At 36.5% G+C, this 144,179-nt stretch overlaps 8 protein-coding genes across 20 annotated transcripts; 5 read left to right on the forward strand and 3 right to left on the reverse strand.

The window, feature by feature from the left end:
- The first annotated feature begins 5,886 nt into the window (after positions 1 to 5,886).
- LOC117434855 (uncharacterized) lies at positions 5,887 to 16,574 on the forward strand. Its single transcript, XM_059002796.1, has 5 exons — positions 5,887 to 6,013; positions 10,313 to 10,411; positions 11,254 to 11,337; positions 13,223 to 13,407; positions 13,907 to 16,574. The coding sequence occupies exons 1-5, from the start codon at positions 5,887 to 5,889 to the stop codon at positions 14,756 to 14,758; spliced, it is 1,347 nt and encodes a 448-aa protein (XP_058858779.1). The 3' UTR covers positions 14,759 to 16,574.
- Positions 16,575 to 20,982: 4,408 nt separating this feature from the next.
- Positions 20,983 to 24,304, forward strand: LOC117435190 (troponin I, fast skeletal muscle-like). Its single transcript, XM_034058212.3, has 5 exons — positions 20,983 to 21,107; positions 21,489 to 21,617; positions 22,636 to 22,725; positions 23,138 to 23,311; positions 23,941 to 24,304. Exons 1-5 carry the CDS (start codon positions 21,078 to 21,080, stop codon positions 24,031 to 24,033), a joined length of 516 nt encoding a protein of 171 aa, XP_033914103.1. The 5' UTR covers positions 20,983 to 21,077; the 3' UTR covers positions 24,034 to 24,304.
- Positions 24,305 to 27,837: 3,533 nt separating this feature from the next.
- LOC117435189 (troponin I, fast skeletal muscle-like) lies at positions 27,838 to 30,735 on the forward strand. Its single transcript, XM_034058211.3, has 5 exons — positions 27,838 to 27,988; positions 28,551 to 28,679; positions 29,323 to 29,412; positions 29,842 to 30,015; positions 30,300 to 30,735. Exons 1-5 carry the CDS (start codon positions 27,959 to 27,961, stop codon positions 30,390 to 30,392), a joined length of 516 nt encoding a protein of 171 aa, XP_033914102.2. The 5' UTR covers positions 27,838 to 27,958; the 3' UTR covers positions 30,393 to 30,735.
- Positions 30,736 to 32,419: 1,684 nt separating this feature from the next.
- LOC117434963 (non-muscle caldesmon) lies at positions 32,420 to 96,803 on the forward strand. Of its 5 annotated transcripts, none has more exons than XM_059002937.1 (14): positions 32,420 to 32,555; positions 68,045 to 68,191; positions 74,133 to 74,583; positions 74,987 to 75,129; positions 77,395 to 77,647; positions 77,842 to 77,997; positions 79,826 to 79,867; positions 80,633 to 80,676; positions 82,617 to 82,698; positions 85,043 to 85,174; positions 85,811 to 85,909; positions 87,236 to 87,406; positions 87,642 to 87,741; positions 95,888 to 96,803. In XM_059002937.1, exons 1-14 carry the CDS (start codon positions 32,476 to 32,478, stop codon positions 95,911 to 95,913), a joined length of 1,926 nt encoding a protein of 641 aa, XP_058858920.1. In that variant the 5' UTR covers positions 32,420 to 32,475; the 3' UTR covers positions 95,914 to 96,803. The 5 variants fall into 5 exon arrangements, with proteins under 5 accessions (XP_058858920.1, XP_058858923.1, XP_058858921.1 ...); XM_059002940.1 differs by having other exon boundaries at positions 87,236 to 87,328; XM_059002938.1 differs by having other exon boundaries at positions 77,857 to 77,997.
- On the reverse strand, positions 88,752 to 101,246 carry prr33 (proline rich 33). The gene is made up of 3 exons (XM_034057716.3): positions 101,036 to 101,246; positions 100,535 to 100,581; positions 88,752 to 95,381 (listed from the first exon to the last, which is right to left on the reverse strand). The coding sequence occupies exon 3, from the start codon at positions 95,371 to 95,373 to the stop codon at positions 92,278 to 92,280; it is 3,096 nt and encodes a 1,031-aa protein (XP_033913607.3). The 5' UTR covers positions 95,374 to 95,381; positions 100,535 to 100,581; positions 101,036 to 101,246; the 3' UTR covers positions 88,752 to 92,277.
- Positions 101,247 to 102,236: 990 nt separating this feature from the next.
- On the forward strand, positions 102,237 to 114,376 carry LOC117435045 (troponin T, fast skeletal muscle isoforms-like). 8 transcript variants are annotated; one of them, XM_059003110.1, is made up of 15 exons: positions 102,237 to 102,362; positions 105,039 to 105,081; positions 105,593 to 105,606; positions 106,720 to 106,734; positions 107,470 to 107,511; positions 109,104 to 109,127; positions 110,313 to 110,331; positions 110,770 to 110,815; positions 111,165 to 111,281; positions 111,775 to 111,852; positions 112,225 to 112,338; positions 112,742 to 112,854; positions 113,151 to 113,241; positions 113,435 to 113,475; positions 114,013 to 114,376. In XM_059003110.1, exons 2-15 carry the CDS (start codon positions 105,062 to 105,064, stop codon positions 114,047 to 114,049), a joined length of 771 nt encoding a protein of 256 aa, XP_058859093.1. In that variant the 5' UTR covers positions 102,237 to 102,362; positions 105,039 to 105,061; the 3' UTR covers positions 114,050 to 114,376. The 8 variants fall into 8 exon arrangements, with proteins under 8 accessions (XP_058859093.1, XP_033913816.1, XP_058859095.1 ...); XM_034057925.3 differs by lacking the exon at positions 109,104 to 109,127; XM_059003112.1 differs by lacking the exon at positions 107,470 to 107,511.
- Positions 114,377 to 119,542: 5,166 nt separating this feature from the next.
- LOC117435062 (myoblast determination protein 1 homolog) lies at positions 119,543 to 121,742 on the reverse strand. Its single transcript, XM_034057962.3, has 3 exons — positions 120,936 to 121,742; positions 120,652 to 120,724; positions 119,543 to 120,532 (listed from the first exon to the last, which is right to left on the reverse strand). Exons 1-3 carry the CDS (start codon positions 121,446 to 121,448, stop codon positions 120,297 to 120,299), a joined length of 822 nt encoding a protein of 273 aa, XP_033913853.1. The 5' UTR covers positions 121,449 to 121,742; the 3' UTR covers positions 119,543 to 120,296.
- Positions 121,743 to 127,267: 5,525 nt separating this feature from the next.
- Positions 127,268 to 137,345, reverse strand: LOC117435063 (myogenic factor 6-like). 2 transcript variants are annotated; one of them, XM_059003209.1, is made up of 3 exons: positions 136,763 to 137,345; positions 131,112 to 131,258; positions 127,268 to 129,596 (listed from the first exon to the last, which is right to left on the reverse strand). In XM_059003209.1, the coding sequence occupies exons 1-3, from the start codon at positions 137,255 to 137,257 to the stop codon at positions 129,303 to 129,305; spliced, it is 936 nt and encodes a 311-aa protein (XP_058859192.1). In that variant the 5' UTR covers positions 137,258 to 137,345; the 3' UTR covers positions 127,268 to 129,302. The 2 variants fall into 2 exon arrangements, with proteins under 2 accessions (XP_058859192.1, XP_033913854.1); XM_034057963.3 differs by lacking the exon at positions 136,763 to 137,345 and adding an exon at positions 133,429 to 133,864.
- Positions 137,346 to 144,179: the final 6,834 nt, after the last annotated feature.

The following is a 144,179-nucleotide window of genomic DNA, read 5'->3' on the forward strand; positions in this document are numbered from 1 at the left end:
GCATTACTAATTCCATTAACCAATCACCAATCGCCAGCCTTCTCTGTCACATAAGGAAAGGCAGACTGCCGATGCCCTGTTTATTATCCATTCAATATGCCATATCACATTTGTATGCAAATATCGGGCTTTAGAACAAAAAATGTAAAGGACCATTAGACAATGCTTTGAAAAATGAGCTGAAGTGAAACCCTCTTAAAACAGCTGAAAACTGCTTCACAAACTGCAAACCTGATTTATTTAATCAAAATAGGGTTTAATAAAATGTTTGGGAAAGTGTAATCAATATCAAACTAGAATCCTTAAAGGGGACTATGTGTTACGTCTATGTGAACTAGGCCAATATTGAATTTAAAAATGAGAATTATTCAGTACACTAGATTGATAAAGTTCATTGTTACACTATACTATTGTAGGAGTATGTGCAGGTGCTTTACTTTTTTTAGGACCCTTTAAGTCACAAACAGAGAACTGTGTACCTTTCTTGCCCTTGGACCCACATTCCGAGATGTCCTCTTACTAGTACCTGAAAAAACATACTTTCACAAATGTACATTTCTAATGGGGGGAGAACAATCTCAAAAATTTATGAACCATCAATAAACACAGTCATGTGTTCCACACTTGGTTTCCCTTATATACTCGGAGCCCTTTTAAGATGATCAATACAGACGGTTATCTAAAGGCAATGAACACAACTGGCAGGCCACCAGATGAGGGGCATTTGACTCAACCCCAGAAAGTGCTATCTTCAGGCAAACTGGCTTAGGCAGTCTGTGTCACTGCCAAATCTAATATCATAGGTATTCTGCTGAGTCATGCCTGTTAAGAACCTCACTACAAGGTATTGTTTCCTAGTGATCCAGATGTTAATAAAGTACTGTAGGTTGGATGCATTTCAACAAACCCCACCGTTTCTGAGTATCCCTTGAACTTTTGATACACTAACACTGAAGAGTGAAAAACACGCATAGAATATTTATTTGAATACTGTTTTCTCATCGATTGGCCACACTTACCATTGTTGGATGCAGTTCTCAATATTTGTGTAGCTTGCTTATCTGAAGAATATACTTTTCTGTAACATTTGCCTACTTAGTTTCTTTTAGCAGAACAGAAGAGGAGATTTCCATCTTATGTAACAAAAGATGGTTATTTTGGTTGAAGAAATCCCTGTTAGAAATTCTGGTCTGTTGGTTTTCAATGGCTCATGCTAGTTCAAATGACATAATACTGGTACTGGTTCATGAAAAAAAAAAAAAAAAAAACAGTCAATTTAAAACCTCTTTACTGTAAATTTCTCAATTGAATGAAGTTCCAAAAAGTTTTGGTAATACATTTTTAATGCTCCTGTTACTGAATCAATCAAATTAGAAAGTCCCTTTCATAAATACATTATTCGGACATTATGCTGGTCATCAGCTCACCAGCAGTTGCTGTGATTTTTCTGAGGGAAAAGTTATTATTATGTCCAAAATACATACTGTGCACACCAAGTGGAAAAGTACCAAAATAAGCATTATTTTCCTAATAAATTACAATTGAATTCACCTCATTTAAAAGACTTTTATCTAACCCCTTGAAGCTGCTTCATTATACATGCCTAAACAACAAGCACAGGGCTGCATTGTAAACAGACTTCTGCTTGTAAATGATGCTGACTGCATAGCATTTGCAAGAGAAAGAAACTCTTGAATGAAAACAGGTGTGTTCATTTACATCTCTCACTTAAACCCTACAGCTGTAATCTGAAGTGATTATATTCCATTATTCTTTTATGTCAGTGCAGAATAGACTGACGTATACTAATCAGAATGAATGTGAATGTGTGTGTACCAACACCAAGAAACCCTAGAAGACCACAGCATTATTAGCAATTACAACGTAAGTGCCCTGGTAGATACACATTGTGGGCTTCCTTAGAAGGTCACTAGTTTTTTGGCCAGTCGGTGTAGTGTCACAGCAGAATGCAGCAATGTCACAGGGTCCCTTATTGGATCATATATATATGATCCAATAATATGAAGCAGTATAATTATTCCACATGGGTTTTCACCTCAAAGTTACTGCTGGGAAATCAGCATTTCTCTGAGGTGATAACTAATGATATTTTATAATTGTTTTTGATCCCAGCAGTTTTGATAAGGAGAAGAAGTAAACAGAATGTGTTTTTTGGTATGTTGATGCCTGTGCGACTCAATTAATTGAATGATTATTCAGGCATTTCAAAGTTCATGGCGTAGCTAGTCCCATACCCATGAGGAAACACAGCTTTGGAACAAATAGGCAGTGTTAGGCACAGTCAATCCCTTATCGACAGATAATTGTGTGGGGTATGTGCTGTTGTCCGAGTTCGAGACTTAATACTCCATGTGGGAATATAGTAGACGTCAGAACAAGTTTTAGATATATCTAGCGGACCACAAATTTAGTTGGGACGAAACTTGGTTAGGACATTCTTTAGTTATTGAAAGCACTAGAATATGTGGCTATAAGGAGGTGTCTGTCTGTTTGTCACAATTAATATTTACATGTAGTACTGCTTATTTAACTTGGTTAGGAGATTATTCAACATAAAGTGACATAATTTGGGAATGTATACTTACTTGTTTTTTGTTGTTGTTGGGTTTTTTTTGCTTATAAATGACTTTATAAGCAAAAGTTTTATCATTAACAATGTCCAACAATGCACTGAGGTGGACTCATCTACAGTGAGAAATATTGATTTCCTTGTAGAAAGCCTCACTGTACGATACGACCCCAAATCTAATGCTTTTATCTTCTATCATTTTCTGCTGTTGACTCCTTAGACCACCAAGTACTTTATGTGTGCTACAGCATTCACTAAGTGACTCATCCCGTCTGTCGTGCCTGGAACCTGCTCTGATCTCTGAATCATTCCCTTCACCCACACTGTCCTTGTGTTTGACAAGTAGCCTGCTGCTTGAGCTTGTACACAAGAGCCTGGTAGAGTGTGTTACACTGAGATACTGTAAAGACAAGACTTCCAGGGCTATAGTGCTATTGCCTTGCCAATTTATTGCCTTTGACAAGATTAAGATTTATTTTGCTAGAAATACTGTAGAATAATACACAGTTCCAGTCCATAAACCAAAAAGGTCAAACACTTGTAAATCCTCACACAGATTTTCACTCTACTATCCCTCTCCCTACTGAGTGTATTACCTGGGTTTATATAGCCCAGGCAATTGATTAATTCCTACCAGCAGTTTCCTTTTTTTTTTAGAAACTGGCAGCCATTTTGGATCTGAAACCTTCCCTGCTGTGACAGAGCCAAGATGGCCACAACCTCCCTCAACATCCCAGGGTTGTAAAGTGTATAGTTTACACCGGGGATATACAGTCCTCCACAAGCCCTAAATACATTTCAATATGAAGTGAAGTGAGTTGGTTTTACAATAACCTTTTGGGCTGTACAGCTTACATTTTTTGCCAACTCTCCAACTCTGGTAACTGCGGGTTAGTCAATGGAAAATCTCAGTACAAAAAGCCCATTTGCAGAGTAGAAATTTACATGTTATCCACCGATCATTCTTTAGTTTATCCTTCGGTGTCTTTTCAGGAAGCAAATCTTGATGACAGGCCTAATTGACTGGTTCATATTTGAATACGTCATCAACCAATAGTAAGAACAAGAGATAAAGAAAATGCATCTATGAATCTTACCTGCTGTGCACTTCCATTCACTATACAGGGCTCAAGTGTTCTGTTTTGCAAGAAAAGTTATAGTAAACATGTATTTTTTTTTTATTTTAAATCATGATCTCTTATACTGCACTACTGGAGGGGGAAATTATCCCCACCCCCCTTAACACCTTTACCTGTCTTTAACCAACCAGCTGCTTCCCCACAGACACTACTGAGATTAAATGACTTAGGAAATATAACAGATTGCCTAACTAGGAACTTTCTTTGAAAACAATGTAATACAAGGCATCATATTTTACATGTAAGATTCATGCATTTTGTAAGCTACAGTCACTGAGGGGCAGATGAGCACAAAGGCTATGTAAGTCTCAGCTACAGTCTCCTTGTCTTGTTTGAAGCCATTGTTCCTCAATGGGTCTCAAGTATCTCACCATCCAAATAAGGAAAGAACACTTGATTGCTTTGAACCTGGATTTCTCTCAGTGAATCTGTTAAGCGATATCTAACTCCAATTGTTCACCGCCCCTCTGCCACCACACAAGGGTGTTTTCTTAAGTGACTGTTTAGTCGGGTTTGGATCTCAGAGGCGAGCACTGTTCAAAAAAGCAGGAAAATGCTCAGATGAGACGGGGGGGGGGGGGGGGGGGCATGCAAAGTGGGACAAGCGATGTCGATGGATGACAAGACAACAAGGCGTTCCTGGTGAATGAAAGGACCCAAAGGTTCTCTCTGTCTCCTTTGAAGTGGTTATTGAGCTGGTCGACCCGCCCACTAGTTTCTGTCAGAAGCGCCCTCTCTTTGCATCAGTAAGTGCCTATTAGAGAGCAGCATCTTTTTTACCTGCCTCAAATATTTCATAAGTCTGATGTCTCGCACTCATGTCTTTTTGGTGCGTAACAAATAGGTGGCTAGTTAATTATTTGTCAGTTGTTAATCATTGTCAGTTTACAGCCTCGGTACAGCAGTATGGTAGTAAAAATGTCAGCAGCGCCCTGGATGAGAGGTTATTAAAACACTTAGTGTGAAAGTTAATTGCCATTGATTGGTACTCAATTATAAAGGTGAGGGAAGGACAGCTGTTCTTGTTTTTAAATCAACACATCAGTTAATGGATTTGTTTAGTATCTGCCGATAAATACTTCTTAAAGGCAATTACAAGTACAAGTATGAGTATAGGCACACCCCTAATTAGCAATACACATACAGTATGTAATATAGGCTAGATCAAGCAAAGGGTCTTTTGATTAAAAAGCTGTAGCACTAGCTAGAGCTCTGCTCTGTATTGCCAGCAAAACTATAGGAGACTTGAGCCAAAGTGGCAGATCACCAGATGGCGCCTGCTCTTGCTTATACTGTAGAAAGAAACACTCGCTGATCTAGCCTATATCAATGGCAAACAACCAGAACTGAAGAGCAGCTGCTGAACTCACTCATAATGATTGCAAACATCATTAAACATGAAGGAGCAGTAAACAATATGAACATGAAATTTAAAGCTACTTCTTCCCTAATCAAATCAAATTAAAGAGCACAAAAGCTAATATATGAATTTAGTAATCATTCCTGGGATGCAGTGCCATTCGCTATTATTGTCTTTAGTTTTTGGTTGTGAAAGAAGTACTTCTTGGGAAAGACGTATTTGATTTATTGAGTAATATTTCTTAGCAACACCCTCCTAGGAGAAACTTGTTCCATGATCATGTCTTATTTCTCGGTTGCTAGATTCATGGGATTAAAGAACAACTGGATGGAGGTTCTAAAGACAGCTGGGAGTTCTACAGGATACAGGCAGAGTACTTGAGTTCAAGTCCTTATGGTTGTGTTTTTATAAACTGCATCACTAATATCATTATTTCTCCTGATATAAAAAATTGTATTTTTTTACATTTTGTATTTGTATCATCTTCTACAAAACAATCATTACATTTAGCATTTTACTTGCACAAAAAGAGTTGTAACTTTTGCTGGACTGTCGTACCAAGCAGTTAAAGCGTCCATATGACTATTTAATTATATTACTGATTACAGCTGGCATTATCAGTTCTCATCTGTACTGCTTAATCCTGCCTTTCTCCTACTGAGAGACAGACATATGCTTGAAGGATGTTAGAAACCATCAGTGATGTCACTCTAGGCAGCTGTAACCAGGATACTAGCAAGCGGTAATCTGTCCAATTACAGCCTGGCATAGGCGAGCTACATAAGTGATTACACTCAATGGACCTTCATTCAATAACCGGTCAGGGAGACCAGCGAGCAGGGGATGTTAGTGAGCTCTTTAGTGTGACTGAAGTACAGAACAAGAAGAAAATACCTATTTCATTGAAGGATATTGATCCAAAAGGTGAGTGAATATTTTTTTTTACACTTTTCAACATAACAGTACTAGGGAATATAGGTGAGTTGTTATAGAAGTTTAGCAAAAAGAAGCAATAATGTTGCTTCTTTTCAGGTGTTTAATGTGCATTAAAGTAACTTTGAAGTGTGGTCTGGTGACATTTACTTCATTTTTATATAAACATTGCGCATACAGTAAATGTGTTTTAAATGTACACTCACTGTCCTTCTGGTTCACAAACCCTAATCAGCTCTATTCTAGTCTGTCAAACCAGACCCATATGTTTTTTTTTTTGTCTTCTAATCTTACTGGGTAGATACTAATGGCATGAAGTTGATTTGGACCAGTGACAATGGAATCTGCAAAGGAGATGCATGAAAATGTTTTTGGTTACCAGTTTTGACCCATTTAAAATATACACAATGTGATTTAGTTACAAATAACTTTTTGCCAGCCTTTGTCGTTGCTGCATCTCTCCCTTTGCAACCTTTTTATCAGAATAAAATAAATGCTTTCAGTTAGACTACTTCCATTGTATAGTAAGGGAATCAAGTAGCTGTTGATTTGACCACTCTGAGTGTGCTCTCATGTTAAAGCAGAGACCTGTTTGCTTGTATCAGCAGTATTTTTGTCTTTCCTTTGTGTATCATGCATTGCTCATATATATTTTGCACCTACATCAGCACGGGTTTGCCTTGCACACGTTACAAATCTAAATGGAGGTTATCTGCAGTGGAGTGTTATAAAAGCATGCAGGATGCACAGATGATCAATCATAATACATCCAGGTGACCTATTTAGGCTACAGCTCAGGCTTGCTTTAACAGAATGAAAGGGATGCTCGTTTCAGTTGCCCAAAACCAACAGTAAGTCCAATATAACTTAGGAGTGTGGGTACAGTAAAAGACAGCACCCAGCACTGCTTATTGCCATCTTCTACAGCAAGAGGCATTGTGCATACTGTGCATGTGTTTCATTAGCTTATTGAATGTTAACACATGTTTGTTTCGCAGGGTGTCCCTTGTAATCCATGGTAAAATCTAAGTAAAGTGTAATAAGCATAGTGAAACCATACAAAGCAGAGGTGCAATCCAAACCAATTTACTAAATTAATATAGAACTGGTAATTAAAGCGTTGAAAAAACATTATTCATAAAAAGCAAGAATCAAAAAAAAAAAGTAGACTCCATGAAAACTGTTAAATACAGTTGAAAACATGCATGCGATAGTAATTTAATATATAGGTCAGGTGTAAGGAACCAAGCTGGGCACTATCCTTATAAAAGTATACCATGGTAAATTTACTTTGCATAGTTTCCATGCGATTTCCATGGTGCTACTATGCATTTACCATAGTTTACCGTGGATTGCCATGCTTTTTAGAATGCTTTACCATATCTCTCCGGGATTTACAATGCTTACCTATGCTCCCATGCTTTCACTTTGTTTTATTACACATTGCTATATGGGAAACGTTTATAAGGGCAGGGTGATTAGTCAATAAATGAATGTTTAATTGAGGATTGCAAAATAAAAGCCAAAAAAAATAAAGAAATTGTTTAGTCTCTCATTTAAAGCCAGGGATACAGTGGCACTGGAACAATTTTTAAAACGGGGTTGCTGAAAGCACCCCTAGTCCCCAGACCCTTAATGACTAATTATTCCTTGAGACTAATGCTTACGAAACTGGTTGTACTACAAATGCTTATAGAACTACAGGCCAACGCTATTTCTCGCTGGTGTTTTCAAAACATTAATACTAGTTAAACAAGATTTTTTAAACAGTCTGTCTGCATGTTGCAAAGCAGGCAGAAAAGGTCATTTAAAAATGTCCTTGAAATTAACAAGATAATCTATATACAGTATGTTAAATGTCCCCCAAAGGCTATATTGTCACTGACACCAGGGTCTCAGTAAAGAATGACTAATACCATGAAAGGCTGAGCATAAATCAAGGTCTGTTTAATCCTTAATGGTCAATTCTCATTTTCTCAACTCAACCCACACAAATCTCCAAATCTCACCCAGCTGCTTAATTAGCATTATATGCAACTAGACCTTGCAAGCTTGACAGAGTTTCAAACGAGTCATTTGAATTAAAAACAAACAAAAAAAAAAAAAAAACGATATCATTAGGGTATTACTGCATTACTTCTAAATGACCTGTTCTGATGTTACCTAGTACAAGACAAGGGCAAAACACTGTGGTGTTTTGGAGATAAATTCTGCAGTATCAAATTGGTCCACTGGATACACTACTTTACAGAGATGCTAAGGTCAGAGTGTATGAGTGAGATTTGAAAAAAAATAGGAATGAGGTTTGGGAATACATTCATCGTCAATTCCTTCCGTTTTGGAGTGAGACACCAAAAAAGTCCCAAAAGTGAGTGAGATTCTCTATTTATGGCTCATGCCACAGTGGCCCGACTTCTACCATTGCCTCGGGTAGAGTAACAACCACATTGATATTGCAGACAGTGTCTCTGCATTACCACTGCAGATTAAGACAGCATAGTACGAATATAAAATGTATATACTTGTAAAAATATAAACAAACATTATAAAAACGTAATGTTATTGAGGTTGTAAAGTGACATCAGATTTTTTTTTTGCTACACTTTCTGTAACCGTCCTAAAAACTACGTTGAAAGACTACATTTACCAGAATTCCGTTCATCTCGCATCATCGATGCAATTGGAATGTCCACGTGAGCATCGTCCAGCTGTGTGCAGCTGAAAGAGTGAATGGCGTGAGGGTTTGTGTCTTTGTTTCATTTCTGTTTTTTTAAATGAATAGCGATTACGTTAATTAAGCGTTGCTTTTCATTAACAAATTAGCTAGAATGTATTTGAAGAGAATTGGTCCTGTACTAGTATTAATTTGATTTCCAGTATTCTAGTCGCAGGTTGCTAAATTTGTGGTATGTGCGTTATTTTATGCATTCCATTGAATTGCAGTTAATAACACATACTTTTTGTAAGTGAAAGCAATTGTTCCGTTGTGCATGCAATATCAAGCGAATACGTTGGTTGCATGCATTTTTTAAACGAAACCAGTGCCTGTTGCATTTGTGTCGTGCATGTTTGCAATAGCTTTGCGTGGGGGTTGTATTAAAAATATCACGACCTATATTTTAATGAGTTTCAAGCGTGCAACTAATCTACATTTAGGGTTTAACTGAAATACATCTTGCATTTTTTTTTTTACTTTTGCATTGTCTAATCTAGCTGGGAAATATTTAAATAGCATACGTTTTCTTAAAGTATTGTTAAAGTGCGGCGTCAACGTATCAGGCAAATGAGCAACAAGACACAGTTGAAATTCTAATGTATATCTCGCCTTTTATGATTTAAAAAAAATCCTCTAAACAAAATGCTGTTTATTTATTATAACATCACTCTATCTACTGCTGTCTTCATTGGCAGTATGTTTGAAAAACGCACTCAATGCAACGATTGCAATTTGTTAGTGTTCCTGCAGGACAATGCCTTGCATTTAGAAGCAGTATTGCGGATTGCCGAGTAATTCGATGATCTATTTGGTCGTTTTGTAATCGGAGTATTGGGGGTCCCGATCCTCCTCATTGTGGTGGCACGTTTGCTTGTTTGTTGATGGGAATATAAATGTTGCTATGTATCCCTTCCATGGTTTGGTAAAACACCCCCAGAAACTCTGAACTGCTTCGATTCATACTCTGTAAGCTTTTCTGTGGGGAAGCCTGCTGTTTTATTTATAATCAATTCCCAACGATCCAATAAGATAATCTTTGTTAGAATATTTTTAAAATGTTCTTCTTCTGTTGTCTTTTTGAGTTACTATGTCCAGCAGTGACCATTTCATATTTTATTATATATATATATATATATATATATGTATATATATATATATATATATATATAGTCGACCCTGATCTTGATGTGATATAGCCATCTGACATTTCTTGTATCAGATGGGAATGATGTCACCTTAAAATTAGCTATAGTGCTCTAATACTTAAGTATATAGATTTAAAAAAAATATATGTATATATATAGGGTTTTGTGTGAGATGCAAGCTGATTTTCACCTCTCTCAAGGTCAGATAGTCCAGTAAGATCATTTGTGGTAAAGCAAGGGTGAGGTAGAATTCAGTACCGTATCTGTGATTTTCCTGGTTCTACATTTGAAATAAACACAATCCTAGTTTGTCTTACACTCTATAGGTATTGGATCAATGCTTTCTTACTCTCAGTAGGTATTGCTAACACTTTCCTTGCTCTCTGTTCGGATTGCATTAATACTTTGTCTTTTTGCATTCTTTCCCAGGAGGGCAAAAAATGGAATCCATAGAAAAATGGAACAAAGACTTCATTGCACTTAAACTGTTGGACAAAAAGTTACATTCAAAGAAAAATGGCACGACAGGTAATTCAGAATACGAATGTGTGGTAAAAATGAGTTAACCGTAACTACTATACATATTCTGAAAAATATGTATTATGTAATTTTAAGGCGGTGCTGTAATATTATTGTAGATCAGCAGGTACTGTAGTAGGCAGGCAGTAATTATCTTCAGCTGTATTGTAGCGATTCTGCCTTAAATCATCATGTCATTCTCTGTTAAACGCCCGCCAAGTCACTGTGGTCATATCAAAATGTTAGTTGTATCGCAAGAGGCATTTTTATGATACATTTGATTCAGTTTTGCATTTACATAATTATACATTTGCATATTTATTGTTACACATGTTCTAGCTTTTTTTATACATTAAACTTTTTGGGATATATACAAAAAAGAATATATATATATTCTTTATAGCAGTATAGAACTGTTGTTTCTTTTTTGATCAAACTAGAATGCTTTAACCAGATTAACCAGTTTTTAACTTCAGATTTGCTTTCTAAAACTAGCGCAAGGCAATTCATCACTAATTCATCACTAATCTCCAAAATACGATTCCTTTTATTTGTATAATATAATATACAAAATGTTGGGTCCCTTCTATCGTGGGTAATTTCATTAAGGTCAAACATCTGCCACAGTAGGCTCCTTTTAATTCAGCAAAAATAAATACAGAAGAGCAGCCACACATAATAAAATGGATTGCCGCATGGCACTTTGGTCTCTAATGTAAATTGATAAAATATATCTGGGTGTTTAATTTGTAAGAATGTAAAGTTGGAGTACTCCACTAACACGATTAGTGTGCTTTTCAGTTGTGTCTTTGGCTGTGGTTGTTCATTAAATCCTGTTTGTTGTCTTGCAGGCGTGATTTCGAAGCATCTTCATCAAACATTTAAGATCCACAATTATTTACAGTCGACCATTACCCGCTCAGAATGTGGCACAGGTATGTCAGTCTCTTGTACAGTTAGTTTAAAGCCGAAAGCTCGTAATACACACACATCAAAACTTTCATTAGGCATTCAGTGTCAAACCAAGTAGTTCCTGGTGCCGACCCCAAATGTTCAGTCCCTTCAGTGAACTGTTGATTATGATTTTGAGGTCTGTTGTCAGTGGTTTTGGTACAGTACTGTAGGCTGCTAAAACTGTTTCAGAATTGGTAAAGAAAACCTACAGTACATGAATCGATTAAAAAAAACTACTGACATTAATCAGATCATATAATTAATATGAACAAAATATGAGATGGCTGTGCCGGGTATTTAAATAGGTACTCTAAAATGTACATCATGGTATGTCTGTTATTATTTAAGTCATGCTTTTAACCTGTATCCATCTTCAGAAACACGCTCGCTATGATAATCCCTCAGTCTAGCTAACCTGTTTGTGAACATGCAGTAAAGAAACAGTGAAAGCTGCCCTTAAACACATCCTGTTCCTGGCTGCTTGTCCTTACAGAAAGAATTCCAAACATCAGTACTGAAACTGCATTGTCACAGGCCACAAGAGATGTTTGACTTCTATACAGGCCCTTCGTCATGGTGGCAATACATCTGTGCTAATTAGTTTCAGTGACGCATGCAAATATTGACATTGCTTTAATAAAATGTGCAGCATGCATGTATGTCTGGTTGGTACACTATCTCCCTAGTGTTAATATTTAGCCAGGTACTGCTGGACAAATATAGGTCATCCTTTTTGTGGATAGGTCAGTAAGCTTTTTGTTCTTGGTTGAATGATAATATGCTATGTTTAAATTAGGCATAGTATAATTCCTTTAGTTTCAACTTAAAATAATATTTTATTTCCGAATTCTACAGTTGTGTGTAGAGAGAAGCCATGATTTATTTTGTGTGTTACTGTTATTATTTGCAGTAGCTTATAGGCTAAAGTGAAACAATGCGCTGGGTATTCATTTGATTTTACTATCTGTATACTGTACAGTCATTCTTAATGTCATGTGTACAAAGCACACAACACAGAAATGGTATTTTAGCGGAAAGGGAAATGCATTTAAAGACGAGCAGTATAAATGTGCATGCGTGGTTTTTTTTTGTTGTTGTTTTTTTAAACTGGACACTTAATTATCCCAGGTAACCCGTCCTCGGCCAAATCAACACATGTAAAATAGGGACATCCAACAAAAAAATGAAGGCATTCATTGTATAGGTGCAATGTATGTTCTTATGTGATTGTGTGAAGAGGGAACAAGAGGTGCTTAGGCCAATTAAGTGCTTCATAAGTAGAAGTGAATGTCTGTTAGGTTTTGTAACATTAAGATGTTTTCTATCAACCCACATCTTTCACATTTGCATAGCAAATTGCATTAGTTCAACTGAAATTATGATTCATCAGCTCCCACATGTTTGGGTTTTCTATCAAAGAGCTGCTCTTTTGACCAGTTTTTCATTCTGAAGGTTACGTGTTCTTAGTGTTGGTACATTTATCATGCAGGGCAATATTCAGTCTTAATATCTAGTATACTGATAATGATAATGAAAATTATATTAAAATGGTCTGGCTGTGATTATATTAAAACATGACACCGGCAAAAAAAAAACATATTTGTTTTCTGAGGAAACTTGCATTTAAATAATGTGAATGCTCACCGTAACCTAGTTTCTCACAGTATGTGGTTGCCTAAGATATTATAGGCTATATCTTGGGAACCTATTGGTTTGATTAAACTGGGCATGGATTTTTTAAGATGCTGTGGATGTAATTAATGGGATCTGCATTTTTCATAATAAAGAACATGTTTTTTATATCCTTAATGGGTGATATGTATGCCACTGACATGCATGGTATTTATAGATATTTCTCTTTGCCAGGTTCCTGTCCAAACCTAATTATGAGTAGAAACGAGCAGCCCGAACAGAAGCCGGTGATCATGGCCTTAACTCCCCAGCTCCGTGTGCGAACCCACCGCCCTCTCTGCCTGTCCGTCTCTTCTGACAGCAATGGAAGGTTCAGAGCTCTCGAATCACAAGACTGGAAGAACAACCTCAAAGCTCAGGTACACTTTACACAGTGTGCGCGAGGAAACCTTGAATGTTACACTTCTACAGCACATGCTGGTTTCCAGTTAAATAAAATGAATGTTAAAGGTTACTTGCAGATGGTCAGAAAATATCCAAAAGGTTTTGATTGCTACATTCAAAAAGGTTTTTACTTCTATAAATCCACTAAAGTCTCAAGTAATTGTTAAATCAATATAATTGCAGTATTTTCATATGTAGAATTGTACTGTAGTAGAAATTATTGGTTAAAGTAATCTGATTGTAACTGATCTAAATGCTACCAGATTTAAGACTTTCTGTGTTGAAGCCATAGCTGTTTGTAAATAGAGTGAGTGAAGTTATTGACAAATTGCCATCCTTCTTATTATTCTGTACTAACAGTTTAGGTGGCTATTTATCATTTAGAGAAAAGGGATAGCTACCTTGAAGATACCAGTGTGCATGCAGCCTGTAATACATACAAAGTAGAGTAACCCTGGCCTCCTCTTTTTGTAGATGGAGCAGGCACACAGTGCTGGGGCGGCTAGCAGCACCGGGTCTCTAGAAAGAGCATCTCTCTTCTGTGCCTCTGGATCAAACACATCAAGCTCCAGTTTATCCAGTCCTGTTGAGCCTCTAACCAAAAGCAAGTCCTCCAGCCGCTTCTCCTTGTTCTCACCTCCCTGGAACAGCAGCTCTGAATCTGACTCCAACCCCCCGTCCCGGTCGGGCTCCAAGAAACTCCGCAATTACAACAAAAGAGGGGGGAACAAAGCAGAGGACGCCCTGGACTCGAAGCAGAGCATCCCGGAGCATTTCCAATTCTCAGAGCCGGTCATCGCGAAAGTGACAGACTACATCTACGTGGGGAATCTCAACGCTGCCTACAGCGGGCGGATCCTCTGCAGGAACAGCATCGACAGTGTTATCGACATGAGCAGCTTCGCCGGTGAACACAAGGTGGGCCTCATCCCCTGTACCTGCTCCCGGGGCACCAAGCACAGCTGGTCCCGCCTCAAGGTTGACATCAGTGGCCTTTCCGACGAGGAGAGCGTGGCCTTGAAGCAGCGCAGCTTCGAGGACATCAATGAGTGTATCGACGCTTCCACAGAGAAGCGAAAGCGTGTTTTGATCCACTGCAGGGATGGGTATTCGTTGGCTCCCACTTGCATTATCCAGTATTTGATGGTAAAGCAGAACATGAGGCTGATTGCTGCCTATGAGTTTGTGAGAGCCAAGTACCCAGTTAACATTCAGGAGTGTCATCAGAATCTGCTGGTGAATTTGGAGAAATCGCTGAGACCTGGTGAAAACGTGGATCCAGAGTGCTTCAAACAGGCCATATCCCGCAAGATGGCGTGGACCTAACCTTACTTTGCTCAGTCTGTGGTTATAGGAACTAAAAAATGTAGTTCTCATTTCAGCATAGGGAATGCAGGGTAATTAAGCTATAAATGGCTATAAACTGGCCAAAGCAATTGATGGGCTCCTGTCTTTGCAGGCCATCATTGCAATTTTTAGATTTGAAGGACCCCTTTTTGTAGTTTTTATGGAACCTGGTTTTTATTGTAATTTGGACTGGAGACACTAATAATGGACACAGAGTACAGGAACAGTTTTACTTTTGGAACTGTCCAATTTCAGATATATGACTTGTGGGAGGAGCAGAATTTATTAGCTATAGGGCAGAATAATAGCCCATCAGCATTATTATTATTATTATTATTATTATTATTATTATTATTTTACCTAGGGGAATTCTGCTGTTTTTAAAGCTCAGGTAACAAGGATGAATCCGCTGCCTGTCACTTTAGGGAGATGGAGGCAACAAAGTGGTTTACTCCACACTGCCCAAACAATCACACAGCCAGGGCAGCAGTGCTAGAGCAAAGTTTAAAATAGTAAGGAAATACTTTTAAAATGCATTTGGTGCAAAGGCATTGACAGTTCACACCAGATTAGGAGCTACTGTGAAACAAGTGGCAACTTGTACATAGGCAGGCATGTTTACTGCAAGTACGCCCAGGTTTCCCCTGAATGAAAGATGTATTTATATACACCCTCAATGAGGGTTCAATTGGTGGACACTGCAAAGTTGTTTTTATACACAATTAACAATATTCTCTGCACTTTTATTGGCTAGACACACTACATGATTCCATCCTGGTCCAAATTTTGTATCTCTTCTATGAGTATCCTTTGTTCCTTGCACTTGATTGTTCTGACCCACTGAAGTAATGCTAGGAGCCTCAAAATACATGAATATTGCATTGAACTTATACCAGCATTACTTTCTAAGATGCATTTACGAAATAGTGAAAGTAACTATTTCCATACTTTTTTCGGAGTTTTTGTTTTCCTGATGACACAGCCCAAGTGCTTGGAGATATCAGCTTGAAATTTGCTACGCAGCAGAATTTGGTGGTTCTCTCTCCGTCAGTTTGAAATACGGGTATCATGCAGTACATTTAAATGATCGGTATGTCCTGCTTCTCGTCACACCCCTTTGGAGTGCCTGATCAGTGGTCTGCTGTGTATCTTGAGCTGAAGAACATCATTCTTTTATGTGGGAGAAACCTGTGAAGAGGACATCCAGTGCAGAAATCGACCCCTTTTTTTATAGTGCCTTTTTTGTATCTGTTTTGTGTGTTAGTGTTGATACACACACTGCTGGTAATATTTTGTGGAATATCCTGGGTCTCTTCCCGTTGTGACTTGTGAAAACTGAGTATACTTTTAACCGGTTAATAAATAAAAAATAGTCTTGGTGTTGTAACCTCTGTGTAATACAATGGCATGTGCAGTGGCTGTATTTTGTCTTTAATGCAAAATGTGGTGACCAGTGAATGATATTGCTCTAATACCTATATAAAATAGTAATATACTCTCCTGTACTTATTGCTGCAGTGGCGGCTTGCACCTTTTGGATAGGGGATGGGGGCATAGTTGGTATTTTATGACTTAATGTAAAGAATATTTTTTGTTGGACAGTTTGTCAGTCATCCTATGCTAGTTATACGTACCTTTGCACTCAGGTGACTTTTTTTTTTTTTTTTGGTACGTCTGTGTTTTTGGTATTAAAATTTGGAGATTGAAATGAAGTTTACAGATTCTATTATGCATTTTCGTGTAGTTCATGCCATGTGTATTGTACATAATGTGATTAAACGTACATTGTTGAAACAGTGCCAATCGAATACTGTGTCTTCATTGTCTGTGGTTTGTATTATTATTATTATTATTATTATGTGTCTTTGACTTTACCAGAAATTAGTTTGTTTCTACCAGAGCTCAGATAAAATAAAGATAAAATAAAGACACACAAAGTATTAACTTATAACTGATAAGCGGTCATTTTTTTTTGGATATGCATTCACCCCCAGAGCCAGACTGCTCAATTGATATGTATCTCTAGAGTGGCAGTCTGCCTATGGGGATGTGGTATGTGAAATAAATATTAAGGGTATAACTTGAAAGGTTCAAACGTATTTCCAAGTGTTGAATGTTTAGAATCGTTCTTAAATGTTAAACCATTGTCTAAGATATGCATGCCAAATACAGATGTAGGCTGCTATGTTTATAAAGTAAGATATGAGTAGTGTAAGGCTATTTATTCAGATACATATCATAAAGTAATGACACCCTCATAGAGAGCTTCTCTTGGTGATTGGTTACACAAATTCTTGGTATGGTTAAACATTTAGGAAATTAAATGGAATCTAACATCCCAGCATTGTTAGCCCCTAAAGTTCATTGGTTTGTTATATACTGTACTTGTGTCTAAAACTGTAGGCTCAATAGAAAACTTGCTTGAAAGCCTATTAGAATGTCAACTGATTCACGGTCACGGTCACTTTCCATCTTGTATTAAGGAAGGACATTATTTATTTATATATATATATATATATACATTGCCTTGCAAAAGTATTCAGACCCCTGACCAATTCTCTCATATTACTGAATTACAAATGGTACATTTAAATTTTGTTCTGTTTGATATTTTATTTTAAAACACAAACTCAAAATCAATTATTGTAAGGTGACATTGGTTTTATGTTGGGAAATATTTTTAAGAAAAATAAAAAACTGAAATAACTTGCTTGCATAAGTATTCAACCCCCCCACATTAATATTTGGTAGGGCCACCTTTCGCTGGAATAACAGCTTTAAGTCTTTTCTACAGCCGATACCTTTTTTTAACGCTTTTCTAAATGCTAATGAATGGCCTCCCAACAGATCAGACCACTGCATTGAAACACAATATAGATATTATTGATTGCTGTTACCCGTTACATTAATTACTCTCCTCTATTATTTATTACTTCTGTATGTTTAAGGGAGCCCATATGGTTGACAGTTTGTGAGCATGCTCAAACTAGAAGAGCCTCTTGAAATGTCTACTTTGATCTGAATACCCACTGAGAGAATGCTGGTTATGTGAGCTGGACATGTGAGGGTTTATCCAATTGACTGCTGCTTGCTACCATGTGGTACTTGAACTAAAGCACACCACTACAGTACTGCTATAGAAGGTTACAAATTCGATTCCAGCTCTCTTATTGCATAAAAAAACCCCAAAAAAAACATTTTTTATTGTGACTGTTTATTTTTAATTTTATTAAATTTATGATAATATTTTACTGGAACGTATAGTGTTCACCTGTTTAACATGGTCCTAACAAGTTAACAGCTGCTTATGAATGTAAGTGTAAAAACTTATTTTTTTTTTAAATTGCTTCTTTAGGCATAATCTTGAATAGAGTGTACAGTGATGTTCAGTAGTATTTATCATAAAAAAAGGTCTGCTAACAATACAGAAATCTAGGAGTGCTGGTTCTTAAGAAGCAGAATATTATTTAATTAAATAAAGTGTAATTAACAATTCTTTCACTGCAAAGGTTACATGATAGGTGGTGTTCTGCATACAAGACAGTGACAACTTACAAATTCTTACAAATGGAAGACTACCTCTAATCTCCTTCCTGGTTGTCTAAGACCAAGTTATGTCCATTCAGCCCAGATGTATAACTGCCCAGCTGATGCAGATGTTACTGTATCCTCCCCCAGAAATACGAAAGCAATTTTAAATATTCACTGTTGAGTCAGGATGGCCCTTCAAGGTGAAGGGTAGTGGTTGTATTTCTGGAGCTGCTTGTCCAATTGGTCCAAGGATCTATCCACTACCATAAAGAGAAAGTTTTTGTTTCGAGAGCTGCCCCAGAAAGCCATTTATACCACCCATTGCTACAGCTGCTTGTGGTTCGTCAGTCTTTTCCACCTCCCAGTCCAGTCTGTCCTGTTCCTTTCTGTGCTAGGTAAGACATTTGCCTTCCTTAACCTTCAATCTTTTATTCCTTGCTCCTGATTTATTTGGTGCTGGTTTACGTTTATAAAATGTATGTTCAGGTTGTTACTGGTGATTGCCAATGTGTGAGACAGTAGTGATCTATAGATATGACAAGGACAATGATGGTGACGCTAGTTGAGTCAAGTGCTCACCCATGTATAAAGTCTAGAAAGCTTTTATAGTACTGATGCTAGTCAAGGGAGATCACCAGCCAGATAAACACACATTGAATTAACAGAACTCGAAATAAAAAAAAAAAAACAGAAGGGTTGTTTTGTAACATTTCCAGAGGTGTCTCACTTTTCATAAATAATGGTGCTAGTAAAAACCTTGTATTTGAAAATCCAAATGATTCAGCCATTCATTATGTAAATGTACCTTATTCCTGCTTTTTTAAAATTACAAGTGAAAACTACAAATCTCATTAAACTTTTATTTGAAGATTTTCATATTATGGATAGAGAGAGAGAGAGAGAGAGATGTCTGTGTGTGTTTGTATAGGTTCATTAAAATGCTAACAATTCTTAAAAGATCTTAGGCCATATTTTCAAAGCTTTTTCTCAATTCTTTAATTAGCTCTTAATTTTTGAAAGGAGAAAAAATCATGTTAGTTATAAAATGAAAAACAACTTTTATAAAGGGCTTAAGAGAACTTGAAATAGATAACTTAGTTGTTTAGTTAATTGAAGACTGGAGTAAACACTTTGAAAACATGGTCCCTTGTGTTGAATAAGCACATTAACAAGTTGTAAAACATGCAACTTCAATAATTAAGTGAACCTGATAGCGGAGGATTTTAAGTTGAACACAGAGTACCAGTATGTAAACTGTCAAGTGCAAGCAGGGACGCTGACCCTGGGCATTCCTATATAGTGTTGATAACCATAGCCCCTATAGTCCTCAGAAGTCTTGAATTCCAACTGTTTGGTGTAGAGTGTATTGGCTTGCTGAAAGACAGCTGACCCGACTTGTCATTCAAAATCAGCTGCTTGTAAATCAAAACCATTCATTAATGGTGCAGAACAGGGACAGTTAGCACCCTCAGAAAGGTGATCCTAAAATGAGATAGGGGAATGGTGTACTGTACGAGTCCAAATTTAGAATAAAAACGTTCTATGGATTTATATATAGTACCAAAATGACACTTAAAATACAATATATACCCTTGAATTACTGGAACAGAATGCTGTAATTGGTGATAGTGTAAAGTGCCTGTCCCAGACACATTTATATCAGTTATGGCTTAAGTGGAAGTTTACTTAATTTGAATTCATGGTTGCAAACATTTCTCAGAACGTCCACATTTATTTTCTTTTGTTGCAGGTTGTAAAAAGAAACACACAAAAGATAAAGATGGGAGAGTAAGTATATTTTTGCTGCTTGCAATTTTTTAATTATTTTGTTTAGAAAACTTGATTGTTTATCCTGAACTTGAAAGTGACATTTGTATTTCTTTTCCTCCACAGTGATGAGGTAAATTGGCAGTTGTTGGTGCCTGGTACCACGTGATGTGCTCATGACTGTGTGGCTTCTGGTGACAGCTGCTGTAACCTTTCACACAAAGTGTGGGGTGGGGGACGGGGGTTGGGGGTGCTGCAACTTTCTTCAAAATGATTATGGGCATCAGTTAATTGCTTTGGCCTAGACTGTTCTGTCTCTTAGCATCAGTGCTAATCAAGATCTGTAAAACCAACTGTTTATGTGTTTTTGGTCCTTTGTCACCTACTTAAGCAGAAGACACTTTGGATTAAACTTTAACAACAATATTACATTACTTTCACATTTAAATTATTCATACATATTTGATTAGTTAGTAATTAAATATATGATTGTCCTTTCTGTTGGGAGAATTCAGCATTATTAACTTTTTTTTTTCTACATACTGCATTACTGCTATTTCACTTACTGATATTAATTATTCTTTTAATACAAACCACTAACACTTTTTTTTTTAACTGAGTTAACATGCTGTTTATGTTCATTCATACTTGCCAACATTTGGAAACTGTTTAGCGGGACACCAGTAAAAATAGACATAATGAAGCGTTCTTACCTTTGTATAAGTTAGTGATCAGCAGATGTGTCAGCTGCATGAAGAACACAGCGTGTGGTTTTCACTAACTCTGCTGTGCAGAATAAATATTTTTTTTTCTATGGGTAAATATCGGGACGAGGGACATTTGCTAGGAAATCGGGACTGTCCCGACCATATAGGGACTGTTGGCATGCATGGTTCATTTGCTGTGTTAACTGCATTGGGTTGCAAATACAGTAGTGTATTTGTTTAGACATCGAAACTCATATTTTGTTTAATTGTCCCATCTGCAGAAGAAATCCAAGATGTCCTCCAGCCGTAAGCAGAATCTGAAGGTAAAGTATATTTTGTTAATTAACTCTTAGTTCGGTTTTTGAAGAATTCTAATTCATCCATAACTATAAAAAAAAAAGCATAAGGCGGCAAACGAGTAATGCCACTTGTTTCATTTTAGTCTTTCTAAAGAATAATAATTCCAAAGAACTTTCTATGCATCTTTTTATTTAAATTCGTTAACACTGTATAAGCATTATTTCAGAATATCTTAGACACAGTACAATTTGCTGTTGATTTCTAACATTAACCTCATTTTGGACTGGATAATCTACTGTGTGCAGGTCAGGTTCGATTCTGAAAGTTTCATTTTGCAGTTCATGTAACTGCTGGGCCTGTCACTCTGCCAATGTAACGATTTCTCTTTCTTTTTTGTTCTCCAGAGCTTGATGCTCCAGATTGCCAAGCAGGAACTTCAGAAGGAGGAAGAAGAAAGAGTAGCTGAGAAGGAGAATTACATGGCGGAGCATTGCCCTGAACTGAGCCTGGGTAGTTCCATCCAGGAGTTACAGGTACCACATCTTACATCACAATGCAACAGAAAAAAGCACAGTGTGCTGCACTGTACAATGCAAATAGGTATAGCACCATGAGAGGGCTGTCCTATGTTCAAGTACTGCATACCAACTTGTATACATTACCCTTTATGTTTTTGTATTTACCATCTAAATAAACCTTTTGGGGTTATTTCCATGCAATACCAGCTATGTGATACCAAGACATTTCAGATGATATAAGTGACATCTATACATTACAACAAAACAAATACAGTGCATATCTGAATACAGTCAACATCATTCACTTCACTTTATTAAGTAGTTTCTATGGGACATCCATTAAACTCAATCATAAAAAGGGAGTGCAATCCAGCCCCTCTACAAACCAGCATTCTGTCCAATTAGGCAAGATGTTTTGGGTCCCGACTAAATCCCAATTGAAATGAATGGCATAATCCCCTCTGTAATCCAGAAATGGTCTATTCTGGAATCCGTTATGATTTGTAAGTCTTGTCTCCCTCAAACTAATGTAAACCGTACTGCAGTCCAGCAGCAAGTCATGTGATTTTTCTTTTCTAGTTTAGAATCAAATATGTTTTGTAAATACGCACATGTCCCACAGGTATACTACGGCTGCAGTAAAATCCTTTTTACATTAAGGAGAAAGTAACATTTTAATTGATACAATCCTTGAATTACAGGATATATCTTGACAGTACTTCTACAATATGTACCTGGATAGAGTTTTTTAAATAGTTTTTAGGTACAGTATTATATTTTACAATACCTCTGTAAACTAGCACACTCTATTAGGCACAATTTTCTGGTTCCATGCAAAGCCGGATTCGACTGTTTAGCTTTTAAAGTGTACAACTAGATGCTCTGGTGGATGTCCTGCTTAAAGCAGCTTCTAGTAATCACTGTTGCCTTTTGAATGTACATTTCCCATGTGTGTGAATAAGAAACTTTGACTGTGTTCTTAATGAACACAGAGTTCACTGCAATAATGACTGCAGTGTCTTTTTATCCTTAGGATTTGTGCAAACAGCTCAACGGAAAGATTGATTCTATTGATGAGGAGAGATATGACTTGGAAGCCAAAGTTAAGAAGAACAACAAGGATGTAATTATTCTTTTTTGTATTTAATTAAGCATACACATTTTATAGCATCACTAGTTGTTGTAGATTGCTTCTAGAGTATTATATTTTATATTGGCCTTCAAAACTAAACCTAAATCAAAGGAAGCAGAATAGCAAGTTATTTGTCTTGTACTGTTTAATCCACAAATTGTCAATACAGTGGGAGGGTGAGACTGCATCAGGCATTGCATGAGCTTCTCAGTAGCCAATTGTGAGTACAGAAGAAACAATTTAGGGACTTGTTAAATTTTATATATGGAAGTACAATTACCGTCCCAAACAGAGTTACACAATATTCAGCTATATCCGTTGTACAGTGTTTGGCTTGAGTGCAACCCAGACATCCCATGAATGTATAGTTATGTATAGTTAAATCATGCTTCACCTGTTACAGATTGATGACCTGAAACAGAAAGTGTTTGACCTAAAAGGCAAGTTCAAGAAACCAGTTCTGCGCAAAGTGCGTATGTCTGCTGACGCTATGCTGCAGGCTCTGCTGGGCTCCAAGCACAACGTGTCCATGGACTTAAGAGCCAACCTGAAACAAGTGAAGAAAGAGGAGAAAGAGGTAAGAGCCTGCTATGGAGTGGTGGACCTGTTTAAGCTCATTGCTTCAAATTCAAAGCTTGCTTTATTGCACCAGTGGCCCAATACAATGCTACTGCATATTCCCGTACTTTAGTATATCAACAATAAACTGCAGATTCTGGAGTATTTTAGACACTATGACTATGTAATATGGTAAAATTAAGCAACCACAATTTAAGTACTATGAATACTGTAATGAAAACTTACAACAAAGAGATGCACTTTTTATATATTACAGAAACATGCTGGGGATTTGTATAACAAATTAATCAATCATATAAATGACAATATTTATTGTCCAAACCCTGTTCTTTCTATTTGTATTGACTGCTTTTCTATTTCTTTAAAAAGCAACAAATATCCAAGCTTGTTTTTCTAAGATTACAGCATTTGAAAGATATGACTATTAAAAAAAAAAAAAAAAAAAAAAAAAAAAACAGTGGGAGTTGCAGTAAGATTCCTCACAGCATTTTCGTTCAGGTTGTGCAGACTCACAAGTGTTGCAAACCCCTTTTTATTCACCGGCTGAGCCTGCCTTTATATCACAACTTCATGTGTGGTTGCTTTGAGAAGACTTTCTAAACGTTGTGTCTCCTTCTTGCTTTACAGGCAGATCTGCGCGATGTTGGTGACTGGCGTAAGAACATTGAAGATAAGGCTGGCATGGAAGGCAGGAAGAAGATGTTTGAATCTGAGGCTTAAACAGTGCATCAGCAGACATTTTTTGTTTCTAATACATTTTATGTAGGCCAACACTGCATTACCCATAAGTCTTAAATGCACTTCTCTCTTCTGCTGACCCTGCAGGTGGACTTTGGAAACTGGGTGGGGGTCACAGCTGTTGCCATAGTGATAACAAAACACACAGCTTTGGAAACAGTTAATGCGCAAAAGATATGTTTTGTTTAGAGATATATTTTAGTGCAATGTAACAGATGTAAATAAACTATTTAAAGAAAGCTTTCATTTTTAAGCCTATGTGACCTGAGCTCTATTTTCCACTGGCTTCTCTTACTGTGTCTAGGCATGGATAAAACTCACACTTCCCACCCAAGGTAAAGGCACTCGCTCACATGGTATCAAGATTCAATCCCTCCAGAAGTCTATGCAACACTTTCACTGTGTTTTGAATGACACTTTCAAACTTGAAACTAGAAATGGTACATTAAGAGGGCTGAATCCTCATCTGAAGGTCTGCTAAGGTCTTGCTATGTGTTTCTGGTGAGTAAAGGTACACAGGTGAAATGTTTTTCCTGAATTCAACCAGGAGATGGCGCTAAAGACCCCGTTGAGTTTGCTGGTTAATCTCTGCTGCTGAAGATCTTTTGGCTCTATGCTTGTATTTTATAAGTCAAATTGGAATGTGCAGCTATATGAAAGATGCTGCTGCCTACAGGTACTTCATGTGTTGTACTTTAAGCTCACACTAGTGCTGCAATGAGACCAGCAAAGGTACCAGGATGACGAATAAAAGGTGGACCAGTAATAAAGCCACAAACAACTGAATATAAAAAAGAGGTTGTCAGAGTTGCTCTTCAGAGTGTAATCCCAGTTCCATATATTAGATGTTCAGTCCACATATAACAGGGAAAAGATGAAGCTTCACTCCATGGGTTTAGTTACACTACATTCAAAGCCCAGTTTATATCTGTGTGATATCGTGTAACAATTGTAAGTTGCCCTGGAAAAGAGTGTCTGCTAAGAAATAAATTTTTCTTTTAGGGCAGCAGTGTGGAGTAGTGGTTAGGGCTTTGGACTCTTGACCGGAGGGTCGTGGGTTCGTAGGTGGAGGACACTACTGCTGTACTCTTGAGCAAGGTACTTTACCTAGATTGCTCCAGTAAAAACCCAACTGTATAAATGGGTAATTGTATATAAAAATAATGTGATATCTTGTAACAATTGTAAGTCGCCCTGGATAAGGGTGTCTGCTAAGAAATAATTAATAATAATAATATCGAGTACAATTTCATTTTTATTATTGAATGAGCATTCATGAAGGTTCTTGAAGCCAGCTTGCAGGGAAGGTCTATTTATAATGAAGGAGGGCGAGGGTCGGGATTGTATTTCTGGAGCTCAGGGTCTAATTGGTCTGAGAGGTTATTCACTTCCATAAAGAGAATAGTAAGGTTCTGCTGAGCCATCAAAGAAAGGCATTTATACCACCCCACTAATACAGCTAACCGTGGCTTGTGAGTCTGTTGCATCCCTCCACCAGCTCTCTGTCCGGTACTTCAATCTTCTAGGTGAGACTTCCATTTCTTTACTAAAATATTTTTAGGGGAGGAAAAATGCTGTTCAAATTAGATTTGTATTGTTATAATCAAATTTTAAAAAAAAAATCTTAAATTTTATTTGACTGAATTACATGAATTAGGTTACAGTAACATACGTTATAATTGATAATTAATAATTAAATAAACAACGTTTTTTCTGTATTTTATTAGGTTAAAGTTTTTGTATTACTAAAAGGGGCTCTGAAATGTGTGAATAATCAATCAATGTACTGATTAACCAATTTGAAAGAAAATGTCACAAAATAAACTTGTAATATTAAGATATGGGGCAAACAGAGATATATGGTTCTTTAATCCTCACCTTAAGTTAAATGACGATAATAAACCCCTGGTGGAGTGGTTTTAGTTAAATCCATTTTATAAATATTTACTTTGAATTCAGAAAAATAAAAATGCTTTTATTTATTATAAAATAGATTTACATTCTTAAAAAAAAAGCTAATTAAAAAAAGTGGGTGTGCCTGTGTGTAAACAAATCTGAGATATAATTCTGTTACTTAATAATATAAAGAAAGCATTGCAAATTACTGTGCCAAGACACCATTGTAAATGGGACGGCTTCATCTCAATGGGTATTAAAAACATTTAATATAAAAAAAAAATATGATAGTCTGAAACATTGACTTTATTTAAAATGCCAAGTGATAGCATAACCACTCACCCTTGACATTTCTACACCCTAGTGCCTCTGAACTGATGTTCTTCTAGAACTCTAGAATGCTGCCACCTGTCATGGTGTTCAATTCTACATACTTCTTGGGGGGGGGGGGAAGAAAGAGAGAAGGGGTTGGAGACGGGGGTGGTATACACTCAAGCTATCCAAGGAGACAGCTGTCTCTCTTCTTTAAAGCCTGCCCAAATTTAGAAGCATTTTCTAACTGGCTCTGGATTGTGGTTTAAAATAGATACCACGGAAATTCCAAGACGTGCCATTACCCTTTGAAATCATACAGCAGAATACCATGGTTAAAGCATAGTAAAGCATGGTAAACTAATCACTGTGCACATTAACAGTGGGGAATCTTTACATGGGTAATTTACTATTACTAATAATAGAATATTTATTTTGTATACAAATATGAACCTATACAGTATATGCAAACAGTTATACCCAAAACCATGAAATTGCATCCTGTTTCAAGAATTGAAATACATCTGTTAAGGCACAAAACTTTGTGGGCCTGTTTTGCAGTGTAAATGCGAAGACACATGATCACAGAGAAGCATAACTATGTTAACAGCCTAATACTGTACTGTGTTGCAGGAACTGCTGCTTCTAATTCTATGCTGTTAACATCTTAATGTCAAAATTGTTATTTGGTAATACAGAATGTAAAAAATATATATCACAAGGTTCAAACCTTAACAAAAGTGGTACTAAAAATGAATAGTAATACATTTGCATGTGGTACAGTCAAAACTGGCAGGTGGATGGTTAGATTGCTTGTAGCAAATATATAGAATAGAATAGAAACAACATAACAAAAACATATTTTTCTTATGATGCAGGTTGTAAGACAACACACAAATCAAAATGGGAGAGTAAGTATACTGTATATGTGTTTAATGCACTCCTCTATTATGCTAGTTACACATTTCAATTGTGTTTTATTGATGTGAAACTGACATTTTTCTTTCTTTCCTTCCACAGCGAAGAGGTAAATTGGAAGCTTTCCATGGCTGGTAACATGTGAAATGTAGTGAATGCTCAGAAACTTGAATACAAATGATACAGGCTAAAGCAATAAAAAAATGTTTTAAAAAAAACATTTACCTTAGCTGAGGTAGTCCATGATTAGAATTGAATCAGTCTGTGAAACCATCCATTCAAATGTTCTACTCCTTATTTCTAATTTCTAACATGTAACCCTTAAAACAGATAGACGTATGACTTACACTTAATCCAGGCATTGACATCATTTTAATTACCGTTCTTATCTATTAAAAAAACACACATTTTATATTAGTAACAAAACAGCTTTTTATTGGGCAGCAGTGTGGAATAGTGGTTAGGGCTCTGGACTCTTGACTGGAGGGTGATGGGTTCAATCCCCAGTGAGGACACTGCTGCTGTACCCTTGAGCAAGGTACTTTACCTAGATTGCTCCAGTAAAAACCCAACTGTTTAAATGGGTAATTGTATGTAAAAATAATGTGATATCTTGTAACAATTGTAAATCGCCCTGGATAAGGGCGACAGCTAAGAAATAAATAAATACTGGGAGAGTGACTGTTTCCAATGTACCCAACCTTTATTTCACTATTATTGTAATACTATAGTGTAGATTTTGATAAACCCTTTTTTTCTTGTCAATCTGCAGAAGAAGAAGATGTCTTCTAGCCGTAAGCAGCATCTGAAGGTAAAGTATCTTTCAATAATTAACAGTTTTAATAAAAGCAGTTAAATTTCTCAATCTGCTGCTTATATACAATTTAAATACCAAGTAACCGTGTATCATTCAATTACACCAAATATGTATGGTGCTCATGCTTTATTTTTAATTACCGTAGATAATTCACTGATTTGGTTAAACCATGTTGATTGGAAATGATATACAGTATGTACTGCACTTTACTGTATAAGATTCACTATTTTTTATGTATAAGTCAGATAGTGGGCTAACATACTGTAGGAGCAATGTGTTAAAAAGAATGTCTTTAGTGACTACATTGGAAATTCAAGCACAGGTTGTCTTAACACATGTAGCAGGCTATTTGTAGATAAATAATACTGTTACATAGTCCACTGAATGGCAATTACTGTCTACACAAGTTCCACTGTATGACAAATACAAATAGAATATGGATTCAAATTTAGAGAAGAAAATCAGCTGTATGCAATTGATGGCACCATTTAAAGCCATAACCCCAGATTTTGCAGCCGTGTCATTCTGTCACTGAGTGGTTTCTCTTGTGCTGCAGAGCTTGATGCTCCAGATTGCCAAGGCTGAAATTGAGAAAGAGGAGTCTGAAAGAGCAGCAGAGAAATTGAGCTACTTGAACGAGAAATGCCCTCCGCTGTCCTTGGGTAGTGGCTTGAAAGAACTGCAGGTACTGTATTACTGCCTACTATTTTGATAAAGTAAAAACTATTGCCTTGTTTCCACTGCCTGGCACTACAGGCTTCGGCTGCCCACGGCTATCCACCGAAATCAAAAGTGCGTTCGGTGCTTATTTCCAAACAACCTCGAAAATTCTTGCAGGTCACTGGGGGATTGTGGGATCGTATTGTGTTTAGCTTTCAGTGTTCTCTTTAAAATGAAGGTTTCACACTGCTAAATGTAAAACAACATCGCTTAGTTTTTATATATCAAACAGCTTAAACATCTCCATGGTTACATGAGGATGCTCTTCTTTGTAGCCAGTTTGGCTACACATAATGACCAGAAAGCCGCGCTCAGCCGCTCAGGCGAGCAGTGGAAACACCCTGTTTTGTTGAGGTGGGCAGGCGTTGTAATATATAACTTTCTGTGTGTTTTACAAACTTTTGTGTTTGTAAAATCGAAGTTGGGGAACAGTTTATAATCTAAATTTCCATTAAACATGTATTCACATTCATGGACATTCTTATTCTGTTCCACCTTTATTAATCAGTTCCCTCAAAAAAATGTGTGTTTGCATGCGTGAACTGTACATCACACTATTTAAAATGTGCGTCTGCTAAATAATGTATGTAATGCCTTTATGCCCTTAGGATCTATGCAAAGAGCTCCATGGAAAGATTGATGTTGTTGATGAGGAGAGATATGACTTGGAATCCAAAGCTAAAAAGAGCACCAAGGAGGTAATCTCATCACCTTCTCATATTTTACCCGGCATTGTGGTTTAGATGCTTGCTTGTGTTGCATGGGGTTGCCAGTTTGTGCCCAGCCTCTGCCCTGTTAAACAGAGTAACACAATATTCAACTCTATACATTGTACAGTGTTTGGGTTGAGTGCAGCTCAGACATTCCATGAATGTATTATTATTATTATTATTATTATTATTATTATTATTATTATTATTATTATTATTATTATTATTATTATTATTCATAATTAATTAAATGTTATGACTATAATAATAATTTTTGGCAAATGTTCAGGAAAATAGATTCTGTTACCGAGAATGAAAACTGAGATGGAGAAACACCAATCTGCATATTGGGATAGGAAAACCTCAATTTCATGGCAACGAGGCTCTCAAAGCTAAATCATGCTTTACCTATTACAGATTGAGGACCTGAAACAGAAAGTGTTTGACCTGAAAGGCAAGTTCAAGAAGCCAGTTCTGCGCAAAGTGCGTATGTCTGCTGACGCTATGCTGCAGGCTCTGCTGGGCTCCAAGCACAAGGTGTCCATGGACTTGAGAGCCAACCTGAAACAAGTGAAGAAAGAGGAGAAAGAGGTAAGAGCCTGCTATGGAGTGGTGGACCTGTTCAAGCTCTCTTCAACAGTTACAATTGTATTAGCATAGTCCCTTACACAAATGTATTGCAGTTATCCCACAATAAAATCTGAACAAAACATCCCATTTTCCTAATTTGAGGGCAGTTCTAAAAAAAACTACAACAGAATCAGTCACGCTAACTGTTGTAGAAATTTCTACAACCAACCAAAGATATAATATGATGTCGTTTACTTTGATAAGACCCTTTCTGAATTTTGTGCTCCTTCTTTCTCGCTTTACAGAAAGACATCTGTGAGGTTGGTGACTGGCGTAAGAACATTGAAGATAAGGCTGGCATGGAAGGCAGGAAGAAGATGTTTGAATCTGAGGCTTAAGCAGTGCATCAGCAGCCATTTTTTGTTTCTAATACATTTTATGTAGGCCGACATTGCATCACCCATCTTTCATCCCCCATAATTCCTCTCTTCTGATCTGTTGTTTACATATGGTCGGTGATCTCTTCAGGCGGACTTTGTATACTTTAAAAACCAAAGGCTGGCTTTACATTCAGCTGCTTGTTACCATGTTGTTGCTCTAGCAATGCTGTTGTTGTAGAGCTACCAAAACATCCAGCTTTGGAAACAGTTGATGTGCATTAAATATATTTTATTTGGAAATATATTTCATTGCAAAGTTACATGTGTAAATAAATGGTTTAAAGAAAGCTTTCATTTTCAAGTTTTTGTGATCTGAGGTGTCTTTTTTCCTTGATTTTTTTGCAAATGCCTGTATCAAATGATGCTCACTGATTCATTGTGAAGACTAGTGTATGGAATGACACTTCGTGCAGTTTGAATCTCATGTGCAGTATGATTTGTGGCTTTTAAAGTTCATTCTAAATTGTTTCTTATTAAAAAAAAAAAGATGAGATTTGAGGCCATTGTTTGCATGTGACACAAAACCAGTACGATCTGAACCTGTACATTAATTTGCCTCCCACCGCCCTCCCCAACTTCACCCTTGGTGCTGTTATGGGGGGTCTGCTGCCTCGTCCAGCATGTTTGAGGCAAATGTTCACCTTATAATCATCAATAAATACATTACAGACCTCTCGCAGAGACAACAAGCTGACAACCAGTATGTGTTTCTACAGTGTGTATGATCATAATGGTATGGTCACACCCGTAAACTAAACCACGCAACCCAAAAAGACACCAAAACCACAGTGTGGGACCAGGTGCTGCCATCAACACATCACCAGATCACCACTTAGTAGGGGAGGCAGTAAAAATAAGTTTCACTTCTTCTTTTATTAGCTATATAAAAAACTATTCTAATCAGTTTTACAGAGAAATGCAATACTCATTAAATGTATTTTATTAGATGCTTTGTTTTTGAGGTGTCAAACACTTGTTTATTACTTTATACTGAACATACCTTTATTTTATAATGATTAGTATTATAGTATTGAAAATGTGTTTAATTTTTGGTGTGTTATTGTTATTATTATTGCTATTATTGTTGTTGTGAAGGTAGGAGGCTGCAAATTCACCCTGTTTAATCTTTGTTTCTATAGATAGAAGGCTTAATTTGCACAATTCAAAGGCATGTGAATGGCTCCTTTCGAGTCTATACCACACCAGCAATAACACAATTAAAAGCAAATGCTTGAAGTGCTTTTAGGTGAGAAATAATTAGCTGGCGACTAGGAGAAATCCTGTAGGGCATTGGATATTTAAAGTGTAAGGCCCCTACAGTATTACAAGTTAAGTGGCTCTTGCCGCAGAGGTGGTGAGCTGGACAGGAAATAACATCTCTAATTAAACTATCTGTATTACTTCATTCTATGCACCTTTGATAGTTAAAGGTGTGTCTGATCACAGTGTCATGCATAACCTGTTAGAGCATGAGTAGCACAATGCGCCACGTTTACTGAGCTCTTGTCTCTAGTGTAGAGTTTACAACACATTTTTTGCATGTCCTTCATGCTATTCTTGGAATACCTTTCCATTGGTATTCCATGAATACTATATAACTATACAATTGTCATTGTAATGCTCTGGTATTGTCACTGAAGATCATTTTGTTTATATAATTCCTAAATAATTTAGTGAAACTGTAATCTGTCATTCTCATTGTTTGACAATACCAGGCTCTTCCTTTATAACACTTTACTATAGTAAAAGCTTATCAAAGTATAATCAAACATGGTAAAGCAAAGGTGAGCATTGTAAAGACCAGCAAGTTATGGTAAAGCATATTAATAAACATGGCAAGCCAGGGTAAGCTATGGCAAATGCATAGTATAACCAAGCAAAAATACCGTGATATCCCTTTATAAGGGCTAATATAAGCTCAACACCATGTGATGCTCTGACTGGTTTCCTGTAGAACATTTAATTTTACACTGCAGGAAGTGAACAGCAACAATTTAAAAGTTTTGTAAGTGCGCTGTGTAGTGCAATATAAACTAAAATAATGGATGATACACAAAACCTACAGAGTGATACAGAGGAGAGGAACCAAACTGGACAAGAGGGACTAGAAGAAACTCAGCAGTAAGTTGGTGCTTTTTTTGTTTTGTTGTTTTTCTCATGTAAGCTGCTGGATTCCCTTATAAAAGCATTTGTGAGCATTGTAAAGACCAGCAAGGTATGCTAAAGCATATTATTAAACCAGGGTAAACTATTGCAAATGCATGGTATAACCATGGGAAAAGCATGAAATAAAATGCAAAAGTACAGTGCAAAAATACTGTATTACATTTTTATAAGGCAGGACTAGAGCCCTCTCCATTATCCAAAGGCAGAGATGGAGTGCTCTGTTCAATATTTGCATTGAAGGTAGGAACAATTAGCTGCCTTGTATAAACTATTGTTATGAGTTGTGTCTTGATAGATTTAGATGCACCAGTATAACGATTGCCTTTTGCACTTGTTTCACATGGTCTTTTGATTTGTTATTAAAATATATAAATACAGTATATTAGTTTAATCAGCTCACATTCAGTCATTGCTTGAAGTTGGTGATTTTGTACCGACAGCTAAAGTACGCCACCCGCAGGATTGTTTGCAAAACTTCATACACCTAATTGTTTGTCATGAATGAATAGCTTTTTATTATATACAGTATATATGAAAAGTATTCAGATCCCTGACCAATTCTCTCATATTACTGAATTACAAATGGTACATTGAAATTTCGTTCTGTTTGATATTTTATTTTAAAACACTGAAACTCAAAATCAATTATTGTAAGGTGACATTGGTTTTATGTTGGGAAATATTTTTAAGAAAAATAAAAAACTGAAATATCTTGCTTGCATAAGTATTCAACCCCTGTGCTGTGGAAGCTCCCAGTTTACACCGATGAAAGAAATTGCCCTAACGAGGACACAAATACCTTACCATTGGCCTCCACCTGTGAACCATTAAAGTTACTGTCACATTTTCTGGATAAAAACCCCACTGTTGAAGGATCATTGGTCAGGCTGTGAATCTGAAGCAGTGTAGAGTAGTGGTTAGGGCTCTGGACTCTTGACCGGAGGGTTGTGGGTTCAATCCCCAGTGGGGGACACTGCTGTTGTACCCTTGAGCAAGGTACTTTACCTAGATTGCTCCAGTAAAAACCCAACTGTATAAATGGGTAATTGTATGTAAAAATAATGTGATATCTGTATAATGTAAAATAATGTATAATGTGATATCTTGTAACAATTGTAAGTCGCCCTGGATAAGGGCGTCTGCTAAGAAATAAATAATAATAATAATAATAATAATAATAATAATAAAATGAAGACCAAAGAGCAGTCTACAGAAGTTAGAGATAAAGTAATACAAATGCATAGATTAGGGAAAGGGTACAAAATAATATCCAAGTGTTTGGATATCCCAGTGAGCACAGTTGGATCAATAATCAGGAAGTGGAAGCTGCATCACACCACCCAGGCACTGCCAAGAAAAGGCCGTCCCTCAAAACTCAGTGCTCAAACAAGAAGGAGACTTGTGAGAGAAGCCACAGAGAGGCCAACAATCACTATGAAGGAGCTACAGAGTTCAGTGGCTGGGAGTGGAGTAATGGTGCTCCGTTCAAGAGCTCTGCATAACACTGGCCTGTATGGGAGGGTGGCAAGAAAGAAGCCGTTACTCAAAAAGTACCATCTGAAAGCACGTCTGGAGTTTGCCAGAAAGCATGAGAGTGACCCAGCTGCGATGTGGGAAAAGGTTTTGTGGTCAGATGAGACCAAGATAGAGCTTTTTGGCCAAAACTCAAAGCGCTATGTGTGGCGCAAACCTAACACTGCCCATGCCTCAAGACACACCATCCGTACAGTGAAGTATGGTGGTGGCAGCATCATGCTGTGGGGATGCTTCTCATCAGCAGGGACTGGGCATCTTGTTAAAATTGAAGGAAGAATAGATGGAGCAAAATACAGGGAAATACTGCAAGAGAACCTGCTTCAGTCCGCTAAAAAACTGAAGCTTGGGAGGAAATTCACCTTTCAGCAGGACAATGATCCCAAGCACAAGGCCAAAGCAACATTGGAGTGGCTCAAGAACAAAAAGGTGAATGTCCTACAGTGGCCCAGTCAAAGTCCTGATCTCAATCCCATTGAGAATCTGTGGCACTATTTGAAAATTGCGGTCCACAAGCGTTGTCCAACCAACCTGAACAACCTGGAGCAAATCTGCCAAGAAGAATGGGCCAAAATCACTCCGACACTGTGTGCAAACCTGGTACATACTTACCCCAAAAGACTTAAAGCTGTTATTGCAGCGAAAGGTGGCTCGACAAAATATTAATGTGTGGGGGTTGAATACTTATGCAAGCAAGATATTTCAGTTTTTGATTTTTCTTAAAAATATTTCCCAACATAAAACCAATGTCACCTTACAATAACTGATTTTGAGTTTCAGTGTTTTAAAATAAAATATCAAACAGAACGAAATTTCAATGTACCATTTTTAATTCAGTAATATGAGAGAATTAGTCAGGGGTCTGAATACTTTTGCAAGGCACTGTAAAGGAAATACAGCAGCTACCAGTCTCTGCTCTAACCGAGGAGTTTAAGTGCGCCAAGGTCAGACTGGAAATGACATTAGTAGTCACGCGATAAATGCGTAAGGGAGGCAGCACCTGTGTTGAAAACTGGAAGAAAGTGGGCGGCAAAGAAAGCTGTGGAAGATGCAAAGGCTGCCCTTCGAATTGGTGATATATATACAGCTGGCACTATTTAGAGCTTGCATAGTCTCTATGAGTGCAGGGGAACAGTCTATAAATGTTGTCACAGCTGCTGTTTGCTGGCTCCAGGGTGGGGCAGAGACCGAAAATCTTCATTTCAGTTTAGGTCACAGTCAAAACCAGTGTGGCTGTCTCACTGGTGGACTGCTGTCTGAAGCATTAGAGTAACACACACTTCAGTTTTGTGAGTGGCAGCGTTATCTGAAAAGTGTTTCATTTTGATATTGACTGTGTGTGAACAAAGAGGAACATTTATATTTAATATAAATTGGGTGGCAATAGATTTGGTATTGCTTTATTTTGCACATGATACACAAGTATTTAAATATTATGCAACTACCTATTACAAATCTCTGATAAGCTACAACCTGACATGAATAAAAACAAGGTAAGCTGGTCCATGCATCACTCAAGTCATACATGTAACTGCATTTACGGTATAACAGCAGAGCTGCACATGGCTCTCATTCAGGAAACTCCTTTAAGATACTGAAGTGTTATCCATATTTTGAATTCACATGTAGAATTCTGCAAAGTTAATCACCATATGAAACTGAGGGATTGCTAATTTACAATTTTACCTCATGTTATTTTGGACATAAATTAAACCTTGGTAATTTGAATAGATAAATCTCTGGTAATCAAATGATTTACATTGTAATTACTAAGTACTGTTATTTTTAGCATTACTTTCTAGCGACAATACACACTTATAACTATAGTAGTAACATGGAGTTAATTCATAGTTTGATCAGTCCATCTATTATCAATATAAATGGTAAGCATTAATTACAAAGTATTTAAACTTTAGTTTTCAAACAATTATCAATACCTGAACTGAAAGTGTTGCCCACTAATTTAAATCCTCTGTTGTTAGTTTATAATAAGCCTGTGATTCTTTGCCAGTAGACTCCATTTACTTTCAGCAGCCTTTGGGAACTGTCAGCTGCCCATCTATGGTTACAGCAGTCTGTGGGCTACATCCTTTCTCAGGCCTTAGTCAGTCATGTCAGAATGGTCTTCAGTTACTCTATGCAGCTCAAATACAGGTCAGCAAGGAGATGGCTTGCTAAGCATATCAGAGATGTGAGCTCAGTACTGTAAGAGGGATGCCTCAGTGCTATCTTTGGAGTGACTGACTAAACTGGATATCACTCATGGAAGAATCGTTCAAGGATATTATTAATTCAACTGGCAAGATGAGATGGAGCAACTACCTGTTTATTACACATTTGACAGATGAAATAAGCTTGGTAAATAGATAAGGCTTGTTGTAATACATAATGGGCCTTGTTAGAGCAGTTGGCTCTTCGTGGAAGAATCCTTATGTGCTCAAAAATAACATTAAGCAATAAGCTTTGTATTCATAATTTTCAGGACCAGTTTCAAAATCACCATGCGAGTGTTGAAAATGAAAGCTTAATGTACCATTTCCATTTTTATGCCAAACAAATCTCCTTAAATTGTGAAATCCTAGTACATATGGAAAACTACAAAGCGGTGTGCAATTCAATATGTAAACTTAACATTATTCAGCAGGTTTCATTCAACTTTCTAAAGCAACATTAGTTAATTCTATAGGGTGATGCAAAACGTTTGTCCATAGCTGTACAAGGAGATGACTTCTGAGTCACTCATGACAGAATAGGTACTAACTGCTTATAAGTACAACTCGGGTAGTGCTTCTTACAAAATAAATGTCAACATACCTCCTGCAATAGAGACATTTTATGAATTACTGGATCTTAAAAACATTTGGGGCCTGAGAAGGTCATTTTGTGTGATAGACACATATGTAGCAGACTCAAGGGAATTTTAGTTCCCACAGAAAACTGTGTTTAATCACAAGTCTGAGTTTCTTTTTGTTTTACTATTATGTGAAATAGTATTTATTTTGGATTATAGATAATAATATAACCGAAAATAAAGAATTACAACACAGATCACCTGTTTACTCATATAATTTACAGTTAGCATAATGTGAAGAATTCAGAATACAGGACCCAACATGAGCTTCCACAATTTTAGGCTATTCCATATAATATTTTACAAATGTTATGACTATCCTGTCATTGTTCATTATGCAATTTAATTTCTAATACAAATCTATAATCTATGGCGCCAAATTAAAATTAGTTTGTATGCATCAAATATATATATTATTTACACAGAAGGTGCAAATTATATAACTTGGCCAGAGATTGACAGACCAATATTAGAGTGGTGTATGACAGATAATGTGCAACTCAAGGCTAATATGTTCTGTTTCCTCTGAGCTGATATTATTATTATTATTATTATTATTATTATTATTATTATTATTATTATTATTATTATTATTTGGCAGATGCCTTTATCCAAGGAAATAGGGCAAATACAGTAATGGTGTAATGTCAAAATGTTTTAAGCAGTTGGATTAGTTGAGTTCTGATGGGTATTTCCTGTTCAACACAAAGTGAGATTAGGCATGTTTTGGCAAATAATGTATTTTGACTATAAAACTTTAAAGGTACACGACAATGATATCTGTAATACATTAAATATCCAGCAGGTGGTGTTGGTGTGTATAATTATTCTGCTTCAGTCATACAAATAATAATATCTTTATTTTTAAATAGCACCTTTCATAGTGGACCATCATTATAGAGTGCTTTACAGATGTAGGCTGTGACATTGCATAAAAACGTCTGCTAAATAATAATAATAATAATAATAATAATAATAATAATAATAATAATAATAATAATAATAATAATAACCTTTTTTCAGCTGAATTTAATTTAAATTCTAATTCACAAAAAATAAGTATGAAACAGATTTTCTGCTTTCAATTGCACAGGATTTAATATAATATTTATTTTACATTTAAATCACCAGAGGGCTTCTTTGTTTAGTTTTCTTTTTGTTGCATATTGCATTACAATATTAGCTGTCAATTTAAAGTTCAAACTAAAAATGTAAAACATATTTCAATACAGACATTTAAATAAATGTTACGTATATCATATTTCTTTATTCCAGTCCCATCTGTTAAAACTACTTGTCCAGACAAGAATACAGCAATGCCATTGTATTCTGTTTCCTATCTTAATTCATAGTGTTCTGTTTGCTGGAATGTGTTACTTGAGTACAGTAAATACAAAGCTGCAACATTGCCATTTAACAGTATAATGGTTTGTTGGGTATATTCAAAGATGAATAACACTTCCACTTTTTAAATAAAAAATAAACATCCCACAGTGCATGTTAGTCTCTTTATTTGGTTGTTGTCTGTAAAAATTGTGAAGAAAAGTTACTGTGTATATATATATATATATATATATATATATATATATATATATATATATATATATATATATGTATATATATATATATATATATATATATATACAGTATATATACAGATTTTGTGAAACCAAGCAAAAAGAGCTGTTTAAAATATAAAATCAAGCTGGATAGAAAGGATTTTTTAGCTATTATAATCTAATAAAGGATTCAATGTTAGAAGTCCATGTCAGCAGTGTTCTATTCTTTGTTCAATTAGGTTTTTCCAAAGTGCAAATAAATAAATAAATAATCTGTGCTATGTGTGTTAAATTATTAAGTGCACTCAAAGGACTAAATGCTTATTTTCGTTGATGTGAAATCTCTGATTCTCACTTGGGATATAAAGATTGCAATGCAGACATGATGTAACCAGATGTTACTAGAAATCTGTAGAAATATCGCTTTCATTTTTTCCCAAACCGCAAAACACCAGTGGCCACTGCCAGATATTTCCATTACCATTTTAATAAAGGGGCTTTTCTGTGGTGCTATAAACCTCTTATTGAGGAGTTCAGCTGTGTTTCTGCGGCACACATTTCTGCATTATAGGCACAGTCGACTATAACAAAGCAGGAATGATATCAGGTTAATGTTATGCTAATGAGTTCTGAAGTTATTGATTTTGCATTCAGCCCTGTTAATTCATCATGCTTTAAAACATTTTGTTCCCCTCTCCCCTCTCTCCCTTCACTGTTTATTCTTCACTAATTCATACCCTCTGACTCACTCACCAGGGGATTGTGAGAAGTGTTCATTCATGCATGAATGCATGCCTTGTACATGTGATCAACATCATTTCTTACAAAGGAACATGGATTAAATACAGGTAATTAACGAGTTAACGGGGCAGAATTAAAAATGAATTACTTCAGAACTCAGAGGAATAAGATATTCAGGTGTTATTCTTGTGGTATTTAGTTGGAATTCATTATGAAATCACAGACATTATTTTAAGGTGTTACCAATGTCATTATAAATCTGCTTGATACCTACTAAATTAGGACTCTTGAAACTTCCAAATGTGATCAAGGGTAAACATTACACAAGGCAGCGTGCATTACTAATAAATAATTAACCTTGTTTTCATTCAGGGCCCTGATCTTCATCTCAGGTATTGCTGCTTATATAATGATATACTGGTTCAGAGTTAAGAACTGAACAGAATGTAATTCTAATGAAACGGTCAGTGTTTTTTTTCATAATAAAAACTGCTGACCACATTAATTTAGGATTGCATTTAAATATGTCCTTGTACATTACATTTTTGTCTTTCTATAAGCGTGCATATACAATCTATGAAAACAAATACAAATTTGGTGTGAACTGTTCCTGTGTTGCAGGTGCCTGGAAAAAAAAAAAACTTTTAACAACACGACTCAACAAGTCCTGTTATTTCATTGCCTGAAATTCAGCAGCAATCTGTTACTTGGCTGGGCTAATACATGATTTCAGTAAACCCTTTATTGTAGACTCAGAAAAAACCATCATTATTCATACTTGAATGTATGTGGAGGGGATTAGGCTCTGGAGGCATTCGATGTATATGAATCTGTTTTATTAGCCAAGCTAAACAGCAGTCAGCACAGTGCTGTGGAACAGTTTGTGACAAGAGGTCTTCAGAGAACAGAATTTCACTGATGGGAAGATTCATTTCAGATGTTGGTGAGTTTAAGGTGGATAAAGCAACCTGATATTTTTCCGCAAGAGACTTAACTTATTCTAGCTTTGGCGTCTGAAATCTACCTGGTTTCTGCATCTGGTAGAAATCATTATAATGCACAGTGATAGGCGTGACTGGATGTTACTTGTTTCAATCCCTGTACAAATTCACTAATAGTCTGTACATGTGGTGTTCTTAGCAGTCCAGTGCTAAGAAAATCAGGAGTATTCTACTATGGCTATGCCAGGCTGAAAAGAGGTGTCAGTAGTGGCTTGCAAGTTCATGGACTTCATTGGTTCACACTTTTGTCTTTGTTGCAGATATCCTTGGAAATCGTGTTGGTGTATTATCATGATGTAACAACAATGGCAATTGCAGTATTGAAGTGCAAAACACTTCTCTGCTATTCTGTGTCCACCTAGACCCCACTAACTTACTGGTAATTAACAAGTTGGTCATGTCTGTGAAAAAAGGCTAATAGTGGATAAGTCAGATTTTTAACTGATTTGTCGGGCCAAAACTGATTAAGCCCAGATGTCCAATCATTTTTGCTGGGTCATTCATTTGTTTCCCCCCCCCCCCTTAATTAGTGACTTTTATCCTAATATTCACAAACAATTTGTCAGCATTGTCAGCATACTCCATTTGCACCACTGTTTTATAAAATAAGAAACAGAGCTAGCAAGAATCAACTATGGTGCATTTAGTGTATTGGCCATTAGTGACTTCAAAATAAATAACAATTGGATATCGTATTAGTTTACTGGTCTTCCATTTTAAGTGGCGTTATCTTTCCTATAATGGTCAGTGATTTGAAGTGATGTTGTCTGTGTACAGGTCCACAATGCTGAAACAGTTAAAGATCACGTATCCCACAAACTTCACCCATGAAGGTTATTTCAAAAGAGAGCCTCTCAAGTTGAAATGTAGCACTGGATTGTGAAATGCAAGACCTCTTAGCAGAGGTCCAGTTTCACCCCACCCACAACTGTCCCCATATCCAGGCTGATCAAATGCTTGAAATATTCTTAACGCAAACCCCTTACCTCAGAACAAATATTGAAAAGATAAAAATAGCCTGAGGTTGATTTAACAGCTGAGGCATTTTGTTTGGTTTTGTTGCTATAATGCTCACGCTGTGCTTTGAGATCTTCCCCTCACAGTGAGCGATCAGGCCTCAGTACTCATCTGAACACAACCTGCCATTCAGTCCTGGGCCTTTCTCAAGTAGGGGCTGCCAATTAAGTTCTGAACTAATTTCACTTGTCAGCATAATTGTATGGCATGGGAAGTCTGGTGAATAGGTACGAAAACACTTTGACGTCATCGTCATTGGTTTCTCAAGTGATGGATGAGGTGCATATAAGATGTAACTTAATGAGAAAAAACACAATTGTGGGTAACACTTTGCATTAAGCGTCTCTAATTACTGTGTATTTACATAGCTTAGTAAATACATGTGTGCTTACACATAACTACAATGTTATTATACATAGTTTCAATATACTTAATGTGTAAAACCTAACCCTAACCCCCCCATAACCCTAACCCTTTTCTGATACAATTGTGTAATTCTATATATCGTGCAAAAATACGTAAATATGTGTAAGTACACGTGTATTTACTAAGTAACTAGTATGTAAATACACAGTAATTGGAGAACTTAATGTAAAGTGTTACACAGTTTTGCTATTCAGTATATTCCCTGCTGGGGTTATATTATCCCATAAAGTCATACTGTTTTTGAGAACCAAATTCTGCACATAATGTACTTCACTCATTTGCAGGTTTTGAAAATGATACAATTACAGGGTACCAACTTCCTTATAGTTACAATGAAATACAAAGTAGCGTTCCAAAGTCCTGTGATATTTATTAATTTACCTTTAAATCCTCTACATTTTTTAATTCAATACATATGATGCTAATTCTCTGAAGTAGAAGTAATGCCTAAGTTGATCCGTCTTAATTAATTAATTAGCATAATCCTCTCAGTCTGCAGATCAGTAGGTATCTAGAGTTCAAGTGGCACATAACGGCAATTCAGATTTTTTTATTTAATCTTTTCTCTCCATGTTTAATCAAACAGTGGTGCTGCTTTCCTGCACCTGGATATAGCCCAGGGTGTGTAATGAAAACAGGAAGCACACCCACTCACAGTGATCACAAAAGGGTCCCATCTGTTTCTCTCCAACTCCTCCCTCTCTTAGCTGGCAGGATTGAATCGTCTAATTGCCTGAGGTGTAGATAACGTATGCTGTCCTTCTTTACTGAGCTGATAAACACATAATGCTACTTATGCTGTTCTTTTTGTACCTTCAAACCTGTAATTATAAAATTCTCTCATAAATAATAATAAACGTATGAGCCAGTGGCGTAGCTAGGGTTGGTTTTAGGGGTATGGGCGAATTAATTAATTTTCCAAGACTTTTGTCTACTTGTCTTATAGTTTTACCTGCAAATAATCCTGCCTCAAGTCTGCCTGGGAGGATCACCCTTTCTGTAAGTTCAGTTCCGTCTCCCTATTCAATAATAGGCTTCTGTTTATTTCTGGCACTGCCTGCAAAGGCTAGTATACTGAATTGTATTGTGTTTTCATATGATGGACTTCTGGGCAAAATTGTCATGTCACTTATACCAAAATTGAATGCAGGTCTCCTGTAGCAAAAAGCCTTATATTAACCCAAGTCTTGATAATATACCCCATGAGTATTTTAGAGTTATTCCCAAGCATTAGTATTTTGGTGGATGCATACTGTAGGAGCTCTGGTCACTAATGTCACTAGCGGTGTAGATGTATGTAAGAAGTGATACCACACTGTGGGTCTTGGTAAAATATATTATTAATGTCAATACCTCAACCATCTGTTGCTGCAAGTGTCTACTGTAACATACTTAGTATATTTATTACTGCAGAAACCTTTAAGGTGTAGGGTTTCTTCACACATATAAAGTAAAGGACAAGGTTGTGGTGGCTTATTATTTTAACATGTGCTTCATGGTTTGTGTCATCTACATTGTATAATTTTTAAAAGTAATTGACAAGCATGTTAATTATTTAGTAAGTTACTGAATGTGGTTAAATGTGTGAAAAATAGGTGGCTTTTCTTTCTAAAAATAGAAGTTGGGTTATTGTCATCTCATGTGTGCATAGTGTCAATGGGAATTGTTTTTCCAAGAATGCTGACAATGAAAAATACAACAGACTTTCCATACAATGGGATAGATGTTTACATTATGTGCAACCCCAGAATATAATATAAAAGTGTTGGCACTGGTATTTAAAAGCCTTAAGATAGCTATCCACTGAAAGCAGAGGAAACTATACAATGCTAACTTATTCAGTATTTCTGTAATATCTCAATTATTAACTTATGCAATTATGCAATAACTGAATGCATTCAGAAACTGGTAGATAAATGGCTGGGTGACTGAACCCGATTCTTCGTATTCAGTATTTTTTATTTGAAAACAGCCAATGGTCCCACGTGCAGACTGAAGTGCCTGCTAAGCCATACTGTTCCTATACCCATCTCATAATGTTCCTATACCCATCTCATAATGTTCCTATACCCATCTCATAATGTTCCTGTACCCATCTCTTTACACACTGTATTGTGCATGAATTCCCTCAAGCCAGGAAACAGAATCTAGGAGGTAAGAGCACAGAAAAAATGAATGAATCTCTGCTACAACCCAATCTATTTTAATCATCCAAACAGTGGCAGATCAAAACACTGACACGATTTTACACTATAGACATCCCACTGGTGTTTTAGGGGTGATTCATTTCCCTCATATTACCATCACTAGATACAATAAAAAATAAAGTGGAAAGTCAAAATTATAGGGGGGCACTGTTTGTAAAAATATGATTTAAAATGTGTTTCTCTATGCAAAATAGAGCCCACTATGTTTTACATCCACGAGTCACTAAAAACATCTTTTATTGAATTTATGCTGACATAAATATTTAGCTAACTAATTGATCAAAAATGTGGAGTTCTTAGTTTTGCCAAAATATTCTCTTGTACATCTCTGTTTTTCATCACCTTAATGAGTGCCTAAAATGCTATATAAAAATGCACACAGAAAAGGTCAACATTTTAAAGTTTAAAATACAAGCGTGTTAAATAAAGCACACAGAAGAAGACAGATTGCTGGAACGTTTGTTTCGAAATACATTTTTTTCTTTGAACTAAGCTGTTGTTACAGTGCTTTTCAAAATTCTTAGGCTTCCATATCTAATTGCTTGAGGCCTTCTGCAAAGTTTCAATGCAATACATATTTTTTTCATTGTGTATCCATAGAATGACATATACCCAGACATTTCTGAAGCAGTCCAAAGATAACGCGTCTTTATCAGAGCTGCACTATGACCTTACTATACATTTGATGAATGGTGAAGCTCAGTGCTGCACCTAATTGCTGATTGTAACCAGGGCTCTTTCCATCAGCTTTTGTTAATAGGACAGTGCTGATTCATTGAGCTACAGTAGTAGGAGAATATTTGATTAGTACCCCTGAATAGATAGTGTAGATAACAAACCTATGCTTTTACTATTTAAGCATGGTATGGAAGTGGGGTTTGGACAGTGTGCTGTTTGCAGTGATAAAACTGGTCATGCTGACATTATGAAGTAAAAGATTAAATACCTTTAACAGTAATGTTTATGTTTTTTGTATGTTGTTTTTCTAAGCTTTCAATTCCCTTTTTACTGTTCACAATCTGCCTGCCCAGGTAGATACCCTTTCATAGCAGCAGCTGATTTAGCTGCTAGCTAGTTAGAAATGCAAGCGTAAATGCCTCCTGTCTGTGTGGTGTATGATTACAAGATGAGACGTTATCTGCTTTTCTAAACGTTTGAACTGTGTTTCATTCCCTGTTTGTTATTAGGTGGTGTTACAATGTGCGTTTGAAATGTACTCAGATCTAAACCTAACATTCAAAGAGCTTCTCTTCATTTACACTGCAGTACAGTATGTGGAATGTTGTGGTCTGGAAACTCTAATATTGGAGCAACATAATTCAGAACCACTCAAAAGCATCAAAACCTGGGTAAAAAGGAAAATGGTAAATCACTGAATACAGTATGACCAGACAGTGCTCAAACTGCTGTATATTCAAAATCATAATAATGTTCCGGCTGATGGCCCTAATGCTCTTGTGACTTCTGTCTAGACACTTAGCTGCATTACAATACATTTTCCATTGAGTCTTTGCAAAACAATACATAAAGTAGTAAGCTAATGAAATTCTCTGCATCCAAATGCTGTAATCCAGAGTGCAATTATAGTGGTGTATAAGTCAACCTGTGTACATTGTTGCGTGCGTGTTGTAAAACCTCAGGAGAGTGCTATAAAACTGCATTATAAATAGTCCTAACTCATAAAATCAGAGGGGGCCAGCTCTAGCACAGATTTATTTTACTCTATTAACATACTTCCATAGTTTCTTTTTACTATTATTATTAAGCTCCCCAAGTAAAACTATGAACCACCGCATGCTTGTTTTCCATGAAAAGTAGCGCTGGCACAATAGGACTAACAAGGTCAAGAACTGAAAAGCATGTCTCAGCACAGGGGATCCATGAAGGGGTTAGGATGGGTTATTTGTATAACGCAGGGTAAGAATAACAAAAGGTCAGCTGGTCTTATCAGCAAGTTCTTTTACAGTTATTGAAAAGGTGGTTTATATAATGGCTTGTGTGATCAGAGAATCCAAGTAGTACTATTGGTAGACAACAGGGTACTTGTTGGATCTCTTGAGAGATCGCTAAATTTCTTATCTTATCCTACTCAAGTTTTTCTTTTTCAAGCTGTGCATTGTTGTGAGATTACCACACAACAAAGTGGTTGATGCACTTGGCTTTGCCTCATGCCTAGGAGTGCAACAATTCTACAAGCACGTGTGGTATTGCTTAAACTTACACCTTTTCCTTCAGCTGGCATACTGCTGCTGCCAGACGGTTAGTGGACTTTCCAGCAATATATATATATATTTTTTTAATTTGGTTTTTACGTTTAAGACCTCAAATGAACCAACATTTTAAGACTGGTATTTTGTGGTATTTATGTTATTTAGGAATAGCAGTCCTGAAATCTAAAACCTGGAATAAATGGTGCTTGATGGTAAAATAAGTATTTATTTTAGGAACCTGAAATTTAATGCCCAAATCAGCAAACCATATTATGTATTATACTGTTTCTTTATTAATAAACAAAAGCTTATGCCAGACCTCACTGCTTCAGCAATAACAGTTTTGAATGACTAATGCAAATTTAGTGGTGATGATGATGCTGTAGACTACAGTCTAGGAAGGGGTCCTTATGGGCTCACCAGATTCATTTCATTCAACGAACTGATGATCTTTGAACTCCTGCCCGTTCTTACATTTAGAAATTCAAATGATAAGATATTCTTAAAAATAATTCTGAAACTATAATACGACGTCTAGGTTTCGTGGTGTGGTTGCTGAGCCCAACTGGTCTAAAGGATGCCAGATGTGTGACAGGGCCCTTTGTAGTCTGCAGTGTTTGCTCAGTATTTGCTTTTTTTTCTGCTAAAGCACCTACTCCTTATTGGTAGATAAAGCTGTCAGCATGTCAATGCTAAAGCTACACAAGCCATTTCACAGCAAGAAATCCCCTACAGTGTCCAAACAGATATCGATTCAGATGGTGATGGATTACTACCTTCGCAGAAGAAAGAAGATTCCAACAAATGGCATTTTATTTTCCAAGTGATCACCCAAAATGGAAAATGATCCGTTTTATACCGAGAGGTTGGAGCACCCTAACTTGTACGAAATGTCCTCTCCAGACAACGCCGTACTGTACTGTGCCAATTTAAACAGGAGACAAAAATGACTTGCTGCAAATTCCTGTGGTTGGAAAATGTTATAATAATATGGCCAAAAATAGTATGGCCATGATGTTATAGTGTGATCCTCTTCTCCAGGATATCATTGTTATACCTGTGGGCCGTATTCATAAACTCTTCTTAGTTCTGCAATATCGGTTCGCCTTTTTTTTATTATTATTACGGCCCTGTATACAGTTGGGTTCTGAACTACAATGTTAGCTGTAGTTGACTGTGACATTAATGCCCAGCATATTACCCAAGACTCCCAGTATAACAACTTTATTTCCCACCTCCCAGTTAATAATTTAATTTCATTACTGCTTGAATTTTACTGAACATACAGCTTTGCAGCTATTGTCTGTTGATTGGGCAGCAGTGTGGAGTAGTGGTTAGGGCTCTGGACTCTTGACCGGAAGGTTGTGTGTTCAATCCCTTGAGCAAGATACTTTACCTAGATTACTCCAGTAAAAACCCAACTGTATAATGGGTAATTGTATGTAAAAATAATGTGTAAAAAAGAATGTAATTGTATGTAAAAATAATGTGATACCTTGTAACAATTGTAAGTCGCCCTGGATAAGGGCGTCTGCTAAGAAATAAATAATAATAATAATGTTCTGGGGAAAAAAGGTTGCAAAATGAATAGGAATGGGCTTCCATCCAGATGGTGATTTCATCAGTGTGGATGATGGATAACCCAGCCACAGGACAAAGGTTATCCAGAATTTGTTTGTTGACAAAAAGGAAAAAGATAAATAGATTGGCCACAAATTTCCACTTATTTCAATCCATCTGGGAATGCCAAGGACCTTCTTGGAAAAGAAGTTTGAAAGAAAAAGTCAAACAATGAAGAGTATTCAATAGGGCTAATAGTCATGACTTTGAAGTGCTCTTAAAGTGGAAAGATAGAAATGTCTTTGAAATGTATAAACCAGTATTCCTCCAACTTTGTATACATCCTTCACTTTTAAATTATACTGCAGTATAGGGATGTTAATAGCTTAGAGTGTAAACATTTACATGTTTTACAAGTGTTACACATGTAAACATTTCCCTAAAAGTTTAACTATTGTCAAATTACACAAGTCACATTTAGAGGTCTACTGTAATGTTTATACAGTTGGATATGTACAGTACAAGGTAATTTCTTTATATTTGATTCCATATATACATAACTGCTTGTCACAAAGACGGCCAGAGTGGGTGGCGTCAGACCAGAAAAGGAATACACAGAGACGGTGATGGTGATGAGAAATGCTGAGTGCAATGGCTGCACTCAGCGTTTAATGACAAAATAAAAGGTTTAAACAGAAAACACGGGACACGGCACTACACGCCAAAATAAACAGACAGACAAAACGGACTAGACAGTGCACAGACAGACGAACAAAACACGGTGAGCAGATAACACTAATATTTACGTTCTTTCACTATTTAGTTTCTCCTTCTCCACACTCGTTCTCCACTCACCGAACACCAACCCTGAGTGCAAGAAATGTGCGTCTATATATACTATTGTGCTGGGATTCAATTACTAATTAATTATTCACTTGAATCCCAGCACGTGAATTAATTCTGTGCAACCCCGTGCTCACATATTACATTTAACCAGCACGTGAAGTGATTTGTGCTCTCCTCGTGCCTAAATACAAATCTACACTTTTTAAATACACGTGAAACACAGACCCGTTTATATCCCGTGTACCAATGACTATACACCAACATTTACACACGCAACATACAACACATAACACACAATTGCACACAGGGGCGGGGCACATTGCCACACTGCTGTACATGTAATCTCATCCATATTATTGTTTTAATGAATTCATAAAAGCAACAGCTGCTCATGTTGGTTCTAGTTAGTTCTGTTTAGTTACTTCTGTGATAAAATGCTCATTTAAACCAACTAGAAAACAGCAGACTATTTTCACCATGGCATTTTTTTTAAAAATTGACAACAGGGAAATCGTATCTTTTTGCTTATAAGCTTCCTCAGAGAGAATTGCTGTCTTTTTCAATTACCGGAAGAAACTGAAGTACAACTTATGTGGAAATCTGAATTTAAATAAAAAACAAATGATCCCTAAAAGTCGTAATAGGTCAATAAATCTGTGGATTTTTAAGCCATAAATGCCAGTCGTGTGTTTTCAGGATCTATTGCCAAACATTTTTGGATCTGAGTCAAACAGTAAAGTCAGTGCATTATGCCCATCAATTCTCTTTTATGTCTGCCACTGATTATAAGAACCTGCCATAACATATCTGCTGGTATGGCCACTTACACATCCAGAACAAATTGGTTTCCTCTAGAACGCAGGAGACATGAGTATCTATCACATATGTTTTTGATGTAAAGTAATTAGTTCCCCGAGCACTCTTAGAACATGCTGTCTAAGAATGCTGCAAGCTGATCAATCTGTCTTGCTTCCTGAACAATATTATTAAACAGGTTACTTAGCTGTCCTATATGCCCTCCTATTGCTGCAAGCTGGCTTATCAAGTGATATAGCAGCAAGCAAGCAAGCAAGTAGTAATGCAAGAGTTCTGAACTAAGGGGCAGTGGTATAGTACAATGTCCTGAAATAAACCACACTTCAAAAAGAGGGAGAGTGAGAGTGTCTGAGGGAGTGTCGCACTGACCTCTCCAAAAATCTTGAATAGCTGCATTGTCTGTCACAGGCCAGTGCTCGCTGTAAGAAGATACTATGCCCTGGTTCTCTCTTGACTCAAATCGTTAACAAGATGCCCTTATAAGGAATGTTGACAAATGTGATGCTACATTTATCAGTCTCTAGGTTCAGGTTAAAATGAGAAATATTTGCAACCACTCTGTGTTTTCAATTTCGGTAAAGTTGAATTACATCGTCATGAAAAAATGCAACTTAGCCTTTTATGTTACTTATTACAAGACAAGGTGGTGATTGCAAGAAATTTAATTTAAAAAAAAGTGTTGTACAAAGGCGTTGAAAAAATATATGGTTGGGATACCTGCTGAAGAAAAACAATAATGTTTTAATAGTATGTTTTAAAGTTGCAAAATATGGTTACTTTCTTTTATGAGACAGGGGACAAGAAATAAAGTAAACTAACCTGATCACTGAGATGCAAAATCTAGTTTTAAGTGATCTCCTGTCCCTAATAGCAATGTATACAGAATAGCATATACAATACACAACTCTGCTCTACAAAAGAGTGAAAACCTACAGGTTTTTTGCTGTATGAATTTTATTGAAGATAATGTTAATTGTTTCATATAGTATGGTATGTATCAAAATGGATGTGCAATTCTATTTCTGAACCTTGTCCTTTTTCCTGGTAAACACAGCCTCCTCTTTCTGTGTTTGATGTTTTCTCCCCCTATTAAGTTTAGTTATAGGTTTTGTAGTTGGATTTGTAGGTGTTTAAAGGGGTCTGTGGGAAACTGGTCCTTCGATAGTGGGCAGGCTAACCATAAACCTACATCCAACAGAAAGTTTGCTCTTTACATGCTGGGGCATTGAGTTCACGCCCTTACTGAGTTCAACATATTCACCAGGCCCACCTGCTTAGCTTCAGATATCTGACAAGGTCAGAATCCAGTTGGTCTGTTCACAAATAATAAGGATACTACAACAAATAAATACAATTACCCAAGCCTTTGTATTACCTGGCATGGGACCTATGTCCTTGACTCACTGGAAAAAGGCCACATTCTTTTTCCCTATCACAAATTGTGTATTCTTTGTGTATTCTGTCGGAGCTGATCGCATGTTTCTTCACTCACTATAGTCTCTTTGTCAGCTTCACTGTGTATTAAATCATGTATGCAAGGTGTTCAGTAGCACATTTCAGGCAGCTGCAAGGGGTGCTACAATGGTATGAGCCATTGGCAGAATAGCATCCCTGTGGTTACATTTTCTTTTTGTGACATACAGTATCAGAAGTATTACTGATACCTAATGGTATCCATTGCAGAGCCATATTAGTTATAGTGTGCAAATGCACTATGTGGCATTTTTAGCACTTTTATGTCCATAATGTCTTCACTATTATCAGTACCAGAAGCTAACAAATCTCAATACATTTTCTTTAGTTATTCTTTGTCTGCTCTATTATCTACGCTGGATATGTTCTATGAAGTGGACCCGTGGGAATGTGATGCTGTACATGCTGTGCACATGTGCTATGCACCTTCCAGTTAACAGAAAGACATCAATATCAGCCTGTTTATTTAGTACCACCATTCACATCTCAGTCATGGACAATATGCAAAATTCCCTTTTACTTTCTAATGACAATTGTACTGTATAGCACAAGTATGCTTGCTATCCTTTGAGATATACTGATTTGTTTTTTTACTCTTAATGGATGCATTTTTCAAAACTTGGACACAGATTTCCCAGCAGCCTTTGATATTAATTTGCAGTCGCTTGTGTCTGCATCACATAACTGCTGGATAGAAATAAGACTCCTCCTGGCATAGCAGTTTCACGCCTTCCAGGTTTTAGTACGAGCTTGATTTGCCACAGTGTATAGGTAACAAGCTCAGGTGTGTCTTATTAAACTCATAGTAAAACCAGGAATGGAACAATCTACTATGCAAAGGAGGACTTATTTCTTAAGGACAAGATCTTAGATGTGTCAGTGAGCTTCTTGAAGGTGAGAGTTGTCTTCTAAAGTCCAGTAACATGTGGTTCACAATCTGGAACACTCTTTACACTAGACTGATGCACAGCCAGGACCATATGAAGCATGGGAGGGAGTTGATACTGAAGTACTTGGATTACTTCATCACTAAATACTTGTGAGGATGGGGAAGTGTTTATCATTGTTTAACTATCAGTCAAAAATAATTATAAACATTATAAAATTTGTTCCAAAAGCAATACAATGTGTCTGTTCTTTCTTTGCCACAAGCATGTTGTTACTCACAAACAATACTGTACATCCTCCTTAGAATTCTAGGACACTGTATTTGCATTTTATGGTGTAAAACTGTGCTACTGTATATATTGGGGAACTAGTGCTTTTAATAATGAATGGAATCTACAGTACTTTTGCCTGATTCGCAAAACAAAGTTCACATTTGCGAGCCATGTCTAATGACCTCCCTCCTCTTTCCTTTCTTAATAATTGCTATGACTGTGCATTCAGCCACTGGCTGGATTAAATGTCACAACAATAGAGCTACATTAGAGCTGTTAGCTGGTGAAACCCTTATTTTGTGTTTGATGCTAGACTAATCGATGTAATTGCCAAAAAGCAGCCGGTTAAGGTAGGCAGGTAAACAATGAATAATGTGTCTTATATATTAAAGACAAAGATCTTTAAAGTATTTCTACTTGTAAAAAACAATACATTTACTGTTGTTGCTCGTTTACAGCATTCCCCGTGAGACCATGTAAAAGCTGCCGAAGGACATCAGATTTTAAACTGGTTATAACTATTTTTCTTTTTAAATGTTTTATTTTAAATACCAATTCATTTCAGTAACTTTCAAGGCTTTGTGTTATTGAACCATGTAACTAAGTAGTGCATTGAGGCTGCGGGTACAAGCCCAATGAGCCCCCAAGCCAGCTCAGACTAGCTGATAACTAGCAGGGCTGGCTCTGGACAGCTTCAAACCAATGCTGACCACTGCTGGAATTTGAAGCTATTTGAGAAACTAGTGTTTCGCTGTAAAGCAACTTGATGTATCTGCATGGGATCCTACCCCATTTCTTTCATTACTCTTACCCTGGGATACTGCAGCACACCTAGCACAGAGAACATGGGCCTTGCAGCACTGCTACTGCCCACTGAAGAAATGAGAGGATTACAATTTGCTCTGCTTGTTGAATAACATAAAATGACTGAGAAGTGGTGAAACCAGCTGTATTTATGAATGTATTAATGTACCGTAGGTATGTATTCCAGGCCAATTACTCTAACAAAAAGGATTGTGTGGTATGAATATACTGTAGTACTAACTGAAACTACTCACCACTTTAGGCCTCTCTCATTGTCAACCTCCATGTTTATAGCCATCATTACTCCAAGCTTCCTTGATTGTTTCAGTTCCACATCATTAAAGCACCCTGTTTTTCATGTATTGCTATGCATGATCGCTGCTGTTTTCTAAAGCATGCTTATGTAGACGGACTCATGTTAAAGGGGGAGGAACCATTGATCTAGGGAGTGTATTGGAAACTGTGTGTTCTTTGTCCAATAATAGTCTTACATGTAATCATTAAAGAATTAGCTACATCTGCAGGGCTGAATAGCTGTCATGTTGCCGTGGTAACTGTATTGTCGTGTGTTATTGGTCCTCAGGGAATGGCTGCAGCACAGACAGAGGAAAGAGCTTGTGCCTGGTTTCCAGTGCTGGAAAAGCTGGCTGCAGACCTTTGTATGTAACTGGTGTTGAAAGGTCAATGGGGATGATCGAGAGCTGAGAGCTAATTTTTCAAAAACAGATATATTTCGAAGATACTATTGGAATGGTTACTCAAAAGAGAATTCAGCACATTTTGGAAATTGCTGTTGGCCTATACTGATGTCATGTTTCTTTTTCTTGTTGCTGTGAGAATCAATTTGACCGGTATCCAGCACAGTATACCAGTACTGCGAAACACACTGCACAGAACATGTTTTGAAAGCTGAAATTTATATTTTTAGAAGATAATTTGACAGAGGAAATCCCATTGTTCTTGTGTGAGGTAATCCTTTGTATCAACCATGATTTTACATAAACACAGGATTGCATAACCCCTGCATTACTCCTTCTCAAAGTCTTTCTAACCCCTTAACACTGTTGCATTACAATGTCATACAGGCAGGCATACAGCATGCCAGATCATTGCAATGAATGGTGAGTGTGGCTGGATTGGGTGGGTGTCTTGGGAATGTAACCCTGGATGAACCTGTCACTAACCTTTAAGCAGTAAATATGTTTTTTTTTCCTGTGATGAGAAACTGATGAGATCTCTTTCTTGTGAAAGAAAAAAATGGACCTGAGCTGAATTTGACCTACAATTGTATCCAAAGTTCTGGCTCTTGCAGCTCTGCAAAACATCTTCAACCTGGTTTCTATTTGCTATTTATACTTTATTGTGCAATAAAACATGTATTAATTACAAGAGCCTCATTCACAGAGATATCCTGATGCCTACCACAGCACATGAACAATAAACAATAAACCTTCACATAAATGTTTACTAGAGAGAAGAAGCACAGACTGAGCACAAATAATATTTATGACGTAATGGAACATTAATGGCTTGTCAGTCCAATAGAGGACATCTTGAACAAAACATATTTTTTTTTTATCAGCTGTTTCTTGTTTTAAACCTTTAAGGTGGTTCTGACCTCTGTGGCATTGCTTGTGTGTGATATACCTCCTTTGGATGACTTCATTCTTCCACTTGAGAAATGTTTAAGTAACATTAACTGACTCACCAGCCTCGCAACTTATTAATCCATCTTCATGTGTCAAACTAGAGTTACTGAAACTAGACTTACAAGGTAACAATTACATGTTATCCTTTTTGGGCCTTCCAGCCACTAACGGTCATCAGAATTAAAGCATAGTAATTCAGAAGAAAAATAAATTTCTGATTAGATAAAGATAGTGCTGTCGTTTTATTAATTATAGGAGATATTGGAGGGTGTGATTTATGTAGGTCTGACATCATGGGGTTTGCAATAAACACACACCCTGGCAAACGTGTATTTTGTAAGGCATAAAGAGTGATAAGTGTTGAATCTGTAAAAATAATTCACTCTTTGGAGTGCTGTAAGGCACGAGAAACTGGGTAATATTCTTACTGATTCAACACTTTGAGTTGTTGATGCCACTTAAAACATTTCCTAATTTATACTTATTCGATAATGAGTATGTGTGCTGCTATTATAAAGATTTTTTAGTTACTTCCTTTTGGGTTGCCCTTCACAACTCATGTTTCCTGGTGCCATATTAACTGATCATCAGCATGTAGAGTTTGAAAAAACTCATCATGTATACTTGCATGCCTTTGGTATGTCATAGAATAAAGCAAAGAAACTGTGAAAAGAGATGAATTATTGCTTATTCTACAAAGATATTCTAAAATGGCCTGGACACATTTGTTGGTACCCCTTAGAAAAGATAATAAATAATTGGATTATAGTGATATTTCAAACTAATTAGTTTCTTTAATTAGTATCACACATGTCTCCAATCTTGTAATCAGTCATTCAGCCTATTTAAATGGAGAAAAGTAGTCACTGTGCTGTTTGGTATCATTGTGTGCACCACACTGAACATGGACCAGAGAAAGCAAAGGAGAGAGTTGTCTGAGGAGATCAGAAAGAAAATAATAGACAAGCATGGTAAAGGTAAAGGCTACAAGACCATCTCCAAGCAGCTTGATGTTCCTGTGACAACAGTTGCAAATATTATTAAGAAGTTTAAGGTCCATGGAACTGTAGCCAACCTCCCTGGGTGTGGCCACAAGAGGAAAATCGACCCCAGATTGAACAGAAGGATAGTGCAAATGGTAGAAAAAGAACCAAGGATAACTGCCAACGAGATACAAGCTGAACTCCAAGGTGAAGGTGCGTCAGTTTCTGATCGCACCATCCGTCGCTTTTTGAGCGAAAGTGGGCTCCATGGAAGAAGACTCCACTTTTGAATTTGCTAAAATGCATATTGACAAGCCACAATCCTTCTGGGAGAATGTCCTTTGGACAGATGAGTCAAAACTGGAGCTTTTTGGCAAGTCACATCAGCTCTATGTTCACAGACAAAAAAATGAAGCTTTCAAAGAAAAGAACACCATACCTACAGTGAAACATGGAGGAGGCTCGCTTATGTTTTGGGGCTGCTTTGCTGCGCCTGGCACAGGGTGCCTTGAATCTGTGCAGGGCACAATGAAATCTCAAGACTATCAAGGCATTCTGGAGCGAAACATACTGCCCAGTGTCAGAAAGCTCTGTCTCAGTCGCAGGTCATGGGTCCTCCAACAGGATAACGACCCAAAACACACAGCTAAAAGCACCCAAGAATGGATAAGAACAAAACATTGGACTATTCTGAAGTGGCCTTCTATGAGTCCTGATCTGAATCCTATCGAACATCTATGGAAAGAGCTGAAACTTGCAGTCTGGAGAAGGCACCCATCAAACCTGAGACAGCTGGAGCAGTTTGCTCAGGAAGAGTGTGCCAAACTACCTGTTAACAGGTGCAGAAGTCTCATTGGCAGCTACAGAAAACGTTTGATTGCAGTGATTGCCTCTAAAGGTTGTGCAACAAAATATTAGGTTAGCGGTCCCATCATTTTTGTCCATACCATTTTCATTTGTTTTCTTATTTACAATATTATGTTGAATAAAAAATCAAAAGCAAAGTCTGATTTCTTTTAAATATGGAATAAACAATGGTGGATGCCAATTACTTTTGTCAGTTTCAAGTAATTTCAGAGAAAATTGTGCATTCTTTGTTTTTTGTGGAGGGGTACCAACAAATTTGAGCATGTCTGTATATGTGGTAGCTCATCTGAATATGTTTAAGGTAATTTTACCTCAACTAATTCACACTACCCATATAATGTATGATCGTCACGTATGTGTAAATTACACACAGGTGTGATGTAGCCTCAGGGCTAGAGCCGAGAACTGCAAGACACTATATCATTTCTTAAAGAAAACAACAAGACACAGAAGCAAAACTAATTGCTGTTAATATTGATTTTAACATAATGTCAAGCGTCTAAAAAAGTCAGTTTCAAAGAATACAAAACGAGTTTACTGTTTGTAATTTAATTTTAGATCAAGCGTGCCAAAACAGCAATAGTGGAAGCTACCCATGTCTTAATTAGCAATGTGTTCTGTTACATGATTTGTTTAAAAGCCAGGTTTTCTACCAAGTCCCCAGGCAAGAGGCAATCAGGCAGTTATAATGTTATAGCTTTGACTATGTGAGCTATCGAGAACACGTAAGTTAGTGATCTTTTGACACCTTTAATGCCTTGCAAGGATACAAATTCAGCCCCTTGTCACTTTTTTTCTGGCACCTAGCATTTTCTTGTGAGATATCCCTCAGGCTTCCCTAAATCTGTTTGTTGTGCCTTTGGAGATAGCAGCATGTGTTGTGTGTGGTGAAATCCATACAGCTTCCAATTGTTTCTGGCAACACTTCTGTATAGGGGGAGAGCTTGGTATCATCTTACTTTTCCCCCAGGACATGTCACATGACCCTGCAGTCTGTGGATTCAGGCAAAGGAGGGAAGTGATGCATAGCCAGGTTTTTAAAGCTCTCAATGAGAACCACATGCAGGATGAGGGAGGCAGGCCACTGACTAAGCTAGCCTGACTAAGAGAAGCTGTGCTGAAAGAATCCCTCTCACATTTTCACAAGGCAGCAAAGGGGACAGGACCTTAGAGGAAACCCTGCAACCCTGCGAAAAGGCAAGCAAGAAAAAAAAATATATATCCTTCCTGGAATCTCACACCATCCCAGCAGGATTGTTAAAGAAGAGAGAGTTGTTTTTAATCACCAGAAACAAGAGTTTACTCAAGGGGTTCACTGCAAAAGCTTTTTGCTAGCAAAAGACATGTCGAGTGCTATCGTGAGAAGGAACTCCAGCAAGATAGGTTTGCAAAACCTCTTAAGGTGAGTGGATACCAGTGTTCTGGGACTATTGTTTTGTGTAAATGAAGCTTGGTGGGTTGATTCTGAGTTGCATGTTTTGCTGCTTGTCAACAAGGCTCTGCAGGTTTAAACAGAGCCTTGCCTTTAGTTCTGAAATGAACAAAAGAAGGAAAAGAGAGAGCGGTCTGGCTCGCAACCACTGTGATACTGTAGGGACAGGTAGTGCTAGAAAAAAAGGGTTCAATTATTTCTGCTAAGGTAAAACAATTCCAGATAAAATAAAATAAAAAAAAAATGAAAAAATAAAAACTTATTGAAAATATTTAAAATATATCACCATACTAATGTTTATATTAAAACAATTCTAATCGGTTTCCTGTTTATTAGGCAAAGTTATTTTTTATAAAAAAAATATCCTGTGTTTTTTTTTTTTCAAATCCACATATCTATAGGTAAAAAACAGAAAGGACATCTGACCAATGGTTTAGAATGTTTTTATGATGATAACGCCTATAAGTAAAGCCTTTTAACTTCAATGTGTATCCTTAAGTGCCTGTAAGTGTAAACAACACACTACAAAAAAACAACAAATTACAAACAAATGCTGTAAAATTATATAAAGTACTGCATAATTGTATTCCAACCAGCAAGATATATTTAATAGTAATAATCTACATGTTCCATTTTTTGGTAAAATACACAAATGTTTTCTACATAATTAAGTATCTCTTTATCACTTGATAGGAAACATTGCTGTTTTTATTTAGAGAAATAAAATTGACCCCAATGCATAGATTAACCTCTAGGCTGAGGTTTAAGGTCACATTTGACAGCCTGCAGTGTTTTATTCTGAGTGATTTATAGCTATACTTACTGTCTTCCAGTCTAGATTAAAGCCACTGCAAAAGAGAGAGAATGTAAATGCTTAAACTCTGCAGTTATTACAGAAATCTGCTTTTCTAGGAATTCATCTTTGTGCCCTTTTGTTGAGTGTCTCTTTGTTCCAGTACTGTACATCAGCATGTCTGGTCTGGCTCTGGAGTTCCCCATTGTTACCATGTCTTGAATACATACAGACTGTATATCATATATATTACAAGGGAATGGCCTTTTTATTTGGCAGATATCACAATTCTCCACTGTCACTGTCTTCCGCTATTTGTTATTCCTAGCTTTTAACCACACATATGCCAATCTGTAGTTGTTTTCTTAAAGACAGGTTGGTCAGTGAGATACAGATACCCTAACTAGTTTTACACTCACTACTGTATCATGCCCCTTTCAAAACCTTTATAAAGCTTAGTTTCCTAGTCATACTGATTTACAGCTTACTATGTCATATACTGTGTACAACTGCTTACTTAATAGGTCATGTGGGTCAATTTTATTGTGTAACATTTTTTCATGATATGATGCATTTATGCAATGACATATTTGCAAGAAGTATTGACTTTCCATATGGAAGAGTCAAGACTCCCTCTTTTGCTGTCCAAGTATCAATGCTGCCCAACCATGCTAATTTCAGACTTGAATCTGTTAGGCATAAATCAAACCCACCATCTCTTATTCCTTAAAGCACAGGACTAATTTGCCGCCATCCTCTTTTAAACTATACATTCCCAGTTTTTGTAATACGTAAATGCAGAGCATGCATTAAAAAGCCAAATATACTTTTCTTTCCAATTCATGTTGGGTTTTAAGTAACACAATGGTGATGGGAAGTTTATAAAAGTTCAGACAAACAGTGCTGATGTGCAAACAACATTGGAGTTCACACATAGCTTAGCATTGTTACATATCCGGGTGATTTATGTGTCTTTAAATGTGGTTATCAACATTTCGTAGAAAATCCTCTTCCTAAGTATGTTTATCATCTTGTTTTGTGTTAGTGGTAACATTGGCTACACCCTTCAAATTCTATAGAGTTACTTAATGCAGGGTTTCCCAATCCTGGTCCTGGGGACCCACTGTGTCTGCTGGTTTTCATTCCAACTGAGTTCTCAATTACTTCATTAAACCCTTAATTGAACTAATAATGTGCTTAATTAGACATTTTTTAATTGTTCTCCACTCTTAAAAAGTTGCCAATTTCAAATTACTTATAAAATTGTATAGTTAACTTGAAATTTCCAACTGTTTAAAAGCTGAAAACAATTAAAAAGGTCTAATTAAGCTAATGAATAGTTCAATTAAGGGTTTAATTGAGAACTCAGTTGGAATGAAAACCAGAAGACACAGTTGGTCTCCAGGAACCAGGATTGGGAAACCCTGACTTAATGCACCCAGTGTACCAGGCAACATGCATGCTGAATTTTCTTTTCTTTTAAAAACGGAGGCTAGGTCAATCTAGCATGAAAGATATATCCTCAGCATTATACTGTCTGGATAATAGATTGTGTCTGTTTTAGTACTACTATGCCATTCCTTTGTCAGTCTGAGCTGTTGCAGTGTGTAGTGTTTTGATCAATAACACTTTGAAAAGTGATTTGTGCTGTAACACAGAGCACTTCCTATGTTAAGGTAGTCCATCATTGGTTCATTGGTTATAAACTACAACCATTTGTTCACAGTTTACTACAGTGTGATAAGAAACAAAAGAATGTGGTGAGTTTTGGTAGCTGAACAAAGGGGGTGATCTGTATTGGTATTTGCTCTTATTTTTCAATTTAGAACTACAGTGCTTATTTTGAATATATGCATGGATGCATGAGATGAGATAGTTTTCTATTCCCTAAATTGAAGACATTCTGTGGAGCCTGTGTAACTTTAAGTGGTTCATGGTTCTGTAAAAAGAGTCAGCCTCACTGAGACTGAATACACACAAAATGTGATAACCAATCAATCACACCATGATATATGAGTTATTTTAAAACTTGACAGTTTGATATCAAAAGTCATAGTAAAGATACACATAACTATACATATAGGCCTTTCTATATTCTACTTGAAGTAATATGAATGTCTTTATTTAAATAAACATTACATAGTAAAATCAATTGAGAATCCAGATTTATTCCCGGCTAGTTTGCTCAAAATATAAACTGTATATTTATAACAAACAAATAAAAAATGAAAAGCACCTTTAACACACCATCCACTGTGTATCTCTTAGTTGCAGCTGCATTCTTGAGGAGGAAAGATAACAGACAGCTAGACACAGGGGGCCTAATTGATCAAGAGTTACTGACAGAACACCATGACCTTAAGTGGTAGAACAAGGGTGGTTGAAACACTCTTCAAAGTGTTAAGGTTTGAAGTGCTTTCATGGAGATATGGCCAACTGATCTGTTGACTTTGGTCTGGATTAAATTAACATTATGGCACTGCTATAGCCATAGCATTGCTATGTTTCCAATGGGGACATACATGGAAATGTGTCCTTACAGCAATGGCATGGCATAAATACATTAAATAAAAAAATAAAAATAAAAATCAGCTGTTTAGAACAAAATCATTTAGCCTTATAGAAGGACCCTTCTGGTTCTTACAGTATATGTGATTTTGACATGGTATTATGGGTAAAGTATTGTCCAAAATCCCCTTGCAATGTATCCAGTGCAACTGTAAAAAAAACCCTGATAAGTTAGTGTATCGTAACGTCAGCTGTGGAATTGTATTTGGTTCAGTGACCTCTTTCCAAACAAAAATTATTGTGATTACCCAATTTTGATTTTGCTTGGCTGATACACAATGGAGTCAGGAACAAACAGGTCTGACAAAGTTTAGTCTGCTATTAAAACAAATTGAGCCATCAGTATTAAAATGTGTAGAAAAGATGCCTCCTTATCCCCCCAGATTCTGATACAATCAGTATTTTGTGCTAAAGACAGACACATAAAAATGATTTTTTGCAAGTTTCATCACAATTGGATAAATGGTTCACTCTAATTCCAAACAGAAACTCACATTTGGTTGCAGTGGTAACTGCTACAGATGCAAGCACCTGTTCAAAATGGACATGCCACAAACACGTTTATGAAAAGGCTCATAGACAGGTCAGGTCAGACTTGCACAACATGCTCATTTTAAGAACCATTTAAATCTGCAGCGTTTATAGGATATTGAAAAGGATAATAATTAAATTGCAGAGCAGATGTGGTCTTTAATTACCATCAGGAAAGGAACTGGGGAGTTGCAAGACCTCAGCTGATCCCACAATCCAACAACTGGAGTTTGAAGGGATGCTCAGTCACACTTCCGCCTAATGAGCAAATGTAAAACTTTCCACAGGCAAACCCAGAACAAAAGCGTCTTCTGATACAGCCCAGAGTGATTATTTTCTTGAATTTTATGTACCAGCAAACAACAGACCTCAACCCTTTCAGTCTCTTTGTATTGCTAAGAAACTTATCATTTTCTTGTGCAATGTATTATAAACCTGTCAGCTGAATTCAATGGTTCTCCCACAGGCATTGTCATTTGATACTTGCCCACCACAAAAAGAATGTTCACATTACAGAAGAATTAACTAAATGTGTCTTTGCCAGACTTCACAACACAGATACAAATTCAGAAAAAAAATATAACAGCAGCATCCTTTGATATAGGGCTGCTTATAGGGTAATAACTATGGGTGGCTCCCAAAGCAGCCACAGGTTTCACTTTTGTCCCTTAACTTCTCCAAAACATTTCTTAGCTACAACACATTCTGTAATACCATCTGGCTCAATAACAGTGCTCTGATTCTGTTTAGTTTTGTACACCAGTCGAGCATGACAATACATGTTTGTAAATAAAAATATTCCATGGTTGCAAGTCATTGTAGGTCAATAACGTGACAATGAAAGGATTCTCAGATTGAGGAGTGCGTGTTTTTTTTTTTTTTTTTTTTTTTGTGATGTAGTAATGGGAAAGTTGACTCCTATTTGAATTTGAAACTAATTAAAACCCTTTTATATATATATTTTAAGCAGTGTAAGTATATGATTTAAAAATAAATGGATGTAGTCCAACTATCCCCACTTTAGCTGTAATGACAGTTTACAGCAGGGCCTTGCAGTCCTGAAAATAAAACCTGTAGTATTGCAGTTGAAATGAAGTAACAGTTCAAATCACATGCATTCATCAGTAACATCTGCAATACAATTTAAATCCCAGCCACTTGTTTATAGAACTATCTTTTCTATAAGTTTAACATATGACTTGTTTAGACAAACTGCTTGCTTTACATGGAACGAAGGGCCCCTCTGATGTCAACAAACAATTTAATATAAATTTAAACACTAGCCAAAAAGAGCTCAGGATCTCTGCTAAACATTACCAGTGTGTATCAGACATTTTAATTTACCAGATGTGAAAATTGCACAGCCCATATTACAGACAACTGATACATTGGACATAGCCTTTGGCTTCGTGCTGTCTTGATCTTCTTATTCTTATTCTTGTTCTTGTTCTTCTATTTGGTTGTACATTAATTGACAACAATGCATGATCTGAGCCTTGTTTTCATAATTGTGAGTTGTTTTTGTCTATAAGATGGGTATTTTTTTTATGTCTCCTATTTGTGTGGTTTTAATAATATACCTACGTACAAGGTGATTAGAAAGTAAGTTTACCACATCAACGCACCATATCATTGATGTGGTAAATGTACTTTCTAATCACCCTGTATATTACTTATGTGCAATACTTTCTTATTTATGTTTACCTATGTATGTAGTAATCAAAGGCTCAAATGTAACTTGTAGTGTTTTTTTGGTGAAAAGTCCAGACAATTTTGTAAATTCTCAAATTGGATTTAAAAAAAAAAAAATCTAAACGTACATACATGAAGTTGCTATATTGGAAAATATGGAAAAGCTTGTATCTGCATTAGCAATATAATAGTGATGTGATACAGCCACCCGCAATTTCTTTGTTATCAGATGGCTTGCATATGATGTTTCAGATAGAAATTATGTCACATTACAACTCCACAACTCATATTGAGACGAGTTGTATTCTACAACTCGTCTCAAATGGTTTTCACTCATCTTAGAATCATTTAAACTGCTTTGAGTACATTTTACAGAATTAAAAGCTACATCTTGTTCATTTTTAAATAAAAAAAAAAACAATAGTGACTCTTAACTACATTCTTCCATTGCCTTCTATTAAACTGTCATATTGTGAGCCAAATATCCATGCTCCTGTTTGCAGTAGCAGTACTATACCTTTGCTACACCCACTTAACACAGAATCTCTAAGTCAGAGACAACTGGCGCTGCCAACAGCTGTGCAATTTAAATGGGCAGTGTGCAAGGAGGTGTGGCTGTAAGGACGAGGGTTTTTTAAAACCAGACTTTAACTGTAGATAATACCCTGTGACAAGTACATGCTTCATCTCTAACACATGCATCTTGGACGTTATTGTTTGCCTCTGTGGTGTGTGACTACATTGCGGAATGGCCATTCAAAATCCAATAATATACAAAGTGTGGGTAGTTAGTTGGGCTTACCAAATGGTATTTTCAGTTATACAGATAGCACAGAGGATGAATACTATTTATGAAAGCTAACATAATGTAAATTACTTCAGTGAGTGTAACCTCCATCAATTTATCCCAGTGCTCCTCTGACTAAACTGCACCACAGTGTCACACATTTTAACAACAGCAACAGGAGCCACCAAGCAGCTGGTTACGCTGTGTGAAATCAGCTGTCTCTGGGAACCATTTACTCTCGCAGAGGGTTTAGGGAACATCCATCCCCTCCAGCACAGTTCCACAAACCCTGATTGTGTCGCTTGGGAAATCTGCTTCTCCGGACCCAAACCTAATTACAGTAGGGATGTGACCTCTCAGCCTTTTTCCTGTAGACAGCGTGTTGATCTATTCAACTGGCTAGAATTTGAAAAACACGAGATAGCTGAGCTAAAAATGTGTAAGAAAATGCACTCTGTTTATCCTGTAAACTAAGTTCATATGTGACCTGAGCTGAATTCGAACCTGAGGCGAAAGGCTAGTGTAACCCTCTCTGCCACCTAAGCACCTGCAGTATCCAGTTTCTTTTAAAGACTATAAACCTACTGTCTGCGTTGTGGATATCGGGGTGCCCTGAATTCAGGGTTACTGGAACAAATTAAAGCTGCATTGGTTTAGTTAAATTGGTTTTGAACCAAAGTAAACATATACTGACTGGGAGTCTTGCTGCTGTTTGTTTGGAGCCCAAGAAAAAACGAGGGCAGCATACAAGTAATTAACTTAAAAACACTGTTCACAGAAAGTGCTTTGTTGTAATATCAATGGTTGAACATTTTTACCTGATTGTGTCACACTTTCTGATGCTTTACTGTTGTTTTGCGGTTCTCAGCTGTGTTTTGGCAAGCTTTTTCTACAATTTACTACCTTGGAAAACTGCATTCAACTTTTACAACAGAGGTAATGAACTTGGTCCTTGGCTGAGGTTGACTTGACCTGCTTGTACTTTTTGTCTAAAATGAAGGAAATAATAATTGCCATGGGGACCAGCCTTAGCTGCTCAGTCTAATATGACTCTCTGGAGAGGAGGTGTTGTTGCCTGAAGTCTAATCCCATTGAAACTCAGCATGTGAAATGTTGCTGGGTCCATCTTAGCTAATAGGTATGAAAACAAACCAACCTCAATAGCATGTACGGTAAATCGGATAAGATCAACTACAGAACTTAAACAGAGTACTTAAGTAGTTTTCAGCAAAGTATGTTAAGAATTATACTAATTCCTGACACCTTCTAGATTTTAGAATTTTAGACATTTGGCCTATTCTGGTTTTTTTGCCAAGTTGGCCCATAATGATTTTGCTAATATGTTGTATGGCATGAAAATACTATAAGTAGATTTGTATGTTTTTTTATTGCTTCTATTGTTCCTCATGGAATTGTTCAATGCACGCTATTTTACTCCTTGAAAACTTAGTAGTCATACAAAAGTCGTTTGTCTAGTTGCACAATAGTGAATCTTCAAGTTTGCTTTCCCAGCTACTTTCTGTCTGACTGCTTCAAGCTATAATTACGATTGAAAAGCCTTGTTTTGGTTGCTAGCAACAATGTCAACAGAGATGAAGGACAGCATTTGTTTGGGATCCTATTGGGAACATAATGTGCCAGAATGTATCGGTATATGAAATTACAGACAAAAGTAACACCAGTGTGCTCCATAGGGGTGAGGCCAGAGATATATAAAAAGTTCATGATTGTTATCACAACCATACTAAAACTCATTGCTGAATTGTTACTAGACTGCTGCTGAACTTGGTCAATCTGAAACATTGCTCTGTCTGAAAAGTAATTTTAATGCTACCAAAACTTTGTTTAGGATCTTATACAGTATTAAAGACCCGTGAGCCAGCTGCTCTTAATACTCTCTTATAAACTTTATAATATTGTTGTTGTTTTTTATTTTTTTTCATTTAGCCAGTTTCAAACCGATGACTAGAAACAGCCTTTCACAAGACTGTTATGGTGAAACACCCTTTAATGCCTCATAATAAAACCAGGCAATGGACCAAATCTGAATATATTAGAGGATTCCTCACACTGTGGATTAATGTTATGCATTTCCATTGAACAAAAGAAAATGAGGATATCTTGGTGATAGCAGGCTCCTAGTGTATTAGCAGGATTATATTGACTTACTTGTGTTAGCTTTTGGAATACAGCCAGCGTAAAGCCTCCAATGTTATGTTGCTGCATTTCCAATTTTATACACACAATGTTTCCCATTGTAAAAGCATGGCAAACTGTAATAAAGCACAGTGAAATCATGGTTAAGCACAGGTAAGCATTGTAAAACCCCGAGAGGTATGGTAAAGCATATTAAAAAGCATGGTAAACTATGGTAAATGCATCACATAAACATGGGGAAACTACATGCAAAAATACTCTAGTAAACTTGTATAAGTGTTGCCCAATTCCCTGAATCCTGTTATTTTTTTTTACTTTCCGGAAGTAGTGAATTAATCACTATAATCCTACTTTGCTTCATATTTGTTTCTAACTACATTGTTAATGTAATTGTACATGTTGCATATGGCACTTCTGGCCCAGGGTAACACAGAAACAGGACTCATTTACTGTACTGTATCTGCCGATTGTGGTTAAGCATAGTAATGCTATGGCAATGCAAGGCTAAGCCCAATACAAGTGTGGTAGAACTCAGAGAAGCATGGAAAACACAATGTAAAGTATTTTAGATTGTGTGAAATTAAGCACAGTATAAAATATGGGCCAGTATAAAGTGTGAAATGACCTTGGTTGTTACACTTTAGTGCTAACATGCTGGGCAATCGAAGATTTAAGGACAAAGCATGAGTATCAATAATTATTAGATGTATCAATTTATAGTTCTTGAAACTTGCCTTCCTGGTTTTAGCCTTTGTTTTATTGAAAAAACAATATACATTTGAACTGAGATTTTCAGATGTCCATCATGAAGAACACAGATATGTTATTTGTGTAAAAATGTCTGTAACGATACTAGCTGACAAAAAAACACCTGTGGTATCCATAGAAGACATCTTGAAATCTCAGCTCAAATTTATGTTGTTTCTATAAAGAATACATGTTAACAGGTAAACTAGCTAAAGTTTCAAGTGTAATGCTAAAGAAAAGCTGCAGTATCAGAATTTTTTACTTACATTTTTGACTCTGTGTGTTTTAATTGTATGTTACTGGGTTTATGAAATCAACAGTTTATTTTGCCTTCACAAAACAAATTGCACTATGGTGTAAAGACCTTGAAACTGTAAATATAGGCCATTAATTCAGAGTTGAAGAAAGATGAGAGACAGACAAGGAAATGTGTGCAGAAATGTTTTTTTTTTTTTAAACTGATCACTGACTGCTGTTATTTTTAAGTTCCCATGACTTCACCACTATGCCCACCAATCACACAATTGGAGCAACAGGAGAAATGTGTTAAATAAATGGGCTGTGGGAATGGCTAGGGTTAAAATCTACCCTCATCATGCAAATGTCTTGCAATAAATACAGACGTTCTTGTGGGCCTTGGAGCACTTTACAGTGGATCTGATATTTGAACCATTGAAGTCCCACAAACATGCTAATGTATTGATTCACCATGCTGCTTCAAATTTTTAAATGACATTTCTCTCAGTGTAGGCCATAGTACATTTGTTTGTGACACAACCCTCTTGGGAGGCCAACCAAAGCATGTTTATTGTCTTTGTTTGGATATATTTACATAACATAATCACTAAAACCAAAAGCTAATATACTGCCAGGCATGTACACCTCTTATAATTATGTCTCCATGTCTTCTTGCTGATCATTGAAAAGTACTAGATCTTTGTAGGGTGTAGTTGTGGGTTACCTAGGAAACATCCTTACTAAATTTCATGAAACTTTGCTCTGAAACTCACTGATTCTTCTTCTTTCCCTGACAGGCTGACAGCTCAGAGGAGTATTGAAGATGAGGAGGAGATAGCAAGAGAGCGTCGTCGCAGGGCTCGAGAGGGGTTAGGAAGCCAGAGCAACTTCTCCAGCACCAGCCTCACTTCCCCTGATAATGCCTCACCAGAAGAGGATCGCCTGTAAGTTCTTAGCAGACTCATCGGAGGGGTCTTTAAGGAATACCTGGGAGTCCATAGATGGTGACCCACTGATTACAGCAGTAGAGGTCTGTGCAGGACATAGCCAGGCCAAGCGAGAAGGTTACTGAGGCTGGGTGATGTCTATTGCAGGGATCGGGGGCAGCAGACGTTTAAAAACCTGTAAGGTCCCAGTCCCAGTCAATATTTGGTCAGTGTAAGACCTGAATTGCATAACATAATGGCACATCTAATGCTGGTTTTACAAATACAGTACACACGTTTTAAACAATTGTGTTTGCCACACTTTCAGAGAAGTAACAGTGATCTCCACAAAAACCCTAGCAGATACATAAGCAGACTATGGAATTATCAGTCAAGGCAAGACAATTGTAACAACTATTTCACAGTGGTGCTGATATGTTAGTACACGGTACTGATATGCTACCATGATATTGCCGTGTTTATTGTTCATACCATTGCAGTACATTGGTATGGCAAAAAAAAATTAATTATACCACTGTGATACCTGCAACTTGTTACAGTACCATTGCACCTTACCACAGAAAAAAAAGACATTGACATAAAAGCATCACAGCATTGTCTTTGATTTTCATTTAATAATGGAATACATTTAACTATATTTAGGTAAAAAAAAAAAAAAAAAAGTTTGTGAAAGTGAAGATTGAAATAGCTAAAATAACATGGAAACTAAATTGTCATCTAAATTGCAAGATAATAAAGAGCTTGTTTTTCTTAGCTTTTCACAAGCCCTTTTAACATTTACATTTTGCTAGAACATATCCTGTGACCTTTGTACAATATTAACTTCCATTTAGTGGTGTTTCAATAACACTAGTTTTGCCTTTGGGAATCTTGTTTTCTTTTTTCATATGCGCTAATCTTGAGACTTGGTAGTATGAAAGGTTCTTGTATTCCAAGCAGCACATCAGAGATGTAAAGAGTGCTTGCTGGGGCGAGGAAGTTTACTGGCGTGTTCCAGCAGGGTCACCAATGGGAGAGAAGCGGCCTTTTTGTCAGTGTGTAGGAAGTCACAGCTGCTTTTTCATTACTGAAGCACAAAAGAATGTTTACGAGTACCACTCAGGAAACGATGTCATAGCTTTTAGTGTTGTTTCTGCGTAACCAAGGTGATGGGTTATTAAGATACCGGGAAAGTGCCTGGCACCTTCATTACAGGCATGGATGTTTGCAATTTTTGTAGCATTCACTATCATTTTATGCTAAGAGTTAATTGAAAAGGTGTTTCAGGTGTCTGTAAAATCCCCTCAAAATTGTGTTTTTATTTTGGAATAGTTTTTATGTGTTTTTTTTTTTTGTCCCTCAAACCAAATGTTTGCTGCTGAATCATACTGTTCAGGGCTGTCTGTTTGCTAGATTATTTTACAGCTCAGCTATATGTGAGCACTCTTCTTTATCAGAAAACAGGTCTTGTTAATAACTCTGACTGTTTACAATTCCCAAAGGTAGTTCTAGCTGTGGGGGCACCTAATTCCTCCTCCTGCTGACCTAAACAGTGTGTCACTGGCTCAAAGGGATGTCTCTGTCTTAGTGATAACATTTTACTGGAGAAACCAAGAGATATTTTCAACCGAGCAACTTTCTTAAATATGTAGTGCTGTAAACCACATTGAGATATGGGTCACTGTGTTTTGATGTCCTTTCTGTTTTGGATTCAGATATTTAGGATTCTGTTTTGAAAAAAGATGTCAGCACACTTTTCTACCTCTGTCTGAGTAATAGGCATGGAAATTGATGATGTGCTTTAATGTTTCAGTCTTATTTCTTACACGTCATGTGGTCATCTCTCAATGTGGGGAAAGCTGGGGCAGTTTTAGCAAAATTGGCTCTTGTTTGGAGTTGGATTAAGGCTTGACAAATCCACTTCCTTCCTATTGTTATTACGCTTAATGTATATATGTGTCACTGATATATACATTGTGCCAAAATGTGTGATAGGTTTGAGATATGGACAAATGTCAACTGGGTGCTAGGTTGAGACCACCAAACTGCTAGTAACAGAGGTGAAAGTAATGTCAGGGCAGTGATGTCTACAAATAATCTAGCAAGAGTTTAATGTTTAAGTAACTTTCAGTTTGAATAGAAACAGGCACATTCTTTTGCATGGAACATGCCATTAACTAAGAATCTAAATACATAAAAAGGTGTTACATTGAAGAAGCTGCCAGAAAATGTTATACTTGTAATCTCCCATCTGGTAACAGTTTTTTGTTTTTTTTAAATACCCTGCTTAATCACCCCTTGGAATGTGAATTGCATTCCAGTAAGACAGCTTCAGGAAAACGAAATGTATGTTCAAGAACAACTACATCAATAAAAAACAGTTTAAATGAAGAAGCTTTTGTTTTTAATTAATTAATACTTTTCTGGCATCAGTCTGTATTTTCAGGACAGGTGCAGAATAATAACTGTGGAACAAAGTATTGAAAGCTTGCTTTATTTATTTATGTATTTTTTTTAATATAATATATAATATTGTTCACAGGTATTTGAAAATGAAATGTGGTTCCATTTATGAAACGATATATATACCCTCCAGGCCTGAACTTTGAAGTGTGCGCGGTGTAGTTAGGTCATGCTTTAGACACACAGTGATCGATGTTGATTTGTGCTCCACCGGAACACCCGTTGTGCATTTATGAAGGATGAAACACACAGCGGGACTATAAACCAGTCCTTATCTCTGTTTCTCCCGCATTTCTTTTCATCATTATGCCCTCTGCTCTCAAACAGGTTAATAATCATTTTTCTGGGTCACCTGTATTATTAAATATGGTCAAGACTAATGGCAAAATGTCAAGGTTTCATATTTATTACCACGTTTTATTACATGTTAAGGTTTAGCAGAACAGCTTTATGTTTTTTAATTATTTACTTCACTGCCTGGTATGGGATTGTTCTGGGAAACATAAGACCTTGAGCATTTTATAGACGAAGTTCCTTATAAATGACTCATTTTCAAATAATCATATATACCTTTCTCAGAATCTTCAAAGCTTGTTATGTGAAAAAAAAGATATGGCATATCCCTCACCTTAGCCTGTTGTTGGTCATTTGTAACTTCTATACTGTGAATAAAGTTTGTACAGAAAAATGATAATCTTTGAGCCTGTGATTTTATTTGAGCTTCAAACAAACTATTCACAGTATATAAAAAAAAATACAAAAGCAATGACAAAGGTAAACATACACCACAGCATTTTAAAGTATGTTTCTTTCAGTTGAAAAAAGTAGTTACTTTAAGCAAATAGTTTCAATAGCTTAAGAGCTGCATAACTTTAATCAGGTACCCAAATTACCTTAATTTTGTGTTGAATAAAAAGCAATGAGATGTGTAACCATACTGTAGGAAAGACCATGTCTATTGTATGGCTTTTACCTTCTAGAAGGCCACAGTTAGCTTGCAGTCACCATTAGGTGTCAACTGCACACCCTTAGTAGGTGGCACTCGTGTCCATTAATACAGCACAGCCAAGGCAAATGTATCTGTCTCCATGGTGACAGAAATCAAAAGCGTGGCAGCTCTTTCACCTGCTGTCCTGCCAAAGTCCAATAATATTCAAAAGGTGCTGAGAGGGCTTTGTTTGACATTAGTCACCAAAAGGTCAGTTTGCAGTCTATATGGTTCCCAGTAGTAAATATGTGTGACTCCCTGTGACAGGGTAGAGTCACAGCCCAAGTTGTTACCGGCAGGAAAAGAGACTCAGAAACAAGAAGCTGCAGGTTAAGCGCTATTGCATAAGTTTATTAAACAAACAAAACCAACAAATAGGCACAAGGGCCAAAACAAAAGGTTTTACACAAAACTCGTGGACAGGACAGCACAGCACAGCACAGCAACAAAACACCTTCTCCTTCACCAACTCCAAACACCCGTGATCACCCATTTTATACACTTGTGGCTGGAGCCTCATTAATCATTAATCATTCAATTATGGCCCCAGCCGCATTCCAATGTGTTTCCTGAATACAGGGTTTAGAACTAACCTATCACCTTCCATTGCTGTCATCTCCGCTGTACATATTGCTGCAAAAATAAAACCAGCAATTAATCATGTTCCATCTTTATCGGTTGTGCCCATCATTTAAAGTCAAGTAGAAACTTTTTTATGCTAAATGATTATGTGTTTTTGGCATTAACCAAAATGTTTGTCAACTTGACTTAGTTCATCGTTCCACTAGCAAAAACACTTTTTGCTTTTGTCAGTTATAAATTCATATTTTCAACACAATCTTTATTCTTTTGATTTTTTTTTTAATTCACATGCTCTGTTTTAAAATTGTGCTGAGGCGATGGTAATGATAGCAAACAGAAAAACAGCAACAATTTTATTGGAAGGGGTTGCTTTTACTTGGGTACAATAACAGGGAAGTGCAGTTCTGAATGCATTTCCCTGTTACAGAGAGCGCCTACCAGTACTGTTTGGAATGTGCTTGGCTGCATTATCCAGTTGATTAATGGCCCAGAACATATGAATAAAAATATTGAAACAATTGCAATTTGATGAAAAAGATATTAAAGGAACAGCACATGAGGCTGTAGATATAAGTAATGAGTTGTTTCACACTTGTTTAGCATTGTTTAAGTATTGTTAGCTGGGAGCGTGGTATATACAAAAGGTTATACTGTACATGCTGCTGCCTGTTGACTAGAGCATGTCTTTTGCTAAGAATGAAAGCAAGAAGTGTCATGCATTGTAGCTTCATTCCCCATCTGCTTGTTATCTTAGCCTAAAGCTTCTACAAATTACTTGAACATCTGGTTCCCTATTTCCTTTTGAAGTCTGAGCTGCAGTGTTAATTGCTGAAATTGTATTACAGTACTGTATATAAAACCGGTGAGGGCTGATAAAATAGTACACGTACTATAAGAATTTATATTGTTCACTTGCGCCAGGCCTTGTTATAAAGGAACGTATGCTCATGTTTTCCTCATTAAGCTTGTTTAAAGATAGTAATATATCATAAGCTAGCACAAAAAAATGTGTAATTTGTTAATAAGCTTTTTTTATCAGTTAATGTAAAGTAATACATTCAGATTCCACCAGTAATATAAGTACCTCATGCACCACCACCCTACCCCATTCTCCACATACATAACTCACTCTCTGAAAGTGTCATCCCTTTATTAAGACTGTGAAACAAGGGTTTGAATTTCATCTAAGCCTCAGTGGCTGAGAATCGAAGGGCCAAAGCAACACATAGAAAAGGTTACCAGCTACCACACAATTGTGTTGTGACAGCTGGCAGTTTATATACAGAACATAACTCAGCCATGATGACAAGACGAGCTGTCATCTCTTGGTATAGGATTATCTTCTCTTATGAAGGGTGTACACACTACATAGAAAAACTGACACATACTATTATTCAAATCACATTTTGAGCACTGCTATGGAAAACCTTAATTATTATAAACTGTTTGTCAAAAGTGTATTGTCTTTCAAGATTTCAAGGTATCATTTAGTCACCAATAGAGGCATGTTGTGTAGTGTCATCAAAATGCTTCAAAATAAGTTTTGAATTACATTTTATTGAAACCGTGGATACACCTCATTCAATACATTCAGCATCCATCTACCTTACTGTAATAGCATTCTATTTGGGCCTTTTTCTATTCAGATCTTTGTCACTGGATCATATCCGTCGCTTTGTTGTAGAATAGGGTGTTCAGATATGTGAAATGAAATAATAAAATAATGACTATTTGTTTAAACTTGAGTTGGAAACACAATTATTTTAAACATGTTTGATAATTCTAATAAATATTGCTGTGTGTTTGGTTGTTGCCAAGTGGGTTTACAAATCCCTAAAAGTTTACAGGAGCCATGTTAACAACTTTTACTGGGTTGTAAAAGGGGAGTGCCTTCCATTGATTTGTATTTTTTCATTGTTGTTCCAGGCTTGATTGTGAGTTCAAGCCTTCTTACCCAGTAGCCATGGAGGAAGACGAGGGCTTCAGTGACTGGACCCAGAAGCTGGAGCGTCGCAGGCAAAAACGCTTAGAGGAGCAAGTCCAAGGGGAGGAAGACAGTCTGAGCGAAGCAAAGCTGGTACCAGTGCAGAGCCAGAGGAAACAGGACGAGCAGAAGGAACTGGAAGAAGAGTGGGAGAGGAAGGAGAAAGACAGGCGGGATCTGAGCCAGAGGAAACTGGACGAGCAGAAGGAACTGGAAGAAGAATGGGAGAGGAAGGAGAAAGACAGGCGGGATCTGCATGAAAAACTGCAACGAGAGGAGACCGAGCAAAGACAACAAGAGAAGGAGAAGGGTAGGTTGAGGAAAGAGGAAGATAGGAGGAACGCAGAGATCAAGAAGAAAGAAGAGGAACACAGAAGGGAAATGGAAGAAAAGGTACCGTACTATACTTTCATCAAAATCTGCTTATGAAGCTTTATTGTGGATCTCTCTAAATTACCAATGGAACAATAAAAAACACAAATATGTATGGTATTCCCTATTTAAATGGTATGATGGTTAGCAATTACTAGTTATTTCGATCTAGTTGACACGTATAGGCAAACTGGAATATGGATTTCAATTGTGTACTATGACAGGTACAATTGCTGAGAAATTATGAAAGAAACTAGAATAGAAAGCATATGTTACGATGGAATACTGTAGAGGACATACATTGCTAATCAGTAATTGACCAAGATGTAGAACCTATTTCAGACATTTCCTCGTATAATCCAAGAGGAGCCCAGAGATTAAATCCAGGCCTGACATCCTTTTATATTCAAAATTCTCTTTGTAGGTTAAAGAGAAGGATGGCGAGGTTAAGGTTTCGTACACATCTAGAGCCTTTCTGCAGCAGGAAGTCATACATATCAATAGCAACGGCAATGCAGCTGAAAAGGAAGTGACATTGCATCTTACTTCACCTAAAAGGATACTAAGGTATGTGCTAATATATGCAATGAAAGCCCTGCAGTTACATTTCTATAAATGTTTTATTTATGAAATATTTTATTTCAGCAGTCCAAACAGATTTTAAAAGATATTTGATGTTAAAGAATCTCAATACCTGGTAACAATATTTCTGTTGGATCTATAAAGAATGGTCAATAATATAAGCATTCAGAATTAGTTTTGCATCAAACATTCTTCAACATAACAAGCGTGTATGAAAAGCTCCTAAAAGCAGAAGTAGATTCTTTCATCATTTCCTTTTGCACGAGCCCCTTCCTGAGGTAGTGTGTACAAAGCTTCTGTCAGGGATAGACAATTTAACCATGTCTGAGCAAAGGAGAACATCATCCTCTTACATCAAAGTCAGGTAATGTACTTGCATATTTTATATTCTATTGTCACTCCTAATTAGGATATAATAATGGTTACTCCCAGGGAGTAGCTCAAGCACAGCAACCCTCTTGACTGTGAATGAAAAAAACATTTTGAATGTAGGGTAGAAGGAAATAAAACAGAATACTTCCCCATAATTAATGTATTTGGATCCTTAATTGTATTTAGTGCAAACATTCCAGGACTTTGAATATTGTATTGAAAATAATGTACAGGTACAGTAACTCATAGGATTGTTCAAATACAGTATTTCTTGAAATGTATGAAAACTGATACTGGAGATTTGCCAGGCTACTGAAAATGTGAAATAATAAAAAATGTTAAACTGTCTTATCATTCTGTGAAAGAAGTTACCCTGTATATAATGAACATTTTTTTTGTTGGTTTAAAAAAAAAAAAAAAAAAAAGGAACTGCAACTGTAGATCACAGTGTCAAAAGCAACATCCTGGATACATCTCGTAGATAATAAGATGTGTTGCTAATAAACACAGCTATTTAGGGGAACAGTAGGCAGTGTCCTTGTGACAGAATCATTGTGCAAATGAAATAAGCAATGCAGCACTTCAAACTGTTCTATGTTAAGGTCGTGTCCCATGGTACATAAAGCATTACTAGTGATTTATTTTACTTACCAACTGCTGAGTTTTATTATTATTGCATTTATTTTGTGCTTGAAAAAACATAAACAAGCAATGTTTCTACTGAGTAAGTAGTAAGTTACTGTTTTGATATTTTTTAATGGATGCTACTTCAACACATTTTGCAGATTATCCAGTTAAGATTATGTGTTGAAGATTAGTTCAAGAAAAAAAGAAGGAGTTTCAAAAATCCAGATTTGTTTCATTTTACAAAAGTGCACAATTTATGGCTGAAAAGCACTTGCCCCCCCCCCCCGATCTTAAGCCTGGTGTAGACGCCATGCATGGCTCCCGATGTCTGTTTATTTTAAAAGTCATCAGTAGATTTAGGTGTGAGATAAAGAAGGGTTTCAGATTGCACAATATCTGCACTGAGCTAACTGTGAAAGTATGAAGCTGCAAATACTTCTATTATTCTGTTCCACAAACCTATTTTAAAAACCCAGTGTAAACAGGAACTGTATTGATCTCACAGGATCTAGGAGTGGGAACTCTGTGTGCTGTTGGGAGGCTTTATTAATGACCATTGCATAGTGCTTTTGCATTTGCTTCTTCCTCCTAAAACATGTCAGTTTAAATTAATGTCAGTTTCTCCTTTCCTAAACACTCACGCCCATTTAGATCTGCTTTAATCTCATTGAATCAGTGATTATTTATTTAACATATTTTCTCAGACAGCTTGTTGTGGCCTACAGCATAGTAGAAACATGCATGTTTTTTTAAACCTTTTACCTCTCCCAATTCAAAATAGTTTCCCATCTGAAAGTAACAACAAAAACAGTTGTCGATCTGCAATATCTCCAGCATCTAATGCCCCAGTTTTGTACAGATGAATCATGGTATGAATTAGTTACACTAACATGACATCAACCAGTAGTGTGTCATTAAGATAGTATTACAATAAAGTGTTATCATATATTAATATTCAACAGCTTTACTATGAAAGTTTGATGCATCAGGTCATGCTGTGTTAGGTGATGTTTAGAGTCCTCATTCAAAAATAACAATAGATTTCGCACAAATCTTCACCAAACATTTATCAGACACTCATAGTCTCCTATACAGTCGATGTATTGGATTGCATTTGGCTATAATCCGGTTGTATACAAATCCTCCCTGCAGGAGGAGATGAGGCAATGGGACAGAGGACAGTTTTCAGAGTTCAATAACATTGGAAGCAGGTTGTGTGCAGTGTGTCAGTGTCTGCGCTCCCCCTCACAGGACCACTAGCCAGTCCCAGGTAGATGACGATGAGCAGGACGTGTTCACAGAGACAGAGCAGAAGCTGGAGAAGATCCGACGTAGCCACGAGGAGAAGGAGAGCCAGGAGTACGAGTGGCTGCGGCAGAAGCAGGCGGAGGCCGAGGTGGAGCTGGAGGAGCTGAATAAGAGGAGGGAGGAGCGGCGCCGCCTGAGGGAGGAAGAGGAGCGCCAACAGGAGCAAGAGGAACTCGAGAGGAAGGCCAAGGAAGAGGTGAGCTCAGCATCTCACAGTCTCAATGTGTTACGCAAAGCATCTTAAAAAAGGGATTCGTAAGTAAGGGCAGTTACCTAGTGCTTTTGTCTGCATGTTTCCTCTGGGTTGTAGATTGCTGATTGCTTTATTTCCTCCCGGTTCCTAATAAATTGGAAATCCTGTTGTTTCAAAAACAACCCTTTTTGAGACAGGCTCATCTGTTGCAGGAGGAGAAAAGACGAATGAAAGAGGAGATTGAGAGACGAAGGATGCAGGCAGCAGAGAAGAGGCAGAAGACTCTGAGCACCTCAAGCTGTGAGGGAGACGAGCCCTTCAGTCCTCTGAGCCCCAAGAGCCCAACCTTCAAGGTGAGACAGGCCCCCACTCAACAATGGGGTGCAGTGCCAGTAATACAGCTCAGCCTCTTTGCTGAGAAATGACCTATGTCACCAGACTTACACTTTATAAATGTATGAGTTAGAATAAAGCTGCATATGAACAGTGCTGCTTTCATCATGTTATCATGAAATAAAGTCTTACAGATAAGGACACTCAGCATGTACTAATCTTGATGCCACCACCCTCATACAAAAACCTTAAACAAAAGAGGCATGCTGGGAATGTGCATGGTCTTTTCATAAATGTAACATAAGTGGAAGATATTCCATATCTTTTATTTGTATTTTAAACATATATCACACCTGCTTAGAAATAGTCACAAAAGCTTTGAGTTTGATATCATTTTCCAGTGCTGATGTGAGGCAGGATTTTACAAATGTCATTTGCGAAGGAGGGTTTGAGCTATGTTTAATAAAATCCTGCATACTTATTTTAGCTGGAGTAATTCATTCCTAGTGTTTTTGTGTTGTTTCAACAGAAATTGCTCATTCAGTTTTATCCTGTAAGTCTCACATGTATGTTGTGGTGGATTTATAAAACTAGATTTCTACAGTGTGTTTGTACCATTTTATTTGACATGCCCACTGCATTTTGCACTACACCAGACTTTGGATAATATACAACATTACTGCATAATATCCAGGGTCTACCTTTGTGTAAAATGTATAATGTATCTATTTATTACATACCCTTTTTTGGTATATCCTCCTATTTTGTGCCATGAGTCACTTTGTAAACCAGTGGTCCGAAGTCTCTGAGATTCTGGTACCCAACTTCATCTGCTTTCCCTCATTTCACCACACCATTAAGGTGTTGAACCTTTCACGTTATAAACCATGCATGTCTGTCACAAACTACATTGTGCATAGCATTGTTTTCATAGAATACGGCACATATTTAGGTCTGGGGTATATAATAAGTATTGACAGCATATTTTCTTGTCAGTCTCTGTCGATGTCATTCAGTTTTTTATTTTTTTATTTTTTTAGTTGAACTCGAATTGAATCTCTCCATGTTCATTTACACAGTAACACTAACGGCTGGTTTCACAGGCACCGATCAGTACTAACTTACCTAAGGTAACATTAAGTAGTCCTAGATTAATGCTAATCAGGGTCTGTAAAACCAGTCATATAGGACCAGTGTATGATTCAAAATGTATACCAGCTGCATTTTTTCAAGATATTTATTATATTTAATGCACATCAGAACTAAAGGTCTGAGTAGCAGACAGAGACTGCTTTGGCTTGTGTTTTGTGTTTGTGCTTGTAGTAGCACAGTCCCTGCTGAGGCTGGCTCGTGCTGCAGGCTGCACCCTTTGTTGAATGGCCCTTGTTGTGACATTTCCTCCATTCTTTATCTGTGCAAAACGGGGACACTGTGAAGAAATACCTTACTCTCTTCATCTTTCCTGTAGTGGCAATGCATGAAATGGTTTGCTTGGTTGTGTTTAGCATGGATTACATCTTCACAGTTTACTTTGTCAGCATCTTTATTAACATGAAACATCACCAGATACTTGTTATGGGTTTAATGAATTCATATATATATATATATATATATATATATATATATATATATATATATATATATATATATATAGACGGAATTATCCATGTTGTGGTGTGTATTTCCCTTACATTTTTCATACATTACTCAATTGTCTAACAGTTACCACATGTACTGTATAGCTCTATTAATAACTGCCTATAGATAAGTGCTGTTGCTTCCTAAAGCTGCATGCTTTGCATATAGTCTTGGACTTGTTTTCCTATGTGCCTGTCTGTGTAATTTCAGAATGAGAATGCGGAGAGAGTAACGGCAGGAAATACCCACTCGGTGAGTTTTGCATTTAAAGTGTAGAAGAAAAGTGCCTCTTGCAATAGACTTACAGTCAAAAAACAGTTTCGTTTGTCTTTCTGTGTTCAATAAGGATCTGAGTCACTAAAAAACTACAATGGATTACGTGTGTGGGGCTGTGGGTAACTTTGTAGCTTGTTGTATTTTATTATATTCTATTTCCTTTTTTTTTAGTGACTCAGCTGAAATGATCAGTGAACCTCTATAGTGCATTCAGTACATACAAATTACATTACACCAGCCCCAAATGTCTAAGACTTATATTTTATGTGCATACATGTCATTCCAAATATTTTAAAGTGCATTGTCTATTTCAATATCTGTTTTTGGTTAATATGTTAATATTTCTTACAGTGTCAATATTTATTAATGATGAATATACTTCTGATACTGGTACAAAATGAGGACTGGGATAAAAGCAAAAGTAAGCAGCTGGTCTTATGCATGGCTATAAGGTAGCATCCCAGAAATTATTTTAAAAGAGATCATGTATTAATTAAAAAAAGAAAATGTAAAAGGAGTGAAGTTCTAATGTTGAGAAAAATAGCGAATGATTGGCCATCATGACATTGTGTTTTAAAATGTATATGGAACATATTTCACACCTTTGCTCTGTGAATCATTGATTCATTACTGACGCAAGGCAAAGGGAGGCAGTTCAGCATTGAACAATAATGTCATGGCTGGGTGATTGAATAGTACTAAAACATTAACATTTTTCTTTACCTGTTTTTTGTTTTTTAGATTATCGAGAGAACAGATTCTTTAAATCGCTCCCTGAAAAAAAGGTCAGTTCCGTTTACAAAAGTAACTGAAGATTGCTCTGAAGGGAGCTCCACGAGGAAATGTTTGTAGACATATATTGACCCTCAAGATAAAACAAACAGAAAGGACCAACAAAAAAACAGCCCAACCATGCAGTGTAAGAGGATTCTTTGGTGGCATTCCCAAATGAGTATTAGTCGAGGGGAACAAAAACGATACAGTTATCCATGAATTGTTTCTGCCAGCCTACCCCTCGAGCACTGATCTCACACTGACATTTCGGCTGAGTCAACACTGACTGGGAATCAAAGCAGACTGCCGGTCCAAACGAGCCTCTGCTAAGCTCAAGGCCATATGCTTGGCAGCCATGATTTATAGGTTATTTGATTGCTTCCAGATGTTAAGTCATTTTCTGGTAAGGCTGTGTCTTTTAAGATATTACTTAACATACAAGATTGTCCCATGGAATGGCTACAGCTTGTCACTAAGTATATACCAGTATAGCCAAACCTTCTGGACTGTTAAACCCTCAAGCTGCAGTGCAGTGCTTCATGACAGATTGCATGTCAACTCTAATATGTTAAAGTAGGGAGATTAGAACCAACCCATACAGATATAGGTAATTCTTCAGGAAAAACAAAAGATATTGTCAAGGGCCTGATCCACACCCTTATTTGTGACTAACCAAGCACCCACTTCAAATGCAGGTATGAATAACACCACATTTATCCACTACAATTTTTTTTTCCTTTTTCAGGAAAGGTTGAATTTCTTATTTTGCTAACCAGGTATTTTTAGTATTTGTTTAGCATTATTAGTAACTTTTTAAAGAGTTATAGAACACCCCCTGTCTTGTCTAGAGTCACCACGACATAACAGTTACATTACAGTTGCAAAACGTATCTTTAAATATAATCAGCATTATTTTGGTAATTTGATTCCATATGCTCTTAAACAACTTGGTTGCACAAAGTAAAATGTGATTGTAATTTGTAGAAGTGTTCTGTTGAGAGATTAGTATCAGATGGTATTGTTAAAGCATTAACATGCTACAAAAAATAAGCCAAAACTGTAATTTAAGGGCATTTTACTGTACCAAGGAATGCAACTGGATTGGTCAGCCACTTTTTAAAGGGATAGTCCTGGGATAACGATATATACATGGGTGATGCAATCCAGGGAATTCTTCTGTAAAATATGCCCAAAAAAATCCAGCTGTGGCTAATACTGGTGGGTGTAGGTTGATCAAATCTGCCTCATGATGCTGTAATTCTTAAAGGAGGTCTGATAAAACCTTGATGAGCAGCTTTGATTAATAACTGCCATTAGTAATTATTCTTCCTGGCGGACAGACCATATTAAAAATGATGTAATCCCTTCCCCACTTCTACAAGAGATTAAGGTGAAGAAAAGCCTCTATAGTCTGATTTTATGACTCATTGTGAGAGGCTGACAAGATACTACTACTACTAATCTTCTGATACAGATCACCAAAGCATCCAGTAGTCTTTGATTGCATGATTGAACATGATCTGGTTGTTTTTCTTGTACAATTTGCTCTAAGCCCCATTACATCATTTGCCTGTACAATAAACCACCCAACAGGTTGATCACTGCTTATATGGGAAGTGTAAAATTGAGTGCCACAGCATTTGCTAGGGAAGATGACAACTGTATGTGAGCGATGATTTACATTAATCAGCCAGCTATCAGTCATTATTCCTGTTTAACTGTGCTTAAAGTAGAGTGAATAAGATAATTTTGTGAAATACATTACATTCACAGTTTGGTTGAATGATATACATTTTAATAAAAATATGTATCCATTTTTTAATTCTTAAATACCACTTGGAAATATCATCATGTCAATGTTCGATTTTTAAAATGCATTTATTTATTTTTGATGAATAGGTTTTAAAAAAATGTTATGATTGCTAATAAACTTGACGTTCTATTTATACAGTAACAGCATTAAGAAGATACAGCCCCAGATACCCATCTCCAGAATTGACAACAGACTGGAGCAGTACACACATGCCATAGAGGTAGTGTTTCACTCATTGTACACAATGGGAACTTTTTTGAAGCTAGAGCAAATGCAAAGGAACATTTTAAGATCCAAATAAAATATTCCTCTGTGATCTATCTTCAAAATAGGACCTAGAGGTTCTAACCAATTCATTCATTTTGAAATTCTACTCAGGCAACAAAAGACAGTTCATCATGTACAGTCAAATAAGCTTTTCTGCTTCAACTGTACAGTAAGCGTGTACCCTACTCATGTTTATGGAAGCATGTTTGTTTTTCTAAGAAATAATAGCCACATGATGTTGCACTTCTGAAAAGAACAATCACAAATGAACATTCCAAAGCATTAAAAACGGACTGAACATGGTGCTGTGGATTATGTGTCAGCTAAGGTCATTTTGAACAGAGCTATTTGGATAATCTGTGGATGTTGGGTTTCACTGTGTATAAATACTGCTAAAGCATTAAAAGCAAGCATGCTATTAAAACTTGCTGTTGGTACTAGTGGGTTCTGATCTCTCTGTTTTATTAGAGATTATTAGATCATTGGTAGCTAGTAAACATTTCTAATGATACTGTCTGAATAATAAAGGATTTAAGCTTGTCCACGAGAAGGTACAAGGAAGGAACTATGCCAAAATCTAATTAAAACCAAATCCGATAGGAGGCAATACCAGGCTCCTTGCCATCACTGTAATTCCCACCACTGTGATACCACAATGCAACGATATCTTCTTTGGTTCAAAGGCTTTAACATTGCCAGGTTTCCTTAAGCCCTGAAGGGGGCCTCGTCAGAAGACTACAAAGGTGTTTGACGTGAAAGAAAACCAAAAGAAAACCAATGACCTCTTCCATAACAGTTACAGTTAAAGATACTAAAAAAAAAAAGAATAATGCACCTCTGGCGATGGTGTTCTTCTGATGAGGTTTACAGTTTACTGTATGTATGCTTTTTGAAGAGGCTAGCACAATGGTGTCCTTATCTGTGCTCTGTTATTAGTGTATATTTGTGCTACGTAGAGGGTGGGTTCATGATGTCCTTAGATTAGGTCATCACTCGTAACCACAGAGCCATATATACAAAAACAAATACTTACTTTACAAATGTCTTTGGTGTCTTTGCTGTCGCCATGCAACATGCCATTGCGAGTATTAACCTCTTTACCTTCAGACTCATCAAATTACAAAATACTTCACAGTGGTCCCTTTAAACTCTGTTTAAGTAATGCACTGGTGTCAGTACAGTATTTAATGTATTGGATATAGTACCATCTTTAATGGATGGAACTTAAGGGGATACAAGTCAAAAGTCTGCAACCAACAAATGCTAGGGAAAGTATATCACAGGAGCTAGTACTTTGTTATTGTCCAGCGACTACAATTACACATTCTGAAAATGCAATTAAACAGGAGCTGTGATTGTATGCTAAAAGCATGGCATTATGCAGTGACGGGTCAGATTTATAGCTGCTAGCTTGTATCCAGTTTGTCTAGTGCAAGTGTGAGCTGACCTTTTCCTTTGAAAGTTTAGCGTCAATGTAATAAACTGGGTGGCATGTCAAGTAAATGAAAATAAATGGTGGCAACATCCCAAGAACAGCTACTTCTTCCATTTACAACCTCTAGGAGATATTCCCCATTTCTCATACAGCAGAAGGTGCATGTGCTGTCTTCAGATGTAATACACATCTGCTTTGTGACACACTTCATCCATAGTGATGTATCGCTGTTCATTTAATTAGTTACAGAGGAAATATTGAAAATGTAAGCTGTTTTTTTTTTTCAACACTGACAGATGGGCTTTATTTGATTAATTCACAAATTTGTTTGGGCCAGGTTGACAATAACTTATACACATACTGTTCTTCAGTGTTTAAAGATTATTCACTAACTCTTTGACCTCAATACTGTATTTCATTTTTGTCATAATTCACATAGTGAAATGAAGAGGGAGTACTGGGTTGCTTAAAGTCTGGAAGCATCTCAATCTCTTAAGGATTATGTTTTTAAATGCTTAAATGTGTGTATGTAAATCCACTTTTAAGAGGCTGTTTGACTGTCCAATGGTGCCTCTTTGCTGGTTAAGTGTTGTGAATGCAGTTACTTTGAATGTTTTTCACCCATGCCACCTGGTGGTAAAATGTTGTCATTGCTTCAAAGATTTTAAAGGGAAAGTAAAATCTAATTTGCCACACAACCAATCAGCTATAAGGCCACTGAAACTTAGTTGGCAGTGAAAATAGACTTTATTTAAGTATAAGTTAAGCCACGTCAATTATCATGTTGTTTGTAGCTTCCCTGTTATACTCTGCAGCAGCAGCACTGTTTTATTAATTCATATGTTTTGTCACGTATTCCCAGAGTTCTACCAAGGAAGCCAAACAATCCCTGATAGACATTCCACAGACTGCTGAACTGGTGGCCTCTAAGAAGAGCCTGTGGGAGGGAGGTGAAGCCTTGAGTCCTTCCTCCTCCAAAGGAACACCATGCAAAGTAAGTGGTCTTAGCTGGAATCACTCTCAGACTGCAGCAAAACAGAACCGGATTGTACCATTGTTAGAGAACAGGAAATACAACTGTTAATGTTTTCTAAACTAATACCAAACTAAGAGGGCTTGTTAATATAGTTACCAAGTTCCTTTTGTTGAAAAAAGAAGTGCAAATTGTGCTTCGACTTCTAATAGGGCCAGTAAGAAACAGTCAGACCATGGCAGCTGACACCCTGCATGACTTTAAATATAGAAGCAATAACAGCAGTGAGACAAACAGTTGTGCTTCCAAACCCATTTTGACCACAACCATTCGTGTGTGCTATGGGGGTTTCATGCCTGAGTGGTTCTTTAGAAACCATTGCTTACTAGAGACCCTCGGGTCTACTGTTGTTCGAATAACATTTACAATGGGCTCTTCACAACTGGATATGGGTGATTTCTTGAACTTAATAGAGCACTCAATTTTAGTAAACTAGTCACTGTTGTGTTTCTGTGGTTGTAACAATGAACTAGTGCATTGGCCCAAGTGTTATAATATATCATACTGAACCTTGGTCAAGCCCGTTGACCACTGTGGGGCCTGTTTAAATTATACTTAAACTTTATTTTAATATTAGGTGTTTTCTATCCTCCTTAGGATACTGAAGGCCTGAAAGTTGGAGTGTCGGACCTCATTACTCAGTGGGTGAAAGGAACCCCAGACGGTAGCAGCAAGAACACTCCCTCCAAACCATCTGTAAGTTGTGTTTCATTTGTCTAACAATTACCGCATTTATTATTAAAAATGCAGTTAAGGTGCAGAACAAATGACTTTAAAAGGTGATGTACAATAATTGCAGGTATTATAAAACAAATACTGCTTGTACTGATAGCTGTTCTGCTGTTGGTTATCTGAAATATAGAAAATAAGTCTTATTTAGAACACATGCAAAAATTTTATATTGTTACAAAAGTGAGTTTATATATCGAGCATCAAAAGAAACGTATCACTATTATAACACATTTATTTTAAAAAAATAATAAGGTATATAAATGATGGACATTGACTAAATGTTTTTGGTTTCTTTTTAATCACTCAGTCATTCATCCTTGACCATGACACGCTTCAGTGACTATGACTGAAGCATATGCTTTTTGAATTATTAAATTATTAGCCATAGGAACATGTTGCCACAAATACAAACACTATTCCTTTCTCCATTAAGATTACTGTACTCATGCTTGCTATTTCCTCTTTCTCTGTCTCCTGTTCTGTTTCCTCAGTTCTCTTATTTCAACTTCATTCATGTCTTGGACTTTTCTTAGTCTTCTTCAAGGTAAACAGCAGCCCTGCCTCTCCCTCTCTGGTTATGCAACTGTTCTGTATTGTTTCCTAATCCTACTGCTACTTCAACATTATTGTGAAACACAACACCGCTTAACTTGGCCTGTGCAATAATAAGTATAGAAAATGTAATCCAATGGCAAGCAATAAATCTAGTCCAATGAAGTACTGTAAATATTGAACACCTGGAGAAAAAACATCACGTCTTGAGCCAAGGATCCCTCCTTGAGTCATTAACCATTGATTAGACTTCCCCCATTTGCCTAAAGCTGTCAGTGTTTATGAAGACATGTGTATGATTTGCAGCTCATTATCTAATCCATTGGTATCTGTTTATGCAAATACCTGTTCCAGCCATTTCTACATCTCCCATTGTTACTGTGTATTTAAACATTTAATTTCAACTACATTTTCTTCACGCTCTGAAGAGCAGCCCTTTCTTTCATTTTCAACTCTCCATGCTTTCGTTTCTGGACTCTTGTTTTGCTACATAGTGTTTGACCTTATTAGAAATGTACACTAAACAACCGATCGACTGCTGCATCGTCTCAAGCAAGATTTGCAGCAGTTTGTTATGGGCATCAATATACTGCATTTCTTCTTTCCTTGAAAAGAAAAAAAATCTATATTAATAAAGGGTGCACCCTTGTGGAAAGTAGATTTTTCTTTTTTTTTAAACCACCTTTTCTGTTTTCATTCGGTGAATTTACATCTGAATTGTACTTTGTTTTATTTCAGGATGTAATGGCAGGCGATGTATTAAACAAAAAGAACATATGGGAAAACAAAATAGATTCAACTCCCTCAGCTAATAAAGGAGCAGCGCTGAAAGTGAGTTGGACCAGGACACCGGACTTCGAACTTTTCCAAACAAATGGAAGTTTAGCCACATCCCTTGATGGCATAGAAGTTAAGAGGGTCTATTCAGTCGATCTATCTCGTTAAAAGAAGGGGGCTTTGAGAAAACCATGATTGTGTATTTCTCTTAAGTGTATGTTTGTCTTTAAAAGCAAGCCAGATTACATGTTTGCAATATTTAAACCATGGCTGTATTTAGATCTGCCACCATGTCCAATAATTCATTCATATATTGAGGACAGCATATCATTTAACCTGCAAATTTGCTTTTCTTCTATTTCCTCAGAGCACACCATCTGGTAAAAGGTACAAATTTATTGTGAGTGGACATGGCAAATATGAGAAAGTTCCAATCAGTGATGACAATCATGCTGAATATACAAATGGTAAGTCAAGTAAGATTTTACATTTTGTATTACCCTACAAGTTTCAGAAGCAGGAGTGTGGGGTGGGGGACTTTATTTGAGTCAGGAAGGTCACAAGAGATCATGATGCTGGTTTGTTTGCCTGTGTTCTTAGTGGTGAAGGACAGTTGACTGCAATGCTGAGCCCCCATGTGCTTATCTGTCTTGGACCAAGGCTTTGGTTTGATTCCAGGCCTCTCTTTTAAAAGTTACAGATTAGTTTCACTAAAACTGACATGTTTTGTAATTGTTTTTCAGTATCTATAGATACAGTACTAAGAATATGTATAAGCTGAAGTTATTTCATAAACAGTAATTAGGGATAGGGTTTTCCTTTTGAATTTTCCAGTCTTGATAAGGGTTTGTAAAATGGTAATGCATGATAATTAATAATCCGACATCTTGTGATAAGAGGAATTATAACAGGAGCTGGGTTATTTTTAAACCATTACAGATCTCTGTGTAATTTTTATAACAAACTTGTTACTATCGTTGTCTGCTGTGCTCTAAATAGTCATTGCAATTTCTTTTTAACAAGAAGTGATTGTTATGTTGTCATCTTGGATGGTCATTGAGACGCTACATTAGTCAACTTGGCCCACCATTTTGCCTTTATCTGAGTGTAGTGCTCTTAAATTTCTGTTCTGCACACATTCAACCTATTCTACTGAATGAGTTCTATTCTACTGAGTGAATTGTGAACAATCAAATAAGCTCAGGAGAAATGTCTCAGTTGATTAAAATTAAATATCATCAGAATCATGATTATTTTTTGAAATCCTGCCACAGCATGATCACAGGAAGCTTGTTATTAAAAGCCATCCTTGACTTTCAACACAATCGGAGTAAGACTAATAAAGAGGCTACTTGTCCAGTAGACAAGCATTTTTGTGTGTGTGTGTGTGTGTGTGTTGTCTTTTGGTTCAGGATATTGCTCCTGAGTGGTCAGCAGCCTAGAGAGATCAGGGACTGAAATCCTGAGTTGATGACAGCTTTCAAAACACTTTATTCACATAGGGACAATAGTTCTCTGTTCCAAAGCAACCTTATTTATATAAAGCAATAATGAAATCACTGTCTAATCCATAACATTACATTGTTATTAATTTAGGAATACATATTATTGTATTGGTTATTAATGTTGATTTTAGCATCTCTATCAGGAACCATCCTTTGTATTAAAACACATTGGTAGATATCAGGTTTTTAAATGTTGAGCAAAAAAATACAGGCTGCATATAATGTATGTTTATACTAGAAATTACAATACAGATATTTAAGCAGACTGCAATTACATAAAGCAGAGAACAATGGGTATACATTTTTATATACAAGTCAAAATGATTAAGCTACAATTATCCTTTACAAGGCTGAACATCCTTCCCCCTCAAATATTCACATACAGTAGCTGTAGGGTGAGGTCAAAACATTAATATTAGATATAAATATTATACAAAAAGTTATATTTTTTGAGTTGTGTTTTGTCCATCAAAGTCAATACTGCTCTTGTATCAAAACCTGCTGTGAGCAGTACTGTATCAACTTCATGGGTAATGTAGATATTGATCTGGATTGTCTGTGGTTTGTTCATACATGGTTTTGAAAAAACTACAACTGTGTCCGATGTCATGTGCTTAATCCCTTGTGTGTTTATAGAGAGAGGACATGTGTTATCAGATAACCCTGATGTGCCATGATGTAAACCAAGCGATCCTAAGCCTATTTGCCTCCAACTAGGAAAGGGACAGAAAGCGGTGCCTTGACCTCTAGCCAATAGGGTCATTCCTGGCACAAAGGTTGTTCCTCTGTTTGGAATGTTCATGCTCACTCAATAAGCTCTAAAATGTGTTTGGCACCACCTGGTGTCCCAAAATTACAATATGACTATTTGTAAAGAATATTCTCTTAAAGAGTAACATTCTAGTTTTCAGCACATTCCTTGAAATTATTAATGAATACTATTGAAAGCCAGTGAACAGTTATAACACAAAATACTTCAATGACTTTGCTCTCAAGTTTAGCCCAGCCAGGCTTGGCATTTTCACTTTTCTGTGCATTGAACTCTTGTCCTGACCCTTTATTGATCATTTCTCTCTGTTTTGCTGTTTTCCATCTTAACATTAACACTTGTTAAACATACACAATTAAGAAGCAGATACAATATCATATAACTATCCTAGAAAATTACAAGGGTGTTTCAAATTAAATAGATTAAAGGCTTAGGAATGCTTCACTAACTCCTCACATTTTGTTTCCTGCATCTAAAATAACTTTTGCCATCTTGCCACTGTCTTGTAATGAAACCGAAATAGTTGGGCATTGGTTCCAAACTGACTTCCCCTCAGGACCTTCTTCCCTGGGCAAAAATCAGTCACTTGGTGCCAGGTCTGGGCTGTATACAGATGCATGTGGCAGGATCTGACAAGACCCAGCCTTGATCTGACAAGACCCAGCCTTGATCTGACAAGACCCAGTCTTGATCTGACAAGACCCAGCCTTGATCAAATATACTTTTTACCTTGTGCTTGTCATGCCTCATCCTCAGCGCTAATACAACATTCATTGAATTTCTCTAAGCACTTGTACACCTAACGTATTGTTACACATAGCCTTCACCCTTTGGCTAAATGCTGTCACCAGAGTCATACTTTCTGACCTCAGATTTTCAAACCTGCACTCCCATGCTGCCATTTTAAAAAGAAACCATTCCCAGAATTCACTGCATGCATGTGTTGATAAATGGTGCCAACTGAAAGCTAAATGCGGTATGTCCCTATCCAATGACTTATATTGGTAACAGGCATATATAATTTGCATATCTAAAATTAATCTAGACCCCATTTGAAACACCCTCATAAATTGAACTCTACAGTAATACTAAAAGAAACCTAGATTAAATAAATATTATGGCATTTTCATAACCATTACTAAGTATAGCTGTGTCAGGGCAATGCGATTTACATTTAATTCAGAGCTTAAAGTGCAACTTGGTATGATTATGAAATATCACATTTATCTTCACTCATGTATTATTGTTTAGATTCGCTTTGTATATCATTTTCTGTTTCAATCATCATATCCTGGAGACTTTTTAAATTTAAAACACCCCTGTGGCCTTAATATAGTTCTCAAACATGTCTTCTCAATAAATACGGCTGGTACACCAGAGTGTGACCATTAACCTGTCCTCTTGAAATACTTTACCACTAATGGATGCAAGTATGTACATCTGAAAAAAAAACATTGAATAAAGATGGGATATCTTGCATCCACTAGGGGCAGAGTGTTGCAGGGGGACAGGTTAACGGTTACACTGTGGTGTACTAGCTGTACTTAGAGAGAAGACATATTCGCAAGCTCTAAGGGGGTGTTTTAAAAAGTCTCCAGGGTGTGATGACTGAAAAAGAAAATTATATACAATTTGATTCTGCGTAACAATATATTATTGTGATGCTTCAACATTAACATTAGAGGTTTGTTAGAAGTTTGTGTGTATTTATGTTATTAGAAATTATTTGTTTTAAATGGCACTTTGGCAATTTGCAATACCAAGATTTCAACTGGTAGTCTGGAGAATGATTTGCTTTGCACTGTACACACCCTGTCCAAACCTGCTGTTAAAATGCACAGGCGTGATTATCATTTAAATCAATTATATATAGAAATAAACTTTAATGTCAAAATTGTTAACTATGCAAATAGTAGTTTTCTGCTTCCAATCTTTTGTTTAACTTACTCTAGACCTTCAGATCAACTTGTGTCTCTGCATAATTTCCCAGACCATTGTACGATGTGGTGTGGTTTGTTATGCCATCAAACAAGTGTGCTTAAAAACCTTCCTTTTGCAAACAGCTTTAAAATCAAACAGCATAGTTTTCACAAATACATGTGTAAAGATTTATGGAAAAGAATTAAAAAAATGAATTTGTTCTTTACAGATTTTTTCCAGATTTAATAAGGATATGTTATGCTTCAGTTCCAAATTTATGTCTGAAATTTTGAAAAGATTAAAACTATGTTATGAAAATTATCACTTTAAGTGTAAAATATAGGTGCATTGGTTGTTACTGGTAATGAAAATGTTCAGATTTTTATTGCTGGTTTTGCACCAATATATTTAAAAAAAAAAATAATCTTTGTGCAGTATATCTAGCTTAGTCTTGCTTGTTTTTTTACCCTAAAGACGAAACATACATCATTCTCCTTGATACACTGTAGCAATTAATTCATATTGAAAAATACTACTTTCAAATGTGTACTATAATAATTTGACATGTTTAACTTTCATGCACTTTGAAAGAAATCACCAATATGTGTTCTCATCAATCTACATCTCGAGGGTCATTTGCTTTCCAGGCACCTATTTTCAATCTCCAAACATCTTGTCTAACACCTATTACTTACAGAAAAACAGTAGACATTTTGATTTTTAAAGGCAAGGAACTGCTATAACTCTACCAGAGTTGAATATCCACAGCGCTATGCTGTAGAGTTGCATTGTTGTATATTTCTTCATTATTATTTCAATTCCCAACCCTTAGCAATTCTGTTAAAGTCTTTAGGTTCTTCCTCTGTGTTTTTGCGGTTCAGAAGACTCATCTCAAACACAGTAGTGATTTTTGCCAGTGGCCTAGCAGCAGCTTCCTTTAACTTCCTGGCATCAAATCGTGGTTTGTACAAGAGAAGAGGCAGCCTGTAGATGAGTGAAGAAAACTCTCTCTTTTCCTCTTGTTTTGTTTCTGTTTGTTCAGACTTGCTATTGTTGTTAATTTGTTGCTTTATACATTCTTTGGCAGAAAACATTTTGAAGAGGACCGCATCCCACATCTTGGTTGCCCTTGAATCTTTGTGTTTCTCTAAATCCTGACTTTCACTTTTGTTCTCCTCTGGTGAGGGCTTCTCTTCATCCTTTTCCTTGTCTTTCTTTTGTAACGTCTCTTTCTCGGGTTCAGGTTGCTGCTCTGGTTCTGGTTCTGGAAATTTAGGCTCTTCAGGCTCCACAACAAGATGCTTCTTGAGACGGGACCAGCCACTGAATTTGGATTTCAGTGACTTTGCTTTCTGGGGGATTTTCAGCAAAGGTTCTGCTTTGGGAAACGAGTTGGCCTGGTGATTGTCTTTTTCAGAACTTGCTGGTGCAACTTTCTCAGCAGTCTTTTCCTTAGTAACATCAGCCTTGGTTTCTGTGACTTTTGGTGTTTCCTGCAGAAGGCCATCTCCAGCTTGGGGTTTTTTATGTAAAGGATGAACAGGCTGGACTTCGATCTCAGGGGTTATTGACTTGGAATCCTCTGGGACAAGGGCTGCAGCAGTAGTTTCAGTTTCAGGCACAGGGGTTTTAGCTCTTTGAGTCTGAACAGAGGGAGTTTGGGGTTTTGGTGCTTCGTTTGCAGGTGTTTTTGCTTGCTGATTGTCTGACATAGGAGGAATTTCACTTGTAGGAGTTGTAGCTCTAGCTAGTTCATGTGTTGGTGTTTCAGCTCTCAGAATATCACGAGAAGCCGTTTTAGGGCTGGACACTGCATTAGAAGGTGTTTTAGATCTAGGTACTTCATATGAAGTTATTGTAGCTGTGGTTATTCCATAAGAAGGTGTCTTCGGTCTGGGCACTTCATTAGAAGGTGTTTTGGGTCTAGGCATGTCATAGGATGGTGTTATAGCTGTAGGTGCTTCATAAGAGGGTGTTTTGGGTCTTGCCACATCATTAGAAGGTGTTTTAGGTGTGGTTACTTCATATGAAGTTGTTGAAACTGTAGATGTTCCATAATAATGTGTCTTAGGTCTTGACACTTCATTAGAAGGTGTTTTGGGTCTAGGCATTTCATAGGAAGTTGTAGCTGTAGGTGCTCCGTAAGAGGGTGTTTTGGGTCTTGCTACATTATTGGAAGGTGTTTCAGGTGTGGTTACTTCATGCACAGTTGTTGTAGCTGTATGTGTTCCATAATAATATATCTTAGGTCTTGACACTTCATTAGAAGGTGTTTTGGGTATAGGCACTTCATATGAAGGTATTGTCGCAGTAGATATTCCATAAGATGGTGTTTTGGGTCTTGAGGCTTCATAAAATGGAGTTTTAGCTGCGGGTACTTGATAAGTAGGGGTTTTAACTCTGGGTAGATCACACAAAGGAGCTGTCGTTGGAGAGATTCCATAAGAAGGTGTTTTAGGCCTGGGACTTTCATATGAAGGTGTTTTAGGCTTAGACACCTCATTTGATGCTACAGTAGATTTAGAAATTCCATATGAAGGTGTTATAGGTCTTGATATTTCAAGTCTGGGCACTTCATATGACAGTGCTTTAGCAGTAGTAATTTCATAAGTAGTTGTTTGAACTGCAGTGACTTCATTTGTGGATGTTTTAGGCAGGGACATGTCATATGTAGGTGTTTTAGATCTCTGAATTTCATAAGAAGGTGTTTTAGGTCTAGACCATTCATATGAGGGTGCTGCTGGTATAGATATTCCATACAAAGGTGTTTTAGGTCTGGATGCATTGTATAAAGGGGTTTTAGGTCTAGACCATTCATGTAAAGGTGGCCGAGTTATAGGTACTTCATATGAGGTTGTGGTAACTGTAGAAACTTCATATGTAGGCGTTTTAGCTCTCACAACTTGATAATGAAGTGACGTATCTGCAGAGGTTCCATGAGATAGTGTTTTAGGTCTGGGTGCTTCATGTAAAAGTGCTTTAGCTGTAGGAACTTCATGTTTAGTTGTTTCAACTATAGTGGTTTCATATGTAGATGTTTCGGATGTTGTGACTTCATAAGAAGGTGTTTTAAGTGAGGGCACTTGAAGTGAAGATGTAGAAATTTGACTTGTATTTGTTTTAGCTGGAGCTGCCTCAAATGTTGGTGTTTTAGCTCGGTAACCTTCATATGTAAATGTCTTTATTTGAGGAACTTCAAACAAAGGTGTTTTAGCTCTTGGAACTCCAACGGCAGGTGATGGTTGACTGGCAGCTTTAACAGCGTGAGAATTGACTCTTGGGACATCAGAAAGATGGGCCTTATTTGTAGATGCTGTTTCCACTGGGGTTATTGCTTTGGGAACTGTGCTGCTAGCTGAGTGGATTTCCCCATGCAGTGGGTGGACTGGAGACTTTGGTCCTATCTCCTGGACTTTTATTTCCTGCGGAAAAATGAAAATGTTCCTTTCATGACTTGTAGACAGTGGAGTATGTTTGTAAGGCTGACCAGTATGTGCTAAGGGACTTCTTGCAGGGTTAAAAAGCTGGGGTGACAAACTCTCAGACTTGCTGAAAGAAAACGTTTTTTTAGTTGGGTATGGAGATGATACATGTTGAACCAGAGGTTTAACTGAAAACCTTGGGGGCATCAGGGATGCAGCATAGGCAGGTGTTTCGGGTGTCTTTGGCGGTGTTGAATGTTCACTGTGCTCAAGATCCGGACTGGCTTCACTCACTGGAGAGAGACTAGAGCGGAAGGGGATGGGGGTCTGTGATGTTGGGGGAGGTGCCTTTTTCTTAGCTGTTTTCTTTAGTAGTTTCTGAAGCCTGGCATTGTCCTTGCTTGGCTTGGGCAGCAGAGGGGGAGGATACTGCTGGGTCAATCCTGGTTGATTGGCATTTGTAAAAGTGACAGCCATCAGCATTTTAACCCCTGAAATGAAAATACAATTTTAGACAGCTTTTGTAACACAATATATTTATTGAAAACATAACGTTGTGGTTTCACGGTTCGCAACTAATATTCTATAGGTTTCATGGTTAATGTACCTTGAATAAGTTGTGTTGATAAATGATTTGGCAGTCAGGTTAATGTCTTATTTTTATTTTCAGCAGTATCCATCAGCAGTGCTCTCAAAAGAAAATAGATCATGATCTCTGTTCTTAGCTCTGCTCCTAGGCTCTCGGAAACTGTATAGCCCCAGGCCTAGTCAACACTTACACTCTGGCTGTTTATTTAGAATCTGACTGATAAAGTTACAATGCAAAATCATTTTTATTAAATGATTATTATGTATGGAATTTATTTCTAAATCAATAGTATATTAATAAATTCATTGGACTACAATGAACTTTCAACATTTACTCTACCACGTCATGCTAGTATTGCCAAAACCTTTCTCACTGTAATCATTTTCCTCTTCTTGTAATTTCTTGCAGATGGAGCCTACCACGAAGAATCTTGAAAATGTACTGTAACTGATGTCTTTTTTCTTTTCTAATTTATGAACTGTCGCAAGGTGGTTGTTGTAGCTGATATTATCCACACTATTGCTACCTTGTATCACTTAATCCCAGATTAAGTGATACATAATCTTACCTGTCTTTAACATCTTACTTCGTTGTAGAATTCCTAAAATAATCAAGATAATGATTTGCATCTCAGTTACTGAAAACAATAATAATTATTTTCCATCATTATACATTGGCATAATATGCAGTGGGATTTTGTAACTTTTAAAATACAAAAATAAATAGCTTTTTATTAAAAAAAAAAAAAGGTTTAATAATTGTACCTAACATTTCTTCTTTTTACTTTTTGTATTGAACCTGTTCTTGTAATTGCATTGTCTTAATATAAATGCAATGTCTATTTCTAAATGTTATACTGTACAACAAAAAGCTTGCAATGCTTTCTTGGCCAAGACCATAATATCCAAAGGATGTGCACTTGCACCATCAACACACATATAGCCTACAGTAATACAGTGTATTAAGTATCACAAGTTTCATATTTTAGCAACATATTCTACTGGAGTTAATACTGACTTTGTATCAGATTTACAATGGTGCACAAAGTACTGAATGTAAAAACAAGCACACCTGTGTTGGATTGTTGCTTTAATACTTTAGTTAGAGAATGGTACATTACAATATTACAGTTAGGCATTATTAGGACCTGGTGTTTAATGGATCCTCTCAAGCATTTTGTAGAGATCAGGTAAGAACTGCTTTTCCTATTAGCCTTAGCAAAATACGATGCCACTGTATTCTGTGTTCTTACTTTGAATGTCTATTATATCCGCTGTATTATTTTGTTTCTTAAAAAAATAAAGAATGTAAAGTTTCATATTAACATGTGCCTTTTTTCTTAGAAATTGTAAGAACCTTTGTTGTGTTTCTCAAACAGAGTAAACTATACAATTATGGGCCATATCTTTCAATGAACTTTAATTCAACAGTAATGTACGAAACTGAAAAGTATGTGACTTTAGAGTGCCTGAGATGCCTTCCATTACATTACTATCGTGTTTGATAATTGCTTTGTTAAGCCAATAGGTGTTTTTTCGCCTTTCAAAAAATTAATTCAAGACTGGTGTAAACGCTTTGTAAATATGGCCTTATAAGCTTTAAGTTACAGGTAGTGGACAAAAAAATGGAAACACCTGGGTTAATGACCAAACACCTGGGACACCAAGTATATTGAAAGCAAGGGCTTCCACACAGGTGTGGCTCATGCGTTAATTAAGCAAATAACATCCCAGCATGCTTAGGGTCATGTATAAAAATGCTGGACAGGCCTGGTTGTCTATAATTATGGCTAGCATGGCTGCAAGAGACCTCAGTGACTTTGAAAGAGGGGTGATTGTTCGGGCGCGTTCGGCAGGCGCTTCAGTGACCACGACAGCTCAACTTGCTGATGTTTCACGAGCAACGGTGTCTAAGGTGATGTTGGCATGGAACTCCGAGGGAAAAGACATCATCAGCAAAGGGCAACAGTGGGCGGAAGCGCATACTCCAGTATCGTGATATCCATGCATTAATTCGAAGTGCAAGGCAAAACAGGCGAGCAACTGCAGATCAATTGACTGCAAATTTCATCCTGGGGCGCGAGCAGCCAGTTTCATCAAAAATGGTCCGCCGAGAACTCCACAGAGCGGGATATCATAGTGACCCAACGCCCTTTTAAGTGACTTTACATTGGTGTTTCCATTTTTTTGTCCACTACCTGTATATATCGACAAATGGCCTGTGTTACATTTTATCAAAAATGATTCACAGGACAATAATAGAAGTTAAAAAACACTATCCTATTACTACATTTCTTGCTAAAAGTGTAGTACCAGCAAGCGGACGACAACAGACATGGATAACTGTTTTTTTTTTCTTTCTAGCACAGCGTTTAATGCTGCTTGAATATGTGTTAAAGATAGTGTTACACTTATGCTCAGATGACCTTATTACTAGCAGTGATCCTATTACCAACTGCCCCCATGCTGTTTGACACATACTGTAGTCAACTGCAACAGATCACATTTATGTTAAACATAATCTAAGTCATTGGTTCACAATCTTTCAGAGCAAGCTATACAAAATATTGTCTGTTGTGTGCCAATTCATCTGTAGATGTCTGACCATTTGCCTCCGTACATTTTCTATCCATCTGTAAACCTGTATCCATTTCCCTCAATTGTCAAATGTCAATTTTAATTTTACTACGCCCGCCAGGTCAGACATTTATGTTTTTGAGTACGTAACTAATTTTACGTAGTTTGGTTGCATTGCTTGTTATTTTATTCAAACAGAGCAAGTACCTGAACAAGTTCACCGAAGTGGAAAATGTCAACAGCAGTTATGTGTAACACTGGCTGAAATAAACGTCCCCTGGGCAGCTAGAAAGTTCTTACGCCTAATTTTAGGAGGAGGAAAGAAGGGCTATCTTGTGACACCATCACCTGTTGCAGGCCTCTGCTAAGAACTGCCCCACTCTGAGGCCATCACTTTTTCTCTGAGCTGTAAATCACAGGTATTCCACCAGCCCAAAATCAAGGTTCTTTGAACTTGGAACTGAATTTCACACGGAAAATAGGTGATTTAAATTATAATTCCAGTTCAGAATTCTGGTACAACATGATAAAAGCACAGCAACGAGCATGGTAAAGAATGGAGAAGTGCGGTAAAGCATAGTAAAAATGTGTACTGTAATATAAACATACTGTACAAAAAAATCATAGGATACTGCAAAATTAGAGTGCATGTCACAGTGCAAATTTAACAATATCAGGAACTTGTGACACGATTTACAAATAAAATAAACTATTCTACTCAACCACAGTTGTAAATTGCAAGTTTCAGTAAACAGGTATCATACTGTAGATATGAATGGGAGATGTGGATGGAAACCATCTTTAGCAGTTATATTGCTTATTGTAGGAACTAGTTTCCAAAACATAGCAGGTGTTTATGATGTATGCCTTCAATGATGATGATGATACTTGCTGCCTTTAATATTTCACCAGATGTTCAAAATCATAAATTGGGCCATGGTTGTGGGGTTGGGAGGATGAGGCCATATCCACACTCTGGTAATCTAAAACCACCCAAACATGTAGAATAGCTGGCTCCCAAGTGGCTCATCCGGTAAAGGCACTCCACCCGGAGTGCAGGATGCACCCTATAGCTTGGAGATCGCCGGTTCGAATCCAAGCTATGTCACTGCTGACCGTGGACGGCAGTTCCCAGGGGCTGGAGCACAATTGGTCAAACGCTGCCCGGGCGGGGTAAGGGTTAGGTTGGCTGAGGAGTCCTTGGCTCACCACAGACCAGTGACCCCTGTGGCTGGCCGGGCACCTGCAGGCCAGCCTGTACGCAATTCAGAACTGCGTGGTTCTCCGACGCTGTAAGTTCTGGATATGGTTGCAGAGTGCAGTGTGAAAAAAAGTGGACAGCTGACGGCACTCATTTTGGAGGACGCAAGTGCTCATATTTGTCTCTCCCGAGTTAGTTCAGGGGTTGCAGCTGTAAGCCAGGTTGAATAATAATTGGACATTCCAAAAATTGGGAGAAAATTAGAAAATGAATAAAAATAATTGTTAAAAAAAAAAGGAATATTACATTAAGGAAGTCAGACACGCAACAGAGTTTCTGGACCTTGGGTACCAAACTGCAAATGCAAACGCTGCCAGGGTCAAGTTACGTTCACTTTTCTGTGCAAAGCTGGCTTTAGTGTCTGCCATTGCAACAACAAAATATATTAAGTCTTTAAAAAACAAATCCATTCAAAAGCGCTGTAAACTGAATTTCTGAATGTAGTTTATTCATAATTGCGGTTTGAAAATTCTCTAATAACAGAATAAGTGGAGTACATGCATAACTATGAACATTACAAATAAGTAAGAGCCTAAAAATCATTATTGGTTGTTATTTCTTTAGAAAGTGTATTTGCTGTCCTAATTAATATTGATCTCTTAGTTAACTCTTCAAACACCTTTTGGAGAGGATGAGTAAAATAGAAGACAAATACAATAATGCTTTGTATTATCAAAAACATTGACCATTGAAAGTTGTTTGATGTTTAACAAAAAAAGGGATGGTCACATCTTACCATTAACTAAACACCTGCTGCTTTTCTCTGCGTGAAAGCTGATTAATAAATGTAATACAATCTTCCTGTGATCCCCACCACAAGATCCTCTTACTTTTTTAATCTGTTGGTGAAACCATCTTAGTAGAGCAGCTTTTATGTTTGTCGTTTCCCTCAGTGTAAGCGACCACTTGATACATGAGAAGAGGCCATCCTTTTAAGGAACTGGTAGGTTAGATGTTTAGTACACCTCCAGAAAACATGTTCAAATGAGGAAAGATTAATAATAGCCTGACAATAAAAAACAATACAGTACAATGGACATTGAATCTGTCTTCTATTAAAGAGAAGACAACCAGCTTTTGAGTTATTCAAAACAAAGCGCTGTATTTCAAATCCAACACAGAAAACCACCAAACTACCAGATGTCATATTTTGTAAGAATAGGAGACTGGAATATTTATATTATCAAAGCCCAGGAAGAAATTATGTGAATAACTTACCTAGAAGTGCACAATACAGGTGATCAACTCACTTGGGAATAAATACCCTTTAAAGAAAAAAAATATATTTTGTACATTTGTATTTGCTGCAAATGCAGAGCACACAGTTGCACATTTAAAATATGCATTTGTTTCTTAGAATATGAGAATATTGAATGTATTATTCTAATAAATGTGTTGGATTATTGCAGTTCAACCAATCTCTTTAAAGCTTGCTTAATTCAGTTTAAATTAATTGAAACACAACCACCAAATGCACATGCAATATTAAGCAAAGAAAGTTTTAAATTATATAACTTAAGTTTATACATTTTCATATATTTTTGCACTAAAAGCCCATTTTCGGTAGTATATTAAAATTTCCATTGGGCAATAATCTAAATTTTGGGTCAGCTATTAAATTAGGCAACCCTATTCTCTATGAGGAAATGCACTAAGACCGTGCCATCAGCACATTTAGTAACCAATGAATGAAGAAAGTATGAACATGGTTTAGTTTACCTGAGTGAATGGTGGTCGGGGGTTTAGAGGCTGCAGTCGGCAAGTCCCAGGCTTGTGTGTGAGATGAGAAGACACATCTTGATCTTTACTGCAGCCTTCCTACAAATGGAAGGGGCAATCTCAGAGCCACTCCAAAAATAAAACCTTTCCCGAGCCTTTGCTTAATACATATTCCACTGTGAGTTTGCGGTGGCTGTCAACTGCTTCAGGAGGTGTTTTGTAGCACATTAAATAACCTGGGACCCTGATCATTGCATCCACTTTCCTTTTCTAAGTGCAGAGACCCCTACAGGCCATAATGAGATATTTGAAACTTCGAAGGACATGACTTGCCAGCTTAATCAGGGAGATTGTGTCTGCGGTCATTTAGCCAAGGCAGGGTAAATTATTCAATACAGCACCCCCCCCCCCCCCCCCCCCCCCATTGTTATATTGAAGATGATGAAAGTACTTTTGTCCACTGGGCATTTTGATAATGCTAATGAGTTGAACAGATATCCTTTCATACACGATCACACAAACACAAGCACGCACGTACATATTTTCTACAGTACAATCTTTGGAAATCTTTTGGAAACCAGGCAACATATTTTTTTACAAGATGCCAGAAATAACAGAAAAACAGCCACACCTTTTATACAGTCTGTTTAGTCCTTGAATATAATAGATAGATATACTGTATATATATATATATATATATATATATATATATATATATATATATATATATATACACACACACAAACATATACGCAAAATGATATTGTTAGGTATTTGGAAATTAACAAATAATGTTAATAATGTTAACATTATTCAGGTTTCATTCGACTTTATGAAGCAAAATTTGTTAATTCTATAGGGTGATGCAAAACTTTTAGCCACAGCTTATTGAGTTAAGAGGAAATACAACAGCAGCTTGTATTGTTATAAATTACACTTGAATACTACAATAACCCCCTATAAGTATATATTTTCATCCAAACATTGCCTCTCTTATTGCTTGCCTGTATGGCAGACCCCTTACACCAAGCCTTCTGTATTTTTGCTTGCCTAGTTTGTTTGCAAATATAGCAACATGAGTCTCCGGTGCTTCTCTCCAAACTTGTGCCTCCCTCCTAAGTATAATCTAGTCATGTCCTTATTCAGCTCCGCTGCTTAGACATCATCTCCTCTCCCAGCTAGCCCACGTTGTAGGGGCTATTACCAATCAGATTGGACAGGAGATCAAATTTCACTATAACAGGAGGACTTAATCACCTTGGGAAGTTTACAGATCCCACAGCCAGTCTCGGCCAGCAGGGAGCTCACTTCGTTCAGCTTGTCTCAGGTAAGATAGAGCCTTAGCAGTCCAAAGAGTCTACAGGACTGGCATAGTGTCCCAGGGAACAGCTTTCAAGGATTGCCAAAGAGACTGGAATATGCAGTGACCAAGTAGGCTACAGTACCAAGGCTAACCTGAGATAGGGTCCCATGGTATCTGCCAGACTGCATGTGACTCTGAATTAAGGGGACCCAAAGAAAATAAATAACTATATTAATATGTTTGAAAATGTTGATTACAGTATAGAACTAATAGCATTTAATATTTAAAAATGTAATAATGCAATAATTATTTTGCAGAAATATCAATGCAGGCCACTGTTTTTTTTGTTTGTTTGTTTGTTTGTTTTTTATGCTTTAAATAGTAATGGAACTGTTTATTTTATTTTCCAATGATACAATAGGGTGACTTTGTTTCTGTAATGCTTTACCACTCTGTGCTATTGTAAAGTGTTGTGTGCTTGCTGTGTAAGTTGAAATGAAACCTTGAACATTGTATTTAGAATATATCTAAAGCTACACTGTAAAATATCCTTAATGCATTGCTTGCAGACAATTCTAATAAGAACCCTGAATCCCAGGGCCATTTGTCCCCATAAAAAAAGTTTTGCCTGTTGTGCAAATTACCATGCGTTTTCCCATGCTTAAATTGTGCATCTTTAGCACTGTATACTGCAGTAAACATTCGGTCTATCTGTAAATAGTGTATATTAGAATCTGTGAATCTGTGCCAGTTTGCCCGAACAGTAGGCAATGCCAAGCTGTAGAGTTTATGACTAGCTAATTTCGGAAAGTTTGTGAAATCTATCTATCTATCTATCTATCTATCTATCTATCTATCTATCTATCTATCTATCTATCTATCTATCTACCTACCTATCCTCATGAAAGCATACCGTGATTAGTATTAGTACCTTGTGAGCAGAGCGAGGTGGTCCACAGTCGTGTTAATAAACCACGATTTGCATTATTGGACGGTGGATAGCGGATGGATGAGTTCGTGACAAACTTTGGGGTGTGCTGATGATCCAAGATAAAATGTCTATTTTTTTTTTTTTTTTTACGGGCCTGTGTTTTAAGCCTGGGATTTGCGATCTGATTCCTTGAACCCGTGGCTATTATTTTTGATATGTAGGCTATGTTTACAATCACAGTGGAAGCTGATAATAAAATGAAAATGATGGCGCTAGCCGAAAAGCTGGTTTCGACGGGATATGTTCCTGGGGTTTAACAGCTGTCTAATACTTTTCTAGCCTTTATTTATGACATACCTTTGAGGTTGTATTACAGGTGAATAATACATCATGTTTGAATGGCTTTCGTATGGAATTAATGTTGTTGATAATCTGCAGTTTACAATTAAATCAAAAGACTCGACTAGGCCTAATAGAAACTGAAGCACAAGAAACGGCGACTCTTTTGATTGATTTGTAAGATGCAGGTAATCAACAACATTAATTATATATATATATATATATATATATATATATATATATATATATATATATATATATATATATATATATATATATATATATATAATTTGTGATTTTTATTTTCATGAAAAAAAACTTTATTTAGCCCATTATCACCAAATATTGACAGATTTGTTATAAGACAGATAAAGTTGTATTGCAAATAAAACAGGAATAATTCAATCGGCTGGTTGCAAACACTCTGCAACCTTTTACGCCTCCTCTCACTGTGAATGTCCAGATATGGCGAGGGAATGAAACTCATGAACACTATTCTAACAAGAACCCGAGCTGAGAATATGAGCCTTGGCTAATTCTGAAAGACATTCCCAGCTGCCCGTGTGCATTCCGATACCCATGATATTACTAGGCTCTCCTATATTGCCATTATATATTTTTTCATGAACTTCTAAACCAAAGATCCCCGTTTACTCTAAAAAGTGTAAAACACTAGTATTACACTTGTATTTCTTTTTTTTTCTTTTTTTTTTAAACATTATTATTCCAACTATTCATATTATATTTTTAAAAGCTACTTGTCTGTCATGCGTATGGTACGACAAGTTCATATAGGGAGCGAAGACCTTGACATAGCGTTCTTCATGTTACGGCTGTTTGAAATAGACATGAACACTTGGCTTCCAAAAGCACCGTTCTGACGTGCACCGAACTATTTCACATAATTCTGAGCTCTGCGCTTCTCAGGTATCGTCTGGACCAAAGCTGGGAGTCTTGCATTTCGTGTGACCTTCTGTGTCTAATAATAAAAGTGATGCAGTAGAATTGTAATTTGCAATGCAAGCTCTATTCTGTAGTTTGTGGAATGGCAGAGTATCAAATCAAAGCTCATTCTAGAATTACATTAGTGAAAGTTTCAAATTCCAAAGGCTAGTACTATTGTAGTCCACTCCTAAAACATTATTGTGAATCTATTGAAAGTGAGGTGATGTGTCCTAGTGCTTGAAGCTGTGCACAACAGGTGCATCAAAATGTATTCTTGGAAAAAAAATATCTAATCCCTCTGCTTGAATGTGAATTGTTGTATACGGAGTTCTTTGCGTCGCATGTAACTCGCAGCCTATCAAGTCAAGGGGAGGAGACTCGTTTTTCTCAAGGGCTTTTCAACACCGCTTAATTTATATTTAGATCAGTGTACAGTCCAGCGCTCTGCCTTTCATTGTGCGTTTCTCCTCTCCATTGTCCCGTAGGTGCGTAAAGGTCCACTGTCAACATGTCTGACACAGAGGAAGTGTAAGTATTACAATATATTCATTTAAAACAATTCCCTAAAACCATCACATGCATGCAGAATACTAGACATTACCCTTATGAATTATCCTATAAGATCCCAATACTGTCCTGTAAGATACTTTAAACAGTATAGAACTGTAGTCTTATCCCTACAGTAAGTATACCAAGACATCCAGTAATCATATCAAATTACATATAAACGATATAAAATGTGTTAGTCAATAGAAGCATTATTGTTTGTGTGATAACTTAAATATAGTTCAACTGTTGTAGTGTGCTCTAAAATCCAACATAATATAAGAGTATAGACTCCTATTGTTTAAGGCAATGGAAAGTTTGGACATAGATCTGCAAAAATTATTCATTTTCTTGGTAGATATTTTACAAGTATGTTTCGAATGTTATAGAGCATGGAGTGAACATAATTGCATTCCAAGTAAAGCATGCATTTACTTATATCTTGCCTATCATGACCTTAAATCGTTTTTTTTGTTCTATTTTTTTTTTAAAGTGAGCAAACTGAGGGTAAGTACCAGCAGTTCAATATATATATATATATATATATATATATATATATATATATATATATATATATATATATATATATATATATATATATAATTTTGCTAAACAAAATTAAATTCATGACATTTTCAGATGAGTTTCTTATAAGTACAGTTAATTCAAGGTTTCCTTTGAAGTACATTGTTCTGTTACATATTGTACTACTTATTGTACTGTGATTTGCAACACCCAGTTGTCTGAAGGTGTTGCAGCACCATTTAGTGGTTTACCTGTGTATTACTTATTTTACTGTTAAATGTTTAACTACAGTTGTATTTTAAATTCAACTTATTAAATAATGTGTTAATAATTTGATTTATTTGTTCATCTGAATAGAAAAGTTTATGATGATGGACGATAATATACTCAGGTTTGACTTTAGCCCTGAGTGGGATTTGTATTCTGTACTGTATAGATTGTTTCTCCTTTGTGAAATAACATACACTGTATTACTATTACCCTACATGACCTTTCTGTTTCAGTGGAGCAAACCATAACTGGTAGAAAAAAAATGCTCTCAGCGTCTCATTATATAGTTGCAGGTGCTGATTATAATTTAATTTAAAAAAATGAACAAAGGACACAATTTCTTTAAAATTATTAAAGTTGTCAAGTGAAAATATTAAATACATGTAACTAAACAAATACTAAAAGAGTCCAATTGTATTAATACAACAAATGCAAGCATTTTTTTTCCATTTCATGAATGCCACAACTATGACATCGTTTTTTTCTTTTACTGATGCAAATAAAAAATCTCAAGTCCTGCAACTATGTACAAGACAGCTCTCCATTCGGCTGGTACACTCAGTGCTTGCTGCAAGCTAGCAATCAGTCTTAGAATTGACACTAAAACCGTGAGGCAATGCCTTTTTAAATAGAGCCTGACGGCTTTACTGTTAAGGCCTTGCTATCTTCAGACAGTTACAAAGATGAATTCCAGTCGACCCGATTCATGCAATGCTTATGTGCTGCCATGCTTCTGTCACATTTGTGTTGTATTAAACCGTGTAAAAGACAGAAAACGCTCGTTTTTAATTTTGCTATTTTACTGCTTTTTTTCGGGAAATGAAGAATATGAAGAGGAAGGTAAAAAAAAACACGCTCATGATTTCCCTCTTTCTATCCTCTCATTCTGATACTAATTATTTATTGACATGTTTACTCTTCACCCTAAAAAGGACCTCTTGCTCATAACAGCATCTTGACGTATTACTCTTTTTGACTGCATGCCCCCAAACCATCTTCTCATCCCATCACTATCCATGGTTCATAGGTTTTTGTAAGTAAAATGAAAAAACAGTTTGCAAGGTATCAATTAGCATTTTTGCAATATGTACAGTATATCAAATACATGGAAAAGCTAAACTTAAGCACAGGTATCACCTATTCATCTCTTGTCTCTGTCTCTGTTCATCTCTCAGTTTTTATACAGAGATAAAAACCCATAAACTGAAGAAGCATGACATTACGTTTTTTTTTTTTAATTTCAAGATAACTTATCCTTGCATAGAGTCTATTTATCAAATCACAAACACATGCATGCTAATGTAGTTTTATCTCTAGTAAATCACAAAACATCCAGTTCATCAGTGTTTGCATTTATTCACACTAATTTAGTAGTTTCAAGTATCACTGATCAGTTTAGTCATCCTGACGACTGAACAAAAAAAAAAAAACATTATCATTTCCCATTCCTTTTTGTGACTCGGTTTGCAGAATTTTTTCGTATTCATTTTTTTTTTCGTTTTCGTACCCCCTTGCATTAAAACCCTTTACTTTCTGTTTCTTGCTGTCTCTCGCTGTGTGCTGCATGTCATATAGCCGTCGAAGAAGTGCCTGTTGAGGAGGCACATGCAGAGGAAGGTATGTCATCCGAGTATTCATTCATCCCTTTGCCTAAACTTAACGTCAAACCAAATAAGAGATTTTATCTCAAGCTTTGTAATGTGCATTTATTGTAAAAGCCAATACTTGTTTTAGTTTAGTTGACAGTACCTCCTCTTCATAACAGAAATGTAGGGTAATGCAACGAAGAGCTCTGCTTTAATATCTTTGTATTTCATTGTAAACAGCATTTACGTGCTAAAGCCAGGTGATTGCTGCTTCAAATGCTTTAGTACAAGTCACTGCTGTGTTTTTCACAACCCACAATGGTAATAATGAAAAAGTAGCACTGTATACTAAGTGTCAGGGATTCAAATGCAATCGCTTATCCTTTAGAAGTCACACCAACTTCACGTGAAGTAAAATGTTTTAGAGTTCAATACAAATGTATGATTCATATGATTTGCACACTTCAAATGCTCACACTTACTATACACTTTTACCAATACAGTAATCACCAATGTGTCAATCATCCATCATTCCAACAGATCCTTAATCACAGTTCCACAAACATTTTTAACTGCATCTTAAAAAATGTGGAACACCCACAAACCTGGAGGATTAATCCAAGTTGACATTTTTATTACATTTATGACTGGATTTGTATTTTCTACTGACATGTGACATTTCACTTCGGGAGTTATTACGTTTGTGGATTGTGCAATATTTGAAACCAATATGCCTTTTTCACTAAGCCTGCTTTTTAATACTTAACCCCCCCCCCCAACTCCCCCTCCCAGTGCCAGACTGATATATAATTGTAGCAGTCTTTCTCTCACCGGCTGAGAGCACCAACATTGTAACTTTCAAACAGTTTTAATATCAAAACAGAAAGCAACCATCAGGTGTTTCTATATTTTTGGGTGTTCTGCAGTTACAATGTTCTCGCTCTCAGCCAGTGATTTCTACTTAAGAAATGAAGCCTAGTAAATAGTATTTTAAATAAATAACGCATTCTCCCATATGCAAAAAGTATACCAAAAATTATGCAATACAACACAAGAGATATAATTTTATAGTACTTTTTCATGGTAATGATTCAGTGTGTAACCTGAGTGTATCATTTTTTAACAGATTGCGCGTCAACATTTGATTTTGAAGTTTAAAAGATAAATCCAGGTTTCTACTGAATCTGCCTTGCTTGTCAATTTGCCTTATGCCCATGAACTGTGTAGCTTATGTGCAGGTACATATAGTACAGCCGCTTTCCTTCAGGAAATAATTGCTCTTTTGCATTTGCTTTCATTGTTTGCTGCATGCACAAGCCAGAATTCTATGAAGAGGAAGGTACCAGTATGTAGAAATGTTTCTGTATGTTTTTATTATGAACAATGATCTGATATTAGTTAATGCCGTACTCATAAACACATTACATTACATAACTTGCTGTGCATAATCATGATTTCTTAAGAATAATTAAGCAGTTTATCATCAATGTGAACAGCAGGGCATTCAAATTGAACATTCAAAGGGTGAAAGAATATTACTGTAAATGCTTTCATGGCTTATGTTTGATCACATTGCTCATCTTTGCTTTGCTTTTCTTTTGCTTCGCATGTCATACTCCAAAGCCGCTGAAGAAGAAGAATATGATGGTAGTTTGTATTCCCTGCAAGATAAAATTGTCCTTCCTTTTTTTCGTGGGGGATTGGGGTGGGTGGTGGGAGTGGGTCAAGCCAAAATTTTTCTGAAGAGTTGATTTCTTAATCCCACCCCAGCTTCATGATGCCGTATTGCTTCAGTGTTCTATGATCTAGCTAGGCTGCGATGCAGATATAAATGGCAAGGTGTATATTGTATCTGTGACATCAGCCCCATGTTACTGAGTGGGATAGTCAATATAATGAATAGTATCCTCACATCATCATTATTTTAGAAACTACACCACATAGAAAGAAAACATATCTTACATTGAAATTTTGGCAGGTCTCAGTGTCTGTCTAATTGTTTAAAGAAACAACATCCTATTTTAATATCCATCATTCTTACAAGGCCTTACTTGTATGCTGGGAACTGTTGGATTGATTTAAACAATGGCATATCTAAAAAGTGCCACTATTTAGATCATTGAAAGATGTCCCTTTGTCTACCAATCTTATAAAACAACAGCATTTCCAGTACATGTGAGTTCTATTTTGATAATTTAAATGATGGCGGTATTTGGACTACCATTTGGACCTCAATTGTTTAAATGAATAATATTGCCCTTTGAACTGCTGTGTATTATGTATGCTGATGTTTACCGTTATCAGTATTAGTGTATCTTGATGCACTGGTAGGTATTTGGATGTACAATTAAGCTACATAATAAAGGATAATGTTTCTTTAAAATGTATATTATATAAAAATAAAATATATAATATTTGCTTTACAGTAGTTTTTAAACACGTCTAAAACATGACTAACACATTTATTAATATACACTGTGATATTTTAAACCTTTTTTGCACACGTGTGATTTTTATAAATGTATATTCCAGTTTATTTACTATAACTTGTTTTTCAGTGTTTCAGAATACTTTTACACTAACAATAGTAAAATAAATAACATCTTCTTTTTGACAGTAGAAGATATAGATACATATCTTATAAATGGATCTACTAAACACTTCAGTTTGTGTTTACTTTAATTTACTCTCAAACTAAAACATGTGAAAATGTAATGAACTGAGGTTTTTGAAGTCTCTGTACATTTTTGTTTGCAGTCTGACAGATTGGTAGGCTTGTATTAACTTTGTTAAATGTCATTGTCCCTTTTTTATTTTATTTGTATATTATAGAGGAGAAGCCAAAGCCCAAGTAAGTAAAAACAATAAACATGAAACTCTACTACTAAAATAGTAAATATATGTATTTCTAACAGCATTACTATGTATAGTTATTGCAATAAGTATTGTAATAGTCTAGTTATGCAAACGTTGATGAAACCTGATCTGAAAAATGACATATGAAATAATGTATTATATAGTGCTACTGCTTGGGCCCCCTTTGAAATTATAATGGACAATCTATGATACATTTTTTAAAAACTTTTAAGCATTATTTTATATTGCAATGAACTTTCTGAAACCAAAAACTTTCATAAACTGTATATTGCATGCCATTGTTTAAGTTCTATTTTAAAATGATTTGCCTCAAATTCAATGCAAGATCTGTAAGCTTCTGCTAGCAACATACAAAATGACAATACACATTGAGGATAGCCACATCATTAAACTGTTTTATAATCATAAACAGATTGGCTGCCCCTAAGATCCCAGATGGTGAAAAAGTCGACTTTGATGTAAGTTCTGTACAATTATTTGACTGATGTTTTTTTTGAAGTGATAATCTGGTCTTTGTAGATGATTATGTAAAATAATACTATTAAAGCATTATAGAGCAAGTTCTAAAATTATTTGATTTTTCAAATGTATGAAAAACAAATTGAGTGCAATTTAGTTTGGTTGTTTTATTATTTGTTGGGCTTTTGATAAACTTTTAATCAAAATCTTTTTTATCACATTTACTGCGGGTTGATATTTTTACTGTAGGGTCAAAAAATGTGCTAGAAATGAAAATCAGGCATCAATATATTAGCTATGTAATATATATAAAGAGGGTTTCTACACCTCTCCTTCTGCCCCGTACAGGACATCCATAAGAAACGTCAGAACAAGGACCTGAACGAGCTGCAGGCCCTGATTGATGCTCACTTTGAGCACAGGAAGAAAGAGGAAGAGGAGCTCATCGCTCTCAAGGATAGAATTGTAAGTGTCTGGTAACTGTGGCCACATCACTTTCCAATGCTGTTGCTAGTCAACATGTTCCTATTGTACGTGGAACAAGATTGCACTGTGTTCTTGTGTATCATATCCGTTTATAAATGTTTTTTCTTTTTTTTTTTTTAAAAAGAAAAAACATTATTAGGCCACTGTTACAGTAATATATTCTCCCAATTTGAGAACATCTAGCATACAGTAGGTTAATGACTGCATCACTTGAAATGTGATGACAGTCCTTGAGCTTTGTATAAAGGGCAACATGAATAACCAATTGCCTGTTTAACACAGCCGACTGCTGACTGTCAAGGTCAGGTTTTACTGATTATTTTTCCTATGACATGTCGGAATCAATCACTTCAGTTTGATTTAATGCGCGTTGACGTAGAAGCATGCATGCATTGCATGTGTGCCTTTTTCATGTATACACAGCTTTTTCAGATTGTCCAGCTCTTAACTGATGTGGGTTTCCTCTCCACAGGAAAAGCGTAGAGCAGAAAGAGCCGAGCAGCAGAGAATCCGATCTGAGAAGGATAAGGAGCGCCAGGCGAGACAGGCTGTGAGTGGGATATCCTCTGCCTGCTGTTTTTTCAAGCAACAATATCACACCTCACTTAGTTTCAACCCAAACAGAGATTGGATTATGAGATGTTGTAGAATAGTCATCCTTTGGCTGGTTTAAATATGGAACCTATCTAACATGCTCCACACTTCCATAGTAACTGGAGAAGATACCTTTTCTTCAGGTAAATCAAAAAGTAATAGATTTCTTTGATTCCTTCTAGTGTTCAAAAGCTCACCCTGCCATTCAATCCGGGCCCTCACTCAGAAATTACATAGTGGCACTGCAATCGTTAGCAGATTTCTTCAACACTAATCTGTGTTGTTTCCTTGTCTTTGTGTAACAAGCCATCTGTAATGTGCCCTGCAGGAGGAGAAGGCAAGGAGAGAGGAGGACAGCATGAAGAGGATGGCTGAGGATGACATGAAGAAGAAGAAGGCTCTGAGCAATATGGGCTCTCAGTACAGCAGCTACCTGGCCAAGGTAAACTATGGAAAGGCTGTAATGTCATGCTGTAATGTGCACAAAATCAATTGTCAGGCTATTTGATAGTGTGCAATGTTTTCTGTTACATACAGTATGTGATAGATTATTAAATACTACTGATTGAAATGGATGAGTTGTATAACTATAGTTACTACTTAAAGAGCAACTTGGTTTGGTTTCTTTTTGTTTTTTGCTATTATCACTTGTTGTAGTAAAGTGTACATTTAAAGTGTGCCATACTCTGCATCTTGCTTTTAATACCAGTCATTCTTTATACATTTCTAAAACAGATAGTCCTTTTAAAGTGTTCCTCAACCTTTCTTGCTCTCTCATGCAATAGACAGTCTTTTGGGGCTGTATATTTTGATTTGTGAACACTTTTTTATTCTGGTAAATTCAGGCTGACCAGAAGAGAGGTGGCAAGAAGCAGACTGAGAGGGAGAAGAAGAAGAAGATCCTGGCAGACAGACGCAAGCCTCTTAACATTGACCATCTCAACGAAGATAAGCTGAAGTAAAATAATATATATTTAATAATTAAACATGTAGAAACTGTATAGTATGATATGTACATTACATAGAAAATTACACAGCTGGAAAAGAGAAAAATGGCTTGGCCAAAAATCCTTTAATCATTGCAGAATTTTAATTAGAGCAACAAGCAAATATATTACAGCAGTGTGTGATATAGGGTTTAGTAGCAGCTATGTGCAGTCAGAAAAGATTTATGACATTCCAACCATTCCAATACAGTTTCTAGCAAGAAGATGGGTACACATAGTAACATATTGTTTTAAATGTTCACCCCAGGGAGAAGGCTAAGGAACTGTGGGAGTGGATGCACAGTTTGGAGTCCGAGAAGTTCGACTATGGAGAGCAGCTGAAGAAGCAGAAGTATGAGGTGGGTATTTTGTGCCGAAAGAACTGTGACCATCCTGATTTCAATTGTTGGTTTCACTTTTGTTTTATTAAGATTTGTAAAAAAAAAAAAAAAAAAAAAACCTGGCGTTTTTTGCAGTTAGCCTTCTGGTCCAGCCCAAACTGGACACATTCTTCTTCATAATTAAAACATGTTCATGTTGTGTTGTTTTCAGGTGATCTCACTCAGAAACCGAATTGATGAGCTGCAGAAGCAGTAAGTAGAGTCTTAGGTAGTAACATGGGGCTGATGCATGTCTGGGGAGTCTTAACATAATCCTCTAAAGAACGCTTTAGGTTTATAGGTTATTTCTTGTAATGGTTAGAAATGTGAGGTAACACAGTAGAAGCACTGTAAATATAAATGTGCCCACTCAAAAACATAAATCATACATCCATACATATACACTTTGATTGCAAGAACATCTGGACTATATTTCTTGTCTTTTTTTCTTTTTTTTTGGTGGCACTTACAGACATTTTAAAATTGATTTACATTTTCATTTACATGTTGGAGGGTTGTGCATATCAAATGCATGCACAAAACATGCTCTTACCTTATCCAACTGGAGCATATTTAGAAAGCATCAGCACACTGATAAATGCATAAGACTGCAACACAGTCCTCTGCACGCTAATGCTCCACGGATATGGCCCCATATATTATTGGAAAACATTGCTTACAGTGGGCCACTTACATTATTAAAAGCAGAAATAAAATCTCACATGGTTCTCATTTGCTTTCGTATTACAGCAGCAAGAAGGGCGCAGCTGCCCGCCGCAGAAAGTAAGCGACCTGACTCCGAGCCTTCAGCCCAAGCTTGCACCCAACCCACTGCTCGGAGCTTGGACTGTGGCCTTACAGGACCCATGCTGGCCAAAGCTATCCAGACAACAGCTAGATCCAGGACATGGAAACGACTCACACGACTGTCTTATTCACCGTTTCCTGTTGTATCGAGCGCAACAAAGCCACATGTATTGCCATAGTGTAGTTCCCATGTTCCCTGCCATCCTGGATTGTTGTGTGGTTCTCATTTTTTGTAAATAAAGTGTGACTATTCTACTTCTGTCTGTAGACCTACGATTGTTCGCACCGCAATAAAAATCCTTCTCAACGCTCTTTTATTTTGTTTAAAGAACTGATAAGTTCATCGACAAGGTTTTAAAAATGTTTTATGTGAACCAGCAATGTTATCACTTCATTTCTTGTGTTCAGGATCCATCTCTTGGTTCCGTTATTTATTGTTGGTTAATTCAATGCAGTTTTTTTTTTATTATAACATAATGACAAATGCCTTGTTTCTTGCTACCCAATCAGTTGCTGAGTTGTAGGTCATATTTACTCCTTTTGGACATACAGTAAACAGACCGTGTAACACAGCGCAAGTAATTGGGTACCAGGGCACGTTTTCAATGGAAACTTATCTGCAATACAAGATGGTTCCACAAGGTGTCCCTGTACTCCAAGTTTAAATCACATAGAACAAACGTTCTACATATCCCACCATTGAGTGTTTATAGTCATGCATGAGCATACACAGAATTAATGGTTTTAATTAGTCATTGATTATCCTTAGGATATTACATAATAAGAATCTTATGAGCCTAGACTCCAAACTCATATCAAAATAAATACCGCATGTCAAAAGCAGACCAGTGCAAGACAGCCTGGAACAAAGCGAGGGGTGAGATGGACTCCATTAAGCTAAAGATATGTGCATCTTTCATCGTTAATAATTCACTCAGTTGCGAATCAAAATCTAATGCAAAGTGGTAACGTTTGAATTTTATTAAACAATCCACAATCGACATTAATTAACAACCGGTCGCAACCTGCAGCAGAAAGACACATTTTGAATTGGATTTTTTTTTAATTGGATTTTGAATTGGATCGTGAGGATTTCTAGCAATACAGTAGATTAAAAACAAACCGGCCTGCGGGTGGACGGCCAGATGAAATCAGTAAGAAAGTCCGCTGTTTGACGCTCGTTGCTAACTTGATGGCCGAGAGACACCGTTTTTGTAACAGGTGCGTGCTCTCCCTAAACATTTCGGTCTTTCAAAAAGATCCTGCATTATTTAAGCCTGATATATAGCCGGCCTGCCTGCATGACATGTTGTTATATTGACATTATATTGGTTTCTGCAAGTGACATGTTTGTTAATAAGGTGTCAGCATTTCAAGTGATCTAATTGTGCTGCTCAAAGTAAGTGTCAATGGTGTAAGATTGCCCCTTTCTCAAAAGGCATCGTGATTTACGTGTTATTAAGTAGGTTACATAGACTACACCGAGTTTTCTCGTTTACATACAGTATTCAGTATGTTTTTGCAAAGGGCGTCTGCTAAGAAATAAATAATAATAATAATAATAATAATAATAATAATAATAATAATAATAATAATAATAATAAAGTCCAGGCTGTGAGACATACGGCAGATACATTTTAATACGTACACGTAATGGTTGTGTGCTGTTTCTATATATATATATATATATATATATATATATATATATATATATATATATATATATATATATATATATATATATATAGTTAACGTTTCAAACGAGTAATAATAATAATAATAATAATAATAATAATAATAATAATAATAATAATAATAATAACACGATTCAACACTATACTTTACGTCAAGATAATGCACTAAAGCTATTTTGATTGAAGCCACTGTGCTTGAAAGGTTAATAGCGATCTGTATAAGGTAAATAAAGGAGCCTGTTGTGTAATTAGGCTACTATTTTTATATTATAGCCGCTGGGATGAGGATATTTCACAACACCGGATTCAGTGTCCAGCTTGGGTCGCTTTATGTTCAGTAAGCTTTTCCGGTTCCATAGCGGATTTATTCTCGTTTTAAAGCAGTCTGTAACGTTGCAGGATGTTTTTCCCAAATAAAACGGATCTTTTATCAAGATGTGACATAGCCTAAAATTTTATCAATGTGGTTGTGCTGGAAGGTTCGAATTGTTGTTGTACCACGAGATGGCACTGCTGTTCAGAATAGTATGCTGATCAAACTAAACAGCCAATGCTGCTCCGAGACGCGGCGGTATTTGTCTCCTAGCAACGTGGAAGCCATCTACCTGTCAGTATTGGCAAAACAAATCTGATGTTGAATTCATAAAACCGACTCGAAGAGGCCAAAAAAAAATATATATAGGCCTACGTTTTACCTATAAGGGACCCATTCTTTGTAATCGTGTATCGCTCGTTTTAAACACCTCAAAATTAGGTACCTCTATTCCATTGTATTATACTAGGCTACAATTTTACCATTTAGTTTTGCACTATGATGCCATTATGATAACTTGATTATTTTGTGCACTAACATGCACTACCAAGCACAAAGTTAATACATAATAGTTTAATACTTTCCTTTTATTTTGGCAGCGCAACGATTCACATAGAAAAGTGTAAAAAAGTAAAGTCAAACTATGGTGAATGCATAGTGTAACAATGGGAAAACCAGGCAAATGTATTGTAGTAAACTTTCCGATACTACTACTACTACTACTACTACTACTACTACTACTACTACTACTACTATATATTGTGAGAAGTGTTGAATTTAAATCAAGGGAAGTAATGTTAAAACTTTACAATGCATTAGTAAGACCTCACCTAGAATATTGTGTTCAGTTCTGGTCACCTCGTTACAAAAAGGATATTGCTGCTCTAGAAAGAGTGCAAAGAAGAGCAACCAGAAGTATCCCGGGTTTAAAAGGCATGTCGTATGCAGACGGTCTAAAATAATTGAATCTATTCAGTCTTGAACAAAGAAGACTACGCGGTGATCTGATTCAAGCATTCAAAATCCTAAAAGGTATAGACAATGTCGACCCAGGGGACTTTTTTGACCTGAAAAAAGAAATAAGGACCAGGGGTCACAAATGGAGATTAGATAAAGGGGCATTCAGAACAGAAAATAGGAGGCACTTTTTTACACAGAGAATTGTGAGGGTCTGGAACCAACTCCCCAGTAATGTTGTTGAAGCTGACACCCTGGGATAATTCAAGAAGCTGCTTGATGAGATTCTGGGATCAATAAGCTACTAACAACCAAACGATCAAGATGGGCTGAATGGCCTCCTCTCGTTTGTAAACTTTCTTATGTTCTTACTACTACTACGACTACTACTACTACTACTACTAATAATAATAATAATAATAATAATAATAATAATAATAATAATAATAATAATAATAATAATAAATAGGACCAAAAATGCTTGATTTATATCCACGAAAAATAAAATCGTGCAGACATGCAATACAATACAATACAATACAATGGGAAGAGGTTGAACAATAACCCGTGTGTGCTGTCGCAATAAACAGACATGTAATGCTCATGCTGGAACATAAGACGAGTTTACTGACTATACAGCTCCGAGTTGCGTAACTGTGATGTTCCCCTGCATTCCAGAACACCTAAAAATAGACAGAGATCTTTTTAATGACACAGGCTAAAATAGCAGACCTCCTTGTCGGCCCATAGAGTAGTCGGCCTCATAGATTATAATCTCGGCATACTGTAGTTCCTATTTACAAAATGCATTAATACGATATCTCCTAATAAATTACCATAGGATGACACTCAGCCTTTTGTGACTTAACAGTGATTATATTTTATCGAAGAAAACTGGCCAGCGTCTTGGACTATACTCTTGCTAAGGTGTGCTATAGACCTGTGTTATAAAGTATAAAATAAAATAAAATTATTTAAGAAGTAAACATACATGTTTTACATCTCGTATTTAATTGTTTGAGAATAAAATTTAGACGCGCAAGAAAGAAAAAAAAAACATTATAGTATAAACTAGGCCTATGTGTTTAACATGTCGTGCATGAGCTAGTTAAATGTTACAGTATTGTACTTATTTATCTGGTCGTTTTTGTTGACCAAAAGTTAAGCACCGCAGCCGACTTAAATTGTAGTTTTCAATATTAGCGAAAAACGGACAATAATTGAAAAATGTGACATTTTGAAATCTAACACTCTACTTATTATGGCTTCCAGTAGACTTCCGCAAATTCGTTTTGTAGTTTATTTGATTACATGATGTTAAATAAAATATCTAAATTATTTTAATTGTGTTCTTATATATATATATATATATATATATATATATATATATATATATATATATATATATATATATATATATATTTAAATTTTCAAATTGAAGTGAAGAATTGGAGAGAATATATGACGACTTGAGAAATTCAACAAATATACTATATTTTACAGTTTTTTAACAAATAGTTTTTTTAAAAAAATATAATACGTATTCATTTTAAAGTTATAGTTTGTTTAAAAAGTTGTGTGTGTGTGTATATATTGGTCTTTCAGTAACAAACTGAAAGACCAATATATACCAATATATGCAATATATATATATATATATATATATATATATATATATATATATATATATATATATATATATATATATATATATATGTATGTTTAAAAACATACCTGTATTTTAAAGCTGTTTAGAGTTTAGCCTTGTTAGAATGAATGGTTCACTTTGGAACCAACACCAGCAACAGAACCGTTGGGATTTCCAAACATTTTTGGAACCCGATCAGCTGAATTATGGGACCCATATGTAGTTTTATTTAAAACCCTTGAACCTCCTGGTTTAAACTTTAAACTTCTAAGCAAAATAAAGGTCCCAAAAAATTCCAGTAGTGTCTAGGACAGAGGAACCACTACACATCTTTCATCATTCCACATTCCTATCACACTGGACACTTAAAATCTGTTTAATGTACACTTAAATAAAATAAATAAATAACGCGTATGGACCAGATTACCTGTACAGCTCTAAAGTGTTCTTATTGTAGACAGGAACAATGCACCCAATAAAGTTTAAAAAAAAAAAAAAAAAAAATTGAAACAAACAACTCAGACATTTAAGACAATTTAGCCAAGCATATTGATGATTCTTATGTGTTCTCAAATTGCAGCTGTATTATTTCCTACAATACATAGAGCTTATTATGGAGTACAAATCCAAATCTGTAAGAAAGTGTATAACTACTTGTGTTAATGAGACGAGAGATTTCGTTTTTGTATATAAATAACCTTACTGGTTTCTTTATTTAAAAGAAGATTTGTCAATATCATTGACATTCACACAGTTATATATATATATATATATATATATATATATATATATATATATATATATATATATATATATATATATATATATATATATATATATATTATATATATATAAGTAAGTTTTGGCACAACAAACATTAAATATTTAAATGTTTTTTTTTTTGTTTGTTTTGTTTGTTTTTTTTAGCAAAGCAACTCTTATTTACAAATATACACAAGGAAGAGAGCATTACAAAAGTGGTCCACAAATTTCAGGTTCATTTTGAGTTGGATTTTTTTTTCCAGGAAATAAGTAGTGGAGATGGTTCAGATAATGTTTATATTTTGTCCCACAAAATGGTAATGGTCATTAAATAAGCCACATAATGGAAGTCGACCACATGTTTAAATATATACAATTAATATTTTAAAACATAACACGTAGTTTATTTGTTTTAATTGCATATTGAAGCAGTAGTTTGTTACTGAAAGACCAACGTCGCTTAAGTGACGTTGACTGAACAATTGAAAAAAAAGATGAATATATATATATTTTTATAAATAATACGTTTTTTACAATAAAAAACGGTGTCCTAATCACATCGCAGATAGTGTAAGGTATTTCTTACAGAAACAAAAAGGTCGATTTTGTCAGCAGTGTCAATATAAACCAACCGGTTTGAAAGTTTCAGCAATAGGATACGTTTTAGAAATTCGTGGGATACTTCGCCTTTGAGGGATCTGAGAACTGTTCTTGTTGGAAAACTCGGCCATCCCCTGTTCAGTAGGTTATATCGCAAGATATCGCAAACCTTTCCAGTCTTTAAAGGAATATTCTTTGATTTGAAGAATGTAGTAGTTTGTTCGACAGTCATTCGTCATTGATTGCGATGCCTTTATAACACCTGGTAGATGGGGTTGGCATCTAGCGGGATCTGGGTACAGTTGGTCTGAGACGGGATGGTGGCCTCGTTCAAGATAGATCCTTCCGGCGGTGAAGAGGGGCTGCCCTCAGCTCCGTTCTCTGGGAGTGGCAACACCGCGCATGTCGAGGTATCTGTCGAAATCCTCTCCACGATACTGGACAGGCAATCCAAGCTGGAAATGACGGACTTCTTATTAGTTTTGGAATCTATCAAAAAAAAAAGTGGAGAAAAGAAAGTCAGTTCAGTTGTTTACAAATTGTTTTAAAATATTATACAAAATGTACAGGTGTCATGTTGTCTTTGGTGGTGGGGTAGTGACACTGACCATTTGGTGTTTCTGTGAAGTAGGCGCTGTTGTTTCTTCTTCTGGTGTTGCAAGGAGGGCCACTGAAATCCATCTGGAGAAACACAAGCAAAGCAAGTGGTTACTACATTGAAAAATAAACCCACTAGAATTGAAAAATGACATTGGTGTCATGTTTACAAAATAGATAAGACAAACGTGATATGTGGTCAGTGTCCTCTCTTAAATATATACAGGATGGCATTTTTTAAAAAATATATATGTAAAGCCCTTCAAAGAACAGTTGACTAATACAAAACACTCACCATTCCATCCGAGCAGTTGGATCGGGGGCTGGAAGCGTCAGAGTCCCCACTATAGTGCTCCAGGACTGGGAAGTAGTTGTCATCCTGCCCCCTGAGCAGAGTTTGCAGAGACTCTATGTAACTGATGGCGTTTCGCAGGATCTCCACTTTGGGTAGTCTCTGGTTGGGGTTTGTAGAGGTGCACCTTTTCAGTGACTCAAAGGCATCATTGACTTTGCTCAGTCGTCTCCTTTCCCTCATCGTAGCAGCCTTTCTCCGGTCTGCATTGGTGGTCTTTCGTTTGCAGGCTTTGCACGCCCACAGCAAGCACCTGCCTGCCTGGTGGTGGCCGCTAGGAGCCCGAACGTGCTCATCTTCGTTGTGATGGTCATGGTCATCCGGCTTCAGCAAGCCCACGTGCACTAGCCTTGGGTCCAGATCTTCGAAAAAGTGCATGTCACTGGTATTGAAGCAGGGGTCATCATAGAACTCATCAGCGGTGCTGAATGAGAAAGTGCTGTCTGATAACTCCATTATACAAGACTGGCAACTCAAGCCCAGAGATACAGAACTTGTACCAATGTCAAATGTTTTCACAGCTGTTTCTTTTTCTTCTTCTTCTTGTCGGCGCTTTTCAGCCTTTAACTATATGATGTCTCAATAGTTTGAAGCTTTTTTTCAATAAGGAGTTCTCTATAACAGGCGGTTTAATAATAACCTCCAAAGGATGTTCTCAGTTGTTGAACAACAGATACGCTTTTTTCTTTATCTCTACAATTGCAAGCCTTGCTAGTGAAGCACCCTTTGGGTACCTATGCTGACCCCGTAGTTTTCAGCCTTATTTATGTGGGCTCGCGAGCCTGGGGCGTGGTACTCCAGCGGACAGCTTGTCTTGAGAACCAATCAAAGTGGGCGGAGGCTGGACAGCGCACTGGCAGTTTAGGAGGGGCTTGTTTTCATTCTCAGAAAGTTGTGAACTTTAGAGAAAGTTCTAAGGGAGACTGAGAGTGGATTGTTTTGTGTTATGTAGAACAGTTTGCAAAAAAAAAAAAAAACTTTTTACTACTATTTTTTAATTAAAAACTCCCTTTTATTTGCTTTAGCCCCACGAAAATAGACTTTAGCAATAGCACCACTTTCGAAATTTAAATAAATGCAATGCAATGGCTGTTTTGAAAGCTAAGTACATACGCTGTTATCTTTAGGATCCAGACACTGGAAAATTCAAGTGTCTACAGCTTTGCATCGCCCTATAAAATTAACTAATTTTGCTTCAGAAAGTCGAACGAAGCCTGCTGAATAATGTTAAGTTAACATATTGAATTACATACCGCTTTGTAGTTTTCCATGTACTTAATGAAAAACGGACAAATTAAAAATGTGACATTTTGAAATCTAACATGAAATACTGTACTGCTATTATGGCTTCTTGTAGATTTTTGCGATATTATTTTTTAGTTTTATTTGATTACATGATGTTAAATAAAATATCTAAATTATGTTGATCTAATGATTTTTTTTTAAAATTATATACCAATTCTAAAATTCTAGGTGCAAAACATTTGGCCAAATCTGTACTTAGTTAAATAAGACTTCGTTATTGTCAGTGACCCAAAACCTCGCTCCGCTATTTGCCTTAACCGCTGTTCCATTATTTGTTCTGTTTGAAATATCAGTTTAGTATTTTTCGTTTAGAAATTTCGTTCTCAACCTATATATATTTTCAGATGTTATTCTTTAGAATTAGACATAAATCTACGGATTATAAACACATTTTAGTATTTTATATACTTTACGTCATAATGGTTTTTAGTATTGTGCGTCTATAGATCTTTACCAATTGGTTACGCAGGTTTTTTTTGTTTTGTTTTTTAATCAACTTGTAACCATTACAAATGGTAAGAGTCCATTCAAAGACGCCACATAACAATACATCTGTGCACACATATGTTTTATTTTTATTGTCGTTTTAACAATGGCTCTAAAGTGTGGCGTATTGTATCAAGCCCCACTAATCGGATACATTTCAGGAATTTTTTTTAAAGGAAATGCATTCATACATACTTACATTAAGTTTTTGTTTTAATAATAATATTTTAATTCATTCGAACCATGCAGTTTGTTTTCTAATTTTAGTTTTATTTGATTTTCATGTTTTCCCTTCCTTACGAGAACATTTGGTTTTCAAATGTTACACACTACCGGTTTAATCTTGTAAAGTGTCGCCATTTATGTTGCTTTAAAATTACATATTAAAGTGGACATAAGGACGAAGGCCATTTTTGTTTTCTTAAATAACAAGATTGTTGTAGCCTAATGCATTTTAGACAGCAGGTAATGTTGGTTTTAAATTGCCGAAATACTAGCTTTTTATTCAAAGCTGTTTTACCCCTGAATTGTTCACCTTTCTGGCCTCAATCAAAAGATGAGATGCTAAAACGTGAAGCTGTTTAACTTGATGATATACTGCTTAAACCCTTTATTTGTTTGGTTGTTGATATTTATTTGTTCGTTCGTTTATTTTAAAATTAAGTCTATTTCTGTTTAAATCAAAAGGGTGAATCTGGTCCAATTATCTTCGCCCCCATTCATGAGTTATTTAAAATCGGTTTTTATTTGAGATTCATCAAAACTGCTAGACTAACATTGGCCTTATGAATTAAAACTTTGTGAGTTGGGCCTTGCAATACATTATCTTGCAGTCTAATTATATATTTGACGAATCTGTCTTTTCTATTTAATAGTTAATAAATAACCGTCATTATTTCTCATTTTACGCTTCAATCTCGCGTTTGACCTTTTTTTTTTCTTTTTAGTTAAAAGGTGTAGACAATCCAAAAGTTTCTTCCTGATGTGCTGAAAAATGGGACTTCCTTTAAGCACATCACAAATGATCATTAAATGGTCGTTACAATAGGTCAGTCCATCTCATTATCCACATCAAAGTGCTGTTATCCGCGACACAGGTAGCCAGAGACGCTTCCAGAGGGGCACTGCTATTAGCCAGGAGAGAGATTTCTCAGTCAGGTGTTAGGTCGAATAACCAGTAGATGGCGATAAAGAGTCAATATGTGGCACAGTGGCACTATTCTGGAGAATGATTACTAGCACAGCTATCCTCGACCACAGAGCACCTCGAAATGTCAGTTTTGTTATTATAATCATCATTTTATAGCATTTCTATATAACAGTTGGGAGACAAACGATTCTGATAGAAAAGTTGTACATACAAATGATAATGGTACAAAGCTTATATGAAGAAAGAGGAGAACCTCTATTATTTAAAATGATACATTGTAAACCCAGCTTTTTTTCGACGCAGCAATTGTTATTTTTAAAGCGGAAATTAACAAAAGTTTGTTATCAAACTTTTAGAATATATAAATACAATTGTATCATAATTTTTCATTCACGAAAACTTTCTCGGTGGTTATTGAGGTTGACGTTCATTTCAACACACTCCCACTCGAACGTAGCAATATTAAAACTATTTTTATACACCCTCTGTTATGCATTTGGACAATTTGATCTTATTCAATCAGTATTTATTTTTCGTAATGTGATTTTTGGGTCCCTCTTCTAAGCAAGAGAGACCATTCACAATCCATTACACCCGCCCTAAACAGCTGTCGGATATAAATTACCAGTGGTTATGGTCATTCTCAGAGGTGGCTGCTGGACATAAACCAGGGGTCACCGAGTTAATAGAGAATATAAATGCACATGTCCGAGATATTCACAATGCAATACGTCTGAACACTGAAAAATATATTGATTTAAATCTCCGAATCTTCTATCAGTTTTGGTGCAATATATATTGATTGTTGCCTTCTGAGGGTTACTAGCAAGAGGTGCTGTGTATAATTCTCGTTTTAATGCACTTTCAAGATTCATAACACCGTGTAACAAATTTTTTGCTTATGCCTCAAAAGTATAGAAAATGGCTATTATTCCCCACAAACTTTGCTTTTGTGACCAGGACAGTGATATTTTGAAATTTACCTATTTTCCAGAACATTCCAGATAGATTCAGTGCTGAGTAAACTTGGAGTAACTTCTAGAACTTTCTAGAACTTTCCAGTAATATAAATAGTAGTATAAATACAGGGGCCTTAAGCCCACCAGTTCAGTTTAGTTCCAGCTGCCTAAGTGGATACATCTGCATTTTTCTGAGATGGCATCAAGAGGCTGCAATGGTGGCATTCCTGATGGGTCTCCAAGGCAGTTTTACCAAATTTCCCTGCTATCTTTGCCTTTGGGACAGCAGGGACACCAAGGCGCACTACCACAGGCGGGACTGGCCACAGTGGACCGAGTTCTCTGTGGGGAGGAACAACGTCAAGTGGGAGCCACTGGTGGGCTCCCGGAAGGTGCTGATGCCACCACTGCACATCAAATTGGGCCTTATGAAACAATTTATCAGAGCTCTAGATAAGGAGTCGGCAGCCTTCAAGTACCTTCAAGACTTCTTCCCTAAGCTGTCTGAGGCAAAGGTCAAAGCCGGTGTCTTCGTCGGACAACAGATAAAGAAGATCCTGGAGTGCAATGAATTCCCCAAGAAGCTCACTAGTAAGGAGAAAGCAGCTTGGAACAGCTTTGTCGCAGTGGTTCGGGGCTTCCTGGGCAATCACAAGGCCGAAAACTATGTGGAGCTGGTTGAGACTCTGGTGAAGAACTACGGCACAATGGGCTGTAGGATGTCCCTCAAAGTCCATATCCTTGATGCTCATCTTGATAAATTCAAGGAGAACATGGGAGCGTACTCGGAGGAGCAAGGCGAGCACTTCCACCAGGATATACTGGACTTTGAACGCCGCTACCAAGGACAGTATAACGAGAACATGATGGGAGACTACATTTAGGGGCTGATTCGTGAAAGTGATTTACAGTATAATCGTAAATCTCGAAAAACTACTCACTTCTAAATCTTTTGTAGTCATTTTTGTATTACTTTAGTATAAATACATGTTAATTTGGATTCATATGTTGGTTTTTTGTGACTTTATGTGAACGAAAAGACACAAATTCGCCCGTTTTCTCATTGGAAATAGGTAAATTTCAAAATATCACTGTCCTGGTCACAAAAGCAAAGTTTGTGGGGAATAATAGCCATTTTCTATACTTTTGAGGCATAAGCAATTAGGAAATAACACTTACTACCCAGGAACAAAAATTGTGTTACATAGTGTAATGTATCTCCAAACTAACCCTCACTGGCATCACAAGTTTAACTGCCTCATTTCCCAAGGTAAGGTTTTTATCCTAGGACTGCAACTTTTCAACAAGCATAACAGTTAATAATTAAATATGTACCCAAAGGGTGCTTCACTAGCATTGTAATATTTATTATATTTTGATATCAACTGTCCTACTTAGACTATATGCTAAAATGATCTCAATCTTAAACGCAGCTTTGCAAGTGTTTAGTTTACATGGTTTATATGACAATTGACAACTGCATTTCATTCAGTGCGAATGTTTTACAATGGAGATGTTCAACTAAGTTGGCTAAAAGAGCCATTCTGATGACAAGGGACAGACAAATAAGTCATAACCCCAGAAAGTTTAGTGTACTAAAAATATGACTGCGGTAGAAACTACACCCAAATAAAGGCTGAATAAACAGCCGAGTTGCTGTATTTTGACTGTACTTGTTTTTACCACAGACCACAGATCACACTTGCAATCTTTTCAAACCAATTCAAAACTTTAAATGGGATACTTTAAAAAATATATATTGTGGATCTTAATGAGACACATTTGAGCCACCCTGGACAGCCCCTTTTTAGGCTCAGAGTTACCTCCTAGCATGAATACAATACATTACATCTAGGATCCATTTAAAAATGAATACACAAATATATACACACAATAAAATAAACGACTTAAGGATAATATCCCCCAAGAAGGGGAGTACCTTAACCTTTTAGTATCACGTCTTTTGAATGTGACTCCAGAGACCTGAACAATTCTGCATTAAACCACTTAAGGCTATAGTATTTAGCCAATTTAAAATCAGTGTTCCGTGTTGGACCATCAGTTCTGGTGCTTTTTTCTCTGACATTTAGTGATTTGCTATGAAATGCTATTCTTGAAGTGGATGTATAGGCTTTGGCAAACTACTTTTGCATTGTACTGTACTGGTGCCAGTAAAGCAAGTATATCTTGTTTTCATTACGTCTGATGCATTGGTGCGTGTGTTTAATATAAGATCTTAATTTTTAGTAAGTTGTATATAGCTAAATAAAACAGTGACTCAGAAGTGTTTCTCAAACATATTCTTTTTTTTGTTGTTGAAAAAACTTTAAGTTTTAAGTTAAGATTGAACTGTAAAACAAGTTATTCCACACACATTACTAGAAAGCACATACTTTATTAATTTAGCTTTTAGGAAAGTGGAAAAAGTGGACATACAATTGAAGAAATATTAAACATAATCAAACAGTTAATATCAATCTAATATTTACCATACCCCAAAGTTAGTACTCTTGAAACTGTTTAAAATAATATACTTTTATCCCCCAAGTCTTCATAACTAATGCGTACTGTAAAAGCTACGTATGCCAATTACTGTAATATACTGAAAACTAAATAAACAGAAACAAATCTAACTGAAGCAGAAATAATATTTTAAATATAGCTCAAACTCAATCTATAATTCTATAAAATCCATAAGAACATTTGAATCTTTAGGACTTAATGTTACTTTGGTAATTCTACTACTGTCACCAGTGTGTCATGACATATACACTATCCACCAACAAAAATCCCCCCTGCAACATGTAGCACTTTTGTATGAATGGTCTGTCGCACGTGACTAGTTTAAGCAAAAGGAAATGCAGGTAATGTGTAGTATTGTGAAATTCTGTAATACATGAAAACTGCATTTCTCTAGATTGATAAAAGGAGCTTGGTTGTCAATTTTCATACACCATACAACATGCTATTCTGGTAACAGACTTTGCTGCAGATTAACACCTTTCAGACGGATATATATATATATATATATATATATATATATATATATATATATATATATATATATATATATATATATAAAAACAAAACTGGCTCCAGTTGATCCTGCCTAATATTTACTGCAGGACTCTAATTATAGTCCCCCTTTCCATGACAACAAGACTAGCAGACATAACCTCACAGAAACATTATACTGTATTATTGAGACATTACTGTGCACTTTATTAATGGCATAATTATTATACTGCAATGAAGTCATGGCTAATACCTGTACCACAGGTAAGTGTCATTTCTGTTTCACACCATTCTCTCTCTTCTGCTGTGTGTGTGTGTGTGAGTGTGTGGAGTTGCTTGTTTGAATCTATTTCAGGCACAAGAACCTCATATTATCCTGATTATAGTACTGGGGAAGAGGGAGTAAATGATATACATTTTGTGGGAAACATTTTCATTTGTAGAAAGTCTTTGTAACACAAAAAAGAGTGACTGATTGTCAACAAAAATAAAAGTAAAAAGGAGTGATGTTCTGTGACTTCACAAATGCCTTATTAATATTACTAAATAAAAATGTGTGCCTCTAATGCAGATCTGAATTCTTTTGATGGACTTGGGTGTTGAATCTACAGGAGTGTAAACTGGTATCCATAAGCTGTACATTCATACTCTGTTATTGTCCCAGAGCTGCACAGAGGCCAGCAAGTCTATCATTTTGTTTGGTTCATCTGGCAGACATTTGTCGATGGATCCGTGGCATGATGTCACTGTCTTATGGATGTGCAGTGGATTAGTGAGGCCGCCACTTAAAGGCCTCATTATTTTAACAGCACCCAGATAAGCAATGATGTCACAGCAAATTGAAGGTCAGTTTAACCAATCAAAACCATAGACTCCCTAGCTGCTACTGAGTTATTTTCAGGTGTACAGCCAGGATGCTAAAGTGCACAGAATCATCTTAGGAGGAGAGTGTATAGTTTATAGCTCCAATCCAAAATGCAAACCCTGTACTGTAAAAAAAAAAATATATATATATATATATATATATTGCATACAGTCAAATATAGTACCCTACATATGGTAACATTTACTGTCAACATGGAAATGGCAAATTAACCAAATTATAGAATTTTGAATGACTAGGGAGCACAATATGAATTTTCCCCCCTTTAAAAAAATACCCATGCAGTTGAAGTCATTTTCTACAGGTGATTTCTGAAGTATGAAGTTGCATGTACATTTTTTTAATTTTTTTTTAAATAAAGCAGAATTGCTGATCCTCCAAAACCTGTACAGCTGGAGAGGAGTCGGTAGAGGACAGGCAGTGTTTTGATCTCCTGGCTCTCTGTAGATTTACTGTAGGACTGTCTTAATTGGCCCTATTAAAAGCCATGCTGGTTAGTTAAGGAGGGGTGTTTAGTTCTTGCCCAGTTCTTCCTGGAGTTGGTCAATCAGGTACTCCCCAAAGCCGCTTGCTCCCTCGTGGGTGCAGCCCAAGCGCCGGGCATTGGTCAGGACATTCCCCACCACTTCAATCTTGGTGACAACGCGAGTGACAAACCGTTTCTTGACCACGCTGGCGGTGTGATGGTCTCCGTTTTCCTTGCTGAGCAAGCACAGCTCCTCCATGTACCCTGAGACTTTCTTCCACTGAGCCAAGGTTAATTCCAGGGCCTGAATGATATTGCACACCTGCTCACAACCAGGTCTCTGCCAATGAAAAAAAAATAAAAAACATTATCTTAGCATTTTTGTCTGTTGAAGTAGTGAAGCAATAGCCAGCACAGATCCTTAGACTATCTGCAATACAATGAAGGACAACCAGAGCAACTGTTATATTGGACATCATACACTACAGCGTGATTATCTGCTATTGAAGTTCATGATTAATTGGTGTTTATTGAAGGTTGACATTGTTATGTCTCCAAAAAGCTTGAAAAAATCCCTCTATTGTTACAAACCCTTTAAAATATAAATAGCCACCAAACAGTTTTAAGTTGCATAGAATGATCAGGGAAGTAAACTATTTATTAAAGTACATTGCATTTATAATTTCATAGCAGCCATTTGGCTAACTAGATGTCCCAAATTGCTGTTGATGGACCTCTCTGGTACTTCAGGATCAATTTAACACGAATCGTAAAAATAAGACATAGGTACCGTAAAACAGCAATAACATACATCTGGTAGCACGATCAATTCCCTTTCTTTCCGTCCATAAGTTTAATTGTCCGGAACTCCAATGTAACATACACCCCAACATACATTACTGCTTAAATCCCTTAAGCGCAGTGTGTTAAATACTTCATCCACTTTGTATACTGAGAAGAATGTGGACAAAGATACTTGCAGTTCTCTCGTCTTTCACCATGTTTCCTTCAGATACTGTGTACAGAATAATACAGAATAGGGTGCTTTGCAAGATGCAGGCTTTGAGCTTTCTGACCACTCTGACCTAGAGTGGCATGCTGGTTCCACAGGACCTTCCTGGTAAGGTAGTAGTGGGGTTCAAGTTGTAGTGAGAGTTAGTGGAAGAGTATTTACCCTTCAATGAAGTAGATATACTGGAGGCAATATTCACATATATCTAACCCGTGTGTTCAACTGTGGTGAAACCTGATCAGGACAATCCTTAGCATACTGTAAGTAACTGAGAGTATCGGAATGTTGGATTATATGGAAGTGCCGTGTCTGTATTATATGCATATGGTAGATGTAGGTAATGGTGGTTTACATTTTACTTTGTCAGGATTTTGCATCACCCTACTGAATTAACACATTTTGCTTCATAAAGTCGAATGAAACCTGCTGAATAATGTTACATCCGCATATTGAATTACATACCGCTTTGTAGTTTTCCATATTTTTAACAAAAACTGACAAATTGAAAAATGTAACATTTTGAAATCTAACATGAAAAACTGTACTACTATTATGGCTTCTGGTAGACTTGTGTAGACATTTTGTAGTTTCTTTGATTACATGATGTTAAATAAAAGATCTAAATTATGTTCATATAGTTATTTTTCTTTTAAATTGTGTCTCAGTCCTAAAAAGGTGTAAAACTTTTGGCCATAGCTGTATGTTATTGACTTTGTGTGGTACAACAATTCTTACCTTTTATAACCAATTACCTGAATACAAGCTACAGTCTAAGCTTCTGACTTGTTGCATTCAGTTAAGAGAAGCTTAAGAGAAACCTCAGGTGTTCAGGGCATGACGTACCTGAATGTCTTTGTTGCAGTACTGTCCTCCTCGCTCTCGCAGGTAACCCATCATCGCCTCCACAGTCTCCAGCTCTTCTTCAGCTTCACGGTGAAAGTAGCCAGCGACTCTCGGCAAAGCAACATGGTCCTGCTCAAATATTTCCGCCTACGACAAGCATAACGAGATGTCACTTGGTTAAACTTATGTATATGTGTTACAGGGGTTGGGTGAAACATTTTAGAAAAAAACTGCCGCTCTTTCTATAAGAAAAAAACATCTCTGTTTCCATATGGATGAGCAAAACCAGAGATCTGATGACCTTTGATAGAGGAAAGAAAGAAGATGCTTGGTTGACAGGTGCATCTGTATCTATGACTACACAAACTACTGTATCTAAAACAGAAGAAGTCTCAAAAGTGGTGCTAATTGTGCGTGTCTGAACTAATGCGGCATAGTTTCCTACCATAAATACAGATATATTTATTTTTAATGTTGTTTTACTAAAAGATATTAACAGCTGGGTCCATGAAACACAGCAAATGTTTAAATAAATCAATCAATAAATAAATACATGTATATGATTTGATGGGATCACAAAAACAGCTTGGCCTAACGATACCACTAGTAAATCTCAATTGCTGATAATCTCCTTCTTGTCGGATCTTCATGCTTAAGAACTTGACACAAACCAGTCAATTAAAAAAAAATACAAACAATTTAGTGAGACACATAAATATCACGGATTGTAGCAACTGAAAAACTGAAGAGCTTTTATTTGCGTTGCTAGGGCCTGACTGCTCTCTTGCTAGGGGGATCAAAGCAGAGAAGTTGTGAAGTGCAAACAGCTGTGGGGCTGATGGGGACTCTCGGAGAGAATTATGTCACCTGACCCTGTCCTGAGGTGAAGATCAGAGATAGAGCTAACAGGGGAAGGGAAAACATGCACTAGACACAGACCATCACAGCTGTGACAAGGCAGACCACTGCCAAAGAGATCGCCGTGGATCAGCATAGTACAGGACTGTATAAAGGTTGTACGCTTTGTAATGTAAAGCTTCATTGACAGTTTTGTTTAATTTTGATGTGCATGTACTGGTACAGGCCCTCACAATAGTTTTATTGGTATAAGAAATATGCCTGGTTCAGTAGTTGAGCAAAACAACTTGGATGAATTGGAAAATAACTTCTGGAATTGATGGTGTTTGTCACTTGTAAGGTTTATCCTGTAATCTGCTTGACCTGAGGGCTGTGGCTTAGCGAGTGGATGAAAGAAATTAAGACTTCTCCATTTGTTGTGGAAAATTACTGTTGAACGAAGGGGGTAACTGTCAAGGTGGAGATGGGGGTGTGGTGGGCTGTAAATTAAATGCAAAGAAAGACATATTGATTAAAGTGTTATGTGTATCAGTTTTGTTTATATCCTAAAGCAGATATAAAACCGAACAGAGATTTCAGCATAAAAATATGGTGTAATATTACCAGAACAAAAGCAATCTTAAGACTGCAGTAACTTAAGAATTTCCTGTTGTGAAATGTAAAAAAAAAAGTGTACTTTTTAATATTGGCTAATTTGTTAATCATCACATTGCATATAAAGATATGATTCATTTGGAGACGTGCTAATAACCTGTAACCTCAGCAATGATGTAGAGGGGATGTAACTTTTATATTTGGTTCATATAAATCGTTTAAATCTTGTTTCAGACAGCTATATTGCATATTCATGATCTAAGTTAATGTTTTTTGCTTATTATTACAAACATAACCCACAATATTCATAGGCCTAGTGTACCACTTTCCATGTTTTATCCATCATAAATAAATACATTAAATAAATCAATAACTCAAATAGTATTTGAACCAATCGGTTTTCATGCAACACATGGGTTTGCATTCTTTGGTCGTCTATAGTACAATCTAATTCAATTATATCTGCCAAACCTGTTATGGAATAGCTGTCCAACCAAGAATAGAGCTGTCTTCCTGCTCATAACAGAGTAGGTGTTTTGCTCATTGTGTTGCTGTATGTTCTGTTTAATGTCTAATAAAATGTGTTTTTTCAGCATCGTAGTCAATATGATATATTTCTGACGTTAATATGATATATTTTGACAAATAATATATATTTAATAATAATATTTTTGTTAACAAATAATAATAATGATAATGAAAATAAATACTACACTTATATTGGATACATGCAAGGAAAACGCACATTATATCAACCATTTACAGGGAGACGTCTTAATAATAATACAAAATAAAAAATGTAATATTCAGATAACTATGCTCACATATTAGTATTGTTGCACTGTACATAGGGTAAGTGCCTTACCAGCGCTTGAAGTCGGTAAGAGAGCTCCATCCGAACCGTTACGGCTCCACACAGACTTTCTTCAACAATCAAGGGAAAGTTCTGCTTCACTCTGGTCCCAATCAACTCATGATGGTTAGTGCAGGTAGGCAAGCACGTTTTGAGCTTTTTGCTGCTGGGTTCTGCCATTTTACAGTAATGTAAAACAAGTTACAAAAAAGTAAGAAAAGAGAAACTTCATCTGCAAACCGGCTACTTCCCAGTATTGAACGTAGCCTATTTAATGAAAAGGCATTTTTTGTGTGTGCTTGTTTTTGTCGTTATTCCTATATTCGCCTTAGCAGAAAAAAACACAAGTCAAACTGACAGAAAGGCGGCTACTTAATTTTGTGAAGCAGCACTAATTCTCTTTCCGTTCAGTCCCTTAGTTCATCCGGTGCGATACATTTCTCGCACAAACACAATCACATACACGTAAAGATGTACTGTATATCGAGACTGCATCAGCAGGTTTTTTTTTTCTGTCCTGAAACGTAACAATGCATACAGCAATGTAAGCAACACTGGTAGGGGTTGCTTGTGCAATAGGCTGATGATGTAAATTATAAATACAATTATGAGTAAGTCTTGACTATAAGCGTGGCTTTTGGGTTGATCTAATCCATGTGTAATTCAAATAGCAACCCACATACACGTAATACATGAAAGGTCCAGTATGCAACACACACACACACACACACACACACACACACACACACACACAGAGTAAATAGCAGGTAGGAGTTTGATTTGAAACAAATAACAAGTATAACATAAGATTTACAGTAATTACTCTTATGGAAAAAAAGGGAGGTAAAAATAAAAGTAAGACAAATGCTGATTCAAGAAATATTTATTAAACATATTTTTAAACACGAATGTCTGATCAGTATTGATTCCTTCATGTTGGAGAAAAATAAATGATTTCCAAAAGTAAAAACAGCACAAAGGTGAAGCCATCTTCATTTTCACCATTATAAGCATCAATAGTTGTTAGTGCCAAATATGGCAGAAGTTAACAGGATATGATTGTGTTTATATATATATATATATATATAAATACACACACACACACACACACAAGGTCAACCCAGGACACACCGATCCATCAAATACTGGCCTTAAAACAAGTCTGTTTTTGTATTTATTTTTTCTTTACTCAATTGATTATTACCAAAGAAAAACAGCAATTGCTCATCTATGTATTTAAGTGGGGGTGCTGCATTAACTCCCTTGGACACAAGTTTAGTGTCACAAGGAAGAAAACTTTTACCATTTACTATACACATTATTACTATTATTACAATTTCTATTATTATTATTATTATTATTATTACTGTAAATCTGTGTTGTATGACTTTAAGGAAAAGAAAAAAAGAGGGTATATCATTCTAGAATTTTCATTCATAAAATAATAGGACCATGACACTGCACATTATAACATGCTTCTGGAATGGATTCCTATGTATCGTTATTGTGTTCTACATGCTAATGAACTTCAGAGTTCCAGCTGCATGGTCAGTAGTCTGCCTGTGTTCTTAGATGCTAAGTGCTGTCAGTGTCCTCCACTGATATACTGTCCACTATAGAAGACAGACCCTGGTGGCTGGCCGTTCCTGAGGAACCAGGTGTGCCTGCTGGGTAGACAGAAGAAACACTGGTCAGGACCACAGGTCATCAAGGCTGCCTAACCAGCAAACTCAGCTGCCCTGTGTCCACAGACAAATCATTGATTTGCTAACAACTCCAGAGACGTTCTTGGCAATGTATCATTGCAGATTACTAACCTACATGCACTTCCATTTGATACTTTATAAGCAGATGGCAAATATTGTCATTTACTTTGATTACTTTTTTTGTTTTTAAAGGACTATGGATAATGCATAACATAACATGGAAATCAGAAATCAGCGCTTCAACAAGTCAAAGCTTACATGTCACATGAACATGCTTTTAATATCATCTTCCTATGAAATGGTGTTAGAGGAGGGAGCAAGTGGGTTCAATAACTGGATCATCAAAGAATATTTCGAGCTGCAGCCTGAACAATTTGAAATAAAGTATCTCTATAAAATGTAAACTGTGTCTGAGAAGTAATTAACTGGTGTAACTAGTTCATTTGTTTTTTTCTCCAAAGCAATACGTTTACTGTAACTAGTTACAATTTTGCTCAAGGAACTTGTAACTGTACCAGATTAGTTTTTAAAAGTAATTTCCCCAACACTGATTATTACATGTCATTTCTGTCAAGGATATAAATAACAAATTACATATCGTAAATAATAGGTCACCTTAACCTACAGCTACACAACTTGTAGAGTAGAATGGCTATGAGTTAATGGGTGGCTGGTTCCCAAGACATTGCATCTTGTAAAGTGCTTTGTGATGGTGGTCCACTATGAAAGGCGCTATATAAAATAAAGATTGATTGATTGATTCATATAGCTTTCAGTTCCTATACCATTTAGAAGTCATTGCTGTGAATGTCATCATATGTAGTCAAGCAGTTCTGAATATATAGCTTTCATTAAACCATCCAATTGCTGACCAGAATGCCCATTGCAATTGGTTTACCAGAGTGGAGTATATAAACTTCTCCAGGATTGTCTTCCACCCTTAAACAAAATGTGTACCTAGCCTCAATTGTATCCTCTTAATACATGTATACATTTATGTATTTTATTGGACTTTTTGGTGGATGTGTTTTTGTAGTCTTGTTTTAAGACCATACCTTGCTGTTGGCTGGAGAATAAAAAACTGGAATGCCTAATTTCTTGATCCCAATATTGAACGTTGTCACAAGAAGAAGACTGTCCATTTTTACGCTGTGTTGAACACAAAATAAGTAGCATGTTCATTTGTATGGACAAGATATCTCATTACTGGGGTAACTATTTTTTTTTTAATGTTCATTAAAATTTGAGAAAAGCAATTCTTTAACTTTATTGTTTACTTAATATTTTGTGAACTGAATATCTACTAGTGTCTGTCAGAAAACTATGTTGCCATGAAACAAATAAGCATTTTATTGCTGTCACAACTGTGGAGCTTTGGGTTTTATTCAGCAAAATGTATCACTTTTTTGTTTTGTTTTTGCTTTCAAAAGCAGAAAAATCTGTTTAAAAATACTAATTGTTAGATTGTGTTTAATCGTTTTATTAATAAAAAATAATTCAAACAACAAATCAAAAGGTCAAACACCATAATTGCACTACAACATTTTGATATGGTTTAAATTAAAAACCACAATGTCTTCATTATTCCCCTGTGTTGTGTTGAATAGCAAAAAGAAAAGAGTAATGAAGCGATCCCCTACTTGTAAGCTGGAATGGTGGGTGTCTTTTCTGTCGATTGGCACAGCTTCCTGGTCATCCAGAGTTCTCAGCAGTGTCTGCAGTCTTGTGATGTACTGGATGGCACTGCGAAGGATCTCCACCTTGGGCAGTCTCTGGTTTGGGTTGGGCACTGACTTTCGCTTCAGCGCTTCGAAACCTTCATTGATCCTTTTCAGTCTCCTCCTCTCCCTTTGGGTGGCAGCCTTTCTTCTGTCCATTGTGACAGACTTTCGTTTGCAGACTGTGCAGGCCCAAAGCAGGCAAGGGCCAGCTCTGTGATGGAAACCAGGAGGGGCAAAGACGTGTTCCTCAGGCACAGCTGGATTAGAAAAGGCCTTTGGGCCTTCCTTGGGAAGTCTACCATCATCTTCACTGACTACCTGCTCATCATAATTAATGAAAACTGGAGTAACATTCTCATTGCCCAAGTATTCCTGGTCTCGGAAATAGTAGCCAAGGGGCTCACTGAGTTCCATCGGTTTAGAGAGCTCTTCCTTGATGTCCCCTTCAATGCTGTTTGGGGAAAGGTATTAGAGTCCAGGTTTTAAAGCCATTTTGAAACTGGTGGTTAAATTGAATGCACTGCTTTATATAGAGAAGCTTGTGTAATTCAATCCAAGCTTAAGCTGTCCTTTACTTCTGACTTTTTTTTCTGAGTGCTACATGTTGGCACATCTCCACTCCTGGTTGGGCTATGATGCAGCATCCAATAAGAGTGCAGCCCCTTCCAACAGCTCCAGAGGAATCTACTACAGAGCAGCTGTTGGGGATTTTCATTTCTAAGCTCTCTGTTGTATTGTTTAATAACTTCATTGTAGGTCATTTGGGTTTTTTGGGCCTTATTTATAGTACAACTGCTGCACAGAAAAAAATAAAAATGGATGCCTGACGGACAATACTGTGTCCTCTCACAAACTCTTTGAAAACTCAATGAATTGACTTTCATTTTATTTATTTCCATTTGATATCCTAGCAACCCCCAAATGAATTGTAATTTGGACAGTTGATGCAAACATGAATTGACTATGCTAGTCACAAAAATGGGAACATGTATGAAAATATGTTCAAAAGAATTTCATATGCAACCTGTAATTGCAGACCAAACTGGTTCAGGTATGTGCATGTCTCCTGCTCCTTGATATATAAAGTCCATAAAAAATACTATGCTACTATCCAAAAACACACTGGATATACTAAAGTGAGTACTGCAGTATTCAATTGGAAACTAGTGTTTTTGGACGGTACAATAATTTTTTAATATATAAAAATACTAATTTTAGCTCTTTGAGCTAAAATATATATATATATATATATATATATATATATATATATATATATATATATATATATATATGTTTTACTTGTGGCATATGTGAAGTCTTTTGACTAAATGTAAGTATGCTATTTTGTAGCATTCTGTTTATCAAAAGCATCGATCTGGCCCATTTTTTATTTTTTATTTTCCCTTTTAGATTTGTAGATTTGATTGTTTCCACAAGGACAAACAATTGGAAGCAGGCTGACTCCTTACTCAAGAACATTGATACATTATTATTATTATTATTATTATTATTATTATTATTATTATTATTATTTATTATATTTTTCTGCAACTGTAAAAAAGGTTTCATATGTGAAGCACCAGAAGTTAACTTTTTACAGTTCAATTCCACTCTTTAATAAATCCTAAAATTATTATTATTATTATTTATTTCTTAGCAGACACCCTTCTTGTAGTCATCACTATGGAAAAACTGTTTAATATCTATTGATAATGTTTGATGCTTTGAGAGAAAGAGAGAGTAACCTAATGACAGGGAAACCAAGATGAATGTAAAACATCTTGTAGTCTTACTCTTTACAATAATCTTCACCTAGTTTGTCAAGATTTTACTCATTAACTAGGAGTTTTTAAAACCATGAATGTTGTCACCCGCACCTCAGTATCAGCACCTGCCATGTGTATCACCTGGATTCCGATGGTGTTTTGGTGTTCTAGATGCGTGGAAGACTGCAGATGCACATCTTGGAATTAAATCGCTAAGTTTGTGACAGCCACTCTTTCCATAATTAATTAGGTTATTATACACAAATATAATCATATAAACACAATCATATCCTGTTAACTTCTGCCATATTTGGCACTAACAACTATTGATGCTTATAATGGTGAAAATGAAGATGGCTTCACCTTTGTGCTGTTTTTACTTTTGTATATCATTTATTTTTCTCCAACATGAAGGAATCACAACTGATCAGATATCAGTGTTTAAAAAATATGTTTAATAAATATTTCTTGACTCAGCATTCATAATCTTACTTTTATTTTTGCCTCCCTTTTTCCATAAGAGTAAGTACTGGATGTTCTTGTTATACTTGTTATTTGTTTCAAATTAGACTCCCACCTGTTATTTACTGCAGAAAACTGTATGTGTGTCTGTGTGTCTGTGTGTGTGTCTGTGTGTGTGTGTGTGTGTGTGTGTGTGTGTTGCATACTGGAGCTTTCATGTATTACGTGTATATATATATGAAAGATGTGTTAGACTTTGTGGCAGACTCAACATATACTCACATATAAGGGTAAGATTCTGTAAAGGGCATCTGGAGTCTCCATCAGCTCCTGCAGGACAGTTTGTTGAGCAGCTGGGCATCTTGAATGGAAACTTGAAGTATTTCTCTTCTATGAATTTTTCCATTCCTTACTCTTGATTTGCCTGTTGCAGTCATTGTTGGGACAGGTGTGACTAATTTCATATCCTAAGCGATCCTGTTGAAGTGGAGACGTTCTTTATTTGAACTAAACGTCGAGTCTTCTGGGGAAATACAGTATTTGTGATATGTCATGATATGAGTTCACACTTCAGGAACCCATTAAGACGCTTCTATAAACATGGTAAATGTGGTAAACAGTATTATCTAGATATAAACATTTACAGTTTAAAATGGCGCAATTGTAAGGGGTCCCACAATGCCTTTGTTTCTTGTTCAATAACATTGTTTTATTTTCTCAACCCTAATAATGTTAGAGATCTTTTATAACATATTTATAGATGTTTTAATAAGTGTTAAATGGAAGTGTCACCAATATATATATTGAAGCCGAACTGCAGTTTCTTTATGAAAGCAGCTATACCTTTCAAAGAACACTTGACAGAGCTATGAATACAGTGCTGAGCACGTAGATTGCATGAACTGAGCACTGATAAAGTGGCAACACTCACTGACATGGGGTGTCGTTCTTCACACCTGCTTTGGAGCGTAACGACAGCAAACTGGCTTAACCCAAGCCACTACAAGCCCAGTATTGTACTGAGACACAACCCGGTCAGAGATTACATTACACACTGATTAGAGCTTCAGTTACACCCTGTTAGTGTGGACAATGGGGGATCAGAGAACTGGACATAAGAGTTTTAACAGGCCTTGTGCTCCAGGAGCAAGGGGGATTACCACAGAAACGGTCAATTGTGAGCCATCCAAGAGACACTTAACTGTACTGATTCAGAAAATCCCTGCTCTCGATTTAAACAGCAAGGGCTTACACCGACTGTATGACCCTTTTGGGACTGAGCAGAGCTACACACCAGGAAGAATACCTTCCAAATGATATAGCTGCCACTGGATTATGAAACAACATTTAATTTCCCATTATACAGTTAAACAATATTCAGTGCTACCTCAATTATGCATGGAGTGTCTCATGTATTTTCTTAATGCTACACTATTACATATCAATCCCCTACTTCCTTGATCCAGGAACAACTCAATCTGATTCAGAATGGAGATATGGGCTTTAGACCAAGAACCTTGATGTTTCCATGCCAGTGTTAAAATACTGAATGTAAATGAAATATATTGTAATATTGAAATGAATGGATGGTGTCAGGAACACAGTTAATATACAATCCTCCAGCAATGAAAGGGCATCGTGTTCCAATAATGCCCAGATACTGAATGGAGTCGGGACCTTTGTTTATCCCAGTTTCATAAGATGGGGTTTCAGATTAGGCCTTCAGTATTTAGATGAGCATTTCTAACAGTTTGGGATATTTAATTTCTGTGTTTTAAAATCCTGACATGTTACCATCTTACTATAATAAGTACAGTGAGATTATTTTAGCTTTGGCAAGTGCTTTATCATGTTCTGCCTGTCTAAAAGCATGTCTATGAATTATTACTCTGAATCCTCTGCTTTCCTCCATAACTCTTCAGTATTTCCTGCAGCTTTTTCTTGACTCCAATTGCATTGCAGTTTCATTCCAGGTTTTACTGTGAGCTTTATTTAAAAAAAAATGTACAAAAATGCTATACACTGTTTCCTGTCCATGTCCCTGTCCCTGTCCCTGTCCCTGTCCTCCTGCATATACATTTCCAGTTTCCCCCCACTTTCTCATTAGCAGCAAGCCCTTACTTTATAACACTGCGCTAACAAGGCCTTCACTAATTATCTTTCCTGTGTAATCGCCTAAATCAGTTGCTAACTGTTTGCTTGACAACCCTTTTTGGTAAAACTTACTGGGATAAAGCTGTAGAATAGGGTTCAAAGTCACAGATTTGGGGATAGGTAACTTTAACACCCCCATTTTAAGTGAGGGTCTTTTTTCTTGATCAGAACTTCCTGTGATGACAAGTTGGTTTGTTAAAAACAGCACTTCATAACGAGGCAATTTAAACCGCAGAGCTCAGGCCTTCATCATGGATGGCAACTATCGCAGGGTAAAATCGTGTAAAACCAATCATTGTTCTAGTTCTGTTGGCCTGGAGATTCAGGGCAAAACCAATCAACATATCACAAAATAATAGACAAAAAAAACCGGAACATTTACACTAAAAAAAAATAATATGTTGCTTACTCTTTACAGAACCAACTAGCACGTGTTTCTGTTCACATTATATTAAAAAAAAAAAAACACCCCCCCCTCCCCCAAAATAAATAAATAAATAAAGCATGATCTCTTAAGTAAAAATGCCACATTAGTAATATTCCTCTGAGGGTAGGAGAAGGTGTCCTTCTAATGCACTCTATGTATGTGCCAGATCCTCTGATAGCCTGCACAGCTGCATTAGTATCTTAAGAGAGACTTAAAAAGATAGTCAAACTCACTTAATCACTCCGGTTAATATCAAACCCTGCTTATTATCATCAAATTGAAATGTCCCGACCACACTATAATGGGAGTCAATGGAAACAAGCTCCTGATAAGATCACTTTGGTTAATGCTATACAATTGATTTCCACCCCACTTAATATCACTTCAAATGCTTGTATCAACTTTATTACATTTTGACACATTCTGTATACACCATACTTGACAGCCTTGTGGTCACAGGATTACCCAGCATGACTCGTGGAGATAAGAAGTGTGTGTTCAGTAGTTTCTTTGACCATTGCATATTAAAATGAAAAAAGTTTTGGAAACTAAAATATTTAAACATAGCCATGAAGGCTGAAATAATTGCTCTACATTGCTGTTTGGTTTGTTATGTCAATTCCACTTGTCGTCACAATTTATCCTCAGTCCCTTTTTACGTGACATTAAGCGATTTGACTGTATATAGATTTTAAAACCAGTCCTATCTATCTATCTATCTATCTATCTATCTATCTATCTATCTATCTATTAATCGATCGATCAATCTGCTATTTGTTGCAGGCTTTAAGTTTCGGTGCAAAAACATAACAAACGTTAGCCTCTTACATCAGAGCTCACTAAGCCATTTTAAATTAATCAGGAAATAGGAAGAACAGTAGTGCATTACAAATATAGGCTTCATCCACACACAACTATAAAACACTCAATAGGGGTATGAATGTTTAGACTACAAGTCTTTCTCAATGGAGACACTGAAGGCAAGAAAGACTTATAATCAAAGCTTTTATCAGTGAATTTTAGAAGTTTCTTTTAGTGTTTCTAAAATGTATAGACTAGACATGATTTCATTGTACTACAAACCCTTGAAGTTATGTGAACTAAATGACCCATACTATAACGCAAATCATATTGATGTACAGAAGGGTATTCTTGCCAAGCCCATGTGAGCACTTCGCGCCATGCACACAGCAAAAACAAGTGTTTTTATTGGTCCTGGCATGGCTCCATGCTGGAAGGAGTGTGCACATGTCTTTGAACTACTTTGAAGTCCTGACAGTCCTGCAGGAAGCTGGATTGAGAAAAGCTCCCAGCGATCACTGACCAAAAAAAAAAAAAAAAAAGTTAAAAAAGGTCAACTAGTAAGTAATCCCAGAATAGTTTTTAAGTGTTGTAAGTTTTCTTTACACTTCCATTTCTGATGTGTGACTGAAACCCTCACGCTTCATTGAGTGCTCATTGACTCACAGCTGAGCGTTGACAAGATGAAAAGAGAATTAGCAGGGGTGGCTGCTGCCGTCTGACCTGTTTCCACAAGTGAAACTTTCATGGCTGAGGCTAAACCTTTTTTAATCATGGTAGCCAATTTAGTAAGCTACTTTGCCATTTATTGTATACACTTTTCTGTGTGCATGCACCTTCAAAAAAGTATTTGGCTATGGCTAATTAATCATTTTATCATTTATTCAATGTATGGCTCCAGCCACATTCCCATGTGTTTTTGCAGGGAGGAATTTAACCCCCTCCCTGCCACCCAATACTCCCAACACACCTGTGTACCTTCTCCACTGCCACAGTAACATACAGTCTTTTAGGCAGATCTTTCACCATGGCCGATCTGTGTCCAAGACAGACCAGTGGTCTCAGTAGATCCTTGTCTGATCAAGGATTGGATCTAGTCACACAGTAAAGCCAGTCCTTTCTGTAGTTTAGGTCAGTTAGGTTGCAGGTTTCACTCCTGCTCGCTGTGAAAATAATTTGTATTAACATATTTATTTTAAAAGAAATGGTGATTGAACAATACCAATAGCTGTTTCCCCTCTGCTTTTAATATGGGTACCATTTCCATATTTTTTTGTATAGTGTAAGAAACTGTATAAATTCCACAATTCAAGGCAGCTAACATGTACCTCCTTCATTTGAGTATTCATATGCATTCAAACAAAAACGAAAAGGTAAAACAATAAATAAGACAATGTTCTTCAGTGTAATGTTGCACTTTGATGATGGGTGATAATGAGGAGGAAAGGGCGGTGGGGGTCATTCATCTGTAGATGTAATAAAATCACAATTGAACATTTTGGCAAACAAGGTGTGGCTTCAAGCATTTGAAACCTTAATGTAATACTGCATATGCACATCTCCTTTTCTTGTATTTAAATAAAAATTAAATAAAATATATCAAAGTTTTTAATTTCGTGGAAAGTTTTAACTTCTCATTGCCAATCGTGACAATTAAAGCTCAACCAGGTCTCCAAGCAAGCGGTTCATTAAAACTCTTGAGTGATCAGGTGAAACCTGAGACCAG

Source organism: Acipenser ruthenus, chromosome 28 (assembly GCF_902713425.1).
Source record: "Acipenser ruthenus chromosome 28, fAciRut3.2 maternal haplotype, whole genome shotgun sequence".
Classification (NCBI taxonomy): domain Eukaryota; kingdom Metazoa; phylum Chordata; class Actinopteri; order Acipenseriformes; family Acipenseridae; genus Acipenser; species Acipenser ruthenus.

Excerpts from the sequence above, each read along its gene's own strand:
- LOC117434963 (XM_059002937.1), top strand. The coding sequence starts at position 32,476 with ATGGATGATACACAAAACCTACAGAGTGATACAGAGGAGAGGAACCAA. Across the intron at positions 32,556-68,044 it reads GGACTAGAAGAAACTCAGCA|GCTGACAGCTCAGAGGAGTA; the intron begins GTAAGTTGGTGC and ends TTTCCCTGACAG. Across the intron at positions 79,868-80,632 it reads CGGCAGGAAATACCCACTCG|ATTATCGAGAGAACAGATTC; the intron begins GTGAGTTTTGCA and ends TTTGTTTTTTAG.
- LOC117435045 (XM_059003110.1), top strand. The coding sequence starts at position 105,062 with ATGTCTGACACAGAGGAAGT. Across the intron at positions 111,282-111,774 it reads TCGCTCTCAAGGATAGAATT|GAAAAGCGTAGAGCAGAAAG; the intron begins GTAAGTGTCTGG and ends TCCTCTCCACAG. Across the intron at positions 112,339-112,741 it reads ACAGCAGCTACCTGGCCAAG|GCTGACCAGAAGAGAGGTGG; the intron begins GTAAACTATGGA and ends TGGTAAATTCAG.
- LOC117434855 (XM_059002796.1), top strand. The coding sequence starts at position 5,887 with ATGGACCTTCATTCAATAACCGGTCAGGGAGACCAGCGAGCAGGGGAT. Across the intron at positions 10,412-11,253 it reads AAAGAAAAATGGCACGACAG|GCGTGATTTCGAAGCATCTT; the intron begins GTAATTCAGAAT and ends GTTGTCTTGCAG. Across the intron at positions 11,338-13,222 it reads CCGCTCAGAATGTGGCACAG|GTTCCTGTCCAAACCTAATT; the intron begins GTATGTCAGTCT and ends TCTCTTTGCCAG.
- LOC117435189 (XM_034058211.3), top strand. The coding sequence starts at position 27,959 with ATGTCTTCTAGCCGTAAGCAGCATCTGAAG. Across the intron at positions 28,680-29,322 it reads GTGGCTTGAAAGAACTGCAG|GATCTATGCAAAGAGCTCCA; the intron begins GTACTGTATTAC and ends TTATGCCCTTAG. Across the intron at positions 29,413-29,841 it reads CTAAAAAGAGCACCAAGGAG|ATTGAGGACCTGAAACAGAA; the intron begins GTAATCTCATCA and ends TACCTATTACAG.
- LOC117435062 (XM_034057962.3), bottom strand. The coding sequence starts at position 121,448 with ATGGAGTTATCAGACAGCACTTTCTCATTCAGCACCGCTGATGAGTTC. Across the intron at positions 120,725-120,935 it reads CCAACTGCTCGGATGGAATG|ATGGATTTCAGTGGCCCTCC; the intron begins GTGAGTGTTTTG and ends GTGTTTCTCCAG. Across the intron at positions 120,533-120,651 it reads CTTCACAGAAACACCAAATG|ATTCCAAAACTAATAAGAAG; the intron begins GTCAGTGTCACT and ends TTTTTTTGATAG.
- LOC117435063 (XM_059003209.1), bottom strand. The coding sequence starts at position 137,257 with ATGGAACTCAGTGAGCCCCTTGGCTACTATTTCCGAGACCAGGAATAC. Across the intron at positions 131,259-136,762 it reads CCCACCATTCCAGCTTACAA|GCGGAAATATTTGAGCAGGA; the intron begins GTAGGGGATCGC and ends TGCTTGTCGTAG. Across the intron at positions 129,597-131,111 it reads ACTGCAACAAAGACATTCAG|AGACCTGGTTGTGAGCAGGT; the intron begins GTACGTCATGCC and ends TTTCATTGGCAG.
- LOC117435190 (XM_034058212.3), top strand. The coding sequence starts at position 21,078 with ATGTCCTCCAGCCGTAAGCAGAATCTGAAG. Across the intron at positions 21,108-21,488 it reads GCCGTAAGCAGAATCTGAAG|AGCTTGATGCTCCAGATTGC; the intron begins GTAAAGTATATT and ends TTTGTTCTCCAG. Across the intron at positions 21,618-22,635 it reads GTTCCATCCAGGAGTTACAG|GATTTGTGCAAACAGCTCAA; the intron begins GTACCACATCTT and ends TTTTATCCTTAG.
- prr33 (XM_034057716.3), bottom strand. The coding sequence starts at position 95,373 with ATGCTGATGGCTGTCACTTTTACAAATGCCAATCAACCAGGATTGACC.